This window comes from Oryctolagus cuniculus, chromosome 1, assembly GCF_964237555.1.
Source record: "Oryctolagus cuniculus chromosome 1, mOryCun1.1, whole genome shotgun sequence".
In the NCBI taxonomy this organism is placed as follows: Eukaryota; Metazoa; Chordata; class Mammalia; order Lagomorpha; family Leporidae; genus Oryctolagus; species Oryctolagus cuniculus.
In genome coordinates, this window is record NC_091432.1 from 26860359 (window position 1) to 27004537 (window position 144179).

A 144179-nucleotide genomic window follows, 5' to 3' on the forward strand; every position below is an offset into this window, starting at 1 on the left:
ACACGTATTTTCTTTCTGAGTGCCTGTGTTTGTGTGTGCACGCTCTGAGGGCAATGACTGTGATAGACTTCACTTTGCCTGTGTTCTGAAAGGAAGGAAGCAATGGTTAGGGTAATGATGAGGGACTCAATCTGTCTCTTTTCCCCTCATCACTTCACCCATGTACTTAGCGAGGTGTTTAGCGAATCAAAAATAATATGAATAAAGAGTATGTTCTGCAAAGGCAAGTAAAGACTTCCATCCAAATTTGTCCAGATAAGGACAACTTTGCCACATCTACATCCACCCATAATATTTAGAAATTTTAATTGAATCCTCCCCTTTTCATCAAATGAATGATTAACATGCAGGGAACCGGATCAATTCACATAATTCAAAGAAATGTCAAATGGATGGATATTTATGATACAAAGATACATGTCATCAGTAATCTTATAGATGTGGTTGTATTATGTTTTAGGAAACTCAGCATCTGCTGATTGCTAACTGACCTCAAGGAAAAGAAATGAATCCATTTCAAAATCCTTCAAAGCTATGAATTAATAACAGCATGAAAACAACTGCAAGTAAAGTCACTTTTCCTAAAGGAACTTAAACTCGCTGTAGGTCAGCAGTACTGAATATTTCTTTCTCTCATTAGTGAGGGAGCTTTTATCTTTGGTCCATTTATTATGTACAAACTTTTGCAGATTTTTCTTTCAGTTCAAGCTGTTTTTGTAATGGAAATTAGTCATAAGAATTTCATTTTACCTATAAAATAATCCTGACAAACAAAACTTAATTAACTTTGTAATATTCTGTTATTAGATAAGCATAGAATGTAACAAAGGAATTGAAGAATCCAGTGGAAATCAAATAAAGTTCCAGAACTTAGACCTGAAAACTGAATTATACACACACATCTACTCTTTTATCCCCTTTGCATTGCCTTTTCAGGAATGAAAAAATGTGACATTCAATGTGATTAAACATGTAATTTGGAAGTGAGCACACATCGTAAACTTGACTAAACAAAATCTTTCTCCTGTATGGAGAAGCAGCAATTAGGCATATGTTGAAGACAATTCTGAAAGCACAAAAGAGGGTTTTTTTCCCCAGTAATCCAAACTTGTCAAATATATTTTTAAGTGAAATGTTTTCCTGCTCTTTATTTGGGAATTTAGAAAGTTGTTTGCATATATTAAACCCAAATATCTAAATGTGTTGAAAATGATGTTTTCAGTATCTAAAAATACGTATTTTTTAAGAAATGTTGCATATAGATTTAAAATAAATCAATTATTCATTCCTTTTTTGTATCTGTTTCTATATAAAAGAATTACTTTCTTTTGAAACAATAATCTTTAGCAAGAGCTGGGATTCTGTATGAATGCCAAAACCCTTTGTGGTCCTGAAAACTGAGTAATTTTTATAATGAAGTGTTGAATTTTTGTCTATTTTCTGAATATTTAAGAATCTCATAAGAATAATCGTGGATTTTTTCACCCTGATAAGACATTTGATGCTGCCAATATTTCAGGAACACATAATGAATCTCTTACTTGAGATAAGACTTCACGCAGTCTCAGCTAGCCAACTGAATTCAAATTCTTGTATTCACCAACCATCCTACTGTCTCTGTGCCCAAATCTGCATGTCTTATTTCAGAAGGGATTCTTGGCTTTTACTCCACATTTACTGAATCTGTGATAATAATCTTAATGCAGCACATGATAGAAAGCAGTTTAGAAATTGAAAAACAAATGGCTACAGTTGCTGTTCAAGATCCTAGGAGCAGGATGAGAAATGGGTGACAACTTCATCAAAGGTGCTAAAAGACTCTACAAGGGGAGTATTTTGTGTCATAGCTGTAGCTGTTGCCTTCCATCTCTAGGACAGGATAACTATATGATATTCAGTTCAGTCATTCATGATTCCCATAATCACAAGTCATTAAGAGAAAGTTAAATTAGGTTCCATATTTCATGTTTAAAGAGGCATGGTTGTATGTCATAGAGTAGATTAATATCTCTCAGGAGGAAAATGTGTTACAGTTCTCTTTAAGTTTCATGTCTTAAGTGGATATTTAAGAAACTGCTGTACAGGTAAAAATTCATCTCAAGAGATGGAGATGTGGGCAGAATTTGCCATTTATTCAAAACTGAATCTAGAACAATTTATCACTAATCAGTCAAAAAATCCATCATAACTGTTTTTACATTTTGCAAACTGCTTTAGAGTATATTATTTCATTTGACAGTCACAACTCTGTGAAATGTATATTCAGATTTTTCACATGAAGGAACTGAGAATCAAAGAGATTAAGTAAATCACCCCAAGTCACAGAGTTTATATAAATGGCAGACTGTGGTCACAAATATAAATGTCATAAAACCATATTTATGTTTGTCTCCTTAAAAACCTGTCTGTTCCCATTTTTATCAAGATATCATATATATCAGTATACATTTCTGTCATATTATTGACTACAGAAATCCAGCAGTTAAGTGAAAGGCACAGCTTACTACAGTAAATCATATCATTCCTTTGAATTCTCAGATGACATTGTGAACACTTTCCCAGGAAAGAAACAATCTGCGTTATTCTGACTTTTCAACTCTCATTAGAGAATGTTAGCCAAGCAAGCACAAACAGGGCTTTTGCAGGTTTCTAGAGTTTGAAAACTTTTGCTCATCCTTCTTTTCTTAAATGGCTTCCTGTTACTGGGTCCTCCCACGGAGGAAGCAGAGAGATACTACAAACAGGCAGACACGGCTTTCCCTGATTTGAGACAGTGAGCAAGTTACTTCATCATTCAGTGCCTCCTAACTTCTGCAAATGGATTAACAATATTTACATCAGCGCTTATTGTGAGGAACAATGACTGCAAAGGAATTCATATAAAGTGAGGCCAGGGCTGTTGCATAGCGGGTAAAGCTACCTTCTGAAGTGCCTGCATCCCGTATGGGTGCTGATTTGAGTCCAGGCTGCTCCACTTCTGATCCAGATCTCTGCTGTGGTCAGGGAAAGCAGAAGATGGCACAAGTCCTTGGGTCCCTGCACCTGCATCAGAGACTTGGAAGAAGCTCCTGGCTCCTGGCTTCGGATCAGCGCGGCTCTGGCTGTTGCGGCCAGTCGGGGAGTGAACCAGTGGATGGAAGAACTCTCTGTCTCTGATTCTGTCTCTGTGTAACTCTGACTTTCAAATAAATAAATCTTTAAAAAAAAATCACACAAGGTAAGGAATTTAAAATGTATCTTTCAAGCCTCACAAAAATCCCGAGATAAAGATTTCTACATCCTTGCTTTGGAAATGAGACCACTGAGCCTTGGAAGGTTGAATAAATTGAGCAATGCCAAACAAGTGTGTGTGACAGAGTAGGAAATGCAATGCAAGTCCGATTACAAAGCTGCTGTTTTAACCAGTTTAATATTTCAGTCTGGTACCAGGTGCTGTGTAAACTGTCATGATCTCTCAGTAGTTTGTTAATTAATTAGTTCAATACAGGTAAATTTATGTGAAATAAGCTTTATTTTCTTGAAACTAGATATACAGTTAATTCTTAAAGAAAAAAAAGGTTTTTTTTTTTTTCTTTTTTAAGATGCATTTTAGGATTCAGGAATAGGTGGTTTGCCTGGTTACATATCATCCACAATGGTTATCCTTATCAAATAATATTAACTTACATTTTTTAAAGATTTATTTTATTTTTTTGAGAGGTTGAGTCACAGACAGTGAGAGAGAAAGACAGAAAGGTCTTCCTTCTGTGGGGTCATTCCCCAAATGGCCGTAGCAGCCAGAGCTGTGCCCATCTGAAGGCAGGAGCCAGGTGCCTCCTCCCAATCTCCCATGTGGGTGCAGGGGCCCAAGGACCTGGGCCATCCTCTGCTGCCCACAGCAGAGAGCTGAATCGGAAGAGAAACAGATGGGACCAGAACCAGTGTCCATATGGGATGCCAGCACTGCAGGCGGAGGATTAATCTACTGTGCCACAGTGCCAACCCTTAATTTACATTTATTGAACAACAGATATATTTCTGCACTCTTCATACATTACATCCAGATCTCATAACAAAAATTTAAGATAACAGCTTGTGTTTGCAGATTTTAGTTTTTAAAGGCTAACAAACTTAGTTTAGGCTACAAAGATGAAAAGCTCCATCCTTGTGGGATGAAACCAAGTTGGTTTATCTTATAAGCCAACATCTTTTCTACTATGTAATAAAGGTTCTTCTAAGAAACTTCTTGTATGGGCCGGTGCCGTGCCGCACAAAGCTAATCCTCTGCCTGCGGCACCAGCATCCCATATGGGCTCCTGGTTCTTGTCCCGGCTGCTCCTCTTCCAGTCCAGCTCTCTGCTGTGGCCCGGGAAGGCAGTGGAGGATGCCCAGGTACTTGGGCCCCTGCACCCACATGGGATACCCAGAGGAAGCACCTGGCTCCTGGCTTCAGATCAGCACAGCTCTGGCCATTGCAGCCATTTGGGGAGTGAAGCAACGGAAGGAAGACCTTTCTCTCTGTCTCTCTCTCTCACTGTCTGTAATTCTACCTCTCAAATAAATAAATAAAGTTAAAAAAAGAAACTTCCTGTAGGTGGTAAAATCATATCTTTGCTATATCTACAGTAATGCAGTGATAAATGTTCTTGGTCATGTGAAAATTTAATGTGACTAACATGCCTCCACATTACTCTTCTCTTATTTCAAACTTGAAAATATTTTAATTGAATTTTATTCATATTTTAAAAGATTTATTTGATCCTGTAGAAATAAGTATGTTCATCATGACATAAAGGCAAAAGCAAACATAGGAACAAAAATGCTTTACACCCTGTGATAAATTTAAAAAAATCAGTAATCAATCATTTTTTTCTTGTTCTAGTCCTCAAAATAAATGAAATCTTGGACATTTTCCATATGTTACTGATTCCTTAATACAGGTAATTTTATCCCTTTTATGATGTTGACACATGAAGAAATGAACTAATCTTTTTGTATATAACCTTTTGGGAGTTGCAGTCTTCACAAAAACAAATTAGCTATAAACTCAGCAAATTTAGTGTATGTGTGTATGTTTGTATATATAGATACATTTAAATACACGTTGTGTGTGTGTGCATGAGTGTTGCCTTTAATATGGGCATTTTTTCTAAAACCTGGATTATTTTGAAGATATTTTTAGAAGGAATTAGCTCCACTTTTGAGTTGTTCTTGTTTCTTTTACATATTATCACAAACATACATTACACTGCATAATTTATTACCTTTTTATTATTTAATGAGCTATCCAATATGTCCTATTACCTGAAAGAGATTCATTAAAATATTGGATACAGAGATAAAACAAGATAAATTTTATACATTGCCTCCAGGGAACTATTACTACATGAAACAAAGGCAAACCATAAATAGGCATGTACATATGTGTATGTGTGACAGGTGACACTATGAAGATAAGGCTAAATAATATATGACATGTAACTTGTGTAAATTTTTTATGATCATGGTGACATTTAAATTGGCCCCTGAAAACATTGCAGAAATATTTAATGCAAATGAGGAGCAAGTGCCAAGACCCCAAGCAGTAGCTTACTTGATATATCATAAATGAGTCCATATTAACTAAAACAAGGCTGGAAAACAATAGCAGCACTAAGGTGTAACCTTAGCCAAGTAGGTCCTTTTAAGTAATTTTTAAGATTTTGATTTTTAATCTAACTAAGCTGAAAATGAGAGACTGATTTAAAGAAGGCAGTGACTTGGCCAGACATACATTTTAAAAGTATTGCTCTGCTGATTGTGTCTATAATAAACTGTCTAGCAGAAAGAACTGTTAGGTAAGAAATAAGGGTGCTTTTGTCCAGAGAAATACAGAAAAAGTACAACATGCTGTATATGTGAATTGCATATGAGGTATGTGACTAATAGAGGAAAAAATAAGTGCAGAATTGAACTGTGTACCTTGAAAAGTGGCTGCTTATTAAGAGAGAGAAGGGACTTTTATGGGAAAAATCAGGAAAATTCCAAGCCAATGCCATTATTATATTCCAATACTTTCTATACATTATTCCATTCCATTTATTCTTTATTTGAAAACTTAAAAACAAGTCATCATATTCTATTTTGTATAGCAGAAGAAAACAAAATTAACACTTACAAATAAATTTATACAATTAAATAAGGAGATCAGAATTTGTACCCAGGCCTGTATCATTATAATGCCATCTTTTATTTTTCTAGTGTATTTGTCTCTTTCGCACACCACCTGACAATAAGTAAATGTTTACTTGGATCTTTGCTGCCACTCTGATTCAACTCTTATCACTCTGAGTATGTACTGTGTTTCTTTGTCATTTTGAGGAATACTGTATTTAGAGCTGACACATAAGTTAGGAACATTGAACAAAATTTCATCAGAATTACACCAGTCCTAAGCATAAATAACAACTATATATAACAATATACAGCAATGCCACAAGTGCGATTTCCAGTGTTACCTTTACATGAAATGATGTGCCACTTGTGATACTTTATCATTGCTGTTAATGAATAGTAGGAACTCAAACTTTTAAAAAATATTAAAATATAGTATACATATCAAGAAATGCAATTTAGCATACAGATCAATGAGTTTGTCATTTGATCACATTCATAACCAGCATAAAAATTAAGTACAAAGCATTACTAATACCCAATACCTTACTATTCTTCCTCTCTCCATTTCTTTTTTTAAATACATGAAACAAGAGAATAGTATCATTCAGTGAAGTAGTATTTATAACTATATACCAAAAGACCTGACATCCACACACAATTTTTGTATCATCCACTTTGTTGTAAATGCCAGAGTTTCATTCTTTTTATGGCTAATAGTCCATCATATATATATATATGTGTGTGTGTGTGTGTGTGTGTGTGTGTGATTATGTGTGTGTGTGTGATTATGTGTGTGGATGTGGGTATCACATTTTCTTTATCCAGTCATTGGCTGATGGACATCTATGATGATAGGATTATCTCATATCATAGCTATTGTGAATTGAGCTATGAGACTTAGCTATGAGAATGTGAATGTGAGACACGAGACTACAGGTAACTGTTTCATATGCAGCTTTCATTTCTTTTGGATATATTCCTAGCGGTGGGATAGGTGGGTCATATGGTAGATCTATTTTTACTTTTTTTTATTTAACAGGTAGAGTTATAGACAGTGAGAGAGAGACAGAGAGAAAGGTCTTCCTTCCGTTGATTCAGTCCCCAAATAGGAATCCCCATACTGTCTTCCACATTGGTTGCATCAGCTTACATTCCCACCAACAGTGTGGTAGGGGATCATTTGTTATACTGATCACCTGCATTTATAATTTTTTTTTCATTTTTGGATAATAGCATTTCTAACTGGAATGGATATTTTTATAGGCATTTCCCTGATGCCTATTGATCCCGAACATTTTTATCATATGTCTATTGGTCATTTACATCTGCTTCTTTGAAAAATGTCTGTAGATGTTCTTTGTTCATTTGTTAACTGAGTTGTTTATTTTACTCTTGTTAAGTTCCTTAAGCTCCTTATATATTCTGGATATTAATACATAAATGAATGCACAGTTTGCAAAGGTTTTCTTGCATTCTGTAGGTTGCCTTTTCATTTTGCTAATTGTTTCCTTTGCTATACAGACACTTCTTGGCTTGATATAATCCCATTTGTCCATTTTTGCTTTTTAGCCGATACTTCCAGGTCTTATCCAAGAAATCCTTGCCTGGGTAGGGTCTTGCAGTATTCCTCTACTCTAGTAATTCGATGGTTTGGGTCTTATGTTTAGGTATTTGATCCATTGTGAATTTATTATTATATAGGGTGTAAGATAGGAGTCTTGTTTCAGATTTCTGCAAAGGAAAGTCCAGTTTTCTCAACAGCATTTCTTGAAGAGTCTGTCCTTTCTCAAAGAAATGATTTCAACTGGAAGAAGTGTTGGAGCATGGGCAGGAGGGAGGGTAGGGTGTGAAGTATCACAATGTTCCTAAATCTGTATATATGAAATACATGAAACTTGTATAACTTAAATGACATTTTTTAAAAAAGAAAAAGAAAGGTTACCACTAAAAAAGTAAAAGTAATTTGTATTTCCATTCATTAGGATTTGTTTAAAAGACAAAATTTTTAATAAAGGAATAATAATAATGTGAAAAACAATAAGTTGGTCTTAGGTGGTGTTGATTAGTTACTTCTGAAAATGTAAACAAGAAATTACATAGATGGATGGAGACCTACACAGAGACAATTAAGATCATTGATAGAGCTGGAAAAGAAAAAAAGTAACAATATTATTTCAGAAATTGTGGCACAAAACCCAGAATCATTAAATTACAAACATTATGAATCAAGCTTTGGAGCTTGAGAGAGAGAGAGTGCAATGGGGCCAGCGCTGTGGCACAGTGAATAAAGCCACCAGTTCATTCTGACTGCTCCACTTCTGATCCCACTCCCTGCTAAGGCACCTAGAAAAGCAGTGGAAGGTGGACCAAGTGCTTGGACTCCTGCACCTATATGGGAGACCCAAAAAAGCTCCTGTCTCTTGGCTTCAGTATGGCTCAGCCCTGGTTGTTGTGACCATTTGTAAAGTGAATCAGTGGATGGAAGAAATTTCTCCCTCTCTCTACCTCTCCTTGTCTGTACCTCTGCCTTTCAAATAAATAAATAATTTTTAAAAATAAATAAATAAGAAAACAAAATGACTCCAAAGAAGAGCTAACAGAATGTTTATTTTTAATGTTTTTAATTGGCAAGCAAAATTGTGTGTATTTATAGCTTAGGACATGAAGTTTTGAAATATGTGCATATTGCAGAATGGCTAACATATGCATTACCTCACATAATTTCCATTTTTCTGTGATGAGAACACTTAAATGTATTCTCTTTATATCCATCTAGCACTGTTATCTCTCTCACTGTACATGGGTAGCTACATAAAATATATCTACAAGTTTCTGATTCAGGTTCATGCTGCTTTCACACATAGTGAAGGTAGGCTACTTCATAGTTAAGAATCAGCCACTACTAGGATTATGTATTAAAAACCCCTCATCTCTTAGGCTATTTAAAAAAATAATTGTGGGCCCAGCATTGTGAGTTAAATTGCCACCTGCTACACCACCATCCCATATGAGCTCCAGTTCGAGTCCTAGATGTTCTACTTCCAATCCACCTCTCTGCTAGTGCGACTGGGAAAGAAGTGGAAGATGGCCCAAGAGCTTGTGCCCCCTCATCCATGTGGAAGACCCCAATGAAATTCTAGGCATGGGTGCTTGGCCTGGGGCAATGCCAGTCATGGCAGCCATTTGAGGAGTGAACCAAAAGATGCAAGATCTCCCCCCACCCCTTCCTTGTAACTCTGCCTTTCAAATAAATTGAAGAGAGTCCTCCAAGATGGTGGAATAAGGAGGAAGCACACTGATAGTCCAGGAAAAGATAGTTTAATAAAAGTGGAGATACTTTAGTTTCGGTGAAGAGTTAAGCAAAAAACTGCAGAGGAAACTCTCCTGGAACTAGTGGGACATGGTGGACCTTCGTGGAGGGCAAGGGCACCCAAGGCTCAGGACCCCAGCCACTGATTCTACACACCAGTGCTAGAAAGGGAAGTGAGGCGAAACCTCAGTAGCCTGAGACACTGGCAGGGATGCAGCAGGAAGAGCCTAGAGGGAATGAAGCTTGAAGCCCTGTGGGGGAAAGTTCACCAGGCTAACTAGAGGAGAGAAAAAATAAATAAAAGGACGGTACAGACAAGATTCTCTCTCTCCACTCACCTTTCAAAAGTGAGCAGGACAAAGAGAAGGCGCCATTTTGGACATACGTAAAAGCTGCACCACCTCAGGACTGGGCCTGCCCTCAGCCAAGCTGAAAAGCTGACACTGGTGGGGAGAAATAACAGGAGGTTAGGACCTAGTGAATGTGTGGAGCTTAAGAACTGAGACTGTGAAAACAACAACAACAACAAAAAACACTGAGGGTGTGTGAGAGAACTCATGGAGTGCCTGAGATGTGAGTACTCTTGGGAGATGCCAGAAACTTGGTAACCATGGCACCCCGGTGGGAGATTGCAGGGGAATCTGAACTTACACTGAGGACTGCACAGATCTTTTGTGTGGTCCTTGGGACAGAGCAGACAAATATTATACCCACAGATGCCAGAGCTCAGACACTGACTGCCTTCAGTTCCACTCAGCTGTATGGAATTACTTCCCTTCTGAGTAAAGAAAAAAAGAGAGAGAGAGAGACAGAGAAGATTTACCATGCCTAACCTGGGTGTGTCACCTTTCGCACACCCTTAACTCTGAAGAACCAAACAGAGCTCGATGGCCACATCCATTACAAGCCTCTAAGGATCCATCAAAAGCAGACAGTCCACTTAATCTAGAATCATAGTATAATGAGAAAAACCACCACAGTGAGGAAAAAAAAAAAGAAGAAACCAAAGAATATCTTGACAATACCAAGCAACAAATGCAGAAACTGAGGAAACAAGAACAAGGAAGATATTATGACGCCCCCAAACGAAAAAGACACTCCAATTCAAGATTATGAAGATAATGAGATAGAAGAAATGCAAGATATGATTTCAAAAAATTTATGATAAGAACATTTAGAAGTTCTCAAAAAATTCTTAAACTACACAAATCCTTACTGGACAGGGTAGAAAATCTCTCTCGTGAAAATGAATCTTAAAAAGGAATCAAAATAAAATGAAGAAACTAGTAGAACATGAAAATGTGATATTGAAGAAAAATCAAAATGAAATGAAGAATTCAATAGATCAAATAAGAAACATATTTGAGAGCCTTAAAAACAGAATGAGTGAAGCAGAAGAGAGAATATCAGACTTAGAAGACAGAGCAAGGAAAGTATATAGTCAAACCAAAGAAAAGAAGAGGAAATTAGAAATCTAAAAAATATTGTCAGGAATCTACAGGATACTATTAAAAAACCCAATATTTGGGTTCTAGGAGTTCCTGAAGGCACAGAGAGAGAGAAAGGATTAGAATGCCTTTTTAGAAAAATTCCCGGGTTTGGAGAAGGACAGAGACATCCTAGTACAGGAAGCTCATAGAACCCATAATAAACATGACCAAAAGAGATGTTTCACCACAGTGAAACATAAAGAAAAGATTCTAAAATGTGCAAGAGAGAAATGTCAGATTACTCAGAGGATCTCCAATTAGACTCACAGCAGACTTCTCATCAGAAACCCTACAGGGTAGAAAGGAATGGTGAGATATAGCTCAGGTACAAAGAGAAAAAAAAAAAAAAAAACCTGCCAGCCCAGAATATTATATCCTGCAAAGCTCTCAACTGTGAATGAAGGTGAAATAAAGACCTTTCATAGCAAACAAAAATTGAAAGAATTCGTCACAACTTATCCTGCCCTGCAAAAGATGCTTAAAGATGTGTTACACACAGAAACACAGAAACACAGCCATCAATATGAAAGAAAGTAAAGGAAGAAAACCTCCCAGTAAAAGATCACAGGAAGTTCAAAGTATATATTAGAAAATATCTTTGGCAAATGGCAGGGCAAAGTTACTACTTATCAATAGTCACATTGAATGTTAATGACCTCAACTCTCCAGTTAAAAGACACAGACTGGCTGAATGGATTAAGGAACAAAGCCCATCTATTTGCTGCTTACAAGAAACACATCTTTCCAACAAAGATGCACACAGACTAAAATGAAAGGTGGGAAAAAAGATATTCCATGCCAACAGAAATGAAAAAAGAGTGGGCGTAGCCATCTTAATATCAGACAAAATCAACTTTAACACAAAGACAAAGACGGGCACTATACAATGATTAAAGGATCAATTCAACAGAAAGATGTAACTGTTATCAATGTATATGCACCTAATAACAGGGCACAGGTTTATTTAAAAGATATGTTAAGGGACTTAAAGGGAGACTTAGACTCCAAAACAATAATACTGGGGGACTTCAATATTCCACTTTCAGCAATAGACAGATCAACTGGACAGAAGATCAACACAGAAATAGCAGATTTAATCAACACTATAGCTCAAATGGATCTAACATCTATCAGCAGAACTTTCAATACTACCCTTAAAGAATTTATATTCTTCTCAGCAAGCATGGAACCTACTCTAGGATTGACCACATACTAGGCCATAAAGCAAGTCTCAGCAAATACAAAAGAATTGGAATCATACTATGCAGCTTCTCAGACCACAGTGGAATGAAGCTGGAAATTAGCAACTCAGGAATCCCTAAAGCATATGCAAACACATGGAGACTGAACAACATGCTCCTAAAAGAAAAATGCGTCATAGAAGAAATCAAAAGAGAAATCTTTACTTAATATATAGTAAATTAAGCTTGTGTTTATAAAGATAATTGAAAATGAATGTTATGTGAATGGTATGGGAGAGGGAGTGGGAGATGGGAGGGGTGTGGGTCGGGGGGGAAGTTATGGAGGGGGAAAAAGCCATTGTAATCCAAAAGCTGTACTTTGGAAACTTATATTTATTAAATAAAAGTTAAAAATTTAAAATATTGTAAAAGAAAATAATTATCTGTGTATGTGATTGTATGTGTGCATGCAAGTGTGTGATGGGTAGAAGTAGAGGTAAATGGTAAAGGATTACTTAGTAAGGAAAAATCTTTTCGTGACACAATAGATTCTTTAAAATAATGGAAACTTCAGATTGTTTCACAAGTTTTTGGCCCAGAATTCACATCTAGAATGAAGATGGAAAATTGTCTGAGGATATAATGATATAAGGTCCTTATAGAACACATTAGGTAAATTAGAAAGAAACTGTAGGCTTAACATAATAATGCTTGTATGTTCAGTCTAAAGTTATCTAGAACAGATGCTTGAATGTTTTAAACTTTTCTGCGTTGTTATTTTTTTGTCTTTAAATTTTTAAAGTTACAATATTGAGGTTCTGTGTCTTGATTTTTGCAAAATTAATGCCTTCATTATTTCAAGCAAATGCTGACCCTTAAAATAGCAGTCATATAAATGAAGTCAGGTTTATATAACAAGTGCATACCTTTTCTTTAGAGCAAATGAATCATTCATTGTAAATTATTCGCAAAGGACACTTAGAATGTGATGAAATTAATCATTGTGGTAATATTTGTGTTTGTATATTTGTGTATGTGGATATAATTAAATATTCATTTATTTAATAAAGCTCTGAAGGTTAAAATGGTGGGTTAAAGTATTTATTTTAAATTTCAAAGAAAAATAGTTATGGACACTGTAGTGTACAAGTATCAAGCACAAATACTGCTGAATTTATCCTATAAGTGTTTAGCTCATTGAGCTAAAATTCCCACAGATTGATATTGACTCTGACACTGTTAGTTGAATAATTTTCTTCTTTGTAAATTTCATCATATTTCCAAAATGCTAAATGAAGTTGAGAATATCAGCTGTCAGAATTAATACATGTAGATCTCCTAGAAACATTTAAAAATGCTTATAACAGACATTGGCACACACAAAGACAATTGGAAAAGACCCTACAAAGCCAAAATTGACAAATAGGATTACATCAAACTTGGAAGCTTCTGCACTGCCAAAGAAATACTCAGCAAAGTGAAGAGGCAACTGACAGAATGGGAGAAAATATTTTCAAACTATACGACTGATAAAGGATTAATTTCCAGAACCCATAAAGAGCTCAAGAAACTCAACAACAGCAAAACAAAAAATTAAGTTAAGAAATGGTTAAAGGACCTGAACAGATATTTGTCAAAAGAGGAAATTCAAAGAGCCAACAGACATATGAAACAATGTTCAGCATCACTAGCCATCAGGAAAATGCAAAGCAATACCACAATAAGGTTTCACCTCACCCTTTTATAATGGCTCTCATAAAAAAATAAATAAACAAATGCTGGCAAGGATGTGGGGAAAAGGGTACCCTAACCACTATTGATAGGAATGTTAAATATTGTAGCCACTGTGGAAGACAGTATGGAAATACCTCAGAAATAGACCCACCATATGACCCTATGTTCCTAAATTTGATATATGAAATACATTAAGTTTATATTCCTTAAATAAAATTTAAAAATATTTGCAGCTATCAATATTAAATTTTATTCGGGGCACCGGATTCTGTCCCAGTTGCCACTCTTCCAGTCATAGCTCTCTGCTATGGCCCAGGAGTGCAGTGGAAGATGGCCCAAGTGCTTGGGCCCTGCACCCCATGGGAGACCAGGAGAAGCACCTGGTTCCTGGCTTCGGATCAGCGTGGTGCACCGGTCACAGCATGCCAGCCTCAGTGGCCATTGGAGGGTGAACCAAAGGTAAAGGAAGACCTTTCTCTCTCTCTCTCACTGTCCACTCTGCCTGTCAAAAAATTTTTTTAAATAAAAAAATAAAAATATTAAATTTTATTTTAATGTTATTTGACATTGTTTTATTGTCCTTTGTTAATATGTTATTATCTTGTTAGTTTGCCTCTTCTTTATATTAAAACTTCTATTTAATGCCTAAAATGTTATATAAAATCACATTTTGCTTCAAGTTTCAGAGTAAATTTATCACCAAAAAATAAAAAAGCCAATAATGTTTTCAACCAAAGGTTAATGTGTTTCTTTTCCATAATATTCTTAATGAATATTATGTTTGCTTAAGTGACTATGGATATGAAATTTGAAAACCTATCTACTTAACATTCAAACATTTTATTTTAATGAGTGTATGATATTCCACCTGGTTAAGGAACCACAATTTGCTCAGTCACCAAAATTGTAATCTCAATGATTGACCCACTTGAGATCACTACATTTATCACCAAGCTATATTTTAATGATAATGCTAGTTGATAAAATATAATAAAAGTAAGGGGGGAAAGAAGAAATGAAAAATAACTTTCTAAGTGACAGGTCCTATAAGTGATGATTTCACTGAATCACTTCATAATCCACTTGAGCTGAGTACTGCCATTCTTTTACAGATGAAGAAATTAAAGGTTAGATATTTTTTAAGATTCCAGTCCTGAAAATCATGGGATTAAAGTTTAAAATGCATTCCTCACATTAACTCAGTAATACACACTGAATTGTGAAGATTTCATCACAGATTCATATACTATTCCATTAGTCCTCTAAAATTAAAATAATCATAGAAACTCACATTAGCAGTTAACTTATAGGATAAAAATTATATAAAGTAGTAAATAAGAGGGCTACTGCTGCTTCTGAAATCTTCCTCTCTCTGAAATAATGTTTGACTTTAAAGAATATGTGGAGCCGATGCCTTGGCTCACACGATTAATCCTCCACCTGCGGTGCCGACATCCCATATGGGTGCCGGTTCTAGTCCTGGTTGCTCCTCTTCCAGTCTAGCTCTCTGCTGTGGCCTGGGAAAGAAGTGGAGGATGGCCCAGGTGCTTGGGCCCCGGCACGTGCATGGGAGACCCAGAGGAAGCACCTAGCTCCTGGCTTCGGATCAGCGCAGCTCCGGCCGTTGCAGCCATTTGCGGAGTGAAGCAACAGAAAGAAGACCTTTCTCTCTGTCTCTCTCTCTCTCACTGTCTATAAAAAGAATATGTGGATGTTATTTATTAATTTTTTTTGCTTTTGTTTGTGTTTCAGTTCTTTTTATGTGAACAAGTCAATGATTTAGGAAGCACACATGAATAAGACATACATGTGTGTGTGCGTGTGTCTGTTTGTGCTTGCATAACATTTTCACACCAAATACAGCAGAGAGAATAAGATAATAAATGTCAAACCTATTCAATTAATAAATATTAAGAAATTAAAACATCAAGTCTTTTTTGTTTACTTTTTTTTGCTTTACATGTTCTGCCAGATAAATCTTTTATCATAGAAAAATACTTGATATTAGTAAAATGATTCAAATTACCATAAGACATAGAATTAATTAGACTCATTTATTTTATTGTAATTTCATTTACTTTGAGTATAATGCAAATTTCATTTTTATGGGAATTTTTAGACCATTTTTGTACAGAGCTAACAGGAACTTGAATGCTAAATGTGTTCTATATAATCTTACTAGCAATTGTAAGCCATTTATTGAAATAAACTTATTATAGGTTTTATGTAATATTCATTTACTTGCAAATCACTAAAGAATCATTTCACAATAATATATTAGATACTGTGCATTAATATGTAAGAAATAAAAATAAACTCTGACATTCATAGTAATTGTTTAAAAGAATAAACAGACATCTAAATAATTATAAAATTTGATCACCCCAGAGTAGATTTTTGTACAAGATATTATATTAACAAACAAAATAAGGAGACTGAATTTGTCAGGTACCTGTTCGGTATTGAATTGTAACTTCTCAAAATCCATGTTTATCTGGAACCTCAGGACATAATTTGTCTTGAAAAAACGGAATTTGAAAATGTAATTACTTAAAATGAGATCCCAGATTAGAATAGACCCTAAGTCAGGTAAGACTGGCATCCTTATTAAGAAAAGGGAATCTGAATGCAGAGACATACATGGATAAGGCAGTCTTGAGAAGATAAAAACAGAGATATTGGTTACACAGTGTCAAGACATGGAGTGTTCAGGATCACCCAAAAATGGAAGAGGCAAAGAAGGATTCTTCCATAGAGACATCAGAGGCTTCATGGCCTTAACTGGCATCTTAATTCCAGACTTTTAGTCTGCACTACTGTGAGAGAATGAATTTCTGTTGCTTTTGGGTCACTTTATCACAGTCTTTTTTATGTTGATCCTCAGAAACACAGATTTTAAAACTAGAAGTTGGTGCTTCCCTGCAATATGCATTAAGACATGAAGTAGCTTTAGAATTGAGTCAAGAATTGAGGGTTGGAAGAATTGTGAAGTACATGACCAATAAAACTTAGATTTAGCATAGGATATTGTTAAAGACTTATGGATGTTACAGCCAATTCTGATGAGGGAGCCAAAAAAAAAATAAGCAAAGAATATATTTGACAAGTCTATTACTATAAAGAATTGCATATATTATCAACACAACATTAGTATGAGTATTATCATTAAAAGTGTTTATGGTGAGGTCTCAGAAAAAAATTAAAATGTTCATAAAAATATAAAAAAATAAAAAGACATAGGGAAGGCATTTGGTACACATCTCAGAGTTCTTTGTTCCAAAACCAAGTACCCTACTTGCAATCCAACTTTCAGGTAATGTACCCTAGAATGTATTAGATGGTGTCCCAAGTAACAAGCTCTGTGTCATCCAGATGGGAGTCCTGGACTGAGTTTTGAATTCCTAATTTTGACCTGGCCCATCCCCAACCTTTGCAGAAACCTGGGGAATGAACCAGTGAATGAAAAAAAAAAAAATCTCATGTTTCTATCTGTCTCTATCTGTCTGCCTTTCAACTACATTGAAAATAAATAAATAAATAAATAGTACAAAAAAGAGACATATTTTTGGGACAGGTAAAAGGGTGATCCTTACAGAAAGGCAGACAAGTGGATTGAATTGAGTAGTACTGAGTGGAAAGTAGAACTTGTGATCTATTGACTTGAATACTCAGCTGGAGAGATTTCCAATAAAATTGTTCAAGATGTGTTTTAGTTTCTATTTTTAAAGATTTATTTATTTATCTGAATGGCAGAGTTACTAAGACAGAGGTAGACACACAGAGAGAGGGAGATCTTTTATCCACTGGTTCATGTCTCTAATGGCCACAAATGCCCCAGCTGGGCCAGGTTGAAGCTAGGAATCTGAAACTACACCCAGCTCTCACATGTGGCTGTCAGAGACCCAGGTGTTTGGATAATAATCCCTCTACTTTCCAAGGTGAATTAGCAGAGAGCAGATTGGAAGTGAAGAAGCTAGGATTTGAACACGCACTCATATGGAAGGGTGGATTTGCAGGTAGTGGCTTAACCTGATGCCTCACAACATCAGCATTATGATCTGGTTTCTTTTTGAGCTAAAAGCAAAAAAAAAAAAAAAAAATAGTGAACAGATGAATTGTTTATAAGGATGAAAGTGTTAGGCAAAAAATAAAACAATTAGACACTCTAGAAAATTAAAATATTACCTTATCATAGTATAAAGTGTTCTAGAAACAAATTAAAGAGTGTGGCTGAACAGACTTGCTCACATGACTGTATATTGGATGGATTCAATAACTCATCTCAGTAGAATCCAAGAAAACAAGTGGGTTATCAAGGAAGGGCCTCTCGTACAATGATACAGATACCTTTGATATACATCTAAGGCTGATGACGTTTTTAAGAGTGTTTTATCATCAGAAACATTGCCAATTTTATTAACAGGGACAGAGAGGAAAACACAAAATGAAATATGGCTTTTAAATTTCTGAGATTATTTAGGCAAGAAAAATTTTCTGATAGGACTAGTTACAAACATATTCATTCTTCGAGAAACAGGAAAAATGACTGAGGAATGAGGCAGAGGCCAGAAAGGCAAGCTTGGAGCAGGCTGGAGGGGCTCCTGTACACCCAGAGGAGACTAAGGGGGCCTCCTGGAGCTCAGATGATGGAAATTCCTTGAGTCCAGGAGTGAACTTTTCTCAGGTCTTATTCCTAATGGAATTTGCCATGGGAATGGCTATTCTATGTGTGTCCCACGACTGTACTTTTTAAAAATTTTTTTAATTCTTTTTTTTTTTTTTTTTACAGGCAGAGTTAGACAGTGAGAGAGAGAGAGACAGAGAGAAAGGTCTTCCTTCCATTGGTTCACCCCCTAAATGGTCACTACGGCTGGCGTGCTGTGCCGATCCAAAGCCAGGAGCTAGGTGCTTCCTCCTGGTCTCTCATGCGGGTACAGGGCCCAAGCACTTGGGCCATCCTCCACTGCCTTCCCGAGCCACAGCAGAGAGCTGGACTGGAAGAGGAACAACCAGGACAGAATACGGTGCCCCAACCGGGACTCGAACCCAGAGTGCCGGCGTCGCAGGTGGAGGATTAGCCTAGTGAGCCGCAGTGCTGGCCATCTGTACTTTTTTTTTCCAAAGATTTATTTATTTGAAAGTCAGAGCTACACAGAGAGAAGGAGAGATAGAAAGAGAGGTCTTCCATCTGCTGGTTCACTGCCCAGTTGGCCATAACGGCAGGAGCTGTGCTGATCTGAAGCCAGGAGTCAGGGGCTTCTTCCGGGTCTCCCACGTGGGTGCAGGGGCCCAAGGATTTGGGCCATCTTCTTCTGCTTTCCTAGGCCGTAGCAGAGAGTTGGATCACAAGTGGAGTAGCCAGGACTCGAACTGGCACCCATATGGGATGCTAGTACTGCAGGCAGCAGCTTTTCCCGCTGCACCACAGCGTCAGCCCCCACAATTGTACTTTGGATTCAGATAATTTTACTTCTAGTTTCATAGGTACCAAGATGGAGAGAAATTTCTGTTAAAGACATATTATACCCAGAGTGTCACCCAGAATGGTTTAGATAACTCAGATTAAATTTTAAACTGTTTAATGTTGATATTTATATGAAATCTTAGAATTTGTGTTCCTGTTCAAATAGGTAAGAATTGTGGGAATCTTGGGATGAATTTTTTTTGTGACCAGTGAGTGTACTGGATCAAGTAGTATTCCCACATCACCCAAATCCATTTCTACCCAGAACCTAGCAATACCACCATTTGAGAGAGAAAAGTATATATTTATTTGTTTATTTATTTGAAAGGCAGAATGAAAGAGGTGAGGAGGGACTGAGAGAGACAGTTCATCTGTTGGTCACACCCAAATGGTTGCAACAGCCAAGATTGGATCAGGTCAAAGCCAAGAGTCTGGAATCCAATATTGTGGACCATTTTCTGCTGCCTTCCAAGGCACATTATCAGGAGCCTGGATAAGAAGTGTGGAACAGCCTATATGTGTCATGGCATTTCATGTGGATGCTTTAACTGCTGTGCCACAATTCTGGTGCCTATAGATTTAATTAGTTAAATTAAAATGGATCATACTGGTGTCCTTCCTACCAAAAAGAAAAGAAATTTGGGTGCAGAAACACACACACACACACACACACACACAGGGAGAAGACAGTCACCTGAAGACTGATGTGGAAGTTAGAGCTATGCTGTGCAAGCTAAGGGATGCCCAAGATACAAGATGCTACAAGAGGCAAGGAAGGTGTCTCTCTTAGCGCTTCTAAACTGAGCATGGTCCTTCTAACACTTGACTTCAGAATTTTAGATTTCTCTTAGAGTGAATGCATTTCTATTGTGTTAAGCCAACAAGTGTGTGGTAATCTGTTATGACAGCTCTAGCAAGTTAATATTGTAGAGAAAGATTAGAGAGCACTTTATAGAGGAGCAAATATTTGAATAGGCATTTGAAGGATGAATATGTGTTTTATAGGAAAAAATTGTTCAAAAAATCATAGCCAAAGAGTAGCTTTAAACTGTTTCCAATTTAATTTAATTATCATTGACAAAATAAAGCTGCAAGAGTTTAAAGTGCAGAATTTGTTTTTTGCAAAGTATGCAGCCATCGGTGAAATCATGACAAATATCAACATAATATACATTTAAATTATCCCTAAATATTTTCTCAATCCTATTTGCAATTATTTCTTATTCACTCTCTGTACCCAATCCCAGTATGCCACAGGTCTGCTTTCTTTTCCTCTAGATTGCATTGCATTGTCTACAACTTTATAGAAGAACCATACAGATATAATGTTTTGATCTAGATTCATATAGAAAAATTATTATGAGATTTATCCATGTTCTTCTTCATGTGAAGTAGTTTATTGCTAAGTATTAGTAAATTTAATGACTGTAAAATAATTTATAAAATTTCCTATAGAGAGATATCTGATTTGTTCCAGTTTCTTTTTTTTTTTTTTTAAAGATTTATTTTTTTTATTTGAATGACAGAGTTACAGAGAGAGACAGAGAGAGGTCTTCCACTTGCTGATTCACTCCTCAATTGGGCCAATGGCCAGAGCTGCGCCGATCTGAAGCCAGGAACCTGGAGCTTCTTCCATGTCTCCCACATGGATGCAGGGGCCCAAGGACTTGAGCCATCTTCCTCTGCTTTCCGAGGCCATAGCAGAGAGCTGGATAGAAAGAGGAGCAGCTGGGACTAGAACCGACGCCCTTGTGGGATGCCGGCACTTCAGGCCAGGGCTTTAACCCGATGCGCCACAGTACTGGCCCCATTCTAATTTCTGACTATCACATCAGAATTATTGTGAAACACGTCTCGGCTTTTTTGCAAAGATCAAGTGTAGAATTGTTCTGGATATATATATATATATAAAATATGATATTTGATATCATTAATATTATATAACATATTATAATATTAATACTATATAAATATGTTAATATATAATATTAATGGTATATTAAGTCCAAACATCCAGTGCCTCAGAATGTGGCCTTTCTGGAAACAGTCTATAAACACATAACCTAATTAAAATAAGTTCATGAATGTTGTTCCTAATCCAGTATGACTGATGTCCTTAAAAGAAGGGTAAATACAGACAAAAAATTGTAGTCTGGAAAGCTGGAAGGAAAAAACATGATGACCATTAACAAGCTGAGAAAAGAGACTGTGGAAGAAATAAACCCTGACAACAGCTTCATCTCTGACTTCTAGCCTCTAGAATTGTGAGAAAACAAATTTCTTTATTTTAAACCACCCAGTCTGTGGCATTTTGTTATTGCAGCCCCAGAAAGCAAATACAGTGGGCATATGCTTTCATTTCTCTCATGTGTTATTTAGAAGTGTAATGTCTGGGTTGTATTGTAGGTGTCTGTTTCACTTTTCAAGAAACTGACAAACCATCTTCCAAAATGATACCATTTTAATCCCCACCCACACTGTATGAGAGTTCCAATTTCTCTATGTCCTTGCCTGTGTGCTTTATAGTGATTTTAATTTTATCTATGCTTACAGGTGATCAGTGGTATATAACTAATATTAATTTCATTTGCTTAATGAATGATGTTCAAGATCTTTCTAATAATTGATACTTAAGAATACAATGTGCCTACTTCAAAAATAATAATTTGAGTTAATTAAAAGTAAAGGAAGAAAAATAAATATTTCTATTTATCATAGTTAGGTATTTATCTTTTACAAATCAATATACTCTATTTTTTGTTGAATTCCTCCACTCTTGAATTTATCTTTGACTTTAAGAAAATAAATAAGAGACAAGTGAGTATTTTCATAATAGAAAGTAGCCCTTATTGATATCCATAAAAGCATCCTATACTTAAATACTCCATTTGGACCATTTCTGTCTAATTGCATTTTAGATGATATCAAGATTGCATTATGTGTTTTGCATCACTTCAAAGGAATTGAGAAATTATTCTGAAGTATTTTGATGCCATAACTCTGCTAGAATTAGGCAACAGTACAGCCCTTTGCCATTTTGAATAAGCAATATTATGGTTTTTCTACTGTACATTTGAACAGAATTAATGGGTGCTATTATCCTGCTTTTTGTAATTTCCTCTGTTCAATTCCATGCAACTTTGCTTTAGTAATGTGTATAGCCTAAATCTCATTTGCTTTTGGGTTATATTTTAGAATACTTTGCAAGATTCCCTGGCTTCAAGTTCCATCTGTACTACTTGCTAGTTCTGTGACTTTGAGCACATTGCAACACTCTCTTTGCCTCAGTGTCCTCATTTATACACAGGAGATTTTAATGATATTTCCCTTCTGGGATAATTAAGCATCTCAAATGAATAAACTATTCAAGTTACTTAGAATATATGATGCACACTAAATAGATGATGTTAAGGCACTCTTTTCTCAAAATGTGGTTAATGAGTTCACTTTCTACAGACTTTTGTCGTATTTAATGAAATAATGTATGTGAAGGTTCTTGTATGTGATGTTTCCAAAAAGTAAAAATACTTCTTTTTTGTACTTTTATATTGCCACTGCAAAAACTCCAAGGAGTTTTCTAATTATGTTATAGTAATAGGCTATTGAAAATCTCATTGATATCAATAATGATAAATGTTTATGAAAAAAAAAAAGAGTTGATCTGGGTCTGATACTGTGATATAGTGAGTATAGCTGTTGCCTGTGACTCCTGCATCTCATAAGGGCGCTGGTTTATGTTCTTGCTGCTCCACCTCCAATCCTGCTCTCTGCTGATAGACTAGGAAAAGCAGCAGAAGGTGGCCCAAATGTTTGGGTCACTGCCAACCACATGTGAGACCCAGATGAGATGCCTGGCTGCTGGCTTCTGCTTGGCCCAGCGCTGGCTGTTACAGCCATCGGGGAAATGAACCAGGGAATGGAAAATCTCTCCCTTTCTTTATGTTTCTTCCTCTCTGTCTGTAACTCTGACTTGCAAAATTAATAAATGAATATTAAAAAAAGAGTTGATTGTTTTCTTTTATCGAGATAGCTCAACTTATAACAAAGAAAATCTTGGTAGATTTTTTGTTATGTTTATAACATGATTTTAATTTAAATCTGAGGGTGTAAAGTCCATTCCAAAGTATTTCCTAGACTATCAGATTAATCGAAATGTCTAGTGTTCTCCGTTTATCTTTTGGATTCAATATATATTGATACTGCAAACAAAATGGATGAAATTAAAATATCAATTAAGCTTCATGGTTGCTGAAAAAGTAGTAGCTTTGCATTTCTGGATTTATGTATGCTTTCAAAGTTCAGCTATGACACTGTGTGTGAAAGAATGAATACATACAAGCAAATGAGTGATGATTAATTAAAAGTAAATTGCATGAGAAATTTGAATTTTTACTTTATTAATGTTGGAGGAGCCTCATTTTTTAATAAGTAATTGGGCTAAATGCTTATTGACATTAGTTGATGAAGGTACTGAAAACAGAATGAACTTTCTTTGAACAAAAATTTTGACAGAGAAATACATTGTTTTCTCTCAGGTAATTTTTACTTACAAAGAGCTTTGCAAAATGTATTTTGCCAAATTTAATTATCTGACCATTAAGAAAAATGGTTTTCTCTTGCAAGCAGTGAAGAGAGTTCCCAGTGCTTTAATGTGTTTGGAAAATCCAAAATGAGTTTTTCTTTTATTTTTAATTCAAATTTGGCTTACATTTGGTCCTCTAGGAGACATACTGGAAGACATTTGCTTTGAAAAAATAATAATAACAATATTAAGGGTTTATGTTACTCATGAATGTGTTTTCCTTACTCACCCCCAAAAGGCTAAAAATGCCTCCTGGTGAATTATCTGAGTGTCTGCAGGTGCCAAATGTGTCAAGTTTGCACCTGCAAATTTCTGTGAATGTGAGTGAAGTAAGCATCCTGCTGAATTGTATATGGTGAATGCAATAAAAACAGATGAACCTAGGGACAGCTGGAGTCTGAGAAGAAATTGAAAATAACAACAAAAACAACGGCAATATATCTGGCAATTGTATCACTGTAATTCTCATCTTTCATTGGAGTACAAAGTGCATTTTCAGTATGAATTCACCAACAGTTGAATTAAAACTAGGAGAGAAATTTAACAGACTGCTCAATTAACCCAACAAGAATTACGACACAAAAACTCGGGTGTCTCTGCAATAGACCAAGCATATGTCTCCCTGGGCCAAGCCTTTGTATCCCACCATCAGACTTCATTGTCTAAATCCATTATCTGTGCGTCCTTACACCAAGTTTTATGTATTATTCCTTCAACTTGATTCTCTAATTACAGCTTTTCCTATTTCCATGGCCAACAATTAGCCTCCTGATTATTTTGAACCTCAGTTATTAAAAATATGTCCTATTACTAGAATTAACAAATATAATGGAGATCATCATAAAATTTAAAGAGTCCTGATTTTAACCATATAATTTTAACCATATAATTACTAGCTTAATCCTTTAAAACTTTATTTAAACAAAAGTAGTACCAGCAATTGCTTCCTGTTTGAATTGTGGGAAAACAAAACCATAAATAAATAGTTTGTCATATTGCTACCAGTACATGAAACTATTGGTCAAAGAAAAATAGTTTATAGCAAAAACCTGCTACTCTAAGCATTTTCCTTCTATTTTTAACTTAAGTTCAAGGTTCACTTCACAAAAATAGTCTGAATATGTCTTCTTTTTATGGTTAACAAGAGCCAAATGTATCAAGTATTGGTTAGTGCTATAACAAAATATATTCCTGATATCTTCTCCTAATCTTCCACATACATTTCACATCATTCCACCAACTTTCATCTTCTCTGAGATAGAAGTGTAAGGTGATGTTAACAGCATACTGCTATGGCTCAGATAGATAATGATAATATGATAATATTATTATAATATATAATGATATGATATAATTTATAAAATGATAATGATAATCTAAAAAAGAATATGTTGTGGTATGATGATATTTTAGGCACCTTAAAAATGAAAATAAGAGCCTATGTAGATTATGAAGGCATCCATTTGGAAAAGTATGTTGTTCATAATTTTTCCAGAGGTTTAGAACTGTTACATATATATGCATACTTATGTATATTTATATATATATTTATGAATATCTATATATGTGTGTGTTTCATATATGTACTTTACTTGTGCACAAATATGCATGCACATACATATGTATCATATATGAGGATATTTATTTATTATAAGAAATTAGCAGGGCCAGCACTGTGGCGTAGCGGGGAAAGCCACTGCCTGCAGTGCCAGCATCCCATATATGCGCTAGTTTGTGTCCCAGCTGCTCCACTTCCTATCCAAGCTCTCTGCAGTGGCCTGAGAGAGTATTGGAAGATGGCCCAAGTTTGGGCCCCTGCACCTGTGTGGGAGACCTGGAAGAAGGTCCTGGCTCCTGGCTTTGGATCCGCGCAGATCCGGCCATTGTGGCCAAATGGGGAGTGAACCAGCGGATGAAAGACCTTCCTTTCTCTCTGCCTCTCCTTCTCTCTCTGTGTAACTCTTTCAAGTAAATAAATAAATTCATAACTAAATTCATAACTAAATACATAATAAATAAATAAGAAGAAATTAGTTCACAGGATTGATGATAAAGGCTAAATATCAAAACTTCAGTCAGCAAGCTGGAGACCCAAGAGATTTGATATTTATTTCCAATCTGTGTTCAAAGACCTGAGAAGCAGCACTTCTAACAGTGTATTTCCAATCTGATTCCAGTTGTTATGAGTAGGAAAATTCCGATGTCTCTGCTGGAGAACAGTCGGGTGCATGGAAAACATTTTCTCTTTTTCCATATTTGTCTGTCCACAATGTCATAAAGCTAATATCCATAACTCTATCAACTATCTAACTATCTATCTTTCTAGTCAATCTATTATCATCTATTCATCCATCCATATGCTCACAAAAACATAACAAAATAAGAAAGAAATACTGATGAAAATTGCAGTCATGATTTATGTGACAGGCCACATAAATATCACATAGGTGATATTTATAAATACTTTTATTAGCTGCCCATTATGCATTCTCTGCCTTCAGAAAGCAGTCTTCTAGTCACAGTTTTAAAGTAAAGGAGTGATTCAAATTTTTGTTCATGAGAGATCTGAGCCATTAATTATCCTGCTTGGATTGTGCTATTATTGTGGTCTAATGACTTTAATCACAGGTCATGGTAATTCAAAATGATATTCTTAGTAATCTCTTACATTCCTCAAGTACTCTTCCTTTGGAGCCTGGAAAGTCCACAATCAAGGTGTTGATTTCATTCCTCAGGTCCTTTTTACATCCATCTAACTTTACACAGCATCCGTATTTGAGGAAGAGAGAGCAATGTCTCTCACTCTTTAAAAATCACTAATCACGTCATGAAGGGCCAACTTCATGACTTCATCTACCCTGGTAGTTTCCAAAGGCCACATCCCCAAGACTCCTTACAACATAAAAACTCTCATAGGGATACAGTTCAGTTCATGGCAGAAGAGGAGGGAGAAAAAAGGGAAAATTTAAAGGTTATTACGAAGAATTTTATTTAAGGAACAGAATAAAGGGCCTAGCAGTTTAGAAGTTTGAAACACTTAGGAGAAGTACAGAATTAGGGGGCAGATACACACAGAAGCTTGAAGGAAACAGAAGCTTGAGAAACTTTTTTCATCTATGATAGCACAATTTTAAATAGATTTCGTTTCATTCTTCATTCTCCAGATTTTAATTAGGATGCATGTCTATTGAAATAATTTTAAAAATTCATCACTTTTTATACCATCCACAAGGAGTCAACTTTAAACACAATGATAGATTAAATATAAATAATGTAAAGCATATATGATTGCACTCATCAAAAGAAATCTTGAGGGACCATATGATTAATAGATAAATGAAATTTTGAAATGATGAATATTATTAAGGAAAAAGAGAGATAACTTAGAATGAAAAATATCAATTCATCTAAATGACATAGCAGTCCTAAGGGTGAACCTTTTAAAAGTGGTTCCAAATACAAGAAAAATAATAAAATATAAACTGAAAGGGGAAAGAGACAATCTACAGTGACAGAATACAATTTCATCACTCATCTCTCAACAACTGAAGGAACAAGTAAACTAAAATAATAATCTCATAGTAGATGTAAATGACACTGGCAAGCAACTTGACTCAGTCGTTTATAAAACATCTGAGTTGAGCATCACAGAATAAAAACCTTTTACTAGTGCACATGTAATATTCAAAAAAATAGACCATATCCTGGGGTATAAAAATAGTGCTCAATAAATGTAACGGATTGAAACCATAGACATTGTGTTCTCTGCCCAGAATGCAATCAAGTATAAAGTTTGAATCATTAGTTTGATTTTCTTTTTCTTTTTAAAGTATAAACACATATATAAATTTCCTTAGAACATATATAAATGTTCCTATAAACACATATATAAATTTCCTCATTTTCATTATATTCAAGATATTTGATAATTTTTCTGGTGACTTTTTTCTTTAATATCATTGTGCTAAGTGAAATACCCAGGTACAGAAAAACTAATAATTTTTTCCTCTTATACGAAAAGGAATCCACAGAGTGTATGTCAATGTCATTTTATTTGACATGTAGATAATTATACATGTGTTTTATCTGAATTATGCCCTCCACATAATAGTATTTCCTTCCTCAATGTATGGCCCTTGTCATGAATGACATATCAGGTTAAATTAGTTTCTGTGTTCTAGAATAATAATATATGTTTGTGATTGTTTCTATGAAATATGGAAAAATGCTAAAAATAGTCATCTAAAAATAGTTATTAAGTAAATATATTAATCTATGTCTTTCTTACAATAGTTAAGATACCCACTTTCCACATCAGAGTACTTACTGTGAGGGATAAGAGAAGTCTGTCTTTTCCTACTACTTCAATTCAGCAATGATTGAGATTCTTAGCCAGTGTAATAAGGTTAGCCTCAAGACCTTTGTTTGTCACTTCTGCTTAGACTTCTATTGATCACTATATTTCTCAGAACTTGATTTTGATGACCTTGACTGTTTTTATAGTACTTGTCTGATGTTTTACAGGATGCCTCTCATCTGAGATTTGGATGATGATTTAGTCAATATTAGACTAGGGTAATTGTTTTTTGGGTGGAAAATCACATAGTGAAAGTCCTGTTTCACCATATCACATCAAGAACATACACTATCAGTACAGCTTATCACTATTGATCTTGACACTTATCATCTGGCTCAGGTAGAGATTGTTCAGTTTCTCCACTGTATAGTTACTCTTTTTTATCTTCTGTTTTGTGCTCTTTGTAAGGAAGTCATATTAGCTTCCTACATTGTAGGAGAGAATTGTTCTGGACTTCCTTGAGACAAGGGTATCCACATAACTTTTTCTAATTCTTCTGCCCAGGAGACGAGTCTTTGCTCACTCCATTTTGCTATGTATCATTTAACTTTATCTACATCAGCATGAGCTCAAGAATAAACCAATACAATGTTATTCATTTTGTTGCTCAAGCTGTACCAGGTTTGGTCCCTTGCAGGTCCTTCTATTAGTTCCTGTGCCCCCCCCCCCTTTTTTTACTTAATTTTCACTTTTATTTTTATTTTTTTAACTTTTATTTAATGAATATAAATTTCCAAAGTAGAGCTTATGGATTACAATGGCTTCCCCCCCCATACGTTCCCTCCCACCCGCAACCCTCCCCTTTCCTTCTCCCTCCCCTCTTCCATTCACATCAAGATTCATTTTCAATTCTCTTTATATACAGAAGATCAGTTTAGCATACATTAAGTAAAGATTTCAACAGTTTGCACCCACATAGAAACACAAAGTGAAAAACACTGTTTCAGTACTAGTTATAGCATTAAATCACAATGTACAGCACACTAAGGACAGAGATCCTACATGAGGAGTAAGTGCACAGTGATTCCTGTTGTTGACTTAACAAATTAACACTCTTGTTTATGGCCTCAGTAATCACCCTAGGCTCTTGTCATGAGTTGCCAAGGCTATGGAAGCCCCTTGAGTTCTCTGACTCTTATCTTGTTTAGACAAGGTCATAGTCAAAGTGGAGGTTCTCTCCTCCCTTCAGAGAAAGGTACCTCCTTCTTTGATGACCTGTTCTTTTCACTGGGATCTCACTCGCAGAGATCTTTCATGTAGGGTTGTGTTTTGTTTTGTTTTGCCAGAGTGTTTTGGCTTTCCATGCCTGAAATACTCTCATGGGCTTTTCAGCCAGATCCGCATGCCTTAAGGGCTGATTCTAAGGCCAGAGTGCTGTTTAGGACATCTGCCATTCTATGGGTCTGCTGTGTATCTCGCTTCCTATGTTGGATCATTCTCTCCCTTTTTTATTCTATTGGTTAGTATTTGTAGACACTAGTCTTGTTTATGTGATCCCTTTGTTTCTTAGTCCTATCATTATGATCAATTGTGAACAGAAATTGATCACTGGGACTAGTGAGATGGCATTGGTACATGCCACCTTGATGGGATTGAATTGGAATCCCCTGGTATGTTTCTAACTCTACCGTTTGAGGTAAGTCAGCTTGAGCATGTCCCGAATTGCACATCTCTTCCCTCTCTTATTCCCACTCCTGTGCCCTTTTGACATACTCTCAAAATTGTGTTTTGTTTGTTGATTGATCTTGAGTACCTTCTTACTTTATGCTACAAAAAGATGCCCAAATCTTCTCTTTCAGATTTTCTGTCCTACTCCCAGAATAAGCTGTGTCCCCAAAGAACCTCATTTCCTTTTTTAGAAAAATGAGATCTGACACTGATTGCCTTTTTTGTTACCAGAATGTTGTTTCTGCTATTTCTGTTTTTCAGCTGATAAGGTAAGGGATATATAAGCACTTTGTGCTTTGAATTATCAGAAAATCATAGTATTAGTGTTCAAATTTCAACCTTACTTTTTATGTGTCAGTTCATTAGTCTTTCACTATTCCAAATTCATGAACATTTACATTATAATTATTTTTAAAATTATCAGGCATTTTTGCACATTTATTTACATTTTGGTCTTCAATATACCTGCTATTACTTGGACATGTTGCAATTTATGTCAAACTTTATTTGTTTCTTACTGATATCTAATTTATGTGGAACTATTTATTTAAAATGTTTTCATATATAACTATCATTAGAGTAGTATCCAGAATGTAACAAAATTATTGCAAGCCAGTAAGCAAAAACAATAATAGAAAAGAAAACTCGTCAAAAAAAAATTGAATTGCATTTTGCAAAAAAGAATATCAAGTAAGCAAGTAAATATAATAGATAAAACTTTCTGTATTTTATTAGCTGTCAAGTAAATGAAAATTAAAATGATAATAAAACACTATTCCAAAACTGTCAGAATGATTAAAGTTAAAAGTCTGAAAAACGTTCTATGATGAATAAGACAAAGACTAACAGAAATTCTCATTCATTACTTTTAATATGTGCATTGGTACGATACATCTTTTTTGACAGGTAGAGTTATAGGCAGTGAGAAAGAGAGAGACGGAGAGAAAGGTCTTCCTTCCGTTGGTTCACTCTCGAAATGGCCGCTATGGCCAGTGCTGCACTGATCCGAAGCCAGGAGCCAGGTGCTTCTTCCTGGTCTCCCATGTGGGTGCACAGGCCAAGGACTTGGGCCATGCACCACTGCCCTCCCAGGCCACAGCAGAGAGCTGGATTGGAAGAGGAGCAACTGGGACTAGAACTCAGCACCCATATGGGATGCCGGCGCCGCAGGCAGAGGATTAACCTATTGTGCCACAACACGAACCCTGGTACAATACCTTTTGAATAAATATTTACTTTTTGTAATGTAATTGAATATACTCAGGAATATATTAGCAGAAATAAATATCCATTAAAACATGCACAGGAATGATCATAACTGGTTTAATATACCCCATTGGACATAAATTATGCATATATTATGAATAATATGAATAAATTATCATGTTATGTTCTTACAAGTAATATTAAATTACAATGAAAATAATTATTAGAATATTCAGACTTTTTAAAAATTACATACTTTGATTCCATAAATATAAACAAAGATAACATATTGTGTTAGAAATCAGAAGTGTGGGGCCAGCATTGTGGCACAGTGGCTATGGCTGCTGCCTGTAATGCTGGCATCACATATGGGAGACTTTTCCTGTCCCAGTTGCTTCAATTCTGATCCAGCTTCCTGCAGTGGCCTGAGAAAGCAATGGAAAATGGCCCAAGTACTTGAGTCCGGCCCACTCACACGGGGTACCAGGAGGAAGTTCCCAGCTTGGCCAAGTTCTAGTAGTCAGGGCCTCAGGGGATTAGACCAAGAATGGAAGGTCTCTCTCTTCTTCTGCCTCTCCCTCTCTCTCTTTGTAACTCTTTCAAAGAATAATAATAAATTTGTTTAAATAATAAAATTGTTTAAAAAATAATCAGAAGTGTGTTTCCATTGAGGTGGAAAGGGAAGCATTTAGGAGGAGGTGTATCTGTCTTACAAGGTGCTCAAAATGATTTATTTCTTGACTTTGCTGGTATTTACATCTACGGATTAAAAATCTGTGAATCATTCTCTGTGTATGTGATGCTTCAATTAAAAAAAGTTTAAAATTCAATACATAAAAAAAGGAAGAAAGGTATAAAAACATCTGTAAGCAAAGTGTTATGCTTTGCAGTCATTAAGTATCATGGGTTCGGCCTCCACTGCAAATTCAGAAAAGTATTGCTTGGAATAAAGATGAAATTTAGAGCTTTGTGAGAAAAGGTTGCCTAAGGCATAGTCTTTCAAAGGTGAGTTGTGTTGCAGAGGCAGAGAGCAGCACCATGAATGAAAATAAACAACGTGCCTACTCTGATTGAAAGTGTGCCTGTTTTAAAAATCTAGAAATGATATTTCATTCCTCCCTGTAAAATGATACATAAATACGGGAACAACAATAAAGGCAATAATTACAAACATTTTATTTGTAAATCCAAATTTAATGTTCATTAATAAAAATTGTTAGAACATACCAGGGGACTCCAATTTAATCCCATCAAGGTGGCATGTACCAATGCCATCTCACCAGTCCAAGTGATCAATTTCAGTTCACAGTTGATCATAATGAAAGGACTAAGAGTCAAAGGGAGCACATAAACAAGTCTAGTACCTGCTAATACTAACCGATAGAGTAAATAAAGGGGAGAGTGATCCAACATGGGAAGTGAGATACTCAGCAGACTCATAGAATGGCAGATGTCCTAAACAGCACTCTGGCCTCAGAATCAGCCCTAAAGGCATTCCGATCTGGCTGAAAAGCCCATGAGAGTATTTCAGGTATGGAAAGCCAAGACACTCTGGAAAAAAAAAAAAAAAAACAAAAAAACAAAAAAACAAAAAAACAAAAAAACCCTAAATGAAAGATCTCTGTGAGTGAGATCCCAGTGGAAAGAACAGGTCTTCAAAGAAGGAGGTACCTTTCTCTGAAGGGAGGAGAGAACCTCCACTTTGACTATGACCTTGTCTAAACAAGATAAGAGTCGGAGAACTCAAGGGGCTTCCATAGCCTTGGAAACTCATGACTGGTGCATAGGGAGATTACTGATGCCATAAACAGGAGTGTCAATTTGTAAAGTCAACAACAAGAGTCACTGTGCACTTACTCCTCATGTAGGATCTCTGTCCTTAATGTGCTGTACATTGAGACTTAATGCTATAATGAGTACTCAAACACTATATTTCGCTTTGTGTTTCTATGGGGGTGCAAACTGTTGAAATCTTTACTTAATGTATACTAAACTGATCTTCTGTAAAAAAAAAAAAAAAGAAGAAGAAGAAATTATTAATTCCCAACTTGACTCTCGCTGGGATTAAACATGACAATAGGTCTGATCTGATTTCATCATCATTTAAAAAATCATCTATTATTTTTCACTTTATGTTTCTGTGTGGGAGCTAACTTGAAATCTTTACTTAATGTATGCTAAACTGATCTTCTATATATAAAGAGAATCGAAAATGAATCCTAATGTGAATGGAAGGGGAGAGGGAGTGGGAAAGGGGAGGGATGCGGGTGGGAGAGATGTTATGGGGGGGAAGCCATTGTAATCCATAAGCCGTACTTTGGAAATTTATATTCATTAAATAAAAGTTAAAAAAAATAAAATAAAAATTGTTATTCATAAGGATTAATGACATTTTGATGAACAAACAATGTGATTCATCTAATTATTATAGAGTGCTTCTACTTAAGATAACTTTTTTTGAAAGATTTATTTATTTGAAAGTCAGAGTTATACAGAGAGAGAAGGAGAGGCAGAGAGAGAGAGAGAAAGAGAGAGAGAGAGAGAGGAAGACAGAGGTCCTCAATCCGCTGGTGCATTCCCTTAATAGGCCACAAAACCAGAGCTGCGCCAATCCGAAGCCAGGAGTTTCTTCCTGGTCTCCCACACGGGTGCAGGGGCCCAAGGAATTGGGCCATCTTCTACTGCTTTCCCAGGCCATAGCAGAGAGCTGGATTGGAAGTGGAGCAGCCGGGACTCCAACCAGCTTCCATATGGGATGCCACAATGCTGGACCCTAAGACAACATTTTACAATACTGGCATTAGCATAATTCATCTGGCTTTTGCATACATGTACATTTATATGGAAACACATAGAATGTAGCATACTGAACACTAGTAATGTATTTAACCAATTAATTATCCCAAATGAAGTGGTTTTGTTCACTTACAGGAAACAGCTTCCAGTAAATATATTCACTTTATTTGTCTTTCTTTGAACTAAGTGAGTTTGAGTTTGCTTTTGCAATGAACTTAAAATTTATGGCAGTTTTTTTTTTTTTTTTTTTTTTTTTTTTTTTTTTTTTTTTTGCTATAGTACTTCAAAAAGTTTTTGGAAAATTGGATTATAAATTTAGCATGTTGTAAAATTTGGAAATGAATACCTAATTTTTCAAAATGTACATTTTTATTTTAATTTATGAAGCGCTCTCATGGAATAAGCTCATTTTTTTTAAGATTCTTTACTTTTGGGCTAAATAAAGAGGCCATGTAGTTGAACTGTCAGTTGAAAATTATTCTGACAATAACAGTATTCTTGACCTTGTTTAAAAACACAGCGAAAAACATTTCTTCTGATAACTCCTACACTACGTATGGTCACTTACCCCACAATGTACCTAGCAATTTCACATAATTTGTCATGTTCAAGCTTTTATTTTGGTTTTAATATCAGTAATGCCTGAAGACATCCAGTTTCTTTTAACACCTTTCTTGCAAAAGCTTCCTTATAGCAGAAGGGCAACTATGAAATCAGTAATTATTAGTACTGTGAAGGTTCCACAAAAGTTAAAAAGAGCATTGCTATATAATTCAGCTATCTCCCACTTGAGAATTTATCTAAAATAATTTAAATCAGGATCACAATGCATATGTGCATTCCTATATTCATTGCAGCATTATCCCCAATAGCCATGATGATAAAACGATGTAAACATGCATATATAGGTGGATATATTAGGGGTATGTGGTATATGCACACAATGGAATATTATGCAGTCATAAAAATGAGGAAACTCTCACACAAGCACAAATAAACTTTAATAAGGACATAATGGTAACTTAAGTAAGCCAGTCACAAAGGGACAAACACTTAATGGTTCCATTTATCTGAGATATATAACATGGGCAAACTCCTAAGCAAGAGGTATAAAGGAGATTATCAGGGGCAGGTGGTATGGGAAGGATGGAGTTGCCATTCGATCAATGCAAACTTTCAGTCATGCATGATGAGCAAGTCCTGAGTAAGTCTGCTCACAACATTATACTTATAGTTAGCAATACGTATTCTCAACTTTATTTTTTGTTGAAAGCATATTGTTCCTAATTATTTGTTCTTAATGCAATAAAAAGAATGATCGTCAGAAACTTAATATGCATAAAATTCTGATCTCAGAACAAGACTAGTGACAACATTTGTGCAGTGTTGATTATATGTGTAGGAAATGTTTTTATCTCAATCCCTATCTGTAGATACACACCTGTTCTCAACTAGAACAATAAACACAATAATCAGTGCAACCATATTATTGCTATTAAGAATTATAAGCCTATTTTGTTGGGTTACAGATGATTTAAGCTGAAAAAACCTATCTCATGATCAGTGTATTCATATTTTCTGAAACTAGGAATTTTAACTAAAGACTAAATATTACTTAGCTTCCTATAACTTTTCCAAATGTATCTAATTATTCATTTTTGTATCAAAATGAGTTCCTATTTTTTTACGTCATTAAATTAAGATTCTACAAAAGAATGGATTTCAACAGTATATAAGCATTATGCTATATGATTTTCAGCAAATTAACACATTAAATCTGAATTTAATTTTTATTACATGTGATAGATTAATTTTATCTTTCAGATGGTAAAAGACTGTGTCAAGATTTTAGCATCAAGGGCAGGTGTTCAGTCTAGCTCTTAATGTACTTGCATCCCATGTCAGAATGCCTGGGATCAATTCCCAGCTCTGGCTCCAGAATCCAGCTTGCTGCCACTGTAGACCCTGGGGGGCTGCCATGATGGCTCAAGTAGCTGAGTTCCTGTTGTCCACATGAGAGACCTGGATTGAGTTCCCAGCTATCTCCTTCAGTCTTGGCCTACTCTTGGTCATTGAAGATATTTGGAAAGTGAATCACCTCTGTGTCTCCTCTCTCTCTCTCTCTCTCTCTCTCTCTTTCTTTCTCTCTCTCTCTCTCTTTCTCTGTGCATGTGTGTGTGTGTGTTTGTGTGTCTATCTGCCTCTCCCTGTCACTTTGCCCCTCAAGAAAACAACTAAAATTTTTAAAAACACAATTATAGCTACCTGTCCAATTATTTCTAATTAGTAAAAAAAAAAAAAAATGACAATGATTCCAGGTCTGGCTTGCTAAAGAAAATATTCTTTTCTCTGTCATTTTTTATTCAAAAGTGTACTCCAAAGATCAATACTACCACTGGAAACTTTACTAAAACAGGTCTGCAGCCAAATATATTTAGGAAATGTTGGGTATAATCCTATACTTTTGCAGATGTACTTGAGTATAATTTTAGTTCTGAGAAGTTCTGCAATGACAAACTGAATTTTACTTAATGAAGGGATTTCCAAACTTGTTTCACTCTAAGCCCTTTCTCCAGTCACTAATATCCATGCAGAGAAATCTTTTTGAGGAAAATTTGTAGAAAATTGACTCTTACAGTATAGTTGCCTGATTTTTTTTTCAAATTGGATTTATCATAAACATAATTGAAATACTGATGTTTGCTACAGTATAGAGGAAATTGAACATATTATATAAAGATAGTCACCAAAGGTCCCATATTTTATTATTCCATTTTAATGAAATGCCCAGGATAGGTAAATTCATAAAGACAGCATGAAGATTAGTAGCTACTAGAGGCTTGTAAGCATGAAAAAAAGATAGGGACTGTTTGCTAATGATTGTGATGCTTATTTAGGGAGTTATCAAAATGTTAGATAATTAGATAACAAGCCTGGATGCATACCTCTGTGACTGTACATACTTCAAAAAGGGTGTATGTACTATATGTGAATGTCTCATAATCAAGCAGTTTTTAAAAGTAAAGTAGATTCAGAGCCGGCACTGTGGTGCAGCAGGTTAAAGCCCTGGCCTGAAACGCAGGCATCCCATATGGGTGCCGGTTCTAGTCCTGGCTGCTTCTCTTCTGGTCCATCTCTCTGCTACAACCTGGGGAATCAGTAGACGATGGCTCAAGTCCTTGGGCCCCTGCACCTTTGTGGGAGACCCAGAAGAAGCTCCTGTCTCCTGGCTTCAGATTGGCGCAGCTACGGCCATTACAGCCATCTGGGGAGTGAACCAGCAGATGGAGGACCTCTCTCTCTGTCTCTTACCTCTCTCTGTAACTCTTTCAAATAAAATAAATCTTTAAAAAAAACTAAAGTAGATTCAAGAGGAAATATATATGTTTATTAATCACAATTATAGCCAAATACATAAAAAACTCAAATTGACTTTTAAAAATTACTACTTGAAAAGTAAATAGATGGTCTAGCTAACACATGCCCTGGGCACCAGTGAGATAACATTGAGTTTAACACCCATTCTTACATTTACCAACCATGTGATTCTGGACTAGAAGCTTAATTTTGTTATTGCTGATGACTGGTTCTCTGTAAAATGGGGATAATAGCATCTGCCTTATTGAGATATTGTGATTGATAGATGAGACAACATTCAATCATCTTGCAATGAGTGGAGCACAGAGATTTTAGTTGCCAGCAGTGATTTCCAATCCTTTTTGCATGCCAACAATATTGTCTCAAGGTATGAATCAAGCTCTGTATGCCCAGTTCTCATTCAGTCCCAGTTGGCCTAGAAGCCAGATAAGTAAATGATCAAGAAAGTCAAGAAAGATGAGGAGGGATTGAGACTACCCACAAATAAAGACTGGATGACATTTTCTGTGATAATGACTTATCCATGACGTTTGGGTAGAAAGTTTAGGCTGGGTGAAACACAGCTTTTATTGCATGCATCTATGTGGATTATGTAGCTATTTGTTTTTTCTTTGTATTGCATACTTCTAGGCACTATTTCTTTATTGTATACATATATTTCTATTTTATCCATCAGTGATTTTCATAGTAATAATAAAAGATAATCTGTAATTTCATTTGGACTTATCCCCATTTCATGTAAGTTGGAAGGAGGTCAGTGTAATGACCCTCACAGTATGTAATTTCATTCGATTTTATCTAGAATATCATTGGGGGATCTCAATGAGTTTATATCAATTTTTCTAGAGTTCTCCCAGTAATGTCTCATGATGAAAAATAAAAAATGCAAATAGATTTTGATGATTCTGAATGCCATTTCTAGAATTACTTATAATACCAATAAAATTGGAAACCAAATACATTTAGTAAATTGCATTCATGTGGTAATGGATTGTTGATAAGAAACAACGAAATGTATCACTGAAGATAGAAAGTTGAGGTAGTGACACTTTTGAGTGTTTAATTCCTCTACGATAATCTTTGCACACTGTACAGTAAGGGGTCTATGTGGTGAAAACCACTCCGGGATAAACAAGTCAAGAAAGATCAAGTGTGGGATTTGTTGAAAATAAAAAGAGCCTATACTTGTAATAATAAAAGGATTGTATAATTATCTATTGCTGAAAAAAGTAAACATAAAATAAAACCCCTATTAAATTTCTTGAATAATTAAGGCCAGTTTACTTTGCATGTTTTTTTTAAAGATTTATTTATTTGTTTTGAAAGGCAGAGTTATAGAGAGTCTGAGGCAGACAGAAAAAGAGAGAGAGAGATCTTCCATCCAGTGGTTCACTCCACAAATGCCCACAATGGCTGAAGCTGGGCAGATCCGAAGCCAGGAACCAGGAGCTTCTTCTGGGTCTCCCAGCTGAGTGTAGGGGTCCAAGGACTTGGGCCATCTCCTACTGCCCTCCCAGGCCATAGCAAGAGCTGGATAGCAAGCAGACCAGAATAAGCCCCCAGTGGGATGCTGGCATTTCAGGAGGCAGCTTTACCGGCTATACCATAGTGCCAGACCCTTGTTGTTTTTGTTTGTTTGTTTGTTTTTTGTTTTTGTTTTGTTTTGTTTTGTCTCCTTGATTTCTATTACTGCCCAACCCATGACATTTTCCAAGAAATGTAATCTTAAATAAATGGAGAATTTATGAGATATGAGGTAAAAATTAATTAAGATTGATGCTTCCTTTGAGTCCTCCTGAACTTTTGCCAAGGGAAAGCAATTATACAAAGGTGTGAAATAGAGTTATACTCCAGAGCCACATGATCAACTTACTCTGTGTCGTGGAATCCCAGACTCCCTGAAATTTTCAGGTAAGAATGACGAGGTGAACCGAAAAGATTTTATTTCCTGTAGCAAAACGAATGTAATCCTATAGTCAGCTTCACTGGTGTAATTTTTTTTTCTTTATTTGTAAGGAAAGTTAAATCCCAGGATGCAGAGGAAATATTTTTATCAGAAAAACAAAGCAAAAATAGCAAAACATTGCTTCCAAAACATTGCTAATTCAGTGTCACTGAAAAATTTCCAATTGCAAGGTTTATTCTTTGCATGACTAACAAACATAATTTTAAAGATGTATGTGGAAAACATGTTGGGGATTTTATTGATATAAATTCATGTTGGAACCTTATATTCAAACATTAACAAAATTACCTTCTTGGCAAATTTAAATACATATTCATTAAATATTGAGTGGTTACTGTCATCTGTCTCACAGTATGGCTCAGGAAACAATTAGTTTTTCAATCTATACCCTGTAATACAGAAAAGGAAAACACTAAGGTGTTTTAAATATTGTCACATTTTTATTTAAATACAAGCAGCATTCATATAAATATTTCTTCCAACAGTTTGAAATTAAATATGAGCAGTAGACATAAACAGTTGAAATATCTTTATGTTTCTTTCCTGGCAATTAGGCCAAAAACAAATGGTCTCAAGTAGAGAAGACATATACATACTTATATTTATAAATTTATGACTAGTATACCCCAAAGAGCCAATTAGAGTAAATGTCTTTTTTAAAAAACCTATTGAAATTTCTGGTGTGCACTGCTGATTTGCAAGATAAGACTATTAGATAAAACCAAAATTCATAAGCCTAGGTTTAAAAAAAAACATGTTGGAAATGTTAATAATCAAACTTAATTGTAATTTTTTTGCTATTATAAGTATGCTGTAATCTTTAAAAGTAACACAATAGGATTTTGAACATAATCAAACTGAAAGAATAAGAGAATTAAAAGAGGATGCACTTTCAGGTTAAAAGGCCAGCCATACATGATTATTCTAAATTGTTTGGTTTACCATGTGTAAACTGGAAGTGTAGATTTTTTCTATGAACAAATTCTATTTTTTATTTTTTTTTTTGCTTTAGATTATGGTTCTTACAAAACTTGATGCCAAATAAAGCAGAGTTTTCAAATACTAACAGTTCTGTTTAACTACAATTTCATACAATCATTTGAAATCCTATTTAGAAAAATGCTAGGGATTTTTTCTTGTAATTAATTGCAAAAGTTCAACCGACTAGCTTGTAGTTTTTATGAACAGTGGAGAAGGAAGAAGAAAGCAGAAGAAAGAATGGTATTAACATTGTTTGCTGGATTCCACAATGTTTCATGTAACAGCTGTCTTTACTTTTTTTTTATTTATTTTATTTATTTGAAAATTAGAGTTACACAGAGAGAGAAGGAGAGGCAGAGAGAGAGAGAAAGAGAGAGAGAGAGAGATCTTCCATCCGCTGATTCACTCCCCAATTGGCTGCAATGGCCAGAGCTGTGCCGGTCTGAAGTCAGGAGCCAGATACTTCTTCCAGGTCTCCCGCTTGGGTGCAGGGCCCCAAGGACTTGGACCATCTTCTACTGCTTTCCCAGGACATAGCAGAGAGCTGGACTGGAAGTAGAGCAGCTGGGACTCGACCTGGCACAAATATGGGATGCTGGCACTGCAGGCAGTGGCTTTACCCACTATGCCACAGCATCAGCCCCAAGAGCTATCTTTAAGATTAGCAACTTCTAGGTGTTATAGCTCTTAACAACTCAATTTAAGGCTGTGGTGGTAGACAAAAATGCATTCTTGGTTACACTGATACATTCAAATTGGTTATAATCTAGTGAACATTTAGAGGGAATTAAAAGCTTAGAGTGTTGATGAAAATTGTGTGATCTTGGGGTCGGCACTGTGGTGCAGCCGGTTAATGCCCTGGCCTGAGGCACCAGCATCCCACATGGTCCTGGCTGCTCCACTTCCAATTCAGCTCTCTGCTATATCCTGGAAAGCAGTGGAAGATGACCCAGGTCCTTGGGCCCCTGCACCCACGTGGGAGACCCGGAAGAAGCTCCTGGCTCCTGGTTTTGGATCAGCTCAGCTCTGGCCCTTGCTGCCAATTGGGGAGTGAACCATCAGATGGAAGACCTCTCTCTCTCCTCTCTCCCTCTCCTCTCTCTGTGTAACTCTGACTTTCAAATAAATAAATAAATCTTAAAAAAAAGAAAATTATCTGATCTCTCACTTTGCTCCCATACCAAATGCTACAAAACATCCTGTTATGAGAGTGCTTCAAAACATTGGTGGAAACATGGAATTTGAACACAAATTAATTTCAGTGGAAAACGTTTTGAAATACATGAATAGATTTTTTTTTTTTGACAGGCAGAGTGGACAGTAAGAGAGAGAGACAGAGAGAAAGGTCTTCCTTTAGTCTTGGTTCACTCCGCAATGGCCGCTGTGGCTGGCGCATCGTGCTGATCTGAAGCCAGGAGCCAGGTGCTTCTCCTGGTCTCCCATGGGGTGCAGGGCCCAGGGACTTGGGTCATCCTCCACTGCACTCCTGGGCCACAGCAGAGAGCTGGACTGGAAGAGGGGCAAACGGGACAGAATCTGGCCCCCCAACTGGGACTAGAACCCAGTGTGCTGGGGCTGCAGGCCGAGGATTAGCCTGTTGAGCTGTGGCACCAGCCATGAATAGATTTTTTTCATAATATAAATTTCCCATCAACTTTTGGAAGCTTGCTTGTATTAGATTTTTACATCATGCATACTGTTTCCAATTTTCTGTGACTTCTGTTGCCTTCCACTTTGTTCCATATCTTCTGTTTGTGCTGTTAGCAGTTGGTCTCAAGACAAAATTCTAATGGGTTGCTCTGTCTTTTGACCTCCTCATTTCAACCTGGCCCATATAAAATACTTTGCTCTATGGATTAATCTTCTTGAAGCACATTTTGGGTAGATTGATTCTTTTACTTGACTACGCATTGCTTAATAGAGAATTTAATTTTCTTACTGAAGCACTTAATAAACTTGAAAATCTGCTCCCTTTATTTGCATGAAAATTTCCAGCACTAACAATGTGTAGTGAAGGTGAATTTCACTCAGTTTCTACTGGTATCAGTATATGTATGTATATATATATATATATATACACACACACACATATTTATATATATATACACACACACAAACAATATATACCGTTTCTTCATCAATGAGTAGAAAATCTTTCACTGATTTGCCAAATTCTGATCTACTTTTAAAAGTATTTTGTTATAACTAAAAATATTTCCTATTAAAGTGAGCCTGTGTGATAGACTATTTGTGTAGGAGGTCACTCAATGTGGGTACAGCTGGATGTGATTTATTACAAGGTAGAAATAGGAAATATAATACCAAATTACCACTGGTGACAATTCCTTACTTTTTGAGCCAAATAATAACTGTTTTGTGAGTACATAAGATAACTTGGTCAAGGCAGCAATAAATGCATTCCAAACAGCAACAAAATATAAACAGTACATTTACCCCTCAGGATGATAATCATGCCTTTAAAGACAATTGAGACCCTTGTTTTGGTGCAATTGTGATTGTGCTATGATTATTATTCTCTCATATAATGTTACTACAGTGTTTAAATGACTGTTGTGTGCTGCTGAAAACCATCTAGAATTCCAAATGTACAGCAAATACAAAAGTGTGTACCTCTGCTCAACCAATCTCATTATCTTCGAAGGTATGTTTTCTACTTTGCCCCCAGTCTGAGAATACTTCCCTAGACTTCTCATCCTTCAGAGTATCTGACCTCAGATTCACCTTCTTCATTAACAAGTCATTATCTAAATTTCTTCAATAGTGTAGCAGAATTTCTCATGTGGGCATTACTATTATTTGTTCTAAACTTCTTTGACAATCTGCTCTATTATTTTTGTTTATTTGCTTGCTTCCTCCATAGAGTTAAAAATTTGTAGGGTGATAGGTCTTATCATCATTTTTGTTTCTATAATCTCAAGTTTTTCAGTTCATAGTTCATAGTGGGTTCATGAAAAATATTTGTTTCATAAATGGATTACATTACATTAAATGTGAATTAATGAACATTTTAAAAAAGCAAAATAAATTATTCATATTTTGAAAAGACTGCTTTCCAGATGCTAAATATATACACAACCATAGTTTCCTTGTTCAGTGCCAATTAATTCCTTAGGGATTCAAAATCATTTCATAATTTCAAGCTCTTTTGTATATTGTCATATTATTAGCTCTAGAGATAGCATATCTTTCTATTTTCTAAATGTATTATATCATCTTTATCAAATATGTATTCATGAAAATTAGATAAGACTATTCCCTCATTTTAAAGCATATTCTTGACATTTTCACTGATACTAGAGTTTTGAAAACTCCTTGGCATCCTTAGTACTTAGTAGAATTAAGTGTTTTAGGCTCCCAATCTATTAGTGATTGATTAATGCTTCTTATTACCATTTTGTGACATTTTGCTTAAATTCTATTAACTTTGTTTTCATTTAATCTGGATAATATTTATTTATTTTTGTTCCATGTCTATATGCTTTAGTGTGTGATCTGTATGATTCTTCCACCTATTCTGTCTTTGAAATTCATCTTTGATTTTAAAGCAGGGACTTTTAAGGTAATAGCTATAAAATCAGCATTGGATATACCATAGAAGTAGAGCATTAAAAAAAATGCCTCTATTTATTCACAAAGATAGAAATCCCTAAGAAAAGTACTAAGATGACTTTAAGGAAGCCTGTTTTTTTTTTTTTTTTTTTTTTTTTTTTGATGGTTCTGCACAGAGTAAACTATTGTTGTAGCCTCCTTACCTTAGTGGTGCTATTTGTTCCTTGACCATGATGGGAGAAGGAAATTGTGAGGTGGGTGGAGAGGAGGACAAACACATGCTTAACCTATTTCATTTATGCTACAAACATTTGCTGAGCATGGAATACCTGCTAGACTCTTCTAGTTGCAAAATATATAACAGTGAATAAGACTAAGATTCTCCTGCTATGAAGTTAAAATTATTTAAAAGTAAAGGGTAGAGGATGCATATGATGCATGATAAATAAATCATACATGAGCAAATGACTATATACTTTGGGTGGTGGTGATGGAGCAAAAGGGAACTGTTTTATTTGGGGTGGATTGTAAGAGAAGGGTTCATTGAATCAAAGATATTGCAGATGAACCTCAAGTGACATTAGGAAGCCAGATATATGAAACTGAACTGGATTAAAGAGCACTCAATGTAAAAGGGCAGGTAAGTGGACAGGCACAAAGTTGTGAATTGTTTTTGTTTCCAAGGAATTAAAAAGAAGATCAAGAATTATCTCAAAACAATTCCATTAGGAAATGGAAGAAGGATCCAAATAGACATTTTTCTAAAGAAGAAATACAAATGGGAACAAATTCTTGAAAAAAAATGTCCAATATCACTTCTTGGAAATTAAAATACAAATCAGCAAAAGTCATTATCTCACTCTAGTCAAAATGGCTATTGTCAAAAAGAGAAAACAACAAATGCTAGTGGAGAAAGGGAACCCTAATACACTATTGGTAGGAATGAAAATTAATACAGCTGTGATCCATGACATTATGCATGTTCCTCCAGAAACTAAAATGGGTCTACCATGAGACCCAACTATCTTACTTCTGGAAATATACCCAAAGGAAGTGATATCAGGCAATGAAAGAGATGCTCTCCTATTGTCAGTGTAGCATTATTCACATAATCAAGATATGGAATCAACCTCGGTGTCCAATGTTAAAGACAATGTTTTATCTATGTTTATATATATATATATATATATACATATATATATATACACACACACACACATATATCCCTATATTTATCCACAATGAAATATTGCTCAGTTATACAAAACCTGTCCTTTGTAACATATTGATGGAATTGAGATTGTTATGTTAAGTGAAATAGGCCAGACACACACAGAGAAATAGTGCCTATTGTCTCTCATATGAGAAAGTAACAGACACACACACACACACACACACACTCATTCAGTATTATTCTAAAATGATGATTACTAGAAGCTAAAAAGTGAGAGACATATGTGAAGAGTTGATAATGGGTTCTAAAATACAGCTGGATATGGGCAGTGGATTCCCTTATTTCAAAGAACGGTAGGTTAACTATAGCATGTGATAAAAAGCCTGGAAAGCCCAATTGCTTGGTATTAGTGGTTAATTCTGCGTAATTTGTTGAAATACTGCTCTAAACCCCTATATATATATATATATATATATATGCTTATATATATATGCTTCATGCTGATTCAAAAATCAAAAATAAATTTAAAATGAAAATCAGTTGTCTTTGTGGGTGGAGTATGCTGAGTATGCGTGGAAAAATAGGCTGATCATGATTTTTACAGCACATAATAAAAGCTTTGTGTTCACTTTGATTATAATTAGATATAATTAAGTTATTTTAATGAAGAGAAATGGTGGAGGGAGAAGTATAAGAAATAATTCAGAAATAAAAAGACAGAATTTGAGTGCTGGGAAGAGTGAAGAAGAAATTGATAAGCTTAAAATAAGAAAAAACCCATGATCCACAAGATCCTACAAACTTATTTTTAGCTGTCATGCCTCACTCCATCAGATGGCTTGATAGCTTAGTCTCCAAAGTTCAGTTTTTAATTGACATTTGACAACTGTTTCCTTCAGGTAAAGATACTTAATTTTTTTCATATAAGATGGAATTAAAAATAAGGTTAGTTTGGTTAAAATTTTTGAAGTTCATATATACAAGGAATCTTCAAAGGGTTCATGGAAACTGCATATTATTAAAAAATCTGCATAGATTTCAACAATTCTTGAACCAAATTAAAATTATTTAAGTCACATTCTATGAACTTTTTGAAGTATATTGATACATTCATCCTACATATATAAATATACCTCATCTTCATAAAACTAGGATTATACATTTAGACACATGTAAATATTCAAAATGTCTCATAATAAGGCTTGGGGTATACCATGTCTGGGAAGCTATGCTGATGCAGCATATCCAAGCACATTGACAACTATTTAGGCTGCAATAACAATATCTTGCACCATTATTGGTGATATAAATTTATTTCTCCCATTTTGGTAGACAAAAACCAGGGCATCAGCAGTTTGGGTATTTGGTAAGGGCCTTAGTTTCCTTTTCCTTTTGTTATCTAAGGTTTACATTTTTTGTGTATTTCATATACACAGGTTTAGGAACATTGTGATAGTTCCTTCTCTTTATAGGTGAAATCTTATTGCTATATCCACACATGGTATAAAGGGCAAGGCTGCTTTCTAGGGTATTTTTTATAATGAGATTCTTCTGATTCATGAGGACTCCACCCTTGTGACCTAATCACCTCTCAGAGATCTCATATCTTAATATCAACACACCGAGTATTAGTTTTTGAGATACAATTGTGGAAGAACACAAACATTCAGATTTTTGCAGACTAACAAATCTACCACATTTATTTTATAAGTTTCAACAATAAAGGCAATAAAGTAAAACATTAATGTCATAAAATAATTTGCAAAATAAAGCAGGATAAAAACAAGTACAGTTAAAGCGGGAGGTAATAGTAAAAAAAGAAAATCCTGAAATCAATTTCTTTTCTGGGTATTATGGGGTGATTGATCTGTAAATCATTTACTCTTTGATCTGGTTTTTAAATTATACAACAGTTGCTTCCTTAAAATACACCCTCAAGGAATGTGAAAGCACACATAAATTCATCTCAGGATATGTTACTTAATTTACAGAGAAAAAAATCTTGGCATCAAATATTTCTACCTTGAAGAGACTTAAACCATAATGTTATATGTCCCCTTGATTTTAAATATCAGATAATGAAAGTTCAGTAAAGTGAAAAAAAAATGACCTCATAATACTGAACACACTATTATCAGAGAGAGCACTAAGGTTAGATCTTTTATTATTGCAGGCAGAGTTTTGTATTTAAGGTCTCAATTAAGAAGAAACTGGAAAGATATATAGTGCCACAAAAGCAAAGAAGCTCCTTTATGTATAACCTGTGATAAGCTGATGATTTTGACATAAAAGTGCAAGATTGTGTGGAGACACTCCCTGAGTGGATTAACACAAACAAGATAGATGTCTAGAGTAAGAGTATTTATGAACTCATTTTTCTCTTTTCTTTAATTGTTGGCTGTTACGGTTTCCATGTTTGTGAAATTGTTTTACCTCCCATAATGATAACTCTTAACCATTAGTTACATTTTACAGTAAACAATTTAGATTGGATGTGTCCTTGACTTTGATATGTTAGGGAAAACAGAAGCAAACAAAAACTCCTTGATATTCTAAGTCATGTTTAAATCCTCTGAAACAATGTAACAAAAACACATTTAGAAAGATATGTAGAGTTATGGATGTAATGAGGAGGAAGCCCCCAAAGAATAACTGTCAACCCATATGACCCCAATTTCTGTAGCTTCAATAATATTGCTACTAGAAGGAAAGAAAGCTCATTTTTACTAGCTTCCCTGGAGACAGTATCTCCAATCAAAATTGATTACTTTTTCATGCTATATATCATGCAGAATTGTTAACAGGAAATCTACTACTCACTCATTCCCTTGGCCTACTTCTTGGCAACTCCATTACACTGTATTTAATTTTCAAGTAAATAACATATTAAAAATTAATCAGAGGAAAGAGTAATTTAGAATTTAGAGGTGAAATAAAAGTAAATGGAACATCCTAAGGTATAAGAAAATCTACCAAAATTTATATTTAAATTTCAGACTCTGAAGGGATAGAACATTGTTAAAATATCCCCTCAGCCATTTAAATTTTTAGTACAAGTAGTTTTCCAGTTCAAATTGGTAGAGGGTAGATTTCACTACAAAATTTCCTTGATGGACTCAATAAAATTATTTCTAGGAATTCTGCTCTTTGCAGTTGTATTATGGTAAGGGACAAGTATTCTTGTATGTGTACAGCCAATAAAGTATTAAGTAAGTGAAATATGGAAATATGGTCCTCTCTTAACATGACAAATATAGAAAACTTGGAAGCACAAGCTTAAAATCAGAGATTTTAGCCTCCTGTGGGTCACACAAGAGTAGATAGCACTCAGCTCTTTAATTCAATGCTTTTTTTTTTTTTCCATGCTCTGCAATAAACAGTACAAGAGGCTTCAGGTACACATGCATGAATGCACAATCCATTTATCCAAGTTTGCATACTCCACAAGTATCTGCTCCTTGACCACCATTTCGGCCTAGAAATATGACTAAGGGCCCACTGTAACAGAAAAGACTGAGAAAGCTGAGAATGCAGGCTTTGATTTGCTTGGACCATGAATTCTAGGGTCGTGTAAAAAAGTCTAGAAGCAGATGTGATGCGACAAGGTGGCTATGGTCCTTTGACTACAGCGATGCCTCTCCTCATCAAACAGCTACTATCATCAGAAATCAAGGAGGAATCCTCTATATTAGGATGAAGGAAAGTGAGCTGTCATTATGGTGATATTGTTCTCTGAACAACAGTCTTTCCCAGGAGGGACTGATGAGCTAACTCTACATCATGGAATCATTTAAAAGACAGGGTGACTTCACCACATGTGCTTCTTCACCACTCAGTCTCCTGGAGGACTGGTCTCTGATGGGGATTTGGTAAGTATGTAATGATCGCAGAGCCTCACAAAGACATGTTAGCTAGAATGCATCAGGAGTTAATACATTCATTGATTTTGTTCCATTATCTTACCTTAAAATTCGTGCACAGTTTCTTGAGGGTAATGGCATATCATTATTGTACTCTTTTCTATCACGGAACTTATCAACTAATATTTTTCCATTTAATCCCTCCATTCTAAGACACTTCATAATTTCTTCATGAGAAGCAAGGTGTAGCTCTTGGCAGCACCAAATTTGGAATGTAACGTTTTCAGCACTTCATACTCCAGGAACAACAAATAACTTCCCTGAGCATTATTTCCTTATTCTAGAGTATTAGATATCCTCACATGAGCTTCTTGCCTCAATATAAATACATAATGGTTGAAATATCCATGGATATGGGGCTGGTGTTATGACACATTTTGTTAAGCAAAATGTTGAGACACTGGCATCATATTTTTGAAGAACAGTTTGTGTCCCAGCTGTTATGCTTACTATTCAGCTCCTTATTAAAGTTCCTGGGAAGATAGCTAAGGATAGTCCAAGAACCTGGGCTCCTGCTACTCACATGGAGACCCAGATGGGTTCCTGGTGATTGACTTTAGTGCAGCCCAGCCCTGGTTGATGCAGCAATTTTTGGAGAGAACCTGTGGATGGAAGATTTATCTCCCCAACACACAGGCATCTCTATACCCTTCAAATAAGCAAATAACATTAAAGGAGAAAGAAATATCCATGAATAGTGTGAGTGATATAAGAACAGATCAATGAAATGTTATTTTCCTGTGCATTTCAAATTTCATGTAATAGATTTTTGTTGTACTACAGATATCTAAACTCCTTAAAATCAAAAGATATCTTGTAGTCTTTCCTGTGTCATCAATACCTGGCATAGTGTCTGAAATAAAATATATAAGCAAAATCAACTAAGCATAACAGCAAAGGATAAGCTCTCCTGTACATTTTTTTTTTAATCTGGGTGCATCTTTAGTCTCTTTTATAATTGCTTCTCTACCTGGTATAATCTGCAAGTAGAGTCTGGCATATATTTATTAGACTTGGTATTTACCTTCAGTCAGTCAATTCAATTAAGACAAATTTATTGAGTACCTACCATGTGTCAAGCACTGAGAAAACAAAAATAAATAAGACATTTTGTGCTCCTCGCTCAGGGGGGAAGAAGGACATTGAAATCAAGAATTAAGCTCAATGTCACAATTATTCCTTAAGATCTATGCCTCTCCTCCAATTTTCTTATATTTACTTTTCCTATTTAATATACTCTGTTCATGCATAATTGATGTTTTTTGGTAACTACTCTCTAATTTATTTGCCTCTGAATAGGTATATTCTATCCATCAATCCTAATCAGAGAATATTTATGTTTTTCTATTTCTTTAAATATTAAAACACATTTTCAAAACTGTCATTTCATTTTAATACTTTTCAAATATAATAATTACTCTGTTTTATGTTAGAACTGACAAAACTGGAGACTGGTTGTGTTTATGTAATCAACTCAAAGTCACAGAACTAGTAAGATGCAGTGTATTTCCTAAGCTTAGCTTTTTACGAATACAAGAATTTCTTGATTATAATATTTTTATAAACTCTGATAATATTTGTTGGCTTTTGTTCTACATTTTAATTTTTCATGCTGACTATAACTCTAATAGAATTATATAAGGAAAGATACACTGAGATTCTTTTAGATGGCTCAACAAATACCTACCCTGTACCCTGGCCAAGATCTGAGTCAACTAAAAACTAATATTGATTTTTTTTAAGAATGTGATTTATGATTTAAAGCCAATTGAACTTATTAATACTGAAGCAAATAATTAATGAGACAATGTGTTTTAAACTACTGAAGAACTCTCAATGGACATTTTTCTAATAATACTGACATCATGGGAAAGCAGCACTGATCTTGACTCCTACTGACAGACTTTTCCCCAAAAAGAAAGGGACGAGAGAGTATGAGTTGAAGGCATTGTTTCTTATTCCACACTTGATAGTCAGCTACTTTACTCATCTGATGAGTAATTACTAGGTTGGTTTATAAAGGCCAGATGAATTACATAAAGTGTCTTTATAGATTTCTCCTTTTGACAATCAGAAGTTTACAGCATTGCAAAAAGTATGTGTTTTAAAAGCTTGAATCTCAATAATAACATGGAGCTTTGGGGTGTTTCAATTTGTAATAACAATAAAACTATGGTAGACTTACAATGCATAAAGATGAAATTTTCTTGATAAAGATGGCCACAAAGTGGGCAGAGCTACAAAACAGAAAAATTGTGTATACTACAGAAGTTAAATTGAACAAAATTCAACATGTGGCACCAAAATATGCATTTAACATAAAAGAAAAATGAATTAATAAATATAGAAGTAAAAAGGAAATTATACAGAAAACAAATACTTAAAAATCTTATATGTACTCGTTATAGCATTAAATCTCAATGTACAGCACATTAAGGATAGAGATCCTACATGAGGAGTAAGTGCACACTGACTCCTGTTGTTGACTTTACAAATTGACACTCCTGTTTATGGCATCAGTAATCTCCCTATGCTTCAGTCATGAGTTTCCAAGGCTATGGAAGCCTTTTGAGTTCTCCGACTCTTATCTTGTTTAGATAAGGTCATAGTCAAAGTGGAGGTTCTCTCCTCCCTTCAGAGAAAGGTACCTCCTTCTTTGATGACCTGTTCTTTCCACTGGGATCTCACTCGCAGAGATCTTTTGCCAGAGTGTCTTGGCTTTCCATGCCTGAAATACTCTCATGAGCTTTTCAGCCAGATCAGAATGCCTTTAGGGCTGATTCTGAGGCCAGAGTGCTATTTAGGACATCTGCCATTCTATGGGTCTGCTGAGTATCTCACTTCCCATGTTGGATCACTCTCCCCTTTATTTACTCCATCAGTTAGCGTTACCAGGTACTAGACTTGTCTATGTGCTCCCTTTGACTCCCAGTCCCTTCACCATGACCAACTGTGAACTGAAACTGATCACCTGGAACAGTGAGATGGCATTGGTACATGCCACCTCGATGGGATTGAATTGGAATCCCCTGGTATGCTTCCAACTCCACCACTTGGGGCAAGTCAGCCTGAGCATGTCCCAAATTATACATCTCTTCCCTCTCCCATTCCCACCACCATGTTCAACAGGGATCACATTTCAGTTAATTTTCAACACTTAAGAATAACTGTGCATCAATTACAGATCTAAACCAGTCATATTAAGTAGAACAGAAAAAAAAAACTACTAAGAGGGATAATGTATTTAGTTGTTCATTAACAGTCAGGGCTATGCTGATCAAGTCACCATTTCTCATAGTGTCCATTTCACTTCAACAGGTTTCCTTTTTGGTGTTCAGTCAGTTGTCACCGATCAGGGAAAACATATGATATTTGTCCCTTTGGGACTGGCTTATTTCACTCAGCATGATGTGTTCCAGATTCCTCCATTTTGTTGCAAATGACTGGATTTCGTTGTTTCTTACTGCGGTATAGTATTCTAAAGAGTACATATCCCATAATGTCTTTATCCAGTCTACCGTTGATGGGCATTTAGGTTGGTTCCAGGTCTTAGCTATTGTGAATTGAGCTGCAATAAACATTAGACTGCATACCGCTTTTTTGTTTGCCAATTTAAATTCCTTTGGGTAAATTCCAAGGAGTGGGATGGCTGGGTCGAACGGTAGGGTTATCTTCAGGTTTCTGAGGAATCTCCAGACTGACTTCCATAGTGGCTTGACCAGTTTGCATTCCCACCAACAGTGGGTTAGTGTCCCTTTTTCCCCACATCCTCGCCAGCATCTGTTGTTGGTAGATTTCTGCATGTGAGCCATTCTAACCAGGGTGAGGTGGAACCTCATTGTGGTTTTGATTTGCATTTCCCTGATTGCTAATGACCTTGAACATTTTTTCATGTGCCTGTTGGCCATTTGGATTTCCTCTTTTGAAAAATGTCTATTGAGGTCCTTGGCCCATCTCTTAAGTGGGTTGTTGGTTTTGTTTTTGTGGAGTTTCTTGATCTCTTTGTAGATTCTGGTTATTAACCCTTTATCTGTTGCATAGTTTGCAAATATTTTTTCCCATTCTGTCGGTTGTCTCTTCACTCTCCTGACTGTTTCTTTTGCAGTACAGAAACTTCTCAATTTGATGCAATCCCAATAGTTGATTTTGGCTTTGACTGCCTGTGCCTCCCGGGTCTTTTCCAGAAATTCTTTGCCTGTGCCAATATCTTGAAGGGTTTCTCCAATGTTCTCTAGTAACTTGATGGTGTCAGGTCATAGATTTAGGTCTTTAATCCATGTTGAGTGGATTTTTGTGTAAGGTGTAAGGTAGGGGTCTTGCTTCATGATTCTGCACATGGAAATCCAGTTTTCCCAGCACCATTTATTGAATAGACTGTCCTTGCTCCAGGAATTAGTTTTAGATCCTTGATCAAATATAAGTTGGCTGTAGATGTTTGGGTTGATTTCTGGTGTTTCAATTCTGTTCCATTGGTCTATCCATCTGTTTCTGTACCAGTACCATGCTGTTTTAATTACAACTGCCCTGTAGTATGTCCTGAAATCTGGTATTGTGATGCCTCCGGCTTTGTTTTTGTTGTACAAGATTGCTTTAGCTATTCGAGGTCTCTTGTGCCTCCATATAAATTTCAGCACCATTTTTTCCAGATCTGAGAATCTATAACGAGTACTCAAACAATATATTTCACTTTGTGTTTCTATGGGGGTGCAAACTGTTGAAATCCTTACTTAATGCATACTAAACTGATCCTCTGTAAAAAAAAAAAAAAAAAAAAAGAAATTATCAATTCCCAACTTGACTCTCACTGGGATTAAACATGACAATAGGTCTGCTCTGATTTCATCATCATTTAAAAAAATCATCTATTATTTTTCACTTTATGTTTCTGTGTGGGAGCAAACTGTTGAAATCCATACTTAATGTATACTAAGCTGATCTTCTGTATATTAAGATAATTGAAAATTAATCTTGATGTGAATGGAAGGGGAGAGGGTGTGGGAAAGGGGAGGGTTGTGGGTGGGAGGGACGGTATGTGGGGGAAGCCATTGTAATCCATAAGTCGTACTTTGGAAATTTATATGCATTAAATAAAAGTTTAAAAAAAATCTTATATGTAAATAATAACAGGGTTTCATTAAATGTGAGTGCTTAAATACAACAATGGAACAAAAGGGATTGACAAAAAGCATTTTAAATGATTCACTGTATAATGTCTATGAGAGACACACTTTATATTAAAACGTATGAACAGGTTGAAAGTAAAAGATTGGAAAACGATGTATTTTACAAACACTAAATCCAAAGGATGTTCACTATGAGAATACCAGTGATAGTAGAGTTTAAGGAAAAAAAGTGTGTTAGAGATACAGAACAAGCTTTTATAATGAGAAAGAATTAATCCAACATGAACATGGAGCAATCACAATCATTTATACATATATAAGAACAGCACCCCTAATTCATAAAGAAATAAGAAACTCTAAAATAATACTGACTTTATGACTCAACATTCCATAGGTAAAGCAACTAAGTAAAATAGCAACGAAAAAATAAAAGACTTAGACAACACTACTGATACAGAGAAAGACTCTCAGCTAGTTAAACAGGCTTGGAGGACCTAAGAATACTCAACCAACTGGCTTCTGTGAAGAACAACTATGATTGCAGACTTTACTTTCACCTGATTTACCAAACAAAACCATCACTGTTCAATGCCTATCCTGTACCAACGATAAGCATTTCCCTTTCACATCTTATAAAAATTTCCAGACAATTAACCCTCAACGGTTCCTTCTTCCGGTGTCCCTTCCCGCCTGCTGGGAGCTTTCTCTGTTTCTTTCAAAAAATGACTTCTGCTTTAAACTATGTCTCTGCTTTACACCCTCTTCCTTGTCCATATTTCTACTCTTTCACGTTGAGGAGACAGGACCCTGGCTGATTAGAGCACTGACATTCCTGCCTAACTCTTGTAACATGGAGAGGCAGTAAAACTTTGATGGAAAGGAAAATCTGCAACATTTCTTGGGGACATTTCCAAGGTTGTTGAAGAGTAAGTTAAGATGGACTGCCTCTGCTTCTTTGCTTAGAGATCCTTGTTCTCCACTATTTTCCACTGTCAATTAAAAACACTGGGACTCCATCAACCAGTTAAAAGCGATTAGGATGGCTGCCTGTCTCAAAGACTGACCTCATATCTTTTGCTCTGAGTCTCTGCCGTGTCTGATTTGACTGTATCTGGAATGTAGCCTCCATAGTTACAGAATGTACTGGGATTTTAAAAACTGGAGTATGTGGGACTGGTGTTTTGTCATAGCAATTTGGGCCCCTTCCAGTGACTCCAGCATGCCATATGAGTGCTGGTTCAAGCACCGGATGCCCCACTTGTGATCCACCTCCCTGTTAATGCACCTGGGAAGACAGGGGAGAATGGCCCAAGTCCTTGGATTCTGGCACCCAGATGGGAGACCTGGATGAAGCTACCGGGTTCAGGCTTAGGCCTGGCCCAGCTCTGACTATTGTAGGCACTTGGTAAGTGAACCAATGCATGGAAGATCTCTCTGTGTCTCTGTTTCTCTCTCTCTCTCTCTCTCTCTCTCTCTGTGTGTGTGTGTGTGTGTGTGTCTGTGTGTGTGTGTCTGTCTGGCTCTCTCCCTCTCCCTAGAACTATACCTTTCAAATAAATAAAATAAAACTTAAAAACAACCCCTGAGCTCTGGGGTCTACAGGGATGGAATGGATTTTGATGTCCATAGCCCTGAAGGGAGAATATGGGAAGGAGTCTGCCCTGTAACCATGTCTAATTTATCCTGCAGTAAAAAATATCAGCCCTTTACATAAGCATAATATAAGCTTGGCATCTACCTCCTGCTAGCTTTGGTGGGGAATCCAGTCTAGCCAGCTATAGCCAGATGCATCCCTCCCTTCCTATATTTGATATTGAGTGAGTAGTGGTAGCAAACGGCAAGGAGAGAGTGAGGAGTACAGGTTGTTGTCCAAACCACTATAAGGAAGCTACAGTCTCAATATTATCTGGGAGCCTAGAGACAACCCTGGGAGCCACCCTGCGGGCTTGACTCATGCTCACGCACGAGGTGCCGGGGTGGTAGGTTGATGGTGTTCTTCGGCAAGAGGCTCGGGAGACCAAGTTTTGGTGAACATGTCCACTTTATTCATGAGCAAGCACACCCTTTAAAAGGAAGACAGAGGGGGAAAAAGGCAGGCAGAGGGGTCATAACTAATTCAGGGCAACACTAATTCTATAGGATAGAACCAATATTGGAGCTGCTATGCTTCTCCAATCAGCTTGAAGTTCATATAGCTAGGATAGCTATCCAGGTGGTCCTAATGGGCCTGGGCCACACCCAGGAGCTGTTTTCCTGATTGGCAATTACAGAGCCCTTTAGCAGGGAGCAGTGGGTGGGGAAGAAGTGTCTGGGGACTCCTGTTATCTGCCAGCAGTCAGGTTGTGGGGTCCTTCCTGGGAGGCGTGGTGTGCCATGCCCTCTCAACCTCCTGCAGTGCAGGCAGATTCCGCTCCCCCCACCCCAGATACAGTATCACCCACACCATACTCCAGTCAGAAACCTTCAAGCACCTTACTCCAGCACCTTACAACCAGTCTCATGCATCAGATCAATTTCTGTGACAGGAAACTGAGGCAGAACAAGACCAATGTTCCTAGTGCCAAAAGGCTGAGGAGGAATAATCAGGTCTGCCCAGAAAAGCCTGAAAAATCTTTAAGATCTACTCTAATGTTAACAAATGTTAACACTGGGAATAGTTGCTTTAGTATTGTGTGTCAAAATCTTTTCAGAAAAACTTATTTCAATGACAGTCAACATTATTTTGTTTTGGCCACATCAGCTTACAAAACCCTTTAGTTTTGGAGTCCAGAGTCAAACAGTATCAAATTGGAATAGCATTAAAAATAAAAGTGTCTTTATTCCAAACTGAATTATATGAGGAAGCCTACTAGACCCTTTCATCCAGACTATTTTCAGGGTACATATCCTAGCAGATTTTAGTTCAGGCCCTTTCAATCTATAATTTTACCATGCTGTTGCCTGATGAAGACTTCAGCCACCATTCTGCTGAGACTCATGGATTTTGGTTATGGTTCTGTACCTTTGCAAAGAAATATATATATATATATATATATATATATATATACACTTTAAGATTTAGGGCTTATTTTATTACTTATCTAGTAAAAACATTGGGGTGCAACTTACAATATTTGCATATTTTCATGGGATGCAGTCTAATATTACATCACATCCATATTATAAATTGATCATAGCTATCACTTAGACTTTCTATTTCCTTATTTTTCCTATGTCTTTGAGCCTATCAGCTCTTCCATTCCCAGTTCTTTATCCTTAGTACAATACGTTATCATGAACTATATAGTCATGCAATTACCTTCACCCAACCGTATTTTATAACTATTACCCAACCTCCTACATTCCTCTTTTCCTAATCCTTTTCCCACCTCTAATAATCACTCTTTTCAACTTAGATGGAAAAGATTTTTTTAAAATATTTATTTATTAATTTGAAAGTCAAAATTACAGAGATTTTTTGGATAATTTGGATTTCCACAAGAAGAAGAGAGGCAGAGGCAGAGAGAAAGAGAAAGATCTTCCAGCAGAGAGAGAGAAATCTTCCCCAAATGGACACAACAGCCAAAGCTGGGCCAATCAAAAGCCAGGAGCCAGAAGTTTCTTCTGGGGCCCCCATGTGAGTACAGTGGCCCAAGCATAGGGCCATTTCCATTGCTTCCCCAGGCACATTGGCAGGGAGTTAGATCAGAAATGGAGCAGAAGGGACTTGAATTGGCTGGTACCCAGGTGACAGCTTTACCTGCTATGCCACAGCACTGGCCCTGACAACTTTTTTTTTTTAACTTTTATTTAATGAATATAAATTTCCAAAGTATGGCTTATAGATTACAATGGCTTCCCCCACCATAACGTCCCTCCCACCCACAACCCTCCCCTTTCCCAATCCCTCTCTTCTTCCATTCACATCAAGATTCTTTTTCGATTCTCTTTATATACAGAAGATCAGTTTAGCATACATTAAGTAAAGATTTCAACAGTTTTCTCCCACACAGAAGCATAAAGTGAAAAATAATATATGATTTTTTAAATGATGATGAAATCAGATCAGACCTATTGTCATGTTTAATCCCAGTGAGAGTCAAGTTGGGAATTGATAATTTCTTTTTTTTTTTTTTTACAGAAGATCAGTTTAGTATACATTAAGTAAAGATTTCAACAGTTTGCACCCCCATAGAAACACAAAGTGAAATATATTGTTTGAGTACTCGTTATAGCATTAAATCTCAATGTACAGCACATTAAGGACAGAGATCCTACATGAGGAGTAAGTGCACACTGACTCCTGTTGTTGACTTTACAAATTGACACTCCTGTTTATGGCATCAGTAATCTCCCTATGCTTCAGTCATGAGTTTCCAAGGCTATGGAAGCCTTTTGAGTTCTCCGACTCTTATCTTGTTTAGACAAGGTCATAGTCAAAGTGGAGGTTCTCCCCTCCCTTCAGAGAAAGGTACTTCCTTCTTTGAAGACCTGTTCTTTCCACTGGGATCTCACTCACAGAGATCTTTCATTTAGGGTTTTTTTTGTTTTGTTTTGTTTTTGTTTTTGTTTTTTTTTTTTTTTTTTTTTTTTTTTTTTGCCAGAGTGTCTTGGCTTTCCATGCCTGAAATACTCGCATGGGCTTTTCAGCCAGATCGGAATGCCTTTAGGGCTGATTCTGAGGCCAGAGTGCTGTTTAGGACATCTGCCATTCTATGAGTCTGCTGAGTATCTCACTTCCCATGTTGGATCACTCTCCCCTTTATTTATTCTATCAGTTAGTATTAGCAGGTACTAGACTTGTTTATGTGCTTCCTTTGACTCTTAGTCCTTTCATTATGATCAATTGTGAACTGAAATTGATCACTTGGACTGGTGAGATGGCTTTGGTATGTGCCACCTTGATGGGATTGAATTGGAGTCCCCTGTTATGTTTCTAACTCTACCATTTGGGGCAACTGACAACTTTTTTTAAATTAGTACACATGCGAAAGAACATGTAGTTTGTGTCATAATTATCTCCAGATCTATCATGTAGCAAGCATCAGGATTTCATTCTATTTTATGGCTGAGTAATATTCCATTGTATGTATATAAGTGTGTGTGTGTGTGTGTGTGTGTGTGTGTGTATCACATTTTCTCTTTCCATTCAGCCATGGGAGAGCACCTTGATGAATTCCCTAACTTGGTGATTGTGGATATTGTTGCAATGATAATGGAAATTTAGGTATCTCATATGCTGATTTCATTTCCTTTATTTTTTATAGGACTATCTTTTAAGAGCTTTATTTTTTTTTTAACTTTTATTTAGAGCATATAAATTTCCAAAGTACAGCTTATGGATTACAATGGCTTCCCCCCCCAAAACCCCTCCCACCTGCAACCCTCCCCTTTCCCACTCCCTCTGCCCTTCCATTCACATCAAAATTCATTTTCGATTCTCTTTATATACAGAAGATCAGTTTATCATACATTAAGTAAAGATTTCAACAGTTTGCACCCACACAGAAACATAAAGTGAAAAATACTGTTTGAGTACTAGTTATAGAATTATATCTCAATGTACAGCACACTAAGGACAAAGATCCTACATGTGGAGTAAGTGCACAGTGACTCCTGTTGTTGACTTAACAAATTGACACTCTTGTTTATGGCATCATTTCCTTTAGATATATACCCAGAAGTGGGATATCTGTGTCATATGATAGATCTGGGGTCTAGTTTTAATTTACTGATGAAACTTCACGTTAGTTTCTGTTAAAGTTGTGCTAATTTGGATTTCCACAAATAGTATGTAGGATTTGTTTTTGTTTCTTCTATTTAATATATACTTGAGAGGCAGAGTGACAGAGAGAGAGGGAGGGATAGACAGAAGAGAAAGAGATCTTTTATCTACTGATTCATTCCCCAAATGTCCACAACAGCTAAGACTGGCCAGGCCAAAGCCAGGAGTCAGGAACTCCAGCTGAGTCTTGTACTTGGGCCACTTTCCATTGCTTTCCCAGGTACATTAACAGGGATCTGGATCAGAAGTGGAGTAGCTGGAACTCAAATTGGTGCTCCCATATGGGATGCCTGTCTCACAAGAGGCAGGTTAATCCACTGTGCCACAATGTGGGCCTCAGTATTTTTTTCATGATATCCTTGCCAGCATTGCCTATTTCTTTAATTCATTTATTGTTATTTATTTGAAAAGCAGAGAGACAGGGAGAGACAGAGAGAGAAAGAGATCTTCAATCCACTGATTTATTCCCAAATGGGAAAAACATTCACAGAAGGAACAATCCAAAACTAGAAACCTGGAGCTCAATCTAGGTCTCACATGTGGATGGTGGAGATCCAAGTACTTGAGCTGTTGTCTACTGGAGTTGATATAGGAGCCACAATTAGAACCCAGACACTCCAATATGTGTTATGGGTATAAAAAGCTTATTAACTGTTGTGGCAAATGCCCACCACTATATTTGAAATCATTTTGTTAATAGCCATTCTAACTTCAGTGAAATGATACTTCATTGGTGTTTCCTTGATAGCTATGGCATTGAATATATATTTCTATCACATATTTTTCTTCTTTTGATTAATGTCCATTCAGATCTCTTTCACATTTCTTAACTGGATTATTAGGTTTCTTGTCACTGAGCTTTTTTGAGAGTTTTCTATTTTGGGCTATTAATCCCTTACAGATGGATAGCTCGCAAATATTTTCTCCAGTTTTGCCATTTGTCTCCTCACTCTGTTGATTGCTTCAATGAGAGGTCTTTCCATTTTTAATGTTTCTCCTTCAATCTGTTTCACTTATGTGTTATAATTTTTCATTATAGAAGGGACACTGTCTTCTTTGAGCAAGGGAAGAGGAGTCTGTAGCAGCCAGTGTCACTGATGATATCACCTGATTGAGAACCTTTTGGACCAGAGACTTTGAGTCAAGTTGGAGTGCTAGTAAGAAGCAGGATGCCCGCCTAGCCTTGTGAAGGGAGGGCACAAGTCTTTATTCCCAATCCCCACAAGGGTGACCAGTGATTAGAATGATTAAGTGCAATCTTAAGTTGAGAGGAAGCTACTGTGACTCACACATGGATGATTAGGGGATTTTATTGGAGGGTTATATATATTCCCACTGATTTTGAATCTGACTGGAGGGTTGGTGGGAGGCAGGGCACTGATTTAGGCCTGTGAGGTGCTCCCCTCCTCTCCCTCTATGATGGGTTCTTGTACTCAAAGTGCTAAGGTGGAGCACTGACAGGAAGCTAGCTCTGGGAATACTTCAGCTTGGATGGGGAAGGCTCAAGGTGCTGAGAGTGGATTCCCTTCTCTCTGTGACTGTAGGAGACTCACACCATATACCTGTGGGAATTCGGTGTGCAATAGGGCATTGGGTATAGCTGGGTCTCTGGACAATAACTGTCTTGTCTAGAGTGGGTCAATACAGAGGATCCATACTCAAACTGAGGACCACAGAAATCCTGTGTGGACATATCTACCCAATCTGTGGAATGTGCCAGTAGATAGAAAATAGAGGAGATCTACCCTATCCTATTTTGGTGTCACCCTGGAGTCCTGCCCTACCCTCAAGCACTGCCAGGGAAGTTATAATCAAAACATCCTGGTACTGACATGGAAATAGACAACCATGTCAACCAATGGAATAGATTTGAAAACATAGAAAATAATACATGCACCTGAAACCAGCTATTTTTGACAAATGAGTTAAAATCAATGCTGGAGAATGGGCAACTCTTCAACAAATAGTATTGGGAAAATTGGATCTCCGCTTGAACAAGTATGAAAAAAGACCACTTTATATCTTTGAGTCTACAATCTGATATCATCAAATTACTAGAGGAAAACATTGGGAAAACTCTGCAAGAAATTGGAAAAGGCAAAGATTTCCTGGAAAATACCCAAGAAGCATAGGCAATAAAATAAAGCATAGAACAATGGTTTATCATTAAACAAAGAAGCATCTGCACTGCAAAGGAAACACTCTAAAAAGTGAAAGTGGGGGGGCAGTGCTGTGGCGCAGCAGGTTAAAGCCTTGGCCTGAAGCGCTGGCATCCCATATGGGCACCAGTTCTAGTCCTGGCTCCTCCTCTTCTGATACAGCTCTCTGCTGTGGCCTGGGATATCAGTAGAAGATGATCCAAGTCTGTGGGGCCCTGCATCCATGTGGAAAACTTAGAAGAAGCTTGTGGCTCTTTGCTTCCGATGGGAGCAGCTCTGGCTATTGCAACCCTCTAGGGAGTATACTAGCCAAAGGAAGACCTCTTTCTCTGTCTCTACTTTACCTCTCTCTGCAACTCTGTCTTTCAAATAAATAAAATCTTTTTAAAAAAGTGAAAGGGGAATGGGAGAAATATTCCCATACTATGCAGCTAGTAAAGGATTAATATCCAAAATCTATAAAGAGCTCAAGAAACTCAACAACAGTAAAACAAATAACCAAGTGAAGAAATGGGCAAAGGACATGAAGAGACATTTTAGAAAAGGATTAAATTCAAATGGCCAAACAGACACTTGAATAAATGCTCAGGATCACTAATCATCAGAAAAAAGCAAATAAAATCCACAATGTACTTTCACTTCATACCAGTTAGAATGTCTATTATCAAAAATTAAAACAAAACAAAGTAATCAATGCTGGTGAGAATGTGGGAGAAAGGTACCTTGAAGCACTGTTAGAATGTGAACTAGTACAACAATTATGAAAGACAATTTGGAGATTTGTCAGAAATTTGAAAATAGATCTACCATGTAACACAGCCATTACACTCCAGGGGATTTACTCAAGAAAATAAAATCATCATATGGAGGTATTATATATACCCCATGGTTATTTCAACTTAGTTCATAAGAGCTAAGAAGTGGAATTAACCCAGATAACTATCAACTGATAACTGGTTTAAGAAAATGTGTCATATGTAGAATGTGGAATACTGTGGAATAAAAAAGAAGAATATGACTGTAAACCATTATTCTTAGCAAAATAAGCCAAGTCCAAGAGGCAATTATGCTTTCTTTACAGTTAATACAGAATCCAAAAAACAAAATTGGAATGAAAAGGACTTCTTGTGACATGATTTTTTATCCTTTGTTTATACTCCTGTACAACTGTGATCTTTTTATTTTTACCTGTTGAATATTATGGTTAGTGTTGAATTAATCCTGTGATTATAGAGTTGACTGAAAGTCTGTCTGTAAAAAATTAAAGGAAAAGAAAGAAAGGAATGAAGGAGACTGCATGAAGAAGAAAGGAAGGAAGAGGAAAGTATGATAATCTCCTTAGAATTCTTCCTTTAAAATAAATGATATTTGTTTTCCTTATCTTAATTAAAAAAGGAAATAAATAAACCAGATTTTCACATCATTGATTCATATTATTCTATGCATTTTGTTTTTACTTTTAGGGTTTACTTTTGTGATTATTCTTATAAATTCTCTCTAAATAAAGTCTTTCCTGACATATATAAAAAATACTCACTTTTGCATGTTAATTTTTCATCTGACTAAACTTACTGAATTCATTGATTTTTTTTTCCAGTGGTCTCTTGGTAGAATGTTTAGGTTTTCCTATATATAGACTTATGTAATCTGCCTCTGGGAAAATTTCACACAATGTGAGAGGGAATGAAATTATTCTTTCACATACTCAATTTTTTTAAAAGCAGAAAGACAACTGTTCAAATATATAGACAAGGCTATAAACAATAATGAAATTTCAAAATATCAGTTTCATTCATGTATCTGACACTATTTGGTACTCTATATTAGTTACAAATCAAAAAATATACAATGTTTATCTTTTTGAGTCTGGATTATTTCACTGAGAATAAGAGTTTAGTGTTGCATCCATTTTACTGAAAAAAAAAAAGCAGAATTTAATTATTTTTAATGGCTGAATAGTTTTCCATCATATGTATATACCACTTTTCATTTATCCATTCTTGAGTTAATGGACATCTGGGTTGATGCCATATTCAGCTATTGTGAATTGAGCTTCAATAAACATGGGGGTACAAATAATTCTTTCATACACTGATTTCATTTGATTTGGGACAGCTACAGGGAGTCGGATAGTAGGGTCATATGGTAGATCAATTTTCAGATTTTTTAGGAATCTCCAATCTGTTTTTCATAATGATTGTACTAGATTACATTCCAACCAAGTGTCTTTTGTACCGTTTTCTCCACATAATCACAAACATTTGTAATTTTGTATATTTGAATGATAGTCATTCTAAATCAGATTAAATGAAACCTCACTGTGCTTTTTATTTTCATTTCCCTGATGGCTAGTGATCTTGAGGATTTTTTCATGTATGTATTGGCCATTTTTTTCCTTTAAAAAATGTCTGTCATGTTCTTTGCAATTCCTTCATCGGGTTATTTGTTTTGTTGTTGTTAAGCTTCATAAGCTCTTTATATATCCTGGATATTAATCTTTTATCATATGAATAGTTTGCAAATATTTTCCCACTGTGCCATTTCCCTCTTCATTTAATTGAGTGTTTCCTTCACTGTATAGAAGCTTCTAAGCTTGATGTAATTATTTTTGTCATTTTTGCTTTTATTGCCTATGCTTCTGGGGTCTTAGCCAAGAAATTTACACATATGTCAATCTCTTACAGTGTTTCCCCTATGTTTTCTTCCAATAATTGATGGTTTCAGTATCAAGCTTTTTTGAATATAACTACCCTGAAATTTGTGCTGAAATCTGTTTTTTTAATGCCTCTGGGTTTACTTTTATTGCTTAAGATTCCTCTAGCTATTTGAGATCTCTTGTGTTTCTATATTAATTTATGATCTTTTTCTAAATCTGAGAAGAATGTCTATAAGATTTTAATTGGCATCAAATTGAGTCCGTAAAATGTTTTGTATAGTATGCATATTTTGATTATATTAATTTTTCCAATCCATGAATACAAATTTTTTTTTCATTTTTCATATGTGTTCTTCTATTTTTCTCATTTTTTTTATTTTTATTGCACTCCTGGTTAAATTTATCTCAAGCTGTTTAAATTTTGTGCAATTATGTATGAATTATGAAATTTTTCTTCCAAGTTCTTCCTCAGTCATGGCATTTGTGTATATAACCACTGTTGAATTTTCTGTGTTCCACATCTTACCACTTTGAAAAACTCCACCAGTAGCTCCTGGTGGAATGTTTCGATTCCCCTGTATAGAGGATCATGCCATCTTCAAGCAGGGATAATTTGACTCTGTCCTTTCCAATTTGAATCCCTCTGATTTTTTTCTTGCATAATGTCTCTGGCTAAAACTTCCAGAACTGTATTGCAGTAGTGGTGAAACTGGACATCATTGTCTGGTTCCAGATCTTAGTTGGAATGCTTCCCTTCCAGTTTTCCTACATTCAATAAGGTGTTGGCTGTGGGTTTTTCATTTGTTGCCTGGATTGTGCTGAGGTATTTTCCTTCCATTCCTAGTTTGTTTAAGGTTTTGATCATGAAATGATACTATATTTTATCAGTTACTTTCTCTGCCTCTTTTGAGATAATCATGAGATTTTTTTCTTCAGTTTGTTAATGTGCAATATCATGTTTATTGATTTATGGATTCTGATCTATGCCTTAATTAGTGAAGTCATGCAGTTCTGTGCTTTTCGTTGTTGTGTGGCTCTTATTACTGATTCAATCTTCATCTTGATTATTTGTTTATTAAGGTATTCTATGTCTTCATGTCTCAATTTTGGTAAACTGTACATATCTAAAGATCCATCCATTTCTTCTATTTGTCCAATTTATTGGCATATGATATTTATAGTAATTCCTTTTAATTCTTTGTATTTCTGTGGTATCTGTTATATTTTTCATCTCTGACTTTACCGATTTGGGTGATCTCTCTTTATTTGTTAGGTGGGCCAATGCTTTTTCAATTTGGATTTTTTTTCATAAACCCAGGTCTTCATTTCAGTTGCCTTTTTTAATTTCAATTTTGTTTTTTTTTTTTCTTCCCTAATTTAACTGTTTCTTTCCTTATACTCATTTTGGGATTGGTTTGTTCTTGTTTTCCTATATCCTTGAGGAACATTATTAGGTCATTTATTTGATTCATTTCCAATTTTTGAGGTAAACATTAATTGTGACTTTCCTCTTAACACTGCTTTTGTTGTTTCCCACAAGTTTTGATGTTGTTTTGTCACCGTCATTCAATTTCAGCAGTTTCTTTTTTAATTTTCCTATTAATTTCTCCATTGCTACTTCAGCAGCATGTTGTCCTCTCTCCATATGTTTGCATAACCTAAAGTTTTTGTATACTGTTGGCTTCCAGCTTCATTTCATTGTGGTCAGAAATCATATATGGTATGATTTCAAATATTTTTGATTTGTTACAACTTGTTTTATGGTCTAGCATACGGTCTACTTATAGAAAGTTATGTGCACTGATGAAAAGAATGTGTAAGAATCAAGAGTCTGGTATTAATAATAGAATTAAAAAGGAAAAAATATTCTAACATGAGAAACAGTCCGCACAGCAGACTCACAGAATGACAATCACTTTAGGAAATATTCTAACCTCAGAATCAGCCCTTAAAGATTCCTGGTCTGACTGAAAAGTCCGTGAGAGCATTTCAGGCATGGAAAGCCATGACACTGTGGCAACAATTTTTCTACATGAAGGATCTGTAAGTGATATTCCAACAGAAAGAAGTGGCCAAAAAAGATAGATATACTTTTCTCTAAAGGGAGGATGGAATTTCTACTTTGCTTATGATCTTGTCTAAATACTGACAGAGTTGTGGATTCAAAAGGCTTCCATAGCCTAGGCAAATCATGTCGAGTCGCAGGTGGTCACTTACATCATATAAGAGTGTTAATTGTTAAATTAGCAACAGGAGTCACTGCACACTAACCCCACATGCAGGACCTCTGTCATAATTGAGTTGCATTTTGAGAGTTAACTGTAAAATTAATTCTCAAAAGTTTTTGGTGTGTGTGTGTGTGTGTGTGTGTGTGTGCTAATTGTTGAAATCTTTACTTAGTATAGAGTTGCTCTTCTGTATACAAAGTTAATTGAAAATTAATGTTAATGGAGAATAGGACTGGGAAGGGGAGACGAAAGAGGAGGAGGGGTGGGAGTGTGGATAGGAGGGCAAGTATGGTAGGAATAATAAGTATATTCATAAAGTTGTACTTATGAAATTTATATGGGGCTGGTGCTGTGGCATAGTAGATTAAAGCCCCAGCATGAAGTGCTGGCATCCCATATGGGCACTGGTTTAAGACCTGGCTGCTCCACTTCCAATCCAGCTTTCTGCTATTGCCTGGGAATGCAGTAGAAGATGGCCCAAGTCCTTAAACACCTGCACCCACAGGGGACAACTGGAAGAAGCTCCTGGCTCCTGACTTCAGATCGTCACAGCTCTGGCTGTGGTGGCCATTTAAAGAGTGAACCAGCAGATGGACAACTTCTCTCTTTATTTCTCTTTCTTTATCTCTCTCTCTCTCTCCCTCTGTCTCTATCTCTGTGACTCTGTATTTCAAATAAATAGAAATAAATCTTAAAAAAATTTGTGTTCATTAAATGTATTAGTATATCCATAACCTAAAACATCCTTTGTTTCCTTATGCTGAAAATACTAAAAATCTTATTTTCCAATTATTGGGATAAATACATTATACCAGTTGCAATTTATTAAAAGTTATTTGCGTTTTCATTGAATTGGTTAAAAGGATGAGTGCAGAAATACAATTAGGTCTCAGGAAGTTTGTTATGCTCTTGACCCTACTCTTGCATCCATTCCTGTTGTCTTTATCCCCATTTTTTAAGACAACTTACTACTTCTCTTTCCCAGACTATATGGTTGAGACATGGTTCCTTTATTTATGATATCATATTCTTGGTGAGTAGAGGCAGATGTGAGGACACATAGAGCCCTTAGTTTTTCTCTGGACAGTGGTGTGGGAAAAAGATCCATATTACATGAATGCCACAAAGTTATTAATTTAAAAAGCAACAATACTCCCCCCAAAATTCTAGAAATTTCACTGTTCAACCAAACATGAATCTTTTACAGTCACCAAATATTTTGTGACAGGGTGCTGTAAATTGCAAACGTTCCTTTGTATCAATGATGACTCCTCAGCTAATGCGCCAAATAGATAAGACTTCAGTGAAAATGCTAGGAAATTATAGTAACATTTTCATGATAGAATAGAGATTTCCAAGAGTACCTTTCCTACTTTAAAGATGCTATATGATGCTATGAATAGCAACACTTTCTCTGGAAGCTTCATCTAGCACTACTTGTCATAGTCTGAAATTTCTATATATACATTTTTTGCCTTGTCCCCCTTGGACATTAAAGAAATAATTTTAATTACCAAGACACAATCACCTTGAAATCCTCTTCACTGGTCTATTACAGCGTTCACACAATGTGATTGGCTTGACAACAATAGGTATTCTTTGTTAAATGAATTGGAAGTAATACTGAAAGTTCAACTCATCAGACAGGGTTTAGATTTCAAGAATAGGGCAGAATACCACATATAGCATCTCAAAAAACCAAACTATTCATAATAACTGATTTAAAAAAATTTAAGATGTTTCAAATGTACTGTGTATGCTTCTAATAATGCTTTTGAAAAATGACGCTTGGTTTATATTTGCTTCCTCATAACAACTAAAGCAATATAAAGGCCATAATTTTGTGTAATAAACATTTGTATTCACACATTTATTGAAATACAACATATTGTGTAGCTATGAACACTCTTTGCAGGATTTACAGTCCTTAGAATGAATGATAGAAAGCATATAAATTGTTAGGATTACTGAAGATACTTGTATTCTAACTGGGATCTGGAAATATTAGCAAAGTATTAAATGGTGTTTTGGTTTCCCAGAGATGCAATAACAAATTATTACAGACTAAGTGGCTTAAAATAATAGATATTTATTCTCTCAGGGTTTCTTTTCCCAGTTCCTCCCTTTGAATTGCTCCAGGGAATTGTTTCCTGTCTTTTTCCAGCTTCTAGTAGTCCCTGGGTTTGTGGCAACACAGCTCCAATCTCTGCCTTCATCTTCATAAGCCATCTTCCCTCTGTGTCTGTTTGTCTTTGTGTTTTATATTAATATTTGTGTATCTGTTGTCTCTTCTTTTAAGGACACCAATACATTAGATTTGAGTCCACCCTAATCTAGCATGACCTTATTGCTTAATTTGATTATGTTCACACGTAACTTATCATCAAATAAGGTCACATTCATAAGCACTAGCATTTTGGGCTTCAATATTTCCTTTTTAAGAGACATAATTTAGTCCATGATAGATTTTTTCCTTTATATATTAAATTCCCTAACAGAAAAAATTAAAATTCTTAAATTGATGGCATTGAGAATTTAATCAACTGCTTACTCTTTTTAAACAGGAGGACATAGGTATACACTCAAGTTTCAAATTCTTTCCAAAGCAACCAGCCTAAAATTTCCTCTTTTCTTTAGTAAAATTAGATATATTTATTTTTAAACTTAGGAGTTATTACTATTTATGGTGGTAACTATAAAAGATGGAATAATTGAATAATAGCCCTTCACTGTAATAAAAGTCAGAATAAGTACACTGCTTTGCTATAGTCAAAACTTACTGATTCAAAATAATACTGAGTTTAAAAAAAGATTTAATGGGCCATGAGAACATAAAAGTAATGTATTGTTTTATTATCCATTTGAGAATTCTTAGAAGAAAAGCTCTTCGTACTTGGTAAGTAGTTTATTGGTCTTAGAGGCCCCTATAAATGTTTGTGTTTATTTCTGTACTTTTGGAGGCAGCTACTACCATTAGAAAATGATTTTAGTTTTGGGGTTACAGATACCATGGTATAAAATTAAATTTTTCTTCCAAGTTTAAAATGTACTCTCACATATCACAATGGGACATTTTTGAATAAATAATATATAAAAATGCTGCATTGTGAGGACAGCCTCATGATGTAGTTGGTCAAGATAGTACCAGCAACGCCAGCATTCTGGATCAGAGAAGCACTTTGATTCCTGGCTGCTCAGCTTTCATTCTAGCTCTAATTAAGGTGACTGGGATAATGGTCTCTTCAGCAGCACATTTACTAAAGGGACTGGGAAAGCAGCAGAAGGTGGCTGAAATACATGGGCCCCTGCCAACCAGGGTGGACTACCCATTCCTGACTTCAGCCTCGTCCAACCCTTGCTGCTGCAGCTATTTGGGGAGTGAAGCACAAGAAGGAAGAACTAACTATACCCCTGACTCTCTCTCTCTTTCTCTCTCTCTAATTGCTTTTCAACTGAACAAATAAACCTTTTTAAACAATGCTACTTTTATTGTGTGTGTATAAATATACATATACATGTATGTGTATTCATTAATTCAGTATTTCTAGACTGCATAAATATGCCAGAACTGTTGCTAGCCATTAATTTGGTGATATATTTAAACATGTTGCACTAAAATGAATATTCAAGTATATTTTGAAAATCTTATTTCAACTATAGTGTTACTACTGAGAAACTGAGCTTTTGAGTAACAGGGATCAGGATATGAGTTTTTGTTCTGTGACTTACTAGTTATTTGAAATTACATTGCATCTTTAATTCCCAGTTTTATCAGTTGAAAAATGAAAATTACTTTCTCCTTTGTTAGTAGTGTTATCCTTAAAAAACATTTACATGTAAAAGCATGTACCAAAAATTCTGGGAACAAAAAGTACAACATCAAGGTTTTCAGCAGGGACATGCTCTCACCAAAAATTCCAGAGAAGGATTTGCTTGCTTCGTCTAGCCCCTGGTTCTTGATGAAAATTCTCGATACTACTTAAATTGTAGATGTGCTACTTCAAACTCTGCTTTACATGGTATTCTCCACTAAATGACTGTGTTTTTCTGTTATGAAAATGCCAGGAACATTGGTTTGGAGGTCTTCCTTTACCCCACATAGGATCATCTCATCTTAACTAGTTGCATATGCATAGATCCCATTCCCAAATACGGTCATGTTAACAGGTTCTTGGTGGACATGAATGGGGGGGCAGGTATTATTCAAGTGTAATGAAATATCATGTATATATGTTTTATAATAAAACACAGAAATTCCATATCCCCCTCCTTCCAATTGTCTAAGATTTTATTTTAGAAAATGGTATTATTGGTCATTGATGAAATGCTAGTATTTTCTTTAACCTACACATTTAACTGCTACAGTTCCTCAGATGTGTAGCATAGTCGGAATGAATAGGACATCAGGCTATGTAAACATCTGACCAGACACAATGCAAAGAATCCATAGACCATAAAAGATGTAGAATAAGAGGCACATTGCATATAAAAGACCTAAGAACATGCTTCAGAGCTTTCCTGCTTAGATAAAACTCATCTTATAGGTATAATTTTATCTGGAAAGATCCAGATCCATATTAAGACAACAGCAATATATTCTTCTGTATAGAATGGAAGATAACAGATTATGGCTTTTAAGCAATGGTTTCTTTTTTTTAACTTTTATTTAGTAAATATAGATTTCCAAAGTATAGTTTATGGATTACAATGGCTTCACCCCCCATAACTTCCCTCCCACTCATACCCCTCCATTCTCCCGCTCCCTCTCCCATTGCATTCACTTCAAGATTCATTTTCAATTATCTTTATATACAGAAGATCGATTTAGTATATATTAAGTAAAAATTTCATCAGTTTGCACCCACACAGAAACACAAAGTGTAAAATACTGTTTCAGTATTAGTTATAGCATTACTTCACATTGGACAACACATTAAGGACAGAGATTCCACATGAGAAGTAAGTACACAGTGACTTCTGTTGTTGACTTAATAATTTGACATCCTATTTATGGCGTCGGTAATCTCCCTAGGGCCTAGTCACTATATAATGATTAAGGGATCAATTCAACAGGAAGATATAACAATTATCAATGTATATGCACCTAATTACAGGGCACTGGTTTATTTAAAAGATTTGTTAAGAGACTGAAAGGGAGACTTAGACTCCAATACAATAGTACTGGGGGACTTCAATACTCCACTCTCAGAAATAGACAGATCAACAGGACAGAAGATCAACAAGGAGACAGTAGATTTAAACGACACTATAGCCCAAATGGATCTAACAGATATCTACAGAACTTTTCATCCTACACAGAAAGCATTTACATTCTTCTCAGCAGTACATGGAACCTTCTCTAGGATTGGCCACATACTAGGCCATAAAGCAAGTCTCAGCAAATTCAAAAGAATTAGAATCATACCATGCAGCTTCTCAGACCATAAAGGAATGAAGTTGGAAATTAGCAACTCAGGAATCCCTAGAGCATATGCAAACACATGGAGACTGAACAACATGCTCCTGAAAGAACAATGGGTCATAGAAGAAATCAAAAGAGAAATCAAAAACTTTCTGGAAGTAAATGAGGATAACAGCACAACATACCAAAACTTATGGGACACAGCAAAAGCAGTGTTAAGAGGAAAATTTATATCAATAGGTGCCTACATCAAGAAATTGGAAAGGCACAAAATAGATGAGCTTTCAATTCACCTCAAGGATCTAGAAAATCTGCAGCAAACCAGACCCAAATCTAGTAGGAGAAGAGAAATAATTAAAATCAGAGAAGAAATTGAATCCAAAATACATTGCAAAAAATCAGCCAAATGAGGAGCTGGTTTTTGAAAAAATAAACAAAATTGACACCCCATTGGCCCAACTAACTAAAAAAAAAGAGGAGAAAAGACCCAAATCAATAAAATTAGAGATGAAAAAGGAAACGCAACAACAGACACCACAGAAATAAAAAGAATCATCAGCCAGCAAACAGGGAAATCTATCAGAAATGGATAGATTCCTGGACACATGCATCTACCTAAATTGAACCAGGAAGACATAGAAAACCTAAACAGACCCATAACTGAGACAGAAATTGAAACAGTAATAAAGGTCCTCCCAACAAAGAAAAGCCCAGGACCAGATGGATTCACTGCTGAATTCTACCAGACATTTCAGCAGTGGTTTCAAAAGTCTTTATGGGTGGGCCCTAAGGATATTTTGCTAAGTGAAACCAAGCAGCCACAAATTCATATACATATTTGAGTAGTCAAATTCATATTAATAGAAAGTGAATGATGATTGCTAGTGACTGAGAGGAAAGGAAAATGAGGAATTGCTCAATGGATTTAGAATTTTAGTTTAGTTATATGAAAAAAAAATCTGGAGATTGGTTATAAAATAATGTGAGGACACTCAACATTACTAATTGTCTACTTAAAATTATTGAGATATTATATTAATGTTATTATTTTATCAAATAATTCTTAAAAGCAATTCTCCTAGCTGGTAAGAATGCAGAGAAACATTTCTACTAGGAATGTTAAATGGCATAGCCAGTTGGCAGACAGTTTGTCAATTCTTACAAAGCTAAACATTGTCTTACCATGTGAAACAAATTGTACCCTAGGGACTTATCACCTGATTTGAAAATGTATGTCCACAGAAATACCTGCATGCAAGTATGAAGTGCATCTTATTTGTAATTGCTAAAATTTTAAAACAACCAGGATATTCTTCAATATTTTAAATATGTTAAATTTTGTATATCCAGAAAATGGAATTTTATTCAAAAATAAAAGTAATTGATTTATCCATTAGAAAATATAGACATATTTCTAATGACTATTATTGAGTGAAATAAAAGGCAACCTGGCAAGCGTCAATACTGCATGATCCCAATGTGTTGCCTCTTGGAACAGACAAACCTGTATAGACAGGAAAACTATCAGTGGTTGCCAGGGTTCCAGAATAGGATGGGGGGGTTGTTTAAACAAATAAAGCCCAAGGAGATTTCTCGGGTTCTGAAACTATTTTGTATTAAAATCTAATTGGAGACACAATGAAAACTATGTTTCTGCCAAAGCACATAGAAATTTACAATACAAAGAATAAACCTCAAATTTTATAAAGATTTTTTATTTTTATAAGAATAAACCTAAAAATTTTTAAATCATTTTGATGTCCAAGAGACAGTCATACCAAAAATATGGATTGCTTTTATATTGGAATGGAATGACTGCATAATGACTGACCGATCAGGAGGCCTGATTTTTCAATATTGCAGTGGTAGTTCAAAGACAAAAATCCAGGGTGGACAGTTTGACACAGTGGCTTAAGTCATCCCTTGAGGTATCCACATCCCTATAAGAGGGCCTGGGCTGGAGTCTCATCACCACTTCTCTACTAGCTTCCTGGTAACGCCCCTTGGAAGTAAGGTATCACGGTCCATGTGCTTAAATTCCTGCCATTCATATGGTTCATATGGGAGATCCAGCTAGAATTCCTGGCTTTTTTTTTTTTTTTTTTTTTTTTGGTTGGGCCAAGTTTCTGCTGTTGTGGTCATTTGGAGACTAACCAGGAGATAAAGGATCTTATTTCTCCTTCTGTCTGTCTTTTTGTCTCTTTCCCCCTCCTTCTGTTTCACCTTTTCTCTCTGTTACTCTGGCTTTCAAATATACAAAACTTAAAAAAAAAAATCTTAAAAAGTCACTTGGGGGTTCTGATGATTCATATAGTAATGAATTAGAGTTAGAAATATCTATATGAGGACAGTACCGAGGCTCACTAGGCTAATCCTATGCCTGCAACAACGGTACACCGGGTTCTAGTTCTGGTTGGGGCGCCAGTTCTGTCCTGGTTGCTCCTCTTCCAGTCCAGCTCTCTGCTGTGGCTTGGGAAGGCAGTGGAGGATCGCCTAAGTGCTTGGGCCCTACACCAGCATGGGAGACCAGGAGGAAGCACCTGGCTCCTGGCTTTGGATCGGCGCAGTGCACCAGCTCTAGTGGCCATTTGGGGGGTGAACCAACAGAAGGAAGACCTTTCTCTCTGTCTCTCTCTCTCTTACTGTCTAACTCAGCCTGCCCAAAAAAAAAAAAATATCTATATGAAATTATGTTTCCCTTAAAACAGATATAATAGGAAAGACATTGTGGTGCAGTAGTCTAAACCACTACCAAGAATTCTAGCATATCATATGGGCATCAGGACAAGTCCAGGCTGCTCCACTTCCAATTCAGCTCCTTGCTAATGTGCCTGGAAAAGCAGCAGAGGATGGCTCAAGTGCTTGGGCTCCTGCACCTAGGTGGGAGACCAGAAGGAAGCTCTTGGCTTCTTTTTTTTTTTTAATTTTTATTTATTTATTTGACAGGTGGAGTTACAGACAGTGAGAGACAGAGAAAAAGATCTTCCTTCTGCTGGTTCACTCTCCAAATGGCAGAAAGGGCCATGGCTGCACGGATCCGAATCTAGGAGCCAGGTGCTTCCTCCTGATCTCCCATGCGGGTTCAGGGCCCAAGCACTTGGGCCATCCTCCACTGCTATCCCAGGCCACAGCAGAGAGCTGGACTGGAAAAGGAGCAACCGAGACTATAACCTGTTGCCCATGTGGGATGCCGGCACCACAGGCGAAGGATTAACCTAGTGAGCCATGGCCCTGGCCCCAGCTCTTGGCTTTTGACTTTGGCCTGGCCCAGTCCCAGCCATTGTGGCCACTTGAGAAATGAATCAGTATATGGAAGATCTGTCTCTATAACTTTACCTTTAAATAAATAACTAAATCTTACATAAAAGATATAGATACATACAAAAATATTTGCATATAAAAATGATCCTCAGTATCCATGGGGGATTGGTTCCAGGACTCTAGGTGTATAAGCAGATGCTCAAGTCCCTTCCATGAAATGGCATAGCAGTTGCTTATAACTTGTGCTCCCTTCCCATGTACCTTAAATCCTTTCTGTATTACTTTTAATACTCAATACTATGTAAAATCTATGTATATAGCTATTGTTCTGAATTGTTTAGGGAATAATGAGAAGAACAATTTTGTATTTTTGTTTAATTTTGATCCACTGTTGTTTGAATTCACAGATGAGAAACTCATGGGTATGGAGGACAAATTGTGTCTTTATGTGAATCAGTATCTATATGTATATCTCCTCACTCTGTCAGCAGAGAGAACCTTAGTAGCAAGGAGTGCATCTAGCTCCCATATCCTGGGTATAATGTTATTTTCCAATCAAAGAGAGGAGTTAGGATGCCTTGGATAAATGGCTAATTCTAGGACTGAGCCTGGAAATATACAAGATAAGCCTGAGTCACCTTGCAGTTGAAAGAAGAAAAAAAAATCCATACTCATCTTTAAAAAGAGAAAAAGAAAAAGAAAAAAGTGGGCAAAACACAAATGCACACGGAGAGGGTATGTCAACAGGAAGCAGGATCTAACAGAACAGATTCCAGTGGTTCAAGACTAGGACAATGTTGAAAGTAACAAAAAATACTATTAGAATATAGCACATAGTGCAAAACAAGTATTCATAGTTACATCCTGATACAGAAATGATTAAGTAAACAAATAAATAGGAGTAAAACAACCAGTCCCTTATAGAGAGGAATTCCAAATAATTTACATGGCTATTCCCAGTCTTATAGTGTTTGGGGGAAAATTCCACTTAAGACTGGAATATACATCCTAACTTCCTTCCAATAGCAGATGGGGCCTGCACTGTGGCATAGCAGGTTAAATGTTGTCTGCAGTGCTAGCATCCCCTATGCTCACAAGTTCAAAATCCTGCTACTCCACTTCTGATCCAGCTCTCTGCTATGGCCTGGGAAAGCAGTGGAAGATGGCCCAAGTCCTTGGGCCCCTGCACCCACGTGGGAGTCCTGGAGGAAGCTCCTGGCTCCTGGCTTCGGATCGGCACAGCTCCAGCCATTACGGCTAATTGGGGAGTGAACCAATGGATAGAAGACCTCTCTCTCTCTCTCTCTCTCTCTCTCTCTCTCTTTGCTTCTCCTCCCCTCTGTATAACTCTGACTTTTGTAAATAAATAAACATATATATATAAATATTTTTTAAAAAATATACAAAACTATAAAATTTATATATTCATTGTGACCTCCCTATAATTACCAAGCTATATTTTACTTGATATTTTAATGCCTTTGTAATTTAAGAGAAATTAAAGTTTACATTTCAGCATGAATTTTACTGTTCATATTTATATTGTGCAAAGCTACTCTAAAAGTAATGCTAGTTTTAAATGAAAATATAAGATAATTCAATTCATTATACTGAGTCACTCACATTGTTCAAAGTATCCTACATGAATATGTATTTTGCTATTCAAAATACCATGGAAATGTTGCACAAAAAATAACTCAAGTGCTGCTTTTATTTCACTTCTTGAAACGTACAATCCACTTATATATTTACCTGTGTTCTACTGTTGAATAAGGAAAGACTGAATGAAACAGGAACTCTGGGTGCCTTGTCATTACATTTCCTTCTACATGATCATTTACAGTGTACCTGATTGGCTAAAGCAGGTATATATTACAAATAATAATAAACAGTGTGATAAGGTTTGTTTGCTGCATGCTCTTCAGAATGTCATTATGTTCTATAGCAGAAATCCTGGTTCTATCGCACTATTGGTTTATTCAATGACAGATGCCTACCTTGTATCTGTTGTGATTCTCAGTGAACTCTTACACATTGCAGGTCCACCAGAATTCTGTGTTTGTGGTTTGCTGTAAATGTTCCACATGAATGGCAATAGTGATGAATGGGAGCAGACACACTTTCCGCAGATCTCTTCTCTTCACTCATTTGCACCATCTGACTTCAACTACAAAGCATAAGTTGAAAGATAAAATTACTAAGAAGCACATGATGGAGGCAGCAGAACCTTAAACCATGTAGATGGCTCTTCTGAATCCAGAGTTACATAGCGTTGTATGGTATATATGTCCATGAAGCTGTCTCTGCATAGATGTTTTACATGTTAGCAAAACATATGCCACATATTAAAAAAAAGTTATAATCGATGTCAACAGTAAATGAGGATTATTGTTGAACAGAGAAAAAGTAACAGTTTATGATATTTCATTTTTTTAATTACCATTCTTTTTGTCTTTCCATATATTCTACAAGTCACCTAAGTTCCTACTTAATGTAGCATTTTCTTCTGATTCAAAGTGAATATTAAAATTGAACACATAACTTAGAGCTACCCAAAATAGAATGGGCAGTGGTACAGTCTGCCAACGCTTGCACTTAACATGTTCCCCATCTATACAACATCTTGAAGACACACAGTTGCTAATTCTTTTGCTGTAATCTGAAGTCAGATGGCATTAAGGGAAGAAACAAGAATAAACTGTTTATTTGACCATCAAGAGGATCACCAATATATCACTGAGATAGCATGAATTTAGTGACTAAAATAAAGTCTCTGAAGATAAATTGATTGGGTTGAAACCTCAGCACCCTCATGTGGTAACACTGTGTTCTTATATAAATAACTGAATTCCATTTTGCCTCAATTTCTTCACCTATAAAACCGTACTAACTCTAGTGTGTTACTCATGAAGGTGTTATAAGGATTAGGTGAGCTGGTACAGATAAGAGCTTATAAAATATTTAATAACAGAGTCATTACTCAACCAATGTTGATTATTTTCCTAACTGATTGGTAAGCATTTCCTTTCCTTAATGCCATCTTAAATTATATGCAGGTACTACTCTCTATTTTTCTCACCTTTTCTGTTTCCCAACACTGTTAAAATAGCTTTCCTACTGTATTTAATTATCCATTATATTACCAATGGTATTTTGGAATGGAGGATAGATAAAATTATTAGCCCACCTCATCACCTTCAAAACAGGAAACTACCTGCTACTATGCAGTTTATGAGGAACAACGCATTACTAAAACCATCATTACTGATCGTAATTTCTCAGAGAAGAAATTGAGACCTAGAAATACAATCAATACAATTTATCTAATATCAAACAACTAGAAAATTGTAATATTTGTAGCATATTCTCCTTACTCTAAAATCTACACATTTTATATTCTGATGTTTATCAGGCGTGTTAGAAAAATAATAATAAACATAAAAGTAAAAAGAGGACTCTGTCACATTTGATCCAAGTTGAATTTTGGAAAAACACTAAGTGTTCAAATATAAGTGCGCTCAAGGGCATTGGTTTGACGGTGCAGAATGGAAAAAGCTGAAAAAGCATTTTGTAACACAGTTATAAAAGAGGTTAAGATTTTTCTTAAAATTCACAAGGAACATGCATTTCAAATTAACACAGTTTGTAACACTTGTTCAAAACTTAGGTTCAGGAGTAAGCAACCTCACTCTAAGATCTGGTTTTAGCACTTACTAGCTGCATTTTTGTTTTAGCAGAGATATTTTATCTCTCAACGCCTCAGACTTGTTATCTGTAAATGTAGAGGACTTTGACAACATGTTCAAAATATTTAAAACAGCCGTTAACAATTCCTTAAAATACTCAAAATAATTGTGATGCTAAAATTAATGTCTGTTAATATTTTAACAACTCCCATTAACAATCTTCCCTTCCATCATATTTGGATCACTATATTATTATTAAAGAAGTAACAATTGAGAGTGGCATTTTTACATAACTTTCTTTCTTTATCTAAGATTTATTTATTTATTATTTGAAAGTCAGAGTTAGAAAGAGAGGAGGGGAGATGAGAGAGAGAGAGAGAGAGAGAGAAGGAGAATTTTGCATCTGTTGATACTGGCTTATGCTGGCTTGCTAAGACCTAAGCCAGCAGCCAGGAGCGTTATCTGGATCTCCCAAGTGGATATAACGGGCCCATGTATTTAGGCCATCTGCTTTCCCAGGTGCATTAGCAGGGAGCTGGATTGGAAGTGGAACAGCTAAAACTCAAGCAGGCGTTCATATGACATGCCAGTGTCACAGGTGATGGCTTTACCAACTATACCACAACACTCTCCCCTTACAGAATATTTCTATATGTGTAACTATAGTCAGCAAAATAATGCGCTCCAATTCTTAAACCTATTCTTAGACACATGAAAGATGTCCACCTCTCAATGCCCATAACCTATGAAAATATTAATTTAAATGACAAGGGGACTTGTCTCATGTGATTAAATTAAAGCTCTTGCGATGGAGAGATTATCCTGCATTATCAAGGTGGACTTAACAGAATGACATAATTTTAATCAAAGGAGGGAGGCACAGAGAAGAACAATGTAATAGAATGGCAGAGAAATGGTCAGAGAGAGATTGCTGACCCTCAAGAGCAGGGGCCAGGATCCAGGAGATGTATTCTGACTCTACCTTCTGCAAAATGCAGGGGTATAGATTCTTCTCCAGAGCATGCAGAAGGAATCCAAACTTTCCACACACTGATTTAAGCCTAGTGAAACTCACCTCATATTTTCATTTCCAGAACTCTCAGGTAAAACAGTTCTTTTATTTTAAGCCACTATATTTTTAGTAATTGATTACAAGAACACTTAATCATAACAGATGCATACATGGTATTCATTTCTAAAACCATTATTTAATATCTTTCCTTCAATGCTAAAAACAGTCTATTGACCCAGATGTGACTAGAAAGATACTGTTTTAACTTTTTAGTTCAAATCTTGCTATTGAAATTGTCTGCAAATTAGAGGGCAAAAAATTTTCTGAAGTAAATGACATCATTTTCTTTCAGTCAAATATATGCATTTGGCCGGCGCCATGGCTCACTAGGCTAATCCTCCGCCTTGCGGCCCCGGCACACCGGGTTCTAGTCCCGGTCGGTGCGCCGGACTCTGTCCCGGTTGTCCCTCTTCCAGGCCAGCTCTCTGCTGTGGCCAGGGAGTACAGTGGAGGATGGCCCAAGTGCTTGGGCCCTGCACCCCATGGGAGACCAGGATAAGTACCTAGCTCCTGCCATCGGTAGCGCGGTGCGCTGCCTGCAGCGCACCGGCCGCGCCAGCCATTGGAGGACGAACCAACGGCAAAGGAAGAACTTTCTCTCTGTCTCTCTCTCTCACTGTCCACTCTGCCTGTCGAAAAAAAAAAAATAAATAAATAAAATAAATAAATAAATAAAACAAATATATGCATTTTATAGTGTGGAGGATAGAAAACAGTGATTAGTGTTTTAATATAACCATCTACTTAACTTTCTAGTTACTCTAATTATAATTTACCCAGAAAGACTGTTTTTTCTGTGTTAATTTATATTTTATCATTAATCTAATCCAAGTACACAACATTCATAAAAATATCACACTGAGATTACATTTACTTTTTAAATTCTGAAATATTCATTTAAAACATTTTCTTTGCTTGACAAACACCCGTTCAAGAAGATAGTAGTTCCAAACTAAAATAGATGACAAAAAGATACATCCACTTGTGTATGAAAGCTTGACAACCTTTCCTTAGATTTTTCAGTGGTAACGTGTCCTTTTTACCCCATTTTTTTAATCAGAAGCCAAGCTTCTCAACTGGAAATATTGTGCCTTTTGGACGGTTATTTATTTCTAATATAGCACTTAATCTCCTTGAAGATATAATTGAATAACATTCAAGCAAAACCTTTCATTCTGTTGGATTCTCTTTTTAAGATAAAGTTGTACTCCTACTCTGAAGTCCTTGCTTTGACCAAACCAAATTAAAATGGATCCGTTCTTGAGTTCATCTGTTGTTTTACTAAGCAAACTGTCTCCATGTGTGTCCAAAATGCATTTACTTTCTACTACATTTTGCTCAAAGGAAAGACTTTATGTTATATTTGTAAACAATCCATTATTAGATGTAAGAATAATTTCAGGTTGATAATCTTTATGGGAAAAAGAAGCAAAGAACATAAAAGATTCAGCAACAAATAAAATATGACAATATATTTCAGGATCTATTGAATGAAGAAAGACTGGTCTAGTGGTGGAAAGATTTACTTTATGTTCACAAAGTTATGTTTCGATTTGTTAATGAGGAAAATGATGGGACATATTGCAGATTGGGATTACAGTAGATAGAGAATAAAATACTCAGAACCAATCTGAGTCACTTTCACTTTAAAAAATTTATCTAGATGCCCAAGAAACTCAGTTTTATGTTCTAAGAATACTTTCCTAAGTATTTTCTTTCTTAAAATTATATATTTGCTTTACAAATCTTCACTTTTTTCTGGTTCACTGAGACAAATGCACAACATTTTCTAAGATACATTTCACTTTCCTTAAGAACATAATGAAAAAGACAAGAAAGATAAAAAAGATATCATTTATTTTGCTTAGCATTGGTCTTCTGTTTGATTTAGAATCACATAATGATGAATACAAATGAGTAAATGTGGTCTGTTTAGTGATATTTTAAAAGAGGATAAATCTGCAGAAAGGAACATTATGGGGGTACTAGAAACCATAAGATAAAACAATTTGAAAAAGAGAATGAGAGTCCCAAAAGATAAATGATAGAGAAAAATGTTCTACAAATTGGTTCAATCAAGAATGAAAAATGGCTATAAAATCCATTTGTTTAGAAGTTCTTGGAAGTGCATCATTATTGGAGTGAAAACATAATGCATGCCTCAATTTCCTTTAGCTCATCTAGTAAAAATCAACGTAGAGATAAATGAAGGACCCCAGAAAGATTGGTGATGGAAAGCATCGCAAAATCATATTATTTAGAAAGAAATTATGCTAATTTCAATTTTAAGTTCTATTGTTTACCATCACGTAATTTTCTGGAATTTATTAGTAAGATTCTCTACCAGAAAAAAAAAAAAAACAGTAATTCTGTTTTTCATTTGCTTATTAAAAGCATTTTAGCCAATACTTTGAAAAATAACGATAGCAGCACTAAGAGCAACTTCATACAATCATGAGAAAACCCATGACAATAAAATTCATCTTAAATATTTACAGTAAATCAATTTACAAGTCTCTGATTTGCAGTTGTTAGATTAATGATGTGTAAACAGAAAGCAAAACTTTCAAATAGCAATAATAGTGTTAGTTTTAATTATAGGGAATATATTCATTCCCTTATTTTATCTGTTCTGTCACAAATATAAAACATTAAAGGAAATAGTATTGATATTCATTTTTGCCTGATACTGTGTCTACAGCTGTTGCATTTTTGATAAAATGGTGATGCGTATTTATTCACATTATTTTAGAGATCATCAAAAGTTTATAATATATTTATCTGAAGTTTCAACATTATTTTTATGTGTTCCTTACATAGGAAGAACATTCTTGTCAGGTGTATCATATCAGCATAAATTAATCTTCAAAAAAGTTATAATTTTTGCTACTAGATTTAGAAGATCTTGCAGTCAGGTACTATGTTTTGAAATGACACATAAAAGTTGTATGCATTTATGGGATTCCATGAGATGTCTCCATGAATGTCTGCAATGTGTAACAATACCCAGGTGCTGGGGCAGGTGTTATGGTCAAGCGGGAAAGACTGCTGCCCAAGAAGTCTACGTCGCATATGGGTGCTGGTTCAAGTCCTGGCTGCTCCACTTCACATCCAGCTTGCTGGTAATGGTGTGGGAAAAGCAGCAGAAGATGGCAGTCCAAATGTTGTGGCCTCTACAACGCATGAGTAAGACCTGGAAGAAGTTCCTGGCTCCTGGTTTCACCCTAGTGCAGCCGTAACCATTGAGGGCATCTAAGGAGTGAACCAGCTGATGGAAGATTTCTCTCTGTCTCTTCCTCTTTCTGTAAGTCTTTCCAATAATTAAATAAACCTTAAAAAATAATCCATGTGCCAGCATCAGTGCATGGCATATGTCAGGTGTACAAAGTATGTGTTCTTCCAAAATAAAATGATCAAATCACTAATATAATGAGTTCTTTAAAACTAAAAATTAATATAATTGGATAGTTTAATACTAAGATTACTTCCATGAAGTAAATTTTTGCCCTTTTTCATATTTGAAAATCATTAGACTTCCAACTTTTTAATATTTGTTAATTAATATTAAGGTAAAGTAAAATATTCAAATAAAGACAAAGGATATATAAAGAAATTTTATCCTTTTCTTCCTACAATATATGGATAAGAAGAAGATCATGCACCTTGATAATGAGTTTAAGGTAATGTGAATAGTCAAAGAAGTTAGAAAAAGAAGTCAAGGATGGGTCATGAGTTGAAATTTTCAGAATTTATTAGATATCAAATAGGGATGACATTTGATATTTGAGGGTAGTTTATAGAACAGCAATATAGACTGAGACAGAGACAAATCAGAGAAATCCTTAAGAGATTATTAGACAAGACTGACAATGAATAGCAAATGATGGAGAAAAAAACTGAGAATGCAAATATTGAGTTAATGAGTTGTAAGAATAAAAACACATTAGTAGAAACGGAAAGGTGGGGAATGAGTGCATAAGAAAGAATTAAGGATATGAAATATTGACAATATACCAAACACAATTAATTTTTTTCATTGATCAGAGTGTAGAAATTTAAGCATAATAGTCTATCTTAAAGGGTGATGTTTAAAACAATGGAAAAGTTAATTATTTGAAAAAAATAATAGGGGCATGAAATCATGCTTTATAATGGATGTCAAAAAATATAAAAAGAAGACAGAGGGCCTAGTTTGTCCTGCAGTGGTTTAAGCCTCTGCTTTTGATGCTACATCTCATTTTAAAGTACTGGTTCAAGTCCTGGCTGCTCTGCTTTTGCTACAGCTTCCTGCTAATGGGCCTGGGAATGCAGTGATGTCGTTTCAAATGCCTGGACATCCGGCATCCACATGGGAGATCTACATGGAGTTCTTTGCTTCTGGGTTCAGCCTGGCCTTGCTCTGGCTATTACAGCCATTTGGGAAGTGAACCAGCAGATGACAGCTCTCCCTCTCTCCCTCTTTCTCTCTCTCCCTCCCTCTCTCTTTCCGTCTGTCTGTCTGTCTCATCTCTTTGATTCTGCCTTTCAAATAAATAAATATGTTTTAAAAATGAAGTAAGATTATAAAAATAGCTTAACAGACTGTATTAACCTAGAGGAATATTTAGTGAGGAAGAATGAAGAGTTACAGTTTAAAAAATAGCTTTATTTCAGTCTCCACACCAAAACCTGAAAAAATTCTAATGTCATTGTCTCTCTAATCTGTAAGTGGTAATTTCTTCTTCTTTTTGGTACTTGGTCTTGTTTGATTGTCACCTCCAGGGATTCTCAACACAATTCATTAATTTCTGAAAATAGATATTTTACATTTCCTTGCCCTTCTTAAAATACTAGAGTTTACTTTATCTTGAGTTTTTATGTTCCTTCAAGATTTTGAGTACAACCATCTTTACCACTTTTTAGGATGAATCAGAGAAAAATTGCTATGCTGAACTGGAATACAGGTGCCCCTATATCTGTAGCCTATGCTGCAGCTTCATCTCAGAGCAATATTCTGTACTCCAAATTTTCATTTTCCTTTGTTCAATTAATTCAATATTATCATATAGAGAGTTTGCATGGCCCTTTAAATTGATCTTTTATTTATTACATATGTTCTTAAAATCTGTTTTTCACATAATCTTGTAGTAGGATGCCACTTGAGTGGTATTTAGTATTTTAAACGTAACCCTATTTTTTTTAATCACTAGGCTTAGCTGTATATCCTTTTTATGATTTCTTTCTCAGCTTAGGGACTAAGTGTTAATTATTTTCCACGGGGTTCCATGCTATACCCTGTTCTCACTTTGCTGTCTGATAGGATCTAGAAGTATTGCATATATATTTTTTTTTAATTTATTTAACAGATAGAGTTATAGACAGTGAGAGAGACAGAGACAGAGAGAAAAGTCTTCCTTCCATTGGTTCACTCTCCAAATGGCTGCCAAGGCCAGCGCTGTGGGGATCCGAAGACCAGGAGCCAAGTGCTACTTTCTGGTCTCCCATTTGAGTGCAGGGGCCCAAACACGTGGGCCATCCTCCACTGCTTTCTCAGGCCACAGCAGAGAGCTGGACTGGAAGAGGAGCAATCAGGACTAGAACCTGGCACCCATATGGGATGCCAGTGCCGCAGGCGGAGGATTAACCAAGTGAGCCACAGCACTGGCCCTGTTTATTAGCTCATATGAGAGGAAGTTACAGACAGTGAGTGGGAGTGACAGACAGAAAGGTCTTCCTTCCTTTGGTTCATTCCCCAAATGACCACAACAGCTGGAGCTGTGCTTCAAAACCAGGAGCCAGGAGCTTCTTCCAGGTCTCCCACGCAGGTGCAGGGGCCCAAAGACCTGAGCCATCTTCTACTGCTTTCCCAGGTCATAGCAGAAAGCTGGATGGGAAGAGGAGCAGCCGTGACTAGAACTGGCACCCATATGAGATACTGGCACCCATATGGGATGCCGGCACCACAGGCAGAGGATTAACCTACTGAGCCACAGCGCCGGCCCCACGTATATGTTTTTCAAGAAAGACATTTATACATTCTTGCCAGATGGTTTAATTAGGTAGATAAAAAAATCAGATCTGAAAAATGACAGTGAAAATTTAGTAAAGAAATTAAGCTGGTGGTGTAAACTGTTAGAATAACGAACTGAAAAGGAAGGATCTTAGACAAACTGAATTTGCTTGTTGGTTAATTTAAGTGTCTATAATTGTAAGCCACACAAATAAATCAGGATCATTCTAAAGAAAAAGCAAAAACATTATTATAAATATTGTTATTATTATTACTACTACTATTGGACTGCTTCCTGTATCCTAAAGGGAAGAATGCAAATAGATTAAGGGAAAATACTAGCACTATGGATGAAGAAAAAAAATACTTTCTTTCGTTCTTCCACTATTCCCCTTCCTTTTCCTGTCTCATAAAGATTTTTAAAGGCAAACAGGAATGAGTTTCATGAAAATATTCATATTTATTGTGAGATGGTCATATTCTAAGCACTGTATCACATAAATTTTTAATATTCAGAATAAATCTGTGAGGTAGTATTGACTTTTTACTTTTTATCCTAGATGGAGAGGGAAAGAGGGAGGGAGGAAGGCATGGAGGGAGGGAGGGAGGGGGAGAGAGAGAGAGAGAGAGAGAGCGAGAGCATCTTCCATCTTCTATCAGTAGATTTACTCCCCAACTGCCTGTAACAGTTATGATTGGGTCAGGCTGAAACCAAGAGCCCCAAATCGATTCATATGTACGGCAGGCACTAAAGTTTCATGGTCCTCATCTGTAGAATTAGGATTGGAAGTGAGAAAGCTGATATCCAAACCTAGTACTCGAACACTGGTTGCCAGAATTATAATTGCTGTCAACTGCTCCACCAAATACCTGTTTCTGAGGTACTGTTGTTAACATCAACATATATAATGAGAAACCGAGGTATAGGAGGCTTGAGGGATTTGTCCAGTGAATCAACTAGTCTAGTAAATTGTAGAATAATAGCAATCCCTCCAAGCAGTCTGACTCTGGAAGACATATTATTAACTTGGTTTCAAATTTTTTAAAAAAAATATGAAAATGGGGATGCGTACAAATATAGAAGAAGGATACTAACTTTAGGACATTTGAATTCATTGTATATATTAAAAGTTAGATTAATTGAATCTTCAGATGCGTTAGAGATGAAAACAGATGATCTTCAATAAAATCATTAAATAAAACTGAGAGTTAATAAGGGAATATTAAAACAGCCATTCAGCATTTCTTTTTTAATATCCAGAACAGATAAAATATGATCCTTAATACTGGAAATGCAACAGGGAAGAGGATGTAACACTCCATCTTTCACAGAGTTTATATACACTTTATATTTATATTTGGATAAAACAGATAAAAGACAAAATGTAGACAATAATGTTGAGTATGGAAAATTATGAGTGCTAGAATACTATTAGTGAGTACTAGGGTGTTGATGAATTGAGGTAAAGGTCTTCTTCAGAAAAATAATAATTGAGGGCATCTCTTTGTGGGGCATATTTCAATTTTAATTTGAAAAGCAGAGAGAAGCTAACTTTGGTATGATCAATCATATAATTTTTTAAGGGATTTAAAAAAAAAAATTGCCAGGTAGAGTTAGACAATGAGAGAGAGACAGAGAAAGGTCTTCCTTCCGTTGGTTCACTCCCCTAATGGCCACTACGGCCGGTGCTGAGCCTATCCAAAGCCAGAAGCTAGGTACTTCCTTGCGGTCTCCCATGCGGGTGCAGGGACCCAAGCACTTGGGTCATCTTCCTCTGCTCTCCTGGCCCACAGTAGAGAGCTGCACTGGAAGAGGAACAACCAGGACTAGTACCTGGAGCCTCATCCGGGACTAGTACCCAGCGCCCCAACCGGGACTAGAACCCAGGGTGCTGGCGCCACAGGTGGAGGATTAGCCAAGTTGAGCCATGGTGCTGGCCTAATCATATAACTTCTTTAAAATAAAGTAAGTAATTAGTTGAGAATGTGCTGGCAAATAATGTAAAGTGCTTATGAAAATCTGAAATATCTATGATTTCAAATCATCTTAGCTATATTCTGCAATGGATAAAAGGAGTTCAGGCAAAGATGAGAGTCAACCAAAATCTGAATTGATTTGCCAATTCTTAATGGTTAAGGATAATATTATCTGATTTTAAAAATCAAGAGATGAAGTTCATGTATGTATATACAAATGAAATACGTATTACAATGTAATTTTAGATAAATAGTATGAATTCATTATACTAATAGAGAAATAAATTGACTATTTCAACACCAAGTGTTGAGAAAGTCAGGAATTCCACAGCAGACTCATAGAATGGCAGATGTCTTAAATAGCACTCTGGCCTCAGAATCAGCCCTTAAGGCATTCGGATATGGCCGAAGAGCCCATGAGAGTAATTCAGGCATGGAAAGCCAAGACACTCTGGGAAAAAAAAAAAAAAAAAAAAAACAAAACCTAAATGAAAGATCTCAGTGAGTGAGATCCTAGTGGAAAAAACGGGGCCATCAAAGAAGGAGGTACCTTTCTCTGAAGGGAGGAGAGAACTTCCACTTTGACTATGACCCTGTCGGAATAAGATCAAAGTTGGCGAACTCAAAAGGCTTCTATAGCCTTGGCAACTCATGACTAGAGCCTAGGGAGACTACTGACGCCATACACAAGAGTGTCAAATTGTTAAGTCAACAACAGGAGTCACTGTGTACTTACTTCTCATGTGGGATCTGTTCTTAATGTGTTGTCCAATGTGAAACAATGCTATAACTAGTACTAAAGCAGTATTTTACACTTTGTGTTTCTGTGTGGGTGCAAACTGATGAAATCTTTACTTAATATATACTAAATACTAAATACTATACACTATACTAAATCGATCTTCTGCATAAAAAGGTTATTGAAAATGAATCTTGATGTGAATGCAATGGGAGAGTGAGTGGGAAATGGGAGGGGTGTGAGTGGGAAGGAAATTATAGGGGGGAAAGCCATTGTAATCCATAAACTGTACTTTGGAAATTTATATTTACTAAATAAAAGTTAAAAAAAAGAAAGTCAGTAATTCAATAAATTTAAGCTGCAAGGTTTTGGCTGAAGGCAAGAAACAGTGCTCTTATATAGTATATTTTGGGAGATTTTTCTCTCTTAATATGCTTTTATACATTATAATGAGTTTGGAAATTTAGACTGCTGAAAACGTAGAAAAATCATTTATACTCATCAGTAGAAATAACTGCAAATGCTAGATAATGTCAATTCAAAGTTTGGAAAATTTCAACAACTGCAATTCAATATGGAATATTACTCATACCAAATGACAGTAAACAGGATCTCATTCTAGTGTGGGCTTATGCTCTGATCAACACTGAAATTATTCAAACTTTCTTGATTAATCAAAATTATATATTATCATCTTGATTGCAATCACCTATCAAAGAATCATTTTCCACAGTAATTTGTTTAAAACATAATCAGTGTCAATAAACCAGAAGCTGGAGGACTATGAATCTAAAAGAACAACAACAACAACAACAATAAACACTATTGAGATTTTCCTGTAGCCCTCCCCATCCCAAACAAACAAACAGCAGATGGACGAAAGAACTAGTAGTCCTAGTCATTCTACATCCAATGTGGACCCACATAACACTTTATAAAACGAAATAGATACAAATTTCATTGAAAAATATATAGTATTCATTTCGTCATGCAATGATATTGTCGTTTTTAAACTCTGAAATTTGCATAAAAAGCATTTTAATTATAATTTTAAGAAACTTTAAGTTTGCTCTGTTCTCATGTCATATCAAAACACACATTGAACAAAGAAAATAACCATATATATATATATATATATATATTTCAAATGATTGAGAGAAGTCCCTTTCAGCTGAAAGAATTCATTAAAGATTCAAGACCGCCAAACTGCCTGATTTCCAGCATATACGGTCTGTTTAGCTATACGACCCCATCATTTTGCTTAGTTTGGTTTACCTGAGTTAAATTAGCTCTACCAAAAATTTGTATTCTTTAATGAAAGCAATATGGGTCAGCGGAAAGTGCTTTGGCCACCTAGAAGGAACTAGTATCATACCCTGCCATCAGCTACTTCTATGACATTGGCAAGTATTGTTATCACGCTGAACCTTGCTTTATAGAAAAAAAAAAAAAATGAAATGATGAATCCATAAACACTCGAGAAAATTTTAGCTCATGATTTGTAAAATGTAGAATAATGATTTGGCCTAATTCCAAAATTGACTAAAATTAAATATATGAATTTACTTAATTACTTCCACTAACACATCACCTCTTTTGACATTTTGTTTATTTTCCTTTCAAGACTATCCAGCATGGGCTGTTGTCTCCTTTCAATGAACACACTAAAAATTAGAGAAGTGAAAAAATTAGAGAAGTGGAACACAATTATGGGATCCAGAATTTAACAGATTGAACAGATTGAAATCTATCTTGACTCTGGTGTGTGTGGAGTGGGTGGGAGCAGGTGGGTGGTGTCTGCCGAGTGCGGCAGATGGAAACTGGAGGAAACAGAGAGATAATGGATTGAAAGAAAATGGTTACACTCTGCTCTTGCCTCTTGCTTCTGGAAATTTCTGACAATCACTGCATGCTTCTTTATCAGAGAAATCACTAGCAACATACCAATGGCATTTACTGGAAGTGATAGGATGTTATCAGGACAACATTATAGGCTTGCTGGGGCAGCAAATATTGAAGTCTGTTGTGAGCCAAAATGTCTTTGCAAGAAATTCTTCCACTGTCTCAATTTCAAAGATCTTTGGATTTAGGGATTTAGCCTGAGGAGTTTATCTCATCCACATGGTATTTCTCCCTGAGCATGTTTGTGTGGTGTGTGGTGTGTTTGTGTGCGTGTGTGTGTGTGTGTGTAGGTGTAGTGAGACATTTGGAAAGACACTTAGTTTTGTTTTTCCTCCATACAAAGAATTATAACTGTACAAGTATCTGGAACTCAATGATTTGCTTTATAAGAACCGTGAATTATAATACACTTCCTTCTTTCTGGGTTGTTAACTTACACAGATACAAAAGCTAATGTAACTCTTTTACAACAAACTAATTCAAATATTTTATATTTACTAGGCATCTGCCACTAAAGTAGATATGTGCAATATAAAACAAAATGAGTTTCCAAGGTAGAAGAAATCACTATAGTCAAGCAGCAGAATTACAAGAGGAAGTGTTGTGCTATATTAAAGATATGTAAAGTTATTAAGTACATAAAATAAACAGACCTGGAATGAAAAAGATTCACCAAAAAGATGTTATATCCTTTCATTTGAAATATAAGTAGATTTGTTGAGTGTCCAAGGCCAAATGGAGAAAATTTAAGGCAAATGGAGCCATTTTACCAATGTTAAGAAGAAGGGAAAAGGAATACACATGTCACTTGAGACATTGATGCTAAGTTATCAATGGTCAGAGCTTGAAAGCAACAGTAGGGAATAAGGATCGAGAGCTATGCAGGAATGTGTAGGACTGTAATGATGCTCAGAAATGACACTGAGGAGTGTGACCTTGATTTTAAATAAATATGTAAAGATCTAAATATTTAGGTGATGTTTCTAAACTTGCTTATATTTATATTTTAGAAAAAGATGAGATAGAAGGAGGATTAAAATGCTAGAAAATAAAATAAATTATTATGATCTGGGAAAAGAGCTTGAGATATTGTATAATTGTACGATTCTAAGGATTGTACAAATTATAGGGATTCATGAAGATAGCATGCAGGTTTGATTAAAGATGTAAAGCACTGAAGAAAAGTGCTAAGTTAAAAATGAACTTCTGTTATCCAGCATAATATTTAGTGTGAAGTAGACTATCAGAATATGTTGTAGGAGGAACTGGGATTTCCAAATGGAAGACAGAAATGGTCTAGCAACTCACCTTCTTCCTCCTACCTTCCAATGCCCTACAAATTCAATTAAACAAGATTTCTGGCTCTTTAGCTATTTTTCCAATTAATCTGTCATTATTTCTTGCTTTTACCTTCTCTCACCTCCAAATTTTCTTCCCAATTCAGTGTAGTACTCACATGAATAACCATCACAAACAAGCAAGAGGAAGATACTAAGAAATATTTCTTGGGAATCATTGAATGTCCCTCAACTTGTCTTTCCACATGCAGGAGGTGAGGACAAGTATCTGAATAAATTTCCTTTGCTGCTTTGGGGAAAGATATCCCTGAAGATTAATACAATACATGAAATTCCCCATCATCTAGCGTGTTACTATTGAAAATGTTGTTTTCAGTGTTGATGTTTTAATCATGAAATAGGCAATGTGTTTTTACAGCTGTGGATATTTAGGATGTTACAATATTGATTTTAAAGCAGATTGAAAAATTGGAATAGTTGAGAGAGTAACAATGACATTGAGGTAATGCATTTAGTAAGCAAAGGAAAGATTTTTTCTAGAAAAAAATCAGGAAAACATAACACAATCAAGGACTATTGAAATTAATGTCATCAATAAATAATGTGGAGCAAAAGTTCTCATAAACATTTTCAAAATTTTCAGTTAAATTTCATTTAATGCAATCAAATTAGTTATAAATCTGAGTTAAATCTTAAACATATTCATTACTTATATAAAATGAAATAAAATGTAACAAAATATTTCAATCTTCTATTATAAAACTCTTGCGATTTGTCAAAAGCTTTTTAACAAACCAGTTATTATATCATATTATTTAATCAGGTAGCAATACTGTATTTTATTCCTCCACATACTTTTCTGATAAATTCTCAAACGTTTCCAATTACCATTTCCTTGATTTTAAAATAGTCTTGAAAACTCCCTGAGCTTCTTCAAGTTGACGTTTTCTGAGGTATGAAATAAAGACTTCAAAAGATGGCAACAACCTGTAAAGAGAAACTTGGGAGGTAATTTGATCTGCCACAGTTCTTTGACTGACTAAGTTTAGATTGACAGAATGTATTTTGAATGCCTTTAGATGGAGCATTCTGTGACTGAAGGCATGACACCTTGACAAAAATAATGTAGGGATGCAAACAATAGCTAAGTTAGTGCATTCATTTGAAGTGAGAAACTTCTCTCAGTCAGTGACACCTGCTGTATGTCCTAAATTATGAAGAAGAGGAGATAAAAAATATGATGCATTTTCTATATCCTTTTACAGATTATTATATGAAAAACAGAACAATGCAAAATTCAGCCTATGAAGTCTTACTTCTTTTGTTTCTTGGTGACTCTCCAACTTCCTCATTTATGAAATGGAAACAACAGCTTTCTCTTTTACAAGTTGTGTGTTGTGAAATAAGGAAATTTATTGAGAAGATGCTTCCAAACAATGAGGTTTACAAACTAAAGTATTACAAATTTTGCATTTCTTCCTATAGAGCTTAGGAAAACATTAAGTGGATCTTTCGAGTAATTACTCTTGCACTCTTACCCTAAATTTTTAATTCTGTTGTAGTACTCCTAGAATTTGCCTAATAAGTTCTGATAGCTCTAATAGCCTTCCTAAAGGTGTTAACTGCCCATGCTAGTAACAACAATAATAATAATAATAAGCTCTTAGCCCCAACACAGATGTTTCATCACTTCCTTTATCCTACTGATTTTTACAGTAATTATGGAGTGATTCTTTGGTCCTGTTACCTATTTTCTTAATTTGCAATAATGCATTTTTAAACCCTAAAAATTCCCCATAGCCCATCACATACTCAGGAACTGATGAGAGCTTACTTATACATTTCAAGTCCCCTGATTTCCATGGTCATCTAAAACTGTGCTGCATGTTTCACTGAGGGGAATTCTTTCTCCCTCATTCTGGCCATTCTTGTCTTCAAATTTTTATAAAATTGCAAATATTTATTTCCTCTCAAGCCAAGAAAATGTTTGCATCTAGGATAAATAAATGAACACATTATTTTCCAATTGTTTTTCTTTCTTCCAAACAATAAGAAAATCTGAAGAAGCCCCTTAGGTTGTGTTATGATTTTCTAGTGTCCAACCCAATATAATCATTAATAATAACTTGTTCTAGACTCACATGTGAACTTAACTACAGTGACTGGAAGTTTTGTCTTTAGGCTATGATTTTCGTAACGATAGAGAAAATATGAATTGTGTACTACCTTTAGACTATAAGAATTGAAGTCAATTAAATATTTAAGCTGCATGTGTCAACAGAAGCTTCCAAATCCCAGATTCTCATTTCTCTAGAACACTATTTATATTAATAAAAATTTTAAAAATATTTACTAAGCTAAAATAAGGTCTTATGGAAGGATTCAAATCCAATATGGCCAAGTCCTTATAAGAAGATGAGATTAGGACACACTCAGAGAGGGATAAACATGTAAGATCACAGTGAAAGAGTGTGATTCTGTAAGCCAAGGAGAGAAGCCTCAGAAGATACTAAATCTGCTAATAATATGAACTGAAAATCTTAGTATCAAGAATAGTGGGAAAATAAATTTATGTTGTGTAAGTTAATAAAAAAGTGTAGTAAATGATTAGCTGTTTTTTTTTTTTTTTAATAAATGTTACAGACCAAATAGTAACACGGTCCTCCAACACATGAGTAAACAATTCATACCACAGATGCTTTAACAGGTGGGTTTGACAACATACTATTCTACTTTTGATCTTAGTCAAAAAGCCAAGAAGTGATGACAACTTACTATTCCATACTATATTCTGCAAAAAAGAATTCTTCTGGTAAACACTTGGAAGTTGCAGCAAAAACAAATGGAATTGATGGATCATGGGTAGTTCTGTTTTCAGGTTTATGAAGAACGTCTACACTGTCAGATTTTAAATTAGACCAGTTTTCTTTTTATAATTGAACTGTGACATTTTTGCTTAAGTAAATCCTGGAATAAGAAAAAAAAAAACAAATTGTTGTAAATTTTCTAATGCCTTCTCATGGATTTTTGTACATGTCTTACATGGATCAGTGATACACAGTTAACAAAGAAATGCCATGAGAAGGACAACACTTTGAGTACCAGTGTTAAAGAACTGTATTTAAAAATGCTTTTTGAGGGACCAGCGCTGTGGCATAGAGGGTAAATTTGCTGCCTGCAGTGCCGGCATCCCATACAGGCACTGGTTCTATTCCTGGCTGTTCCACTTTCTAGTCAGCTCTCGGCTATAGCCTGGGAAAGCAGTAAAAAATGGCCCAAGTCCGTGGGTCCCTGTATCCATGTGGAGGACCCAGAAGAGCTACTGGCTCTTAGCTTCAGTATTGCCCAGCTCCAGCCTTTGTGGCCATTTGGGGAGCTGATGCATAAACAATTTTATTAGTAAATATTTAATGTTGTAATAGATACAGAACCAGACTTCTGTCATTGTTTCACACAGTTTTAATTTTCAGATTACTGAAACAAATAAATTTCACAATGACCTAATTTGCAATATTGTGAGGAATTTTTAGCAAGAATCTCATGACAAAGAGCTCTGAAGAAAAAAAGTAACAGAGTAATTGTACTGCGTTACTCAATAACTCTGTAATCTAACTTCTCATTTTATCTCACTTGACTGCACTTCCTAGTTGTAAAATAAGATTATAAAGGATTCTGTTTATTGAAAACTCATTTTTAATCTAAAATTATGGGTTCATTTTCACATTCAAAATCCATTATCTCACAAACTCCACTTAACATAAAGGATGTGTCACATCAGCGTACTTCACAATTTCTACATTCTTCTTGGAGTTCCCCCAGAAAGAAAATGTCATTTATGGAAAATTAATAAGTTAATCATATAAAATGGAAAACATTATCTGTTATTATAACCACATGGATTTACCAAAACAGTAGTTTACCAAAAGGATTGTGAGACACATTTGAGTTTCTTAAATTCAAACAGATAAGATATAACACAGTTAAAAAATTTTAATTTTGCTCTTAATATGTTTAAATCAGTACCTGTTTTCCTGTTTCATTAGACAGATAAAGTATGACGATGGGGTATAGAAGCAAGTAAGCTTCTTTTACCCTATTTGTTTTCATAAAGGGAACTCAGTTCTGCAACTTACCTTCATAAACTAAATGCAACAAGAAATAAGTCCAATTGAAAATAACTCAGAGGGGGCCAGCGCCATGGCGCAGTCAGTTATTCCTCCACCTGCGGTGCCAGCATCACATATGGGTGCCGGTTCTAGTCCCGGCTGCCCCTCTTCCAGCACAGTTCTCTGCTATGGCCTGGGAAAGCAGTAGAAGATGGCCCAAATCCTTGGACCCCTGCACCCACGTGGGAGACTTGGAAGAAGCTGCTGGCTCCTGGCTTTGGAGTTGCAGGTGTTGTGGCCATTTGAGGAGTGAAGCAATGGAAGGAAGACCTTCATCTCCATCTCTCCCTCTCACTGTCTGTAACTCTCTCAAATAAAATAAATAAAATCTTTAAAGAAGAAAAGAAAAGAACTCAGAAAAGTTTAAAGGACGAGGGTACTAATATAAATTGCTGTCAAGACTTGGAGAAAAATAAAGACTTCCTGTGAATCCTAAAGCCTTCAGGGACTCCAAAGCTTATTGTGTTGAGCCAAGAAAAAGTGAAGGAAAAAATACTTTGGAAGAGCTGTTGGAAAATGTTCAAAAGAAATTGAAAGATAATTTTGTGACTGCCTACAAAAATCAGGCGTTTGAAAACAGAGATAAAAAAATTTGATGAGAGTGTGGAAAGATTCTAAGCATTTTTTTGACAAAAAAGAATATCCAACAGAGTAATAATGATCTAAAGATTGCACTTCAAGCCAATTTGCAACCCAAATACATTAGATCCACGCAGTTCAAGAAATTGATGCTTCCTAATATTCTAAGTGGATAATGTATAAAATGTTTAATGTATTCTGAATAGCAAGATTATCTTCAATCTTATCCACACCCATTGTGCATTTTAACATTGTTATGCTCCACAGTTTGAACAGGTAGACAGTTCTAGTAGAGCAGTCTCTCAATGAGTGAATAAGAATTCATAATCCGACAGCTTTGGCCTACTGTCTTCACCAGAGAACTACATGGAAATAAACACTCACTTTACTACGTATAGTATGGCAATGTATATCAAATAATTGTTAGAGTTTCTCAGATAAAAGAATACTGTCAATGAATTCCCTAAAAAATCATCTTGATATAATATAAATTATAACAAAATACTTTATTATATGCCTCAAATGATATATGCAGTAATTTTTCAGGATGCATGAAAAATTGGTTCTAGGAACCCCACAGATACCAAAATCTATGGATGCTCATATTCCATATAGGAAATTGCATAGTATATGCATCCAACTTAGACAAATATTCCAGTAAACTTTATATCACTTCTAGATCACTTATAATACCTAAAATAATGTAAATGGTATATAAACAGTTGCTTCATTATAGCGTTTAGCAAATAAAGACAAGAAAAATATCTGTATATATTCAGTGCTAATACAGGTTTGTAAAATGTTCTTAACCTGTAGTTGATTGAACCCTCAAATGTGGAAACCATGGATGTAGTAGGTCATCTGCATCTACAAAAATGACACATTTAGGGGCCGGCACTGTGGCTCACTTGGTTAATCCTCCACCTGTGGCGCTGGCAACCTATATGGGTACCAAGTTCTAGTCCCAGTTGCTCCTCTTCCAGTCCAGCTCTCTGCTGTGGCCCCGGAAGGCAATGAGGAAGGCCCAAGTGCTTAGGCTCCTGCACCCCCGTCGGAGATCAGGAAGAAGTACCTGGTTCCTGGCTTCAGAGTGGTGTAACTCCGGCCGTGTCGGTTATTTGGGGGGTGAACCAACGGAAGAAGGCCTTTGACTCTGTCTCTCTGTAACTGTCTAAATAAATAAATAAAAAGATGACACATTTAAACATGGTTCTTATTCATTTAGATATATACTTCTTATGATTTAATCTTTCAATCGCTTTTAACTAACACAATATGAATCACTAACTGATTTAAGCACTAGGGAACCTGTTGTATAAATTCAATTTTCAAGTAATGGTATGCCAACTTTCTATTTTACCCTTGACTTTTGCTTTAATAAATCCATTGCATTAATAACTGTTGTAAAAAATACTAAAGTTGATCAGCTCTTATCCTGACTGTTGATGTACAATGTAATACTTTATCCACTTTAGTATTTTTTTGTTCTAGTATTATTGGTTGAACTCTGTAATTAACACACAATTAAATTTTAACTGAAAAGTGATCCCTGTTAGGAATCTGGAAAACATTATGCAGAGTGAAAAAAGCCAGTCCCAAAGGGACAAATATCCTATGTTCTCCCTGATCGCTGACAACTAACTGAGCACCAAAAAGGAAACCTGTTAAAGTGAAATGAACACTATGAGAAGTGGTGACTTGATCAGCCCTCGCCCTGACTGTTGATGAACAACTTAATATGTTATCCCTGTTAGTATTTTTTTTTGTTTGTTCAACTTAATACTTTTGGTTGAATACTGTAATCAATACACAGTTATCTCAAGTGTTGAAACTTAACTGAAAAGTGATTGCTGTTAAATATAAGAGTGGGAGTAAGAGAGGGAAGAGATGTACAATTTGGGACATAATCAAGCTGACTTACCCCAAACGGTAGATTTAGAAACATACCAGGGGATTCCAATTCAATCCCATCAAGGTGGCATGTACCAATGCCATCTCACTAGTCCAAGTGATCAATTTCTGTTCACAATTGATCATAATGATAGGACTAAGAGCCAAAGGGAGCACATAAACAAGACTAGTGTCTGCAAATACTAACCAATAGAATAAAAAAGGGAGAGAATGATCCAACATGGGAAGCGAGATACACAGAAGACTAATAGAACGGTGGATGTCCTAAACAGTACTCTAGCCTCAGCATCAGCCCTTAAGGTATGCGGATCCAGCTGAAAGCCCATGAGAGTATTACAGGCATGGAAAGCCAAGACACTCTGGCAAAAAAAAAAGAAAAAAAGACCTAAATGAAAGATCTCCACGAGTGAGATCCTAGTGGAAAGAACAGGAGGCACCTTTCTCTGAAGGGAGGAGAGAACTTCCACTTTGACTACGATCTTGTCTAAATATGATCAGAGTCGGTGAACTCAAAAGGCTTTCATAGCCTTGGCAACTCATGACAAGAGCCTAGCGTGATTACTGATGGCATAAACAAGAGTGTCAATTTGTTAAGTCAACAACAGGAGTCACTGTGCACTTACTCCTCATGTAGGATCTCTGTCCGTAATGTGCTGTACATTGTGATTTAATGCTATAACTAGTACTGAAACAGTGTTTTTCACTTTGTGTTTCTATGTGGGTGCGAACTGTTGAAATCTTTACTTAATATATGCTAAACTGATCTTCTGTATATAAAGAGAATCGAAAATGAATCTTGATGTGAATGGAAGGGAGGAGGAAGAGGGAAAGGGGAGGGTTGCGGGTGGGAGGGAAGTTATGGGGAGGGGGGAGGCATTGTAATCCATAAGCTGTACTTTGGAAATTTATATTCATTAAATAAAAGTTAAAAAATCAAAAAAAAAATCAAATTCTACCATTTACATCAAATTGGATGCAACTGGAGGACATCATGTTGTTTGAAACAAGCCATGCACAATTACAACATGGTCTCCCTTATACATTCGATCTAAAAAAAAAAAAAGAAGAAGAAGAGAAAAGTAAAGGCTGGGACTGTGACTGTGGTGTAGCAGGTAAAGCCACCGCCTGCAGTGCTGGCATCCCATATGGGCACAGGGTTCAAGTGCTAGCTGCTCCAATTCTGATCAAGCTCTCTGCTCTGCCCTGGGAAAGCAGTAGAAGATAGCCCAAGTCCTTGGGCCCCTTCACCCTTGTGGAAGACCTGGAAGAAGCTCCTGGCTTCTGGCATATTATCGGCAAACTTAGGCCATTGCTGCCATCTGGGGAGCGACCAATGGATGGAATCTCTCTGCCTCTGCCTCTCTATAACTCTGCCTTTCAAACAAATAAATAAATATTTTTTTTAAAAAATGAAAAAAAATTCAAAACACAAAGGAAAAAAAAAAAGAAATGCCTGTGTGTGTCAGTATTGTTGCAAATCTAGTTTCCTTTTTTAAAAAAATCATTCAGTTACTTGAAAGTCAGAGTTACGCAGAGAAAGAAGTAGAGGCAGGGAGAGAGGACTTCCTTCCATTGGTTCACTCCCCAGTTGGCTGCAATGGCTGGAGCTGGGCCAATCCGAACCCAGGAGCCAGGAGCTTCTTCAGGGTCTCCCACGCAGGTGCAGGGGCCCAAGGACTTGGGCCATCTTCTACTGCTTTCCAAGGACCTAGCACGGAGCTGGATTGGAAGTGGAGCAGCAGCCAGGATTCAAACTGGTGCCCATATGGGAGGCAGGCACCGCAGGTGATGGCTTTACCTGCTATGCCACAGCACTGTCCCACAAATATAGTTTTGTAAAACTATATTTTAAATATTGATCAAACCAATGGTTAAACATTTTATAGTACTATAGTTTAGTGATCTGTGATTACTTCAAAATTTACTATATATGGGTGAAATAGTCAGTTTTCCATTGAATTATTGTTTATAGCTGTTGCCTATATTCCCACTAACTAGGGTCATTTTGCTTTTTACTTGTTCAACCTATTTGAGGAAGCATTAACCCTACTGTAATGTAAATTGAAAACATATTATCTGAAAAAATAAAAAAAAAAGATGGAGAGGGAGGAAGGTTGGGAGGCAGAAAGTGGAAGGGAGGGAGGGAGGGAGGAAAGAAACATCGTTATATTCTTAGAATTGTATCTATGAATTATAATAAATCTGTTAAAAACTAAATAAAAAATAAGAGCCTAAAAAAGATGGTTTGAGTAATTAATCTTATTTTTGGAGATTTTCTATGCAACAAGCTCTTTTTGAGACTTTAATTTTATATATATATATATATATATATATATATATTTTAATTCCCAAAGTCATCCAAAAAGATAGATGCTAACATCCATGGCAAAATAAATAGTAATGACAGAATTCAAACCACTATTTGCTTCTTCAAGAAAACAAAAATACTGCTTTGAACTTAATACCACACTGACTTCTCAAAACTCTGTATTGATCAGTTTCTGAAGTGTCTTATGAAACCATGTGCCACATTACTATGATTAGAGTTGTAACTTAGAAAATCATCCTAACTGTTTTGAACAATAGAATTCATTAGAGATAAGAACTCATGATTTTATAGTTCTCTAGAGGTTCTTAATAGAAACTAAGTAACTCTTAGTTGATGTGCTGACCCTTGAGGTAAAATTAGTTATATAAGTCAGGAATGATTTCATTGTTTCATCTCCCATCATCCCAACATAAGCCACATTTTGGACAACTACTCATTGGAAGGCCCTTTGTGGTATACCCATTTCTCTCTTTCCTGTCTAGAATGTGCCTACTCTCAGTATAAAACATGTATCTTCAGCTGGCCACTCATGCTGTATATACTTCAACGGAGTTGTCATCTCACACAATCTTTTCCAGCAGGATCATAACTCTACACAACTTTCTCCAGGAGGACAGTATGCCATTATGCTGATGACACCTTCTTATAGGACTTTCATTAAGTACACTCATTCAGGGAATGACAGCTCCTGATCAAGGAGCTCTCATGAAGGAGCGATATCATTGTGCCATGCGTAAGGCAAAGCCTCACCACTAGAATTATTAGTAAACTGAATGTTCCTCTATCTCTGACTCTCCCAAGGAACAGTTGCTGACTTTTTCATCACCACCACTTCTTCTATACTCTATAATTTGTGAGACAACTTATTTCTTATTTAAAAATTTGACAATTATATTTAAAATGTTGAAATTATACACACTTTGATTGTGTCCCCTTTCACGAAAAGACTTGGGAAGATATCCAAATTAAAAATAAAATATCACATCTCTGATGGGGTGTTTGCAACATCTGTTCGTAACTCTGGAATCTCTGAATAAATCAAGATGGTCATATGTTACACATGGGTTTCTGGTGCAAGTAATTGCTCTTCTCAGAGCGATGAGCTATATATGAGGAAGGCAGCAATTAGCTCATAAGTGGATTTTTCTTGAGACCTGAGACTATGGCACTTTGTTCTTAAGCTATTATATCTTTGGGTATGGAGCAAACACCTCATGGACTCAACACAACTACAAAGTTTCCTTACTACAAGGCAGAGCTGAAGGTCAGCCCTTGGGAGTATCTCACTACAGAAGGTGGACGTTTCCCTTCTAGTCTCTGGTTAAATGCTATAGAGAGGAATGGTGATGAATGAAGTCAGTCCTCTTGCAGATACATTGGTTACTCGGGATGCTCATGGGATCAACTAAGATAACAACACTGGGAGCTCATACAATTTACAGAATGTATCATCACCATTATGCATCACCATTACTCTCTCAGTGGAGAGTTGCTGATTTTCATTCCTTAGCTGTCAGTTTCAATATCTGAACCAAATATGGAGAATTAAGCTTTCTCTAAGTGAGCCTATAATGAATGAATTTGTGTTGATATCATCAATTTTATTTCTATATTGACAACAAATTTAATGCAGTTTGGCTAATATTTCAAAAAAATTATGTAATTAGCATATTCTACTGTTTCTAATGTTAGATCTTTTAATGTTATGTTTAAGCATTGTTTTACTTAGTTTTGCTTTTTCCTGAAAATCATTGCATATCACTTGTTCGTTCGTTCTTTCTTTCTTTCTTTCGTTCTTTCTTTCTTTTGACAGACAGAGTGGACAGTGAGAGAGAGAGACAGATAAAAGTCTTCCTTTGCCTTTGGTTCACCCTCCAGTGGCTTTTTTTTTTTTTTTTTTGACAGGCAGAGTGGACAGTGAGAGAGAGAGACAGAGAGAAAGGTCTTCCTTTTGCCGTTGGTTCACCCTCCAATGGCCGCCGCGGCTGGCGCGCTGCGGCCGGCGCACCGCGCTGATCCGATGGCAGGAGCCAGGAGCCAGGTGCTTTTCCTGGTCTCCCATGGGGTGCAGGGCCCAAGCACCTGGGCCATCCTCCACTGCACTCCCTGGCCACAGCAGAGGGCTGGCCTGGAAGAGGGGCAACTGGGACAGAATCCGGCGCCCCGACCGGGACTAGAACCCGGTGTGCCAGCGCCACTAGGCAGAGGATTAGCCTAGTGAGCCGCGGCGCCGGCTCTTGGATTCTTTTAATTAATTCCTTTTTTTACCAGGCATTCCCTTTACCACCCTGGATGCCTCCTATACCTATTTAAACTCTGGTATCTCACGCCCTATCACACAGATGACACACTATATTGGATTCTGGTGCCATCAGTCATCTAAATGTGAATCTTTTCCACTACACTCATACACAGTTTATTTTTAATTCCATTCAGACTATGATATGTGTTACTGCTCCCCAGCACATTCTTCCTTACGCCCCATTTTCATAGATGTCTTTCTGTCCGTGCATCCCATCCATGAGATCCATCCTCCTCAGCCTTTCTGAGCTTCAGCATGCCATGTCCTGCCACCGCTTGCCTCATTCCCTACATCCCCTTCATCTTGCTTCAGCTCTGGATCCCTGCACCAAACTACTGTTGCCTTCAAACATCCCTTCTCCACACTGGTCAACACCTCATTCCATTTGCGCTCCACACAGTGAGGCTGCTTCACGGAGATGAAATGTTCCTTTTTACTCTTCTTCAATTTTTTAATCTGTGTAAAGTATATATTCTTAATATTTTATATCTGACTGATAACTAAAACTAATTTCAGAATACCCAGAACTTCACCATTAAAAGGAAAAAAATAAAGAAAAATAAAGCTCCAGGAGAAAGAATACTTTTGAAATTATTTTAAAATTACTTTTAAAACATGCCATAAATTCTGTGTATGTGTAGTTCCCAGAGATTTTTTAAAAAAAAGATTTATTTTATTTATTTTGAAGGCAGAATTAGAGAGAGAGAGAGAAAGAGAGAAAGAGAGAGATGTCTTCCATCTTCTGGCTCATTTCCTAAATGGCCGCAAAGGACAGGGCTGTGCCAGACCAAAGCCAGGAACCAGAATTTTCATCCAGTTCTCCCCCATGGATGCAGGGACCGAGCACTTGAGCCATCTTCTGCTGCTTTCCCAGGGGTAGCAACAGGGAGTTCAGTTGGAAGTAGGGCAGTTTGGACTCAACCAGAGCCCATATGAGATCCTAGACCAGTCAGAGGCTTAACACTTTATGCCCAATGCAGAACCTCCCCAGGAATTTTTCATGTATGTACCTGAATGCTGATTGACTTTGAACTGCTTGCTAAAATGTTTTTCCAACAAGCAGGCTCCAAATATCCCATTATGGTAATTAAATATTTATTGAACTTGAAGTGTGTCCTCAACACTGTAAAGAAGGTATGGGGAAAGTTGCTACTTCCTTCAAAGACATTCTCAAGCTCAGAAGGGCATGTAGGCAAGATTATGTTTACAAGAATTTTTTTCTCAAACTCTATTATACTCTACCTTATATTGATTTATAAATGTGCAGCTGCTTATTAAGTGAACAATAAACATAAAATTTTAAGTACTATCTATTGTAAATATCCTTTTTTTAAAAATAAACTTGACAAAAGCCATGGATTAGATAAAACCACTTATTTCCTTCCATCTCCTTTATAGGAAACTATTTTATTACTTATAGTAACTCAATCAATATATTACAATCTGTGAATCAATGTTTTTCAATATCAGTTGTATTGATTTTTGAGCTAGATTGGAATTTGTGTGGCTGTCCTTTCCTTTATAACAAATTTCAAACATCTCAGATTTCTACCAATTGGATGTTACTATAGTCATTCCCTCTCCAACATACTTGTACAAACAAAACTATTGCAATATATTTCCGAATGTCTCTGGCAGGCAGAAGTTCCAATATTAATTGAAAACCGTTGCTCTCTTTATAAAATGGAGAACATCTTAGAACATCTTAGTATGTAGAAAATACTAGTATTTTCATGAAGGGCATACCATTTTATAAGAACTTTTAAGTAACAGGAATCTCACAAACAAATAATTGGGAAAGATAGACAGATACAGTAAGTGAGTGGAAATTGCCAATGGAGACATAAACCCAAGCTTATAGCATGAGCTTAAACTAGAATGGGCAATCGTCCTTATATTCTTTAAAAAAATATTTGAAAGGTAGAATTACAGAGACAGAGGAGGAAACAAGACATAAGAGAGAGAGATCTTCCATCCACTGGGTCGCTCCCCAAATGGCAGCAACAGCCAGGGTTGGGCCAGGCAGAAGCCAGAAACCAGGAGTTTCTTCTAGGTCCTCATGTGGGTTGCAAGGTCCCAGATACTTCAGCAGTCTTTCACTGCGTTACCAGGCCAGTAACAGGCAGCTGGATCAGAAGTGGGACAGCTGAGGCATGAAAAATACACCCAATATGGAATTCCAGCATCACAGCTGGTGACTTAACTCATCATGTCACAATACTGGCCTGTGTCCTTATATTTTGTTTGTAAAGTATTCCAAGATGCAGATACAGGCCCTTTGTTGACAGTTCCTAGAGGATCTCTGTCCTTAATGTGTTGTACTATGAGAATTAATGGTAAAAATAGTCTTTAAACAGTACTTTCTGTGGGGAGCAACTGGGAGCAACTCGGACTAGACTAAGTTACTGGAATTAAGACTTATTCTATGCATCTGCTCTCCCACAATATGGCGCTGGGAGAGGGAGAAACAGCTTCTACTCAGCTGCCTCCAGTTCAACCAATAAACTGTAGGACCTGCTCCTGATTGGAGGAGAGCAGCGTACTCGGCGTGTGGGTAGCAGAGTTGGGATTGGTGGAAGAGGACTATAAAGGAGGAGAGAGACAACATGCACCAGGAACACCTGAGGAACATCTGAGCAGCCCCCGAGAGAGCCAGCTGGCGGTGTGCCGCTCCCCCGCGGAAGTGGGGAATGTGGCAGGGGGAACCGCCCTTCCACGGAGGTGGAAGGGATGGTAGCCAACCCGGGAAGAACCAGCAGCAAACCCGGGGAGGGCCGAGCAGACAAAAGAACAGCGCAGGGTCCTGTGTCGTTCCTCCACAAAGAGGGGGAGCGACACTTTCTACTTGGTGTTTCTGTGGGTGCAAACTATTGAAATCTTTATTTAGTATATACTAAGTTAATTTTCTGTAAATAAAGTTAATTAAAAATGAATCTTAATGAAGAATGGGATGGGAGAAGGAGTAGGAGATGGGATGGTTTGCCAGTGGGAGGGTGGTTATGGGGGAAAACCGCTATAATCCAAAAGTTGCACCTTCAAAATTTATTAAATAGAAGTTTTCTTAAAAAAAAAAAGATGCACATGACATACATCTGGAAATCTTGCATTTTTAAAATATTTGTAAATATTTCAATTTTTAAATGCTGTACTAACCAAATTATTTCTTTAGTTTCTTTTGGCTTGTGTCTCTGCCATACTATAATTGATTAAACAAACTAAAAATTATACATAGGTTTACTAAAATTGGCCTGCTATATAAATAATGAAGAATGACAAAGTGCTTATCACGTCTTCCAGTGGGTGAATATTATTTTCACAGCAAGAGTCATAATTGCTAACACAATTCTTATACTGATGTTGAAGCTTTCATGATGATTTTCCCAAGAGAACAAACAATGCAGAAGACAAAGAGAACTTGAAGAATTGCAAAGCAGAGGTGGACGGGAGAGAGAAAACTTTCCTTTCCCACAATGGCTTAAACTCTGTTAGCAGCCTGTCTTTCATGTGCAATAGTTAAATGTCAGGAAATGGAGAAAATAGGAAGTGTCACCTACTGAAGGGAAACTGAACAGAATGTAACTGCTAACCACTGCTCATCTTTCTATTATTGCTAAATAAAATATTTCATCAAGTTTGTGGAAATCAAGATCAAAAGAAAAGTTTATTGGTGTGCAAAAATTTCACATGGTCATTTGTCTTTTAAAATTTTCAGTAGTGAATTATTCAGCAAGAAATTCCCTTTAGGACATTCTCAGATGGGACATTTTTGAGACACTAACATTTGGAGAATCCAGAAACACTTCCAGTAAAAATGAAAAACCGGAAAGAAATACTCAATACCTTATTTATACAGAAAAAACATGCTTTGATGGCAAACATTTCAGCATTTATGATTTACATCTGATTAGAAAACATTCAGCTTCCACTTTTTCTTTTCCATTGAGGGCACCTGAGATCTGCCCTGTTTTGTTCTAAAAATAAGACAAAGAATCCCTGACTACATTTTGATATTTTTACAAATAAGTCATACTAAATGGATTTTTAATAATTCCCTGTTCCTGAGTTGGTGTACTTCTTGCACCCTAACTCCACTCTGAGATGAACTAAAATTGGCTCCATTATGAACTGAATAGCAATGCAATTCAACATATGTACTCTGGGATTAGCAATGAAATATTATACTGCTGCTACAATGCTACATGAAGACATCAGTTTATTTATATACAGACTCATAGTTATTTGTGTGAATATAGTGCATTAATATATATTATATTTTTCACTTTATGTTTCTGTGTGGGAGCAAACTGTTGAAATCTTTACTTAATGTATGCTAAACTGATCTTCTGTATATAAAGAGAAATTAAAATGAATCTTGATGTGAATGGAAGGGGAGAGGGAGTGGGAAAGGGGAGGGTTGCTGGTGGGAGGGACGTTATGGGGGGGAAGCCATTGTAATCAAGAAGCTGTACTTTGGAAATCTATATTCATTAAATAAAAGTTTTAAAAAAATAAAATATTAAACAATTAGTACTTATTTGTATGTCTGAATTTCTCATAATTCCCTGTCTCACACTACCTATATATATGCATATAAATCAATATTTCTGTGTATTTATTTGGCACACTTGTTAGGAAAAATACATATGAGAACCATATTTGTTTATATTATCTTCATTCAGACTGCATATAAGAGGACTTCAAAATGTTCATGGAAAAACAGAATTAAAATTAAGCTTGTTTTTAACCAAAAATTATTGAAATCCATGAATTGCTTTTTCACATTTGTTTTCCTTAAACTTATTGAAGACTTCCTCATACTTAGACACTAAGGGCCATCTTCATGCTAATCTCCATTGCTCTGAATAGCACTAATATAAGGAATTCTCATCAGCAAATAACATCACAGCACAAATTAGGTTTATTCATTTAAAAGATATGCATCATTAAATTGCAATCCTGAAACCCAGAACAAACCCAATCAGATACTGTTTTTGCCTTGGAAGCACACAGGATTATCTGAGAAGGTGTTCAGTTCAATAAATCAGTAATTACAATAAAAGTTATCTGAAAAGTGTTTGTACAATGGACCTTTTAGAGAAAACTCTGCAAATGAAAATCGAAGGGGAGATTCTGTTAGATTATTTTCTTCTGCACTAGCACAATATGTACAGAGCTTGCTGTACATGGTGTAGGTCATCTCTAGTTTAAGTAATTATAAACGAGCCAGACAGGAGACTAGCCCTCAGTCTTCTCAAAAATTGATAAAGTCATACTTAGTCTCACCATTATAAGCATGATTTACTTTTTCTCAAGTGAAATAGGAGGGGAAAATTTATAGTATGTTCAACAAGATATTATCCCTCTTTTTGTTAATGTTTCTTCTCTATATTATATATATTATATCTTTTTCAACCTCACTTGTCTATACTCTGTATTGAGCCATTGGGAATTAACCTCCGACAGCAAAAACACTTCCAACTATGAACATTTTTCATGCATCTTTCCAAATGAACCACTGAGATTTTTTAAAAAGATTTATTTATTTATTTGAAAGTCAGAGTTACACAGAGAGAGGAAGAGGCAGTCCTCTTTCCCAAGATGGCCGTAGCAGCAGGAGCTGTGCCCATCCAAAGTCAAGAGCCAGGGGCTTCTTCCAGGTCTCCCATGTGAGTGCAGGGGCCCAAGGACTTGGACCATCTTCTACTGTTTTCCCGGGCCATAGCAGAGAGCTGGACAGGAAGTAGAACAGCCGGGTCTCGAACTGTTGCCTACATGGGATGCTGGTGCTTCAGGCCAGGGCCTTAACCCACTGCACCATAGCGCCGACCACCCCAGTAAGAACTTTTAAGAGAGTAACTCTATGCATTCTTGTATGAGGTTGCTTTAATGATTAACCTAATCTCTGATCCTAATTGTCAGGTTCAGGGGAAATACAGAAAGTTCATATAATTGTTGCTGATAATCATTTATTGCCTTAAGTTGCTGTTTTCAAATATGGTTTAAAGAACAGTTTGCAGCTTCCACGTCATGGTGATGAATGAAACATTACTTGGTAAGTGGTGCCATCAGATTTGCCTGGCCGATTTTATCTGACGTTTAGGTTTCATTTTATTTATTACTTTACTAGTCAGACCTACTCTAAACCACCTTTTGAAATGATTGCTTCAGGCTAGCGCTGTGACACAGCAGGTTCAAGCCCTGGCCTGAAGCATGGGCATCCCATATGCCAGCTGCTCCTCTTCCAATCCAGCTCTCTGCTATGGCCTGGGATAGCAGTGGAAGATGGCTCAAGTCCTTGGGCCCCTGCAGCTGCATGGGTGACTTGGAAGAAGCCCCTGGCTCCGGGCTTCGGGTCGGCACAGCTCCAGCCTTTTTGGCCATCTGGGGAGTGAACCAGCGGATGGAAGACCTCTCTCTCTGTCTGTAACTCTCTCTGTGACTCCGTCTTTAAAATAAATAAAAATAAATCTTAAAAAAAAAGAAATGATTCCTCTTTATCATTCTACTTTCCTCTTTTTTTTCATAAATTTTGTTATCTGGCCTTTCAAGAATTCTTTACAGAATTCAAGTATTGAAAATATGGAATACGGGCCGGCGCCGCGGCTCAATAGGCTAATCCTCTGCATTGCGGCGCCGGCACACGGGGTTCTAGTCCCAGTCGGGGCGTCGGATTCTGTCCCGTGTGCCCCTCTTCCAGGCCAGCTCTCTGCTGTGGCCAGGGAGTGCAGTGGAGGATGGCCCAAGTGCTTAGGTCCTGCACCCCATGGGAGACCAGGAGAAGCACCTGGCTCCTGCCTTCAGATCAGCGCAGGCCGTGGTGGCCATTGGAGGGTGAACCAACGGCAAAGGAAGACCTTTCTCTCTGTCTCTCTCTCTCACTGTCCACTCTGCCTGTAAAAAAAAAAAAAAAAAAAAAAAAAGAAAGAAAATATGGAATACAATGCTACTTGCCACATCATACCAGCAAAATTAATGCTTGTGGTGTATTCATATTAAGTGGAAACAGCTTCAATCCAGCAAAATTATATCAATTCCATCATACTGGTGCACTTTTATTTATTATATTCATTGAAATTATATATAATATTTTTCATTTTAAAAGTAATGCTTCTACTTCTAAATTGGAAAAACAATGTTTTGGTCCATAGAAATAGATACTCTGTATTTTTTTATTTAATGAATTTTATCACTATCATTTTTCACTGACCCAAACATAATTATTTCCAAAAGTTAATGTTTTGGCTCACAGTTCTGTAAGCCAGAAGTGTGATTGGCTCAACGGGAGTCATAGTGTCTCCCAGGGTTATATCTAGGTGTTAAGTCAATACTGAGTTCTCATGTAAAGTCTCTCGGGGGACATCTGCTTCTAAGTTATTTCTTGATGTTGAGGGAGTCCAGTTCCTTGCAGTTATAGGACTATAATCTGCTTAATTAATAGTTAGCTGATCCCTTCCTGCCCCTAAATACCACTCATGCTCCTTCCCGCATGGTTACCTCTATCTGAGTCCAGCAATGGCATGTTGAATCTTCTTATCCTTTGAATGACTTTCTTTCCTGATTCCCACATTCCAAAAGGAACTCTGTTTTTAGACCATATGTGATTAGGTTAGACTCACCCAGATAATCTCCTTTACCTTAAGTGGTAGAAGTAAAATCCATCATATTTGACATACCAGGAATTTAGATCTCATGTACACCAGGGAGCAGGGAATCTTGGAAGCCATGTTAGGATTCTCTTTACCGTACTAGCAACTACAGTCCATGAAGTCACCAAAACTGAGGCACCAAAACAGACATATTTTAAAAATAATGTAAAATGTTTAAATGCTCTAATTTATTTTCATAGGAAATATCAAGATTTTATTGGATTTTGTTGAACTTATTTTATAGCTTTCTTTTTGTTTGGTTCACTCTTGTTTTAATTTGTCCTGCTTTAGCTTTGGTTCTTTGTTTACGCACTGATGTCATTTCTCACACTTTTGCAGAAGGCCAGTTGGTGAACTATTTATTCAGAACAGCAAAAAATGTATTATGTCTGTCTTCTGTTTTTGTCTGACAAATGTATGAATGAATAAGGTTGATAATATTCTGGTCTATAAGACACATATTGTAAGGCCAAACTATTGATTATATTATAAAATTGATAACGTAAAGTATATATAGATATAGGAAAACCTTTAAAACACTTCCATTCTTAGTAGCAGGGTGCTGCCTCCCCACCCTTTATGTGGGAAGAGACCCAAATTCAGAATCCTTTGTCCACAAACTTAGAATAGTGGTCAAAGAATGGAGATGTAGGAATCTGTCTTGCAAATAAACTTCTCAACTCATTGAGGATTGAGAGATCTTATATATAGGGCTGAAATAACAAGAATGAAATGTGCTAATAAATGGAGGAATATTCATTTTTTTTCTTGGAATAGGTGAGAATTTCTCTGAATTGATATACATACCTCTTTTCATTTGTAATAATTGTTAACTTTCTTGGTGCTAGTGGGTATGAAAAATTAGATGTATGGAAATTAGATAACAATGAAGTTTGAGATCTTCTGGAGATTTCTCCTGCAGGAAAGCTGGGTCTAGCTGGTCTTGGTTGGTTAGCCAAAGGAGGAACTTCTGATCCCAAAGCATGCTGTTCTCAATGTTAGATTGGAGGTAGAAAAATAACTGGGCTACACAGGCTTTGCTCTAGCTAACACAATCTCCCATATGAAGAATAATCCAATTTTTTGAATTTCCTGTTGGAGAGAGATGCATTTGAAACATGATTGACCAAAGCATTATTAGTCATGACTTTATGGGAGACATCTGATCATTTTTCATTCCAAGGTAAAAAGCATATCCTGATAGGAGATTTTTCTTAAATTTAAGTACTTATAAAGTACAAGCTAAGTATAAATTACAGGCTAAGTAACCCGATTTTATTTTACTTATTTTATTAATAATAATCAGATACCAGTAATCAAAGTCTTGGATAAAAACACTCATAAATTATCATTGTGTACAGAGCAAGATAGAATGAGACTAAACATGTTCCCCTAAAATTTATGTTTATTCATAAACAGAGTCACAAAATAGATGCAGGAGGTTGCACCTGTTTGAAGCACAGAGTCTCCTAGATTGCAATTAATTGAGTTTCATTATCTCCTGTAGATGAGATTTCTTCAACGGGATAAAGTTAATTAAATATATTTTATGAAATTTATCAGTGTTTAGGGAATATGGAAAAGGAACTGCTGTAGTAGACATACAGGATGATATAATATGTAAATTATTGCATAGTCCCTCAAATTTCTGACATTGTTAAGAAAAGCAAGGATAAAACAGTTACAGGCATGCATGCAAAAATCTCCCTATATAGGCAAAATATTCTGATTACCCAAGTTGATTAATGTCTCAGTTGCAAAGTTAAGAATGAAATAGTCATGTGACTGTGTTTCTTCAAGTACAATGAAAATAAAATAGTTTTTTCCATGTTACATGAAATATCAAGTAACAGTGGCTTGAAAATTAAATTAACTAGAAAATTGCCTCAGTTTTCCAGTAGATACAATTTATTTTCTTCTCTGAATGATTATGATATAAAAATGGTCTTATTATTGGCTCCTATATTATCTGACTAAAATAAATATGGAATTGGTTTATTTAAAATAAATGAATTCGTTGTAATTATCCCAACATAAATTTCTGAGTGAATCAAATGCAAAATTTCTGGTAAAAATATAATAGTCACTAACAGCTAATTGGCTATTCCCAATGCACTTTAACAGTTTAAGGCAATCTTGTAATTTACACAAAGCATGATTGCTTACTTTGGGAAATCACTAAAATCAAATTCCAGAGTATCATAAATATGATTTACATTATCCCATATTAATATAGAATTCATTCTTTAGCTGACTGTATATTACCGTCTGTATTGGACAGTTTCATTTGGGGTATCAATCATAGTTGCAAATTTAATCCAACAGAAAATAAAATTTTTCTATCTTCTACTTGAAAGTTACAAATACTTGAAATGGTTAACATACTTTTGCATAAGCACAATATATCACATTATGAATTTCTTACATAATATCATTATTAAATATTACATTTTAGCAGTTAATCTCTGATAACCCACTAACTTATTACTATTGCACTGAGAATATGGAACCAGCACTATTAAAAGTCATCCTCCTGAACATAATAGCCCAGAATCTGAAACAACGCTAAAATTACAAGAATTTTCAAGGTCATACTGAAGGTGTTTATTTGGCTAATATATTAGATAAATGATACTTTGTTTCACCTTCACCTCTTGGTGCTTTAAGAATCAATTTAATCATACTAAGAATTTCATGTCAAAATATGAACTCTCTATTTTCTAACTTTATAATTAACATTCAACAAGGCATCTAATCAAAGCATCCCTTTCTCATTAGTACAGTTCTGACAGTTTCATCATCAAGTGGCAAGTGTTCCAGCAAATTGTGTTGATATCCTATCAGATATGTCAAGAACTTGATCCTCTTTTCCATTAAGTCAGATTAGGGACAGGAACCAATTTCCATTATGAAAATGTGACTGAAAATATGTGACACTTTTCCAGCAAAATTCTCTAGTAGAAAATGGATTAAGTTCACATTTGCCTTCCTATGTATCTTATAGAAGCCAAGTGTTTTCAAATATTAATTGAATAATTTAATATTGATGAAGTAATGTCAAAAATGAAAAAAGTCCTTGAAATCAATTAGCTATTTGATTAAAATCAATCTCAAAACATTGCAAAGAAAAAATAATTATCAGAATTTAACCATGAATACAGGTGACCTGATTGCTTTATAGTTAGGGTTATTTTGAGATGGATTTTATTTACTCTTCCATACATACATATTACATATTTTTTTATTTCTCTCTGGCTTATCACAATCATATAAAGCTATTAACATTATCCAATACTGATTATTAGTTAATGGAATTATCCCTTTTTATGCTTGTACTTAATGTAAATACATGCAGAATATAAATTAATTATAAATTGAAATATTCTGATAATATAGATTAAATGCTGATTTTCTCTTTTGATCATTGTCATTTTAGTACATATATTTATTTGTAATTTTTCATTTTGTTTCTGACACTATCTGGAAAGTCACCTGTTATATAAGTTTTCATAACTCAGAGAGAATATGAGTAATCATTTTTCAATTTAAAATTTAAAAAAATTGTTTCTTTTTCTTTATTTTATTTTTTTCTTTATATAAAGGCAACATGTTTCATATATTTCATATATATATAGTTTTAAGAATATGATATTTCCCATCTTCCTTATCTCCCTCTTTCCTTCCCTCTTACTTTCGAAAGGTCTTCCTTTTTGCCGGCCCTCCTTTCTTATTTTTAATTTGTGTAATGACATACTTTCAATTTACTTAAAAATCATAAGCTTAATCCCCAACTAAATAAAGAAATCAACTAGTAAGTAGAAAGACCACTATTCCCATAGTTAATATTATATAGCCATCGTACACCTCTGTGAACTGAAACTAGGCATGAATTTAACCAGATGAAGCTAATAAGAATGTAAGGGATTCTCATTTATGAAAAATTTCAGGATTTCTGTGCCCATATTCAAAAACTTTCATGAATCTTTGTTTTCTGATAATTTAACCTTTAACTAGGCATGAAAATAGAAATAAGATCATAAATAATTTAAGGGTTTAGGAAGTTCCTAACCTTTATATAGATCAATAGTAGTCCCTTGGATTAACTCATCATGGAGCAATTCGCAAAGAAGTATCTTGGAAAGTACAGGTATACTTTCAATAATGTATAATTTCGGAGCTGATTATATGAAATTTTAAGAATGGCTCACTAGGCTAATCCTCCGTCTTGCGGCGCCGGCACACCAGGTTCTAGTCCCTGTCGGGGCACCGGATTCTGTCCCAGTTGCCCCTCTTCCAGGCCAGCTCTCTGCTGTGGCCAGGGAGTGCAGTGGAGGATGGCCCAAGTACGTGGGCCCTGCACCCCACGGGAGACCAGGAGAAGTACCTGGCTCCTGCCATTGGATCAGCATGGTGCGCTGGCCACAGCGCGCTGGCTGCGGCGGCCATTGGAGGGTGAACCAACGGTAAAAGGAAGACCTTTCTCTCTGTCTCTCTCTCTCACTGTCCACTCTGCCTGTCAAAAAAAATAAATAAATAAAAAAAAATAAAAATAAAAATAAAAAGAATGGCTATTGAAAGCACTGACTTGACATCTGCTATTACTTACTAGTTACAATCTTTCCCTTACTGCACCATGTCTTCACTCCTAAACAGTAGCTCAGTACATGTTTAAGCTTTCATAACAAATTTTTTTAAAAATATGCAAAGTAAAAGAATAAAAGAATAGTATGACCACAGTTACATAATCCAATCTCAACAGTTTTTAGTATCTTGCTATAATTTCTTCCATTTCATGATTGTATATCTGTGTGGGTATTTTGGTAAACCATTTTAAATTAAGGTGTGGATGTTGCAGTTTATTCCTAAATATTTCGGCGTGTATCTCTGAAAAATAAGGATATTATGTGACAATGAAATTATATATTCACAATGTAGAATGTTAGCAACAATTCCATAATGCATTCTTCCAAATTGATATTTAGGGGCCATAGCTGTGGCATGGCAGGTAAAGCCACCGCCTGCAGTGCTGGCATCCCATACGAGCACTGGACCATGTCCTGGATGTTCCACTTCCTATCCAGGTTTCTGCTACTGTCTGGGGAAGCAGCTGAAGATGTCTTAAGTCTTCGGGCCCTTGAAACCATGTGGAAGACCTGAAAGAATCTTCTGGCTCCTTGCTCCTGGCTTTTAATTAGCCCAACTCCGGCTGTTGCAGCCATCTGGGCCGTGATCCAGTTGATGGAAGACCTCTCTCTCTCTCTCTCTCTCTCTCTCTCTGTATGTGTATATATATATATATATATATATATATATATACACACACACAGAGATATATATGTATATCCCTCTCTCTCTGCCTCTCTATAACTCTGCCTTTCAATTAAACAAAAAAACTCTAAAAATTAAAAAATAAAAATAAAACATTTAAATTTTTAAATAGTCCCAATTATGTCCCTAAGTATCTTTTTTTTTTTTTTTTTTTTGACAGGCAGAGTTAGACAGTGAGAGAGAGAGAGAGACAGAGAGAAAGGTCTTCCTTCCATTGGTTCACCCCCCAAATGGCCACCACGGCCAGTGCGCTGCACCAATCCAAAGCCAGGAGCCAGGAGCCAGGAGCCAAGTACTTTCTCCTGGTCTCCCTGGACTTGGGCCATCCTCCACTGCCTTCCTGGGCCACAGCAGAGAGCTGGACTGGAAGAGGAGCAACAGGGACAGAATTGGTGCCCCAAACAGGACTTGAACCCAGGATGCCAGTGCCACAGGTGGAGGGTTAGTCTAGTGAACTGCGGCGCCGGCCAACCCCAAGTGTCTTTTGTAAAGGTTTTTTATTTGCTTTATCCAATCAAGATATTCACAGTTATTTTGTCCCTTAAAGTGACATTTACAACTTCTACAGATCATATGAATTGTCTTATAAAATGTCTCATACTTGAATTGTCATATTTTGTAAAGGAGTTGTTGAAGTTGTTGAAGTTGTTCCTCTTTTCTTTGTAATTCAGCTAATGTGAAATCCAGATTAAAAAATAACACTGTATTTTTTATTTTAATTTAATTTTAAGTATTTTGTTTATTTGTTTGAGAAGTAGAGTTGCAGCCAGACAGAGAGAAAGGTCTTCTTTATGCTGGTTCACTCCCTAATTGGCCACAAGGGCAGGAATTGAGCTGATCCAAAGATGGGAACCAGGAGTTTCTTCCTGGCCTCCCACGTGGATGCAGGAGCCCCAGCACTTGGGCCATATTCCACTGCCTTCCCAGGCCAAAAGCAGAGAGCTGGATGGGAAGAGGAACAGCCAGGACATGAACAAGCGCCCATATGGGATGCCGGTACTGCAGGCAGAGGCTTAGACTACTATGCCACAGCATAGGTCCCAACACTATAATTTTAATGTAGTAACAGTTCAATATTTTATTAACTGGTCAGTCAATGTGGTTGAAAAAATAATGAACACAAATATGGACCATACTTTCAGTCCAAGAAAAAATAATATATATGTGTTAATGAGTTTTTAAAAGAACATTTAGGTTAATCATGTCAAGTTAATTAAAATTTTACTTTTTGTTTGGCATTAATAGTTGGGCTTTAAATAGAGTATGGTAGGGACTGGTGCCGAGGCTTAGCAGGTAAAGTCACCACCTGCAATGCTGGCATTCCATATGAGCGCTGGTTCAATCCTGGCTGCTCCACTTCTAATCCAGCTCTCTGTTATGACCTGGGAAAGCAGCAGAAGATGGCCTAAGTCCTTCGGCCCCTGCACCCAAGAGACAGGCCTGGAAGAAGCTCCTTCTCCTGGCTTTGGATCGATGCAGCTCTGGACATTTCGGCCATTTGGGGAGTAAACTAGAGGATGGAAGGTCTTTCTCTGTCTCTTCCTCTTACTGTCTATAATTCTATCTCTCAAATAAATAAAATCTTTTAAAAATACAGTTTATTTGAAAATCAAACACATTCCATGTTTATATTGGTGATAATATGTACTCATACACACATGACTAATGAATACATCTACAAAACTATTAAAAATAACTGTTTTAAATACATATGAATGTGACCGTGTGGCACTTTGATTAACTTTGAGGGATAATAGCATGCATGGATTTAAAAATTGCTATAAAGGCAGGTGTGGTAGAACAATAAGTTAAGCCACTTCATGAGATGCACATATACCTAAGTGCATCTCTGTCTCTCTGCCTCTGCATCTGGGTAACTCCGCCTCTCAAATGAATAAATAAATATTTATATTTATATAGTATGGCTTTCTATATCATTAAAACAGAATTGAAATTTATCACTGTGTTATTGTATCTTTATAAATAACAACAATATGCTGGTAATCATACATTTTATCATGCATTAAAGAAAATAATTAAAGTAGTTCTAAAAATTACTGATTCAGCTATAAATAACAATGTTGTAGAAATTTTAAACATTTTTCTCTAAATACCTGCCTAGATATACATCACTTTTTTAATATCATAAGTGTGATTGATGCTTGCTTAGTCATTTTATTGTTTAAACTCTATTCCATTTCATCTGCTTTAGACCCTATTTAATATCTTTAAACAATGACAAATTCTATGATAATAAAAAAACAAAAATATCCTCTCTTTTATTTGCATAGTAATATTTTATATGTATAGATATAGCAGCTTTAATAAAATACCTTCTGTCATTTTTAAAATTTATTTGTCCTATATTGTTTGCAAATGCACCAATAATTTTCTGTCTTTGAAACATGAAGGTACCATTAATGTAACTCTTTTGTAAATCATATAATTATAAAAATTAGCCAAAGTATCAAGTTAATTGGAACATGGTATGCATATAGAAATAAATATGTAGGCCATATGAATACACTTCTTAGGTGGAATATAGGGGGACTTCTAGGAGCAAAGGGAACTTGCACAAAAGCATCACTGACAAAATAAGTGTTATTTTGTTCTTACCCATTTGCCTGGTCCATACCCAGAAGAATTTCATGGAAAAAGTATCGAGCAAGCACAGAGCTCTTTTTTTTTTTTCTTAGACTAGTAACCATATGGTAAATATGGAACACCATAAAAATTCTTAAAATTCAATCAAGAGGACAACGTTTCTACATTAAGAAAGGACAACGTAATGTAGCATTTAGGACTGTGAGTCATATGTCGTTCTCCTAATTTGTGAAAAGGTATTGTACTTAACTTTTTGAATAAATAAGCATAATAATTATGTAAATCTACTAAGATAGGCATTCATAAAGTTCATATTTTCAATTTGTTATTTTTGAAAGTCATTCATTTTACTTTTTCTAATTTTCTAATTTTTTATTTATTTGAAATACAGAGTTATAGAAAGTTGGAGAGAGAGAGAGAGAGAGAGAGAGAGAGAGAGGAAGAGAGAAGAGAGAAAGATAGAGAGATCTTCCATCTGCTGCTTCACTTCCCAAAAGGCTGCAGTGGTTGGGGCTGGGCCAGGCTAAATCAAGGAGCCAGGAGCTACTTCCAGGTTTCTCAAATCTGTGCAGGGACCCAAGAAGGAGGGCCATCCTCTACTGTTTTTCCAGGCACCTTCGCAGGAAGCTGGATTGGAAGTGAAGCAACCATGACATGAACCAGTGCCCATATGGGATGCTGGCATTGCAGGCAGTGGTTTAACTGGCCAAGTTTCTAGGACTATAGAGACAATGTTGGGACATTCTTTCAAATATTGAACCAATAATTTATCAAATAGCAATTTGTCAAATTTATGTTGGTCAACTAAGATAGAAATATCAATGCCTATTTTCTTGCCTAGAGAAATGCTTTCTTGAAATTGAAATCAGGAAAATATGTATGTTCTCACAAAAAATCAGAGTTTATTAGTTAGAGCAGCTAAGACACATCCAAAATCATCTACTGCTTTAACACAAAAGTAATCTACCTCTGTGCACCATTGCTAGCTGTTGATGTCAGATCCAAGGAATAATAAAACTAATGCAATCTTAAAATTTATTCTTGGAGCATGTACACAAAATTCAATTGCTTGATTTATTGCATTTATATTTATTATTGTTGAACTCAACATGTATGGTGTTAATGTAAACATTACAAAAATATATTCTACTCATCTTTTTCATCCCATCTGGTACTAATGTAGTCATGGGTAAATAAATACTAATGGTGGAGAATAGCAAGTAAATGCAAAATGGGAAGTTTGGATAATGCAGCAGATAGAAAGACAAAAATTTTGAATTTCAAAAATCTGTTAAATATTTAACAATTATACTGTCTTCCTTGGGTGGGATACCTTTTCATGGTAAAAGTCCTAAGAGGAACAAAAGTCAAACTTCTTTATGTGAAATATTCAAAATCCTCCTTTCTAGCTCTTTTAAAATATACTCAATTTATGTAATTTTTACAACCACGCTATGATGTAAGCATTAATACTTTCCCCATTTTACAGGGCGCAGGAACTGAAATGGAGAGAAAATAACCCCTTGCTTCTGGTTCTGCCTTTCCTACACAAGCTTAACTCTAAACTTGTTTCATGTCTTGAGTTATTCTTTTGTGTACACAGCTAATTTGTGTTGTGTTCTACTATTGGCAAATTTGAAAACCTAATGATAATTGTGTAAATGATGATGGCTTCCTTCAGTGCTGTGAGTCCAGTCCTTGTTACACAGGATCCAGAGGAATACGCAAATGAACCCTTGTGATGGCCTTGTCAGACTCTCACAGAGTAAAGTGATTTTGCAGAGATCTGACTTATTGTTTTTCCTGAACTCTTATAAGTTTTTAAACAGCTCCAACAACCTCTAGTCACTCTATAGTCCATCAATATCAAAAGTTGTGTGGTTACTCCTTGATATTCCTCCCTCCCACCACTGGTATCTCATTTCTTCTTAGGACTTCCATTATTTTTCTAAAAGCATAGCCTTATTTATTCTTGTTCTGAAAATACCTAGTCTTTACAATGATAAAGGCTAACGGGGAATAAAAAAAATAAATTCTTCTCTGCATTTTTCTGACAAAAATATTCTGTTAGAAAATCATTTTAATTCAAAAGCTCAGCATTTGACCCTTTTTTTGCCTATATGTCCTTAGCCAAATGCTATGAGAACACTTTACACCCCAAAACAGAAAGGCAAGCTTAGGTTTTCATGTGATATCTTGTGGGTCATCAATGCTTTCTACTAAAATGTATTTAACCTGTGGTGTTCCTTGTCAAGGTAGTCTCCTCCCACTAAACAGATGAGCTGACTCTGTGGGGAAAATCTATGAGTCATTAAAATAATGCTTGTTTCAACTACTCAGTTACTGCTTTAATATATATTCTTTGAGAACTTAATTTTTCCTTGGTATTATTCCTGAATTTTGAGAATATGAGTGAACAAGAAACATTATCTCAGCATTGATAGAATTTACAGTCTAACAAGATTACCTTCAGGCTAACTTATTTCACTATATGCAATTTGAAACATGAGAAATCATTTTAGATTCACTGTAATTGAGTAATAATATATATATATATGATAAGCAAAAAAATCTATGGCTTCATTAATTTATTTAAAGTTTTTAGTGATTCTATTTTTAAAAAATCAAAGAAATTAAAGGGTAATCTGTTGGGAAAAGAAAATGGTTTGATAAGATGCGGAATGGTTTTAACTCAATCTATTTTTATCCTTGTCGCTCCCCCTCTTCGTGGAGGAACGACATAGGACCCTGCGCTGTTCTTTCGTCTGCTCGGCCCTCCCCGGGTTTGCTGCTGGTTCTTCCCGGGTTGGCTACTATCCCTTCCACCTCCGTGGAAGGGCAGTTCCCCCTGGCCACATTCCCCACTTCCGCAGGGGAGCGACACACCGCCGGCCGGCTCTCTGGGGGGCTGCACAGGTGTTCCTTCAGATGTTCCCCATAGATGTTCCCGGTGCATGCCGTCTCTCTCCTCCTTTATAGTCCTCCTCCGCCAATCCTAACTCGGCTGCCCACATGCCGAGCACGCCGCTCTCCTCCAATCAGGAGCAAGTCCTACAGTTTATTAGTTGAACTGGAGGCAGCTGTGCAGAAGCTGTTTACTTCTCTCCCAGCGCCATATTGTGGGAGAGCAGATGCATAGAATAAGTCTTAATTCCAGTAACAGTCTAGTCCGGTTTGCTCCCCACAATCCTGACTCAAGACTGGTTTGGGTCTGTTTGGCTTTAGTTTATCATGAAAGTGAAGTTTGTTCTATATTATATCCTTGGATTTCTTTACTTTCAATTTATTTACTGGCAAGCATATGATTACTTTTGGCAATTTTCTCTCTTTGCAACACTGAACAATTTCAGAGCAATAAGAACTCAGTGGTAGTAGTTAGAAAAACTGGGAACTGGAAATTTTGGACTATAATCAACCATAATGCAACCCTAAGAGAGACATCCTACAGCCTCGCTAGTCATCATGCGCCAGGCCTGTGAAAGCGCCAAGTCTTGTCATTCAGCTGCTCTCAGCTACAATGAATTGTGGCAGTTAACACAATCTATTGTATGTTAGGGAGCATCTGTTTTCAACATGTTTTACATAATTGGGTTCTCTGCCACTTCTCAAAAGTTTTAGGTTTATTAACAAATCTCAAATCTAATAAAGTGATATCCTCTGCATTGCCAGATAATTTCTTCTACTACTTAGTAGAAATGGAATCAAAGCTGTAAGACAGCAATAGTATCTCAGAATTTACTATTTACCCCATCCTGAAAAAGTCAAAATATTTTTATTGGCTTAAATTTTGGAGATGTATAAACCCAGATTTCACATTTTTTGAATCACAGTTTTCCTTAAAATGTCTATACTCTTATTGATAAATCAAATTAAGCTTCAGGTTTTCTTAAAAATATTGAAACCCTTCATTAAAGGTATATTTGTTGTCTTCCTTCCACATGCTTGACATTATTCTAAGCTTGCAGATAAAGTTGTGCCCATGGAACATACTAGATCTTTAGTGGATGCAAACTCAGCAAATAAGGGATAGAGACTGTACTTTGAGAGCCCCATATACTATGTGTATGAAATTAAATGAGGTGGTATGAGATAGAAATGAACTGTTCTGTGTTGGGAGCTTTAGATGGAGTGATCAGAAAATAACTCTCTGATGTGTATTTGATAACCAGGAAAAGGAAGATCTCAGAGAAAAGTATCCCTGCTGCTAGGGATAATAGAAAGACAAAAACAAAAAAAGAATGAGATGAATATGTTAAAGAAGGAAACACTACTTTTATATCTAACCTGGTTTTGGTGATGAAGGATACAAGTACAGCATAAGATCAAATGGGAGTGCAAGGTTATACCATATCAGTCCTTTGTTAGTTTAGACAGAGTTTGTAATGAAATCTTCAATGCAGTAAGAAGTCCCTAGAGGATGGTTGGTTAACGCACACATATTTATAAATGTAGCTATTACTAAAGGTGCAAGATTGGCTCAGAGAGAGCAGTCAAGAGGCTATCATATAGTAGCCTACTAAAGTTTAGCAGTGAGCATAGTGAACAGGAACTGAAAATACAATATTACCAGGAGGTAAAATTGACAATAAAATGATGGAATGAATGTATAATGTAACTAAATATTGGAGATGATCCTGAGTTTTTGGTTAGACAAATGACCAGGTACAATAAATCTTCATTGTGTTGGAGAAGTCATCAGAAAGAGATTTAAGAGCGGACACAGAGATAAAAAGGGAATTTGATATTTTATATATCTTGGTAAAATCAATACAAAATATAATCTCCAAACCTCATCAAGAGGGTAACAAAATTTAAGCCATATCAACTGCCACAGGTCTATCAACAGTTCTTATTTTGATCTAGAAATAAAAAGAAAATTAGTTGATATATTTGGCAAAGTTTTACAGAAAAGATAACCTTTCTCAGGTGATATATCATCCTATTAGTAGCTATTGATTTTTCTCTATCTCAATGTTAAGGGAGACATAGGAGCTGGCATTATATCTAGAATCAAATACTTAAAATTTTGTATTTCAAAGAACACAATTTCTCCCCTAAGGATAATAATAAAATATTCCCAATTCTTTCAACAGACTCACACCAAGGAAAAGTCAATATCACCAATAGATCAAAATGATTTTGTTGTTTTATCTTACAGATCCAGAGATGTCTTTTCAATCTCCTTAAAACACATGGAAATATCACCTCCCCAATCTCTTCTATACCTTAACTTAACATTATAAACTTAAAGTTAGGCAGAACAAAAGTGCTTAGTAAGCAAACTAATAGTAATAAAAGTATCAGAGATAAGTGATTACCACATTATCCTTTTCTAGGAAACAGGCGAAAGCAGATAGAGACAATCACTGACGAAGCAGGGAGCCCAGATTGATAGACATTACTGATTAAGTTAACATGTAGTAGATCATGTTTGAAGCAATCTTAAAGAATGGTTGATCTATTACTTCTTAGGAGTTTACAATGTAAGTTACAAATTTTATTCATGTTAACAAAGCTTCCCATATTTGACAATAAAGTGTTTGCCTGTATTTGCTCAAGTGCTTATGGAAGGAAAGAATGTGTTTGGTGTGGTGACTCTTCCTATCAATCAGGGCTGACTTCAACAGAAGGCATAATTTTGGGAGATGTTTCCTTCTTGTACAAAAGCTAACCCATTAGTCGCCAGCTGGAAAGATTTAACACTGAAGCGTTAATATTTTGAAATGCTTGATTAAAAGAGAAGGTGGGTTTATGTGTGATGAAGAGGAAGAATCTGAGAAGCAGAAAGAAGATTTTCTTGCATTTTTTGAATTGGTAAAGAGCTTTCTAAATTTGGGAACCAAGCAATTACCAGGATACAAATTTAGCACAGATAGTGGAAATGAAACAATAGCTATTTTATGTAACCTAACAAGTACTATAGGAAAATGCCACTGTTTAAGGAAGAGTATAAAATATCAAAGGAATGAAGCATTGGAAAGCATTTCCCTATCAGTCACTTGCAATAATGAAAAGGCACTAATAAGCGAGCTGGTTAAAAAGAAAAAAAAAAGGGGGGGGGAGCTTTAGATGTATTATAGGGGGTTAGGTCTCCAATGGAAAGAACCACTGTATTCCTAAAGTCGTATCTATGAAAAATGCATCCATTAAATAAAAACTTCAAAAAAATTAAAGAAAAAGGATTCTTACATCCCAGATCAGATTTCAGTTTCAAAACCCTGCTACTGTGTACCTCCAATCCAGGTTCTTATGATGTAACTGGAAGGTAGCAGATGATAGCCCAAGTGCTTCAGTGTCTGCCTCCCTTGTGGGAGACCTGGATGGAGTTCTTGCTGCTGCCTGGCCCAGCCGTAATTGTGGGTGTTTGGGAAGTGAACCAGCACATGGAAGCTATCTCTACTTTTCTCTCTCTTTCTCTGTAGCTTCACCACCACCACCACATCTGTGACTCTGCCTTTCAAACTTGTAAGAAAGTGAAATCTCTCTCTCTCTCTGACATTCTGGTTTCCAATAAATTAATCAATAAGAAAAACAGGAAGTATTTACATGAGACTGAATCATAATATGGTATTTACAAGGTCAGGAGTTACCTAGAGTATCCTAGGTAGAGCAATCGGAAATAATAAGGTCAGAGAAATATGAATAAGAATATGATTGCACTGGTCTCGATGCTTTATATAAAGTTCATCTGAATATTAAAATCAAGAGAACAAAAGAATTAGCAAGAGCGAAGATTAGTGAAGTAGGCAGGGGAAAGTTAATGGAAATGTTTGGAACTCAAATTAATAGCTTTTTTGTAAAATCTTCAGTGAGTACCTAAATCTACTGGGTTGTTAGTCTTAGAACAGCTTAGTGCACATCTGTTATTTCACTCCCCAGATGCCCACAAAAACTGAGAGAGGCAATGCTGGGAGATTGCAGTTCAAACCAAACAGCCCACGTGAGTGGCAGTGACTCAAGAACCTGAGCCATCACTACTGCTCTCAAGGCCTGCATTAGCAAGGACTGGCATTCCAATGTGGGAAATGGGTATCCCATCAGTGTTTTAACTGCTACTGAAAATGCCCAGGGCTTTGTGTTTTTGAATTTTTTTTTTATTAACTTGATGACTTCAAGGATTGGCGCCTTTTATAGTTATGGAAAATCCTAAACCAGTATCTGTTCAAATAATGATTTGATCCAATTCTTTTTCTATGGATAAATGTTAGGCTAACTTGAACTATACTATTCATGTATGAACTTTTTGTTTGTATTTTCCATCTTTTATTTCTTTATGTCAGTGTTCTAAGAGTTTTCTTCAAGAGGATGAGAGTAGACATACAGTGGCAATCTTAGGGAAGCCATCCCCAACAAGCTATGCAGATGAATAGTTAGATCAAACCATCCTGCTGGGACCCAAAAAATAATCTTTCTAGTGTGTTTCAGAATCAACTAATTAGGAATCCTTGGTGAATCATCAGGTTGGCAGAGAGCAGAGTGGTCCAAGAGAGCTCCTTGTATGCATATTGTGGCAATTTTATTGTTGATTAAAGTGATAAGTGACTAGGTTAGCATTTTGTCATCTGCCAACCAAGGTCTCTTATCTTGGAAGTGGAACATGTCTGCAGAATCCTATCAAACAAAGTGAGTCAGAGAGCAGATTATACTCAAAAAACTAGAAACTAATACTGCATCCTTGAATTATAAAGACACTAAACAGCACATAAGATCAGTGAATGAAGTGTCCAGGGCCATTATGTAGTCTGTTATGCATGGCAATATTCCGAATGTGAGAAATACAACCCAAGCTTTCTGGAAATTTATTTCAATGTCTTTCCATGATATCATTTTCTTAATCCTGGGAATCATCTTTGCCTTCACATGTGGGGGACTGAAAACTTTATTCACTGAAAACTTAAACTCTTCTGTAACATATCCAAACTGTACTCAAAGGGTATTGACTGAATATCCAGTATGCTGGTGAATATGGGACATTGCAACAAAATTAGAGGCTGGACATGTAAGTGGTTGTGATGTGAAGAACCATTGGCATTAATAAGTTTGATATCTATTACATATTAAAATTTGTCAAGTTGCAAATACCACTTAATAAGACAAAAGTAAAAGTTGCTCTCTTGAGTATGGGGAAAAGCTAATTTGTATGGCATTTTCAAAGAAAAGTATACATATAAGTGACAGTTAAAGGAGATATTAGATTGAACTCTAAAAATTGTGAGAATAAATACAGGAAAGGGACAGACTGTATGGTAACTGAATCCTTTTCAGAGGCAATGATTCATTCTATTTCTACTCCTCTTTGACAATCATCACACTAATGAAAATAATTATTATAATCTGCTACATTTGTAGAGCTCATCACATTCTTCATCTTATTCTAGCCACATGCACCTTAGCACTATGAGAAAGATGAGGAAAGAGTTATTCTGAAATAAGCCTGGAGCCAAAACAGCACTGAAAACCATGTTTTCTCTTTCACTGCTTTTTCATTATGTCAAGTCAGCAATACTTTTATTATGGTATTTAAAACAGGAAAAGAATCCTGGAGATGAAAAGGCTTATTATTTTTGTATTATAACAATTTAAATATAATGCTTTAGACTCTTGTACAATGTTTTCATATATGTCATCTTATTGAGACTTCACTTCCCCAAACAAATCTATATATAATTAGGGCTGATTCACTAAATCCTTCATTTTACATGAGAAGATTAAATACACTGGAAGATTAACTATACCTTAAATATATTACTGTATACATTAAATGAATGTGTATTACATAGCTATCTAGATATCATATGTTTTTCCACATATTTTTATAGGAAGATATAGAATTCATATTAAGTGTGAAAAATAATTCTATTTTTTTTCCTTGAGGAAAGGGCAAGTTGGGTTTATGGCTTATCTTCTAAAATATTTCCCATAATAAAATATCACAATTGTAATTTACATGTATTATCATTTAGTCATTTTTTTTGTATGATAGATTTTAAATTTGAAGCGAATAAAACAGAAGTCAGTGTTTGAATGAAATAAAATGAGTATTGGAAGTAAATAAAATAAAAGTGATTCATGATTTTCTCTTACTAGTCATGGATTATCTTGACCAATTTTCTAAACCTGTGGTGGAATGAGAAGACCATGCCAAGATGGCCGCCAGCTACAGATCCTGCCTGGCAACAGGCTGTAATTTGGTGGCTTCAGAAATCATATGACAAAGGAACCTGCCTGGCAATAGGCTGCAGTTGGTTAGGGCATAAACCTCCCTTTGACCAGATTGGTTACCTAGGCTATATATAACCTGCTGTACCAACTGAAATAAGTAAGTCTGTTGGCTTCCTGCCTCGGGTTTGCTTTCACCCAACTGCCAGTGTGTATGTGGTGACTCCGTGCCTCTTAAACCCACTGGGCTCCTCCTCTCAGAACAAATCCACAGCAACATAAACCTACTAATGGCTATTCTTTATACATCATGTAAATTGTGTGTAACCACACACAATTGTGTGTAACCACAATGGTGGCTACATACAAGTGAAATGTTTGAGGATTAAATGAGGAAATGTATTTAAGGCATTTAAGTGCAGCACTTGGTCCTTTAGTTTTCCATTTTGTTACTATGTTTATAGTAGTTGTCAATTCTCCAATAGCGTTTGAATAGTCTTTGTCCAGATATTCATTAGTCATATTTTTAAATTGCTAGAGTATGAGGTCAGTCTTAATCTGTAATTGAGCTTCTATTACAGTTTCGTCTCTGTGTTTAGATGGCAACACTAATTTATATTCTCAGATCATATTTTTATCAATTTTTCAAAAAATGCACAGTCAAAAAACAAAAACTTCTATTCAAAATAATCAAAGCATGGCATCCAACACAATTTTTCACCAATAAGGAAAATTTTTTGTACTCATGTTCACTCTAATAGTCATTAGCACTTGAAATGTGACCAGTAAAACTGAGAAACATTTTAATTCAATTAAAATTTAGTTAACTTAAAATTATTTTAAATAGTCACATATGACTAGGGGCTACCATGTTGGGGACTACTGCCTCTTTGCCACTCATATGGTTGAATTAGATTGAGGTCTGGGTTCCTAGCTTTGGTCTGCCCCATCCCCAGATATTGCAGAGGTTTGTGGAGTAAATCAGTGAATGGAAGACATCTCTCTCTCTGGCTCTCTTTCTTCCTCAACTTCTTTTAAATAATAAATAAATAAATAAATAAATCTTCAAAAATGACTGTTTCTTGGTCTTAACGTTGGTGAATAACATATTTCACAATGAGAAAAAATGTTTACCAACTCAAATTCTCAAAATAATAAGATGAAAACTTAATGCAATTCTCTTTCAGATTACCAATATCACAGAAGGATAGGATAATGATACATTTGCACTAATACAATGTATGAAGAGAATATAATCTTTAATAGCTATAAAGGAAGTTTTACTTCTTCCCCTTGAAATTCCTACTTATTGTTACACAGAGAAAACACACATGTGTAAACATGTACCCTAAAACAGGAAACTTTACCATTCAGAACATATTACTATCATATGTTGTCCAGTCTTGGAGAATTTGTTTTTTTTTTTTTTAATATTTCAGAAAATCAACTTGTCAAGTTGAAAGCTTTTAGGAATAAGAAGAAACACCTTCCCAGCAAATAGGATAATAGACTAAGTGTCAGAGAAGGACTAAAGTCTCAGTGGGTGATGGCACTTAAATAATAGGATCAGGTCCTAGAAGTCACATTTGTGAAGGAGTTTGTGAGGTCTCTATGACAAAAAAGGAAGTGTTGTCTATTCCAATGCTGAGTTATTAATGATCTGCCACAGAACATAGAGCACTATGTTTCTCATTCCACTCACTTGCAACAAATTTTGTTCTACGTCATTTTGGATTGTTATAAAAATGTGATCCTTCCCATGATAAATCTAAGCATGTCAATCATACTTTATTAAACTTAGCAATAGCAATATCTTCTAGTATATTATCAGTACGTCTCTATTTAGGATTATTATATTTTTAACCATGGATTTTGAGTGATCAGAAAGCATTAGAGCTCTATTTGTGTGACACATCTGGAATTTCATATTTCCAAAATGTATTGTGTTGTTTCATGTAAAGCAAATTAAATATGGAATGCATTTATTCTTAAAGAAAAAGAGATTGGAGTAACTTGCAGAGTTCATGCAATCTAGAATTAAAGAAAGATAGAAAGGATAAAAAAATATGGTAAATGCTGGTTGATGATTTTGTGATCAGGTTATAAAGAATGTTAATTTTGCATTTCAGCATTAAAGAATTCACAAAAATTATAATAAATTCTTCCTGAGTTTTTATCTTCCAGATTATCTTCTAGATTTTGTTTATAGTGTATTTGCAAAATTTTCTGCTATATATTAACTCCTCTTCCTCTATTTCTCATAAGTTACATATAATTATAATGGTAATGTAAAAATAATCCTAATAAATATTGCATAATCAAAAAGTCAGACGCAATGACAATCCATTGCAATATACAGCGTTATTCAATATCCTGAGCATCTTAATGATGCAAGTAATGGTATTTTCCACTGTAAAAATGAATAGAGCATTTTAGAGGAGTTTGTAATTTACACATATTAGTAAAGAAGAGCATAACATTATTAGAAAATATTAGTAAATGTTATTAGTAAATATTACATTACATTATTAATAAACAAGATATTAGCTTTGTTAGAAACAGCTTCTAAGCAAATTCTGCCCATGTATATGAAGAGTTCTTTAAGAGTTTCCGCTGAACTTGGAAGATATCTGATAGTAATTGCATTGCTGTTATCAATGCTCATTATAGATAACACTATAATTGTCTAATTGTGTAACTATTTTTCCTCAATAGACATCGCAATCAATGGTTGGCAGGAATGACACGCTGTTCACCATCGTATCCTGGAACCGAATACTGTAATGATGGTCATTAAATATTCATTTATGAAATAAGTTCAACAGAAGCCCTGAAGAAGGAAATGTGCAACTTCGTGTCAAATCTATCACAATTTCTCCTATCCCCTACAGTATCATTCCTGTCCATCTGACTGAACTTCCCTAAACTTCCCTATCTCATAAAAAATTTTTCTCTTTAAATGTCCTATTTTGCACTGAGAACTCTATTTATTCTACAAACCTTAAAGAATGGTGTGGAACACTAAAATTCTAAAGAATGTGTTTTGATCATGGTTCTGTTAACATCAGTTATGGATTAAGATCTGACTTCAAAGAGAAGGCACTTTTGATTACAAAGGAATCATTTTAGTGTTAGCTGGATCTATACTCACTCAACCTTCTGTAGCTATTTTGCTTCTTTGGCCAAGGCTATGCTCACTTGTGTCAAGGTAACTATGTTGTATTTCTGGCCACCATACTTTAATGGTCAATTCTATTTCTAGCCCACTGACTCAGCTTTGATTTTATCCAGTTTCACTTCCATGTCCACCAAAAATCATGAATGTAATCTCAGTACTAATACAATTAAAAATTTTCAAGTCCATTTGGTATCTGTACTAAAAATGGATCTGTAAAATTTGAAAGGATCTATCAAATTTGATTCAAGATTTAGAAAATATTGGTCTATGGACATTCATATAAAAACACCACAATTGAATTTAAAAAGTATGAGTTCAAAATACAGTAATTACACCTTGTGTTTTTGTGAATTTGTGAATTTGTGATAGCATTTGAATGGGCCTGATTTTAAAAATATATGTCATAGAGAGCTTCCAAGATGGCAGAATAGGGAGGGAGCTCACTGATCTAGTCTAGGAGAAGATAGTTTAAAAAACCTGGAGAGAGTGCAGTCTTAGGGAAGAGTTAGGAATAAAACAGCAGAGGAACACTACAAAAACTACAAGGACATAGTGGACCTATTTGGAGGATATAGATTCCCACAACTCATGACCCCAGCAGTCGAGAGCCTACACACCAGCATTGGAGAGTGAGTTAAGACCAGACTGCAACAGGTGATAAAGCTGCAGGAAGAGCCTAGAAGGAACCTGGTTTGGAGCCCCATGGGGGATAGTGTACCTGCCAACCAGGGGAGAAAAAAAAAAATGAGGGGCATAGTTCTCTCTCCTCAAACACATTACAATGACATCCTCTAACAAGCCAATAGAGCAGACACCACTTTGGACATTTATAACAGCTATTCCAGCTCATGTCCACACCCAGCAATCAGTTGAGTGGACTCTGACTCTGGTGGGGATAAATAACAGGAGGCTGGGTGCTCATGACTGTGGGAGATTTGTGTGCTGGAACTGTGACTAAAACTGAGGTTGTGTGGAAGGACTTGTGGAGTGGCTGGGACTTTAAGCAGTCACTGTAGGAGACTCCATACACTCCTGGATTCCTAGTTACCTGGTGAGGGACATTGCTGGGGAATCTGAGCTTACATTGAGGACTGAAGAGATCCTTTGTGTGGTCCATGGGGCAGAGCAAATGAATGTTAAACCCACTGAGGCTAGTGCTCAGGCACTGGTCTCCTTTGAGAAGAGGAGCCCAGCTGAGCAGAATAAGCCACACTTCCGATAAAAAAAAAAAAGCAGAAAAAAAAGAAGAGATTTACCAAACCAAACCTCAGTGTGTCACCTTAGACATGCACTTCACTCTGGGAACTGAACAGAGCTCCCTGGCCACACCTACCACGTGACTGTAGATATTCACTAAAAGCAAACACTTGACTTATCTTCAGAGGCATAGTACAAAGACGAAAGCCCCAACAGCAAAGGAAACAAAGAAGAAACCAATGAGTATCTCCACAAATGCCCAATAACAAAAGCACCAATTCAAGAAACAAGAATAAGGTAGACAACATGACACTCCAAAAGAACACATCACTTCAATACTAGATTGTGAAGATGATGAGATGGAAGAAATGCAAAAAATGGAAATTCAAAAATTGATCATAAGATTACACAGAAGTAATCAGAAGCAAATTCATGAACCACTGAAATCCGTACTGGACATGAAAGAAAATTTCTGCATTGAATTTAGATCTTAATGGGAAATCAAAATGAAATGAACAATTCAATATAACAAATAAAAAATGCAATGAAAATCCTTAACAATAGAATCAGTGAAGCAGAAGAAAGAAAATCTGGCTTAGAAGACAAAGCACAAGAAATTATACAGTAAAACCCAAACAAGAGGATATTAGAACACTAAAAAAAAAAAAAAAAAAAAAAAAAAAAAACACTGTTGGGAATCTACAGGATATTATCAAATGACCCAATGTATGGGTTCTAGGAATTCCTGAAGGCATGAAAAGAAAGAACTTAGAGCCCTTAATAGACATGACCAGAAAAGATCTTCACCACGACACACTGTAATCAAACTCGCCACAGTAAAACATAAAGAAATGATTCTAAAATGTGCATGAGAGAAACACCAGATTACTTTCAGAGGATCTCCAATTAGACTAACAGCAGACTTCTCATCAGAAATCCTACAGGATAGAAGAGAATGATGAAATATATTCCAAAATTTAAGAGAAAAAAAAATCTGTCAACCCAGAATACTATACCTGGCAAAGCTCTCATTTATAAATGAAGGTAAAATAAAGACCTCCCATAACAAACAGAAATTTAAAGAAGACATTAAACCCACCTATTCAGCTCTACAAAAAATGCTTACTTATGTGTTACACACAGAAACACACAAACATGGTCATCACTGTGAAAGAAAGGAAGAAAATCTCCCAGAAAAAGTACAAAGGAAATCCAAAGTAAACAGTAGGAATATTTTGGGGAAAATGGCAGGGCAAAGTCATTACTTACCAATAGCCACCTTGAAAGTAAATAGCCTCCGGCCGGCACCACAACTCAATAGGCTAATCCTTCACCTTGCGGCACCAGCACACCGGGTTCTAGTCCCGGCCGGGGTGCCAGATTCTGTCCAGGTTGCCCCTCTTCCAGGCCAGCTCTCTGCTGTGGCCAGGGAGTGCAGTGGAGGATGGCCCAAGTCTTTGGGCCCTGCACCCCATAGGAGACCAGGATAAGTACCTGGCTCCTGCCATCGGATCAGTGCGGTGCATCAGCCACGGCAGCCATTGGAGGGTGAGCCAATGGCAAAGGAAGATCTTTCTTTCTGTCTCTTTCTCCCACTATCCACTTTGCCTGTTTAAAAAAAAAAAAAAAAAAAAAAAAAGTAAATGGCCTCAACTCTCCAGTTAAAAGACAAAGACTGGCTGAATGGATTAAAAAAATAAACCCATCTATCTGCTGCTTAAAAGGAACACATCTCACTAACAAAAATGCACATAGAGTAAAAATGATGGGATGGAAGAAGATATTCCATGCCAACAGAAACCAAAAAAGAGCTGATATAGCCATTGTAATATCAGACAAAATGGACTTTAACACAAAAATGTTAAAAGAGAAAAAGAAGGGCACTATATAATGATCAAGGGATCAATTCAACAAGAAGATGTCACTATTATACATATACATGCACCTAATTATAGGGCACCTGGCTATTTAAAATAACTGTTAAGGGACCTAAAGGGAGACATAGACTCAAATACAATAGTAATGGAGGACTTCAATACTCCACTTTCAGCAATGCAAAAATCAACCAGACAGAAAATCAGCAGGGAAACAGCAGATTTAATCAATACTATAGATCAAAGAACCTAACAGATATCTATAGAACTTTTCAACCTTTAGTTTCACAATACACATTCTTCTCACCAGTGCATGGAACCTTCTCTAGCATTAGCCACATGCTAGAACATAAAGTCTCAGGAAATTAAAAAAAAAAAAATTAAAATCAAATCAAGCTTCTCAGACCACAATGGAATGAAACTGGGAATCAGCAACGCAGGAAAATTGAGAACATATGCAAACACATGGAGACTTAAAAACATGCTCTTGAATGAAGAGTGGGTCGTGAGAGAAATCAAAATATTTCTGAAAACAAAATAAGATTACAATACAACATATCAAATCTATGTAATACAGCTAGAACAGTATTAAGAGGAAAGTTTATAGCAAATGGTGCCTACATCAAGAAATTGGAAACACAGCAAATAAATGAGATATCAATGCATTTCAAGAATCTAGAAGAATAACAGTAAGCCAAATTCAAAACTAGTAGAGGAAAGAAATAATTCAAATCATAGAATAAATCAACAAAATTGAATCAAAAAAGTACAAAAGATCAGCAAAACAAAGAGCTGTTTTTTTGAAAAATGAAACAAAATTGACACACCATTGGCCCAAATAAACAAAAAAGTAGAGAGAAGACTCAAATCAATAAGATTAGAGACACAAAATGAAATCTAACAGACACCACAGAAATAAAAAGAATCATCAGAAATCACTACAAAGAGCTGTATGCCTACATACTGGGAAACCTAGAAGAAATGGATAGATTCTTAGACACATACAGCCTACCTAAATTGAGCCCTGAAGACACAGAAAACATAAAAAGACCCATAACGAAGATTGAAATTCAATCAGTAATAAAGACCTTCTGAACAAAGAAAAGCCCAGGATGGTATAGCTTCACTGCTGAATTCTATCAGACATTTAAAGAAGAACTAACTCCAATTCTTCTCCAGTTATTCAAGACAAGTCAATGGGATGGATTCCTCCCAACTTATTTCTATGAAGGCAGCATCACCTTTATTCCTAAACCTGAAACAGATGTAACAGATAAAGAGAATTACAGGCCGGTGCCGTGGCCATTGGAGGGTGAACCAACGGCAAAGGAAGACCTTTCTCTCTGTCTCTTCTCTCACTGTCCACTCTGCCTGTCAAAAAAAAAAAAAAAAAAAAAAGAGAGAATTACAGACCAATTCTCCTGATGAACATAGATGCAAAAATCCTCTAAAAAATTATAGCCAATTAAACCCAACAACACATCAGAAAAATCATCGACCCAGACTAACTGGGATTTTTCCTGTTATGCAGGGATGGCTCAACATTCATAAGACCAGATTTCAAGATATACTACAAGGCAGTTATAATCAAAACATCCTGGTGCTGGTATGAAAACAGGTGGATAGACCAATGGAACAAAACAGAAATGCCAGAAATCAGTCCAAGCATTTACAACCAACTTATATTAGACCAAGGAGCTTAAACCTAACCTTGGAGCAAGGACAGTGTCTTCAAAAGATGGTGCTGGGAAATCTGGATTTCCACATGCAGAAGTATGAAGCACATTCCGTATCTTACACCTTACACAAAAATCCACTCAAAATATATTAAGGATCTAAATCTATGGCCCAGCACCATCAAATTATTAGAGAACTTTGGAAAAACCCTGCAAGACATGGGCACAAAGAGTTATTGGAAAAGACCCCAGAGGCACAGGCAGTCAAAACCAAAATTAACATGTGAAATTACATCAAATTGAGAAGTTTCTGTACTGAAAAAAAAAAAAAAAAACCACTCAGGAAAGTGAAGAGGCCACTGCAGAATGGGGAAAGTTGTTTGAAAACTCTGAAACAGATAAAGGATTAATAACCAGAATATATAAAAATATTGAGAAACTCCAAAACAACAAAACAAACAACACAGTTAAGATATGGGCAAAGGAATTAACTGATATTTTTCAAAAGAGGAAATCCAAATGGCGAACAGACACATGAAAATGTTCAGGATTGATAATCATCAGGGAAAAGCAAATTAAAAAAAAGAGGTTTCACCTCACCCCAGTTATAATGGCTTTCATGCAGAAATCAACAGGCAACACACATTGGTGAGGATGTTGGGAAAACATACTCTAATCCACTGTTGGTAATAATGTAAACTGGTAACAGCACTATGGAAGACAATATGGAGATACCTCAAAAATCTGAATATTGACCTATCATATGACCCAGCCATCCTATTTCTGGAAATTTGCCGAAGGGAAATGAAATCAGTAAATGAAAGAGTTATCTGCACCCCCATGTTTATTGCAGCTCAATTCACAATAGCTAAGACATGGAATCAACTTAATTACCTGTTAAACGAAGACTGGATAAAGATATTTTGGGATATGTACACAATGGAATACTACACAGCAGTTAAAAAATGAAATCCAGTCATTTGCAACAAAATAGATGAATATAGAAAACATCATACTTAGTGAAATAAGCCAGTCCCAAAAGGACAGATACCGTATGTTCTCATTGATCTGTGAAAAGTAATAGAGCACCTAAAACATAATCTGTAGAAGTGAAATTTACACTTCAAGAAGGGATTGATTTGCCCTTGTCTTGATTGTTGAGGAACAGTTCTTTTTCTTTTTTTTTTTTTCTTCATTCTATTTGTTGATCTTTTCCCTTAACATAGAATTATCATATGTGTCTAAAATCAATTGAGGGCCAGCACCGCGGCTCAATAGGCTACTCCTCCGCCTTGCGGCACCAGCACACCGGGTTCTAGTCCCTGTTGGGGCGCCGGATTCTGTCCCAGTTGCCCCTCTTCCAGGCCAGCTCTCTGCTGTGGCCCGGGAGTGCAGTGGAGGATGGTCCAAGTGCTTGGGTCCTGCACCCCATGGGAGACCAGGAGAAGCACCTGGCTCCTGCCTTCGGATCAGCACGGTGCGCCGGCCGCAGCGTGCTGGCCGCGGTGGCCATTGGAGGGTGAACCAACGGCAAAGGAAAACCTTTCTCTCTGTCTCTCTCTCTCACTGTCCACTCTGCCTGTAAAAAAAAAAATCAATTGAGGATGGATCTAAGGAAAAAATAAAAATGGGAATAAGAGAGGAAGGAGGAAGTTTGTAACTGTAAAACTGTATAGTTCTGCATACAAACCTATGGACTTACTTCTAAGGGTACAGTTTAAAAACTTGTCATGGGACTCCAAATCTCACTAAGCTGTGTGGTAAAATGACTTCTTAAGGGCTAAAGTGATCATATGAAGTGTTAAAGTGAGCATACAGATAGGATTAAGTGTTAAAGTGTTCATATAAATAGAATCAAGTATCTAGTAATAACAATAGCTAAATTAAAAAGGAGAGAATGTTCTTTCTTGGAAAGCAGTCCACACAGCAGACTCATAGAATGGCAATCACTTTAAGTAATATTTTAATCTCAGAATCAGCCCTTAAGGCTTCCTGGTCTGGCTGAAAAGCTTGTGAGAGCATTTAAGTCATGGAAAGCCAAGATACTGTGACAAAAATTTTTCTACATGAAGGATCTCTGTGAGTGAGACTTCAGTGGAAAGAAGTGGCCATCAAAGAAGGATGTACTTTTCTCTAAAGGAAGAATGGACTTCCACTTTGCTTATGACTTTGTCTAAATACTGACAGAGTTTGTGGATTCCAAAGGCTTCCATAGCCTAAGCAAATCATGTCAAAAACCTCAGGTGGTCACTAATGTCATACATAATAGTGTTAACTGTTAACAACAGGAGTCACTGTTCACTACTCCTTATACAGGACCTTTGTCCTCAATGAGTTTTTTCATGAGTGTTAACTGTAAAAGCAGTTCTCAAACAGTTTTTTGGTGTGTGTATACATGTGTGCAAATTATTGAAATCTTTACTTAGTAATGAGTTGGTCTTCTGTGTGCAAGGTTAATTGAAAATGAATCTTAATGGAGAATGGGACTGGGAAGGGGAGAGGGAAGAAGAGGAGGAGTGAGAATGTGGGTAGGAGGAAAGGTATGATGGGAAGAATAACTATATTTCTAAATTTGTACTTATGGAATTAGTATTCCTTAAAATTAATTAATTAATTAATTAAAAATATATATACACCATCAAAAAATACAGTAAATACTTTAAAAAGGCATTTAATACATACATAATTCCGTTACTAAAATGAAAAAGTCACTTGTAATTTAGTTGATTATTTTTTACATAAAACTTTGATTTAACTAATTTCATTTTTATTAATTATTTTAATTTTCCATTATGCAAATCCTGTCTTCTGATATGATGCATACAGTGATGGATCTATTTGCAGAAAGGAAAGATTTTGTGATTGTTATTAATATTTACCCAGGAAGTTAGGAGAACTTGCCCAGAAAGGAAAAGGAAAAAGAAAATTTTCAACAACTATTTTTTTTTAAGAGAAACAATTTCCATTCACTGATTCACTCCCTAAATGGCTGCAATGCTTGGGTCTGAGCCAATCTGAAGCCAGGAGCCAGGAGCTTCTACTAAGTTTCCCATGTGGGTTCAGGAGCCCAAACACTTGGAACATACTCCACTTATTTCCCATGCACATTAACAGGGAGCCCCCTTCAGAAGTGGAACTGCAGGGATACAGACTAGTACCCATGTGGGATGCCGGCATCACAAGTGAAAACTTTACCTGCTATGCCACAGCACTGACCCCCAAAACTAATTTTAAGAAAAGAAAACTTATACATGTGTTCATATGTGTATGTTTTTGTGTGTGCATGTATATGAAGGGTTTCTTGTCATGAGTTGTGGAACCAAAAGGCTACTACAATCCTTTAGCAATGTTTTATTGCCTAATAGTTTCTGCTATTAGTTTGGGAAAACTTTTAATTTATTTTAGATTAAAAAATCATAAAAGCCTTAAAATCTTCATTTTATAATTTGTTATTCATTTCAAAATTATTGTTGGAGGTAGTAATAAGGTGTTTCACAGAATTAATCCTCATGAGACCTAAAATATGTAACCCAATTTAAAAATGAGCCATAAAGTTAGTAATTTATGTACAGTTGAAATATTTAGGTTCCCTTCTCAGAATCTATGTCATTTACTACATAGCTCAAATCTATTAAAACACATAAAAGAGTTGATAGAATTTACCTCTTAAAATTACATAGGCTAAAATGGGGACTCTATAATATTGATTGGTAATTAATTAAAAGTAAATATTTCAATAAGTTAATCAAGAGATTTTAATTTAATTCAATATTTATCTCTATAAATATTTAAACTCTTCTAAATTATCACCCAATTTTTGTCTTGAATTTTAGCCTGAATTTTACAGTTCACTGTAAATAATTAATATATATTCCTTTTTATAATTATACTATAATAATTATATATAATTAATTTTAGTGTTACTTTGCATAAGTAGTTTTTATGAAGATTTTAAATTTATTGTTATAAAGTTAAAAATAATGAAAATATTAAAATAATAATCAAGTAATAAATGAATTTATTGGAGAATAAAATTACCAAATTCTGAAAATTAGATTTAAGTAAATATGTAAAATTGAGTATATAACATAGTTTGTTTTTCCAATATCAAATGAAACTGTAGAAGATTGTTTAATTTACTGTCTCATTTACATAGAATGTTAATTAATCAAGGAGATATTGTACTATTTTTAACCTCAGAATCACACTCTTTGGCATATCATATAAGTAGCTATTACTATATAAAAATACCCTAATCTCAGTGGCTTATTACTTTAAACAATATGCATTTCTTTAGTTCATGCATATATATGTTTTCTCAGAATATTTGATTTAAGCAAGGAATATTTGATCTGCCTATCTTAACTGAATTTGACTGGCCAGCCTGGGGAATTAATTTTCTTGTGATGACAGAGGTACAAGAGATAACAACCTAAATTTTGAAGTACTATTCTACACTGTGCTTGCACTTTATCAGTTAATAGTCCATTTGCCAAAGTAAATGGCATGATCTAGCCCTCAGTTAGAGAATGGGAAACCTCCAGTTTCTGTTCCCACAATAGGAGAAGATGACATACAGTGGCAAAGTTTGTACATGTGGAAGGAAAAGGGAACTGAAGGGCACTTCTGTTTACCAAAATCATACCCAGAAAATCATTTAGCAGATAATTATTGGGAAATTAGTATATGGCTGGAATTATGTAGCTATAGGAGATATAGGTGGAAATTAAAAAAGGGGGTGGGTAACAACTCTGAAACAGAACTAACAAGATACCAAGGAAATATTAGCTAATAGAATTTGAGTTTGTAGGAACCAAGGAGTTTGGCAGGTTTAGGATGCATGTAGAAGAGTTTAACAAGCAGAGAAAGAGATGGAGTTCTTGTCAAGGCCTCAAGTACAGAAAGGATTCATGAGTCATGGAGCCTGAAGCCCATGTCCTCGCTCAAAACTGCACCCTGTCTCACTGACATATTGATCTCTGAGGAAAGAATAATAGAATGCAGTTTTAAGCCTGACACCCTAACAGGCTGTTGCAGTCTGGTATCTGGTCAAGAAGTCTTTGAAAAACACCAGAGAGCAGCCCTGGTCCAAATTTCAAAAGTGCCCCAACCCGTCTCCCAGTCTCCAGCAACATGATGATCCTTGTGAAAGGAAACTGAGTTGGAACGGACCAACATTCCCAGAGCTAAGATGAGAAGTTTGAAGGGTGGAGCCTCTGGTGTTAAAGCACGTGAAGACTGCAAACAAGCAGGTCACAGGCACTCAAGTCTGGGGTTAGGTGTTAGTGGACTGTTGGGGCGTGGGGCCCATGGTTCACTACACACTGCACCCAGTCTCAATAGTGCTGATCCCTGCAGGAAATGCACTTCCCAGCCCAACACCATTCTGGCTCTAGGGGTCTGGTATCCAGCCAAGAGACTTTCAGGAAGTACCTGGGTGTAGTCCTGGTCAGAATTTGTCATCTCATGCTGTTTTCCTGTCCATCATGAATGGCTGACCCACATGAGAGAGAGAGGTTAGATAAGAGCCGCAGCTCGAGGGAATTTCTCCATGGCCTGGTTACAAGCTAGAAGATGGAGAAAGTTAGCCTATGTGAGTTGAGGTTGCTGATGTCCAGGCTTTCTTTGTGCTAAACTATCCCTGATAGATCAGACAGATTCCTGACTCAGTCTGCTTCCGACATTAGGAGAAAGCTCCAGAGACTTGCAGTGGGACCTGAGATCACTCCAGACAACCTCTTAAAGGTGGACACTGTAGTCTTTTACAACAGAGATCAGGACCGGACCTAACAGCAGGAGCTAGGGATTAAGAGGAAGAGCGTGCAACTGGTGACATCTGAACTCCAGTGAGCCCCCTGGAGACTTCCCAAGTGTTTTTGCTAAAAAGGCAATAAGCATTTTGCCAAGCATTGTCAAAAAGATTCCCCAAAGCCATGTCCTTTTTGCAAAGGAAATCATTGGAGATTTGACTGCCACTGAAGGCCAAAAACTCCAGGGCCAGGCATTTCAGATAGATCTGCATGGGACTGAAGGGGCCCAGGGCTCACTTTACAGGTTCTGGTGATGCATCAGACGAGGACCCAGGAGCCCCAAGTAGCTCTCATAGGGGAAGGAAAGCCTATAAAATTCCTTCTGGAAGCCAGAGAACAACGCCATCTGTTCTTTACTCTATCTCTGGCCTCCTTTCTCATACAACAACTGTAAAGGGTGTTCATATGGGATTCGGCGCTGCAAGCGAGGATTAACCAAGTGAGCCACGGCAACGGCCCCACGAAAGAACTTTTAAGTACAGTCCCATTCACAATAGCTACAGAAACACCTAAGGGTCTCCATGATGAAAGTTACAAAACATTAAAGAAAGAGATAGAAGAAGATGCAAAACATGGAGAAATCTTCCATGTGCATGGATTGGAAGAATTAATATTATCAAGAAGTCCGTACTACCCAAAGCAATTTACAGATTCAATATGACCTCAATCAAAATACCAACAGCATCCTTCTCAGATCTAGAAAACATAATGCTAAAATTTATATGCAGCATAAAAGACACCAAATAGCAAAAGCAATGTTATAGAACAAAAAGAAAGTCAGACATATCACAATATCAGATTTCAAGACATACTAATGGGGCTGGTGCTGTGGCATAGCTGGTAAAGCCGACGCCTGCAGTGCTGACATCCTAAATGGGCTGCTTCACTTCCAATCCAGCTCTCTGCTGCTGGCCTGGGAAAGCAGTGGCAGATGGCCCAAGTCCTTGGACCCCTGCACCCATGTGGGAGACCTGAAAGAAGCTCCTGGCTCCTGGCTTCGGATCAGTGCAGCTCCAGCCTTACAGCCATTTGAGAGTGAACCAGCAGATGGAAAACATTTCTCTCTCTTTCTGCCTCTGCCTCTCTCTCTCTGTAACACTGCCTTTCAAATAAATAAATATTTTTTTTTAAAAAAAGACATATACTGGGCAGTTATAATCAAAACAGCCTGGTACGGGCACAAAAATAGACATGTAGACTAATGGAACAGAATACAATCCCCAGAAATCAATCTGCACATCTACAACCCACTAACTTACATTTTAAGTTAATCATATATCTTAGGAACTATTCCAGATTAGTTTATATAACCCTTTTAAACTATTTTAGGTGAAATCATAGTATATCATTTTACCTATGTGTTGCAACTTATTTAGCAAGTGCCCTATTAGTGAATATTTAGGCCCACTTTGGTAAGGAATATTTGTGTCCCCTCAAAATTTGTATGTTGCAATCTACTACACAATGCAAGTGTTAAGACATGGAGCCTGTAGCAGTTGACAAAGGAATAGACAAAGGAGTTAAAGAAAGGTCAGTCTCTTTGGCAAATGGTACTGAGAAAATTGGCTCTCCTCATGAAGAATAATGAAACAAGACCCCCATACACCTTATACAAAAATCTACTAAAATTATTCAAGGATCTAGATTTATGACTGATACCACCAAATTACTAGAGGAAGATATTAGGAAAACTATGAAGACATTGGCATAGGCAACGGTATCTTTGAAAAGACACTGGAAGCACAGGCAATCAAAGCAAAAATAGCAAAGACAGTATCCTTTACCTATCAAATTTCCAAAAACCAGATCATTTGATGTTGAATTGAATTGGCAAATACACAGAAAGAGGCATTATTAAAAGAGGGCCATTTAGTAATTTCTGTAAAGATCCTATATATAGCAGACAATTTCAGCATTTTGCATAATGATATTTCAGTACACAAGTGGTACATATGACCACTGACTGCATATGTATGTGTATATATGTGTGTATAGACAAAGCACTTTTCCTGCCTAGATATCACAAATGTAAAAAATGAAAAGAAACCTGTAAAATGCTGTTTCTCAGCATTTAGCTTATAATATCAAAATTCTGAGTGGTTCATTTCAGCTGCTATAATAAATTACCATGGACTGGATTGATGGTGAATAATGGTGATTTATTTCTTACAATCTGTAGGCTGGTAAGCCCAGGATCAAGGTGTTGGTGGAGTCAGTGTCTGGAGTGGGCCT